Source organism: Ciconia boyciana, chromosome 3 (genome assembly GCF_034638445.1).
Source record: "Ciconia boyciana chromosome 3, ASM3463844v1, whole genome shotgun sequence".
In the NCBI taxonomy this organism is placed as follows: Eukaryota; Metazoa; Chordata; class Aves; order Ciconiiformes; family Ciconiidae; genus Ciconia; species Ciconia boyciana.
Window position 1 is genome coordinate 111,373,071 of NC_132936.1, and position 116,044 is coordinate 111,489,114.

At 42.8% G+C, this 116,044-nt stretch overlaps 2 protein-coding genes and 1 long non-coding RNA gene across 8 annotated transcripts; 2 read left to right on the forward strand and 1 right to left on the reverse strand.

Annotated features, from left to right (window-relative positions):
- Window positions 1-30,127: 30,127 nt before the first annotated feature.
- Window positions 30,128-60,999, forward strand: FOXN2 (forkhead box N2). Of its 2 annotated transcripts, none has more exons than XM_072857104.1 (6): window positions 30,128-30,184; window positions 44,750-45,300; window positions 50,620-50,744; window positions 55,068-55,132; window positions 59,510-59,578; window positions 60,039-60,999. In XM_072857104.1, the coding sequence occupies exons 2-6, from the start codon at window positions 44,764-44,766 to the stop codon at window positions 60,554-60,556; spliced, it is 1,314 nt and encodes a 437-aa protein (XP_072713205.1). In that variant the 5' UTR covers window positions 30,128-30,184; window positions 44,750-44,763; the 3' UTR covers window positions 60,557-60,999. The 2 variants fall into 2 exon arrangements, with proteins under 2 accessions (XP_072713205.1, XP_072713206.1); XM_072857105.1 differs by having other exon boundaries at window positions 55,071-55,132.
- Window positions 61,000-68,911: 7,912 nt separating this feature from the next.
- On the reverse strand, window positions 68,912-74,369 carry LOC140649631 (uncharacterized). Of its 2 annotated transcripts, XR_012041690.1 has the most exons (3): window positions 73,782-74,369; window positions 71,589-71,735; window positions 68,912-69,710 (listed from the first exon to the last, which is right to left on the reverse strand). It is a non-coding gene; the product is annotated as an uncharacterized lncRNA (long non-coding RNA). The 2 variants fall into 2 exon arrangements; XR_012041689.1 differs by lacking the exon at window positions 71,589-71,735.
- A 350-nt stretch (window positions 74,370-74,719) lies between these two features.
- PPP1R21 (protein phosphatase 1 regulatory subunit 21) lies at window positions 74,720-108,995 on the forward strand. Of its 4 annotated transcripts, XM_072857107.1 has the most exons (24): window positions 74,723-74,862; window positions 77,203-77,292; window positions 77,466-77,495; window positions 78,001-78,069; window positions 78,496-78,642; window positions 80,743-80,844; window positions 81,553-81,717; window positions 81,815-81,873; window positions 84,263-84,357; window positions 86,732-86,784; window positions 88,992-89,141; window positions 92,183-92,284; window positions 92,360-92,448; window positions 93,306-93,442; window positions 94,502-94,594; window positions 96,475-96,602; window positions 96,974-97,126; window positions 97,902-97,994; window positions 99,179-99,412; window positions 100,895-100,930; window positions 102,154-102,270; window positions 103,205-103,303; window positions 105,487-105,615; window positions 107,418-108,995. In XM_072857107.1, the coding sequence occupies exons 1-24, from the start codon at window positions 74,803-74,805 to the stop codon at window positions 107,445-107,447; spliced, it is 2,460 nt and encodes an 819-aa protein (XP_072713208.1). In that variant the 5' UTR covers window positions 74,723-74,802; the 3' UTR covers window positions 107,448-108,995. The 4 variants fall into 4 exon arrangements, with proteins under 4 accessions (XP_072713209.1, XP_072713208.1, XP_072713210.1 ...); XM_072857109.1 differs by lacking the exon at window positions 77,466-77,495 and having other exon boundaries at window positions 77,203-77,317; window positions 107,418-108,994; XM_072857108.1 differs by lacking the exons at window positions 77,203-77,292; window positions 77,466-77,495 and having other exon boundaries at window positions 74,720-74,862; window positions 107,418-108,994.
- Window positions 108,996-116,044: the final 7,049 nt, after the last annotated feature.

A 116,044-nucleotide genomic window follows, 5' to 3' on the forward strand; every position in this document is an offset into this window, starting at 1 on the left:
GCTGCAGGTCAGCAGCAAAACCTTTACCAGGACTTTTTCTAGCACACCTAAGGTGTTTGCTGCACTTCTTTCATCTCAGAGGTAGATTGGTAACAGTAGTGATCACGGTTACTTTAAACAATACCATACTATACAATACCATACCATTTATGGGTCTGGTCTGGGGAAGGAGGGACAGCCTCGGTAACTCAAATACACTCTTTGCTGCAATACTGCTACATTGCTGTTCAGAAACTCAAGACGAAACAACCTCTCACTCAGAATATACCCTCATAGATGGTACTCCACCAGTCCAGCATACCTTGTGCTTTGTAAAGTTACAGGGATGGGCTCCCAGTGGTTAACACTGATCGGTAAGTATTTTCCACGCAGTACGTGGCCGGCTGTTGGCTGTCATTGTGCCTGTCTTCCCTGGACTCCCACCATTGCACCACAACGCATGGGCTGTGGCCATCCCCCAGTCTGAGCATTTCCACCAGCAATCAGTGAAGTCTATGATAACGCTGATGGTCTTTTGGTGTGTTGCAAGTGGGTGGTTTTGCTTAATTTGGGAATCTGCTAACAGTTATTACAAGCTCCACAGTTTAGGAGCCACTTCAGGCCAGCCAGCGGGGTAGCACACAGGCACAGCGCGGCTGTCTCTGCAGTGCATCAGTGACAGTGCTGCTACTTGCACCCTACTGTGTACATGCTGACGCTTCGTACCCATGTTGGGTGAAAAGCAGAAGACGCAGAAGGTGCGATAGTTATATTTTAGCAGTCTAGATCAGTCTTGGGATAAGAAGAAGAGTCACAGTTTGTTTTTTGACAGTAGTTTGATTTTTTTCATAGAATCATTTAGGTTGGAAAAGACCTTTAAGATCACCAAGTCCAACTGTAAACCTAACACTGCCAAGTCCACCACTAAACCATGTTCCTAAGCACCACATCTACACACCTTTTAAATACCTCCAGGGATGGTGACTCCACCACTTCCCTGAGCAGCCTGTTCCAATGCTTGACAACCCTTTCGATGAAGAACTTTTTCCTAATATCCAATCTAAACCTCCCCTGGTGCAACTTGAGGCCATTTCCTCTTGTCCTATCTTGTCCATTTTGTAAGGTGGGATGGGGTCACACAAATGTTTACAAATTGCTGTTTTCTACATCCTATGGCATGAGGGAGGGAGGGAGAATGTTATTTCCAATAACCATGTTAATTTATATATGCATTTTGAACATATGGTGGGCATAGTTTAACATGGCTTAATTCAGTCTACAACTGGCCTATTGCTCGTTTTTTCCTGATACCAGAAAATCTCAGCAAATTCTTTTCTTCTCTATGGCAATGCATCTTTTGCATATCCAAAGTTATCCAGAAATCATCTAATAAATGTGAATTCAGAGAAACACAGTTCGAGATCTGTGTGCTCAAAGTGCTATGGCTTCTGTAGAGACACTTAGAATTTAGGGGAAATCTGTTATGGTCAATACATATTCTTCTAATTATACAATCAGGAGCCTATGCTATGCAAAAGTTCCCTGGCTGGTTCAGTCAGAGATGGTCCCAGGCAAATGCTTTTTCTTTTTTTTACTTTGCTGCTATTAATTTTTCTGTTTATTTTCTCCCAATTGGATGCCTGTTTTCCCTCTTCTGTTCCTTTTCATGTTGGCTTGCTTCCCAGTATACCCATCTTTTATTCTTCTCCCAGTTATGAGGGGCTTTGTCCTCCACTCTTTATGCTGAGGGTATGCTTTGATTCTGCCATGTGCTCAGCAGCAGCAATGGCTTAAGGTGTTGCTGCTGGGGTGGTGTGGGGTCTTCCTCCTCTGAGCTGTTCCTGTGCTCGTGCCCTCAGCTGGCCTGATGCACTGACCTGGCTTAAAAATTGCATGTAATGTTTTCCTGGGTTCATTTTTTTTTTTCCCCTCCTGTGCTTTGGGTCTTATGCCTAACAACAGAATTGGGGAGGAAAAAAAAAAAGGAGTGTTATAAATTTTGCTAGGCCCCCACAGCATCTTGAGAGTAGCTCAGAAATCATGAGACTGCTTGTAAGAGACTAGAGCTCTTTTTATTTTTGTCTGGGTTTTTAAGAAGTCCTTTGGATACATTTGGGTCACTCTTTCAAGCTTTGTTCTGCAACCATGAGGGCTAAAAACTTATCTCTTAGAATAAAGTTGGAATTTTTGGGTCATCACTTTAAACCACCAAATACCGCAAGATGCGTAACATAATTGTGAGAGATGCCAGTTCTTCTGGTATTCTCCCAAAGTACATTTTTATAGCAACCCACCCCCTACATTGGAGGGTTTTGTTTTTTGAATTATTCAAGCCAATCTTTTTTTTTTTTAATTTATTTTCATCTGTTGCTTTTGAACACAGCACATATGTGCAACCCGTGACCACTGTAAATTTCATGAGGAATTAGGAATAAATATTTCCATACTTAGCAAGAAATGTTTGTTGTATCAACACTTCACCTCCCTTCCCCAGGGCTATATGATCTCTCCCAAATCCTCGCCGTGTGCGGCTGATCCAAATGCTATGTAATCCTTTTCATGCAGTTTGGTTAATTTTGAATCAGCAAAGCATTTTGTGTGCTTTTAACCTCCATACTGCACGCCACACCTGTAGGGGGGCTGCTAATCTAATTTTGATTCACAGTGGTGGCAACAAGCAGGTCACTTATGGAGTTAATGTCAGCTGCTCCACTAATTACTGTAGGAAAGTGATCCCATCATCCCGGATGAAAATGTCTAACTCCAGCCTACAAAGCGCTTTCAGTGCACTAATTCTGTTAATGCTCCATTACTGCTTCATTTGAGCTGTGTAGTCCATCTTCCAAAGTGAGGTAGTAAATCCCCAACCAGTTCCAGAGCTGGGAAAATGTACAGACAAAAATATTATTGACTACGTGATTGGGCATTGTTTTCTGTTGGGCTTGGTTTGTTTCTTGAAGTTTATTTAGACAGATCTTCCATGGTAACTCTTAGCTTATAGAGCCTTAATGCTCCACTCTGCTTTGAAGGGAGTTATATGCCCCCCAAAAATTCATGGACATGGATCTGATCTCTCTGCTCCTTAGATACTAAAACATAAAATGAGAATATGAAGCTATGCTATTGCAATACCTTAAAACTTATCAGGGTCTCGGAAAACATGACAGTGGCAGGCCATACCAATACCCTCAAACACAGAAGCAGAGGAACATCTTGAAACATCTGGTAGGTATCCTTGGGCTTGAGATCTTGCGGTCTTTTTGCATGAAAAGCTCCACAACAGCCTCAGCCCATGAGAAATAACATGAGCACAACTGAGTGCTGTACAACGGTAAATGTCATGAGGATAACAGAGACTTAATTCTATGCTGTCTTCCACCCAAGGTCCCCACTAAAGACATAGGCATTGCAAAGTGTCTTATCATCCTAAGTTCGAAAGGCTTTAATTTTCTTCCCATTGAAGTAAGTGAGGATTTTTGCACTGGGGTCTTTAGAGTTTCCTTAGGCTTCTTCCAGTCATCCTCACTGTGGTTTCTGCTGAAGCCCACATATATGTCTCCTTTAAGATAAACAAATTATTTCAGAATTTATTGACAAGCAAAATGCTTTTTGAAGAGCAGAAGAAAATGGATAGCATTGGGAGTTGCTGGCTGGCTTGCTTTGGAAAGGAGCTGTGTGCTCTAAAGGAGATATGTTCACAGTGACGGATTAATAAAAATGCTGAGGTGTCTGAGCTTCCCCTAGGCATTCCCTGTTCACTTCTCAGATGAACTGCAAAGACTCTTGAAAACTTCATAAAAGTTATAAGTGAAAGGCAATATGAAATCTGATGAGCAGTTACTTTCTCAGCTATAGCACCAGCAGAGCTGAGGCCGTTGGGCAGCTGAGGCTCGTTGTAGCTAGTGGAACAGCAAGGGCTGGATGATGGTGGTTCTTGCAGGAGCACCCAGTGACCACTACCCCTGCTCTCCCATGGGTGCTGTAGTGCTGGGCACTACCCGCCTGATACTCCTTCCATGCCCTATCCCCAGGATATCTGTTGGATGAAATTCCCTTGTACTGAGTCTTATGGAGTTCATGCCTAAATATTCACTCCAGGCTGCTTTTATCTTTCTGTTCCTTTTGTTTTAAATATATGAACTATATAAAAGTATAATAAATCATGATATCATTACTTAAACATGTTACATATCCTACAGTGAGCAGAACCTATTTCTTTAGAGCACACCTTATTCCATACATATATAGTAATGTTTCTTCAGCCTTTTTTAAGTTTTAAGACTTTTAAAGTTTTAAAACTTTAGCTATGAACTTAAAAAAACACCTCCTGCTTCTAAAAAGAGGTTAAATACAAAAAGTTGCTGTCTGAGTGGAATTATTTTGTCAGCACTTAGGAACCAGTGAAGTGAATGGTTATAGATGAGATTGGAACGTAGCCTTAGTAATAGGACATGCTGCCAGTATACACTGTCATACTATGAAATGGGTATATTTATACAGATATAGTTAAAATGTCTTGTGTGAGAAGGCAAGTTAGTGTCAGAATAAACACCATGATAGGGTCAGAAGGCACGATTATGTCTTGTTTTACGATACTGGATTATGTATAACACAAGGTGTTTACTGTCTCCCACAACATAGAGCGTGATTAACGCATATCTAGAAAACTGCACCTCTGTTTCCCATATGGAATGATCACCATGACAGATATATTTGTATGAGCCCAGCAGATCACACACCTCCCAAGAGCCGGGGCTAACATTTAGAGCATGGCGTGAAGCTGTGCCCCCTCCTGCTGGACAAGAGCTCGTACCTTGATTTCCCACCGTTTCACAAGGCTGCCTTGGCTCGGCTCCGCTTGCTCTCGCTGCCGGCTCTGCCGGGCTGCCTTCTGGCAGATGGCTGATTACCATAAAGAGGAGCCAGGCTGTTGTGGCCGCTGTGTGCATATCCCGGCGTAACCAAGCACAGAGCAGCTGTAGCTAAGCACGTGAAAGCAGCATTCGTCTTCCCGCCGACGCCGGGTTTGACCTTTCGAAAGGAAAACTGGTGGTGTCACTGGGAGCAGATGGTGAACAGGAGCTTGGTAAAACATCTGCGATGTCATTTTTAAAAAGTCCCGTCGGGCTCTTCGTGGTCTGGAGCTGTGGCACCAGGATATTGCCACTTCTCATTTGAAAGGTGAGCTGCCGCTAAGGCCAGCGTATGCATGATGCGGGGTGGAAAATGTGACCCTGCTTCTGCTTAGGAAATTGTCAGTGTTGCTTTGAGATGTCCTGAGCTTAACAAATAATATAGGTGAAATACAGAATATCGTCTTCCATGACACAATATGTGCTTTGGCATTGTATGTGGCTAAGTTATCCAGCAAAAAATGAGATGTTCAAAGCGCAGTGGTCCTTCAGGAAAGATGCTCTGTGTGTGGATTACTCGCTGGCTGTGGGACAACTGCAAATGAGAGTCTGACAAACACAGTTGTCGGGTTCAGTCGTTCTCATCAGCCAGTTAAATCCATTGCATTGTATTTAACACTTGGTATTTAACAAATTCAACCTGATTGAAGAATCAGATGCATTAGTTCTTCTACTTCATTTTCCAGAGGGAGGAGGTGAAGAAGCTTAAGCAGAAGATGGGAGTCACTCTAGGATGAGTTGGGGAATCTGGCTGTATGAGTCCTGCCAGGGTATGAAACCATTGCTGTGAAAATTGCTTTATCAACCACTGTGTCACCCGTACCTATCTATGGGCATTTCCGTGCATAGCTGAGGTGGGTCCTGGCTGCACCACGGCTCACTCAAGTAACTGGTGGCAGGCCTGATTTAGGTAGGGGATGGGACTTTCTCTGCTCCGAAGGGAAGGGGCTGGAAGGGCCAATAGAAACTTAAATCAACAGAAGTGACAAGAGGAGAGTTTAGATGGGTTTGGGGGGAAAGGCTGAAACTGGTGGGAAGTTTTCATCAGTGCAGAGGGTCTCATGTTGCTGGGGGGACTAAATCAGGTGAGAGAAAACAAGCCATGTGCTAATGGCCACCCTGTTCAATATCCCTAGAACCTGTGAATCACCAGGGATGGGATGGCCTTGCATTTAGGGTGTTTGTACTTCTGCTAGTGCTCTCTGACCTTGCACTGGTTTTCCAGTTGTGTGATCTGGTTTGTGTGTTTGCTTCTAACGTACCACTTCTGAAGTGTCAAGCCTCTTTCAGCTACCTCAGATGCTTTGAATTATCACTTCTACCAGTAATCTTGCATCCTCCAACTTTTCCTGGTAATCTGCTGGATTCCTGGAAATCTTGACTCCTATGCAAACAAGAGTTCCTCTTCATTTTGTGTGTGGTAGGCCTGGCTTGCCCAGGATGCACACTTAACATCAGTCTGTATGCACACAGTATGTGCAATGCCTTATGGAGGTACTAGGCTCTCTGTGTACATGCACTGGGGTGCTGCTTTTCTGTCTGCAAATTTTGACAGGTATGCCTTAGGTGGGTGTCTGGAAGAGACCCCATTTCAGCTGCAGAGAGGACTTTGGGACTGGGCTATCTCTAGCTGAGGTAAGTGGTGACAGACAGGCTTGTCACCAAGAAGCATCCTGATGGGGACAGTGGTTGGGAAGAGCGGTTATTCCTCCCAGAAGACCATGTGAGAGGCTGAGGAGGAGCCAACAAAAAGCATGAGGTAGCTGTCGTCACCCCTAGCTATTAGCTGGTTTTATTTCTCAAGGAATGTAACAAGCCCGTATTTACCTGTGATATCTACACAGCACCTCTGTTCATTTCACTGTGGCAAACAAAAGTGACATAGGGATGTGCCCCTTTCTCCCTTCCCCTGGACATAAAGGGACATCAAAGATGGCAAAGAGGTCCCAGCCACCTGAGAGGTATTACTTCCCTTCGGTGGCTCCCTGGCACTGGCCCAGATCAAATATACTCATGGTTGTAAAAATATTAATGAAAAGAAACGTAACAGCCCATGGCGACAGTAACTAACTCAAACACTGAATTACCTCCGTGAAGAGTAGGATAGAGGATGACTGGCTGTTTCGGGTACAGCACTGGTTGTCTGCAGCAGTGAGAATGGGATCGCTATGGAGTTAATTCAGAGTGAATCACACATCCCAGAGACATAGGTGGATCCATCCTGATGGATGGCATGAGCACTCACAACAATTTATTCTCTTTGGGGTCTCTGAGCCTTGCTCCCATAGCAAAAGCACCTTCCTCATGTGTGATGGTGCTTCTGCTGGCTTCAGTGGGGGACAGTTTGGGTACCCCGAGAAGCAGCAAGGTGTGCCAGGGACTTTGCCTTCCCCCTGCCTTGCACACCCTCAAGCCTGCACCCAAACCAGTGTTCCCCCCTCAGCACCCATCTGCCCCGTATTTGCTGTTCTCTGCTCCATCTGCCATCACTTGCATCCTTCACAGCAGTGGGATATCTGGCCCTTAAAACTTCAAACATTAAAAAACTGCTGGAACAGTTAAAATACGGCACAAAAACAGCGTGCTCACCAGACTACCTGCTTTTTCGTATTCAGTTCTCCATCACCAGTTCTGTTACGTGCATTTAGGAAAGAGCTGTTTGTGTCTTCAGCATTAATTGTGGCTATTAAACACCATTCTTATGTTAGTCAATTAGCTAGACAAAATCCTGTCCTTAAAACAAGTTGACTGCAGCGGGGTCTGCTAGAGTGCAAACCCACTGGCAACAGGCACCGCTGGGAGCTGCTGCTGCTTGAAGCGACGTAGGCAGTTGGCTCTACGTGCAATACTTGGAAGTGATCATTTTTGCTAATCAAATATAAGGTGTTCAGGCTGATTGTTAGGTTTCATCTGATCACAAGGCAGGCTGTTATTAATCCTTTATCAATGTAGTGCTTTTGATTGAAATCTGTCTCTCTTTTTCTCTCCCCCTTCTTTTCCTCACTGGACATAAAAGACAATGGAAGGGATAGGGCCAAACTGCTCTTCTACAGACAAGAAGCTAATTGTCTAAAAACAACATGTCATTCAAGACCATGGGAGACTGAGGACAGTGGCAGAAGCATGAATATACAAAAGCGCCTACTGTTAAGGCCACAGCTTTAAGTGTTTAAATTCAAATCACATTCCTATTTGAGGTTCAAATTTATAGCAAGAACATACACACAAGGGTTTCAGTGTTTTATATAAATTTCATCCCACTTCTCAGAGTATTCCTGATGGCAGCACATCAGAGCTGAGTGCGAGGGAGACTCACTTTGCTTGCTGTACGCAGCAAAAATATTGAAGTAGGTTATTTTGGTTTGGTTTGGTTTTATATGCTCTGTGTTAGTAAATAGAGCAGCCTGTCATATTTAGGCTCTGGTTTTCCTATTGTGAGCTTAGTCCTTGGCTCAAAACGCTATTGTTCTTGGACCTTTGCCTTGAGCCGAAGGGCTCAGATGTGGGGAGGAAGAGGAGGAACCAAGCTAAAAATAAAGTGAAACAAAATGCTGTTTATTGCTATGGAGTAGATAATGCTTTCCTAGATGTCTCTGCAGTCCCATCCTTGCAGGCGGTGTAGACTGGCACAGTTTGCTTTCACACGCAAGAGGTGAGCATCTGTATCCCCTACTGCCTTCCTAATATTTTGCTCTGTGCTCTAACGGTGTTTGCTCATGCTGGTCACAGTGACAGTGAGAGAAACAGACTCCACTTTCCATTACATGTCAAGCAAGGAACATTTGCATCACAGATGTAAGAGGCAGGTCAAGTTCTTTCGCTCCTTCGTGTCCCTCAGTGCGACCCCACAGTGCCTGCTCCTGCCGTGGCCCTGTGCTGATGGGAAATGCCGAGAGCCACGTGGGCTTTTTGGTAGACTGCGGCACACAATACCTGTGTGTACACATGCATGCTCTGCCCAGAACAATACCTAGACCGAAAGCACGCTCTGTCTCCATTTATTTACCCACCTCCACAACTGGGCATCCCATGAGCACTGAAGGCTGCAGATGAAGGAGCTATTTCTGCACCAAGGGCCGCAGCACTCGCTGCGACAAGACTTTGTGCACGCAGGAGCTGAGCAGATGTTAGATCACTTATGGGAACAATGAGAATATCCCCAATTACATCAGATGAGCTGTAAACTAGACGTGAGGCAACTGCCAATAGTCAGGATTTAGAAGAAAGCTTCTTTTCGACAGGACATTCCCTCCTTGCCCGTTTTCGGGCTTTGAGTACATGCCACTAAACCCTCTGCTATCGAACCCTGTTCGTGGTGGGTACAAGTGTAGGATTGAATCAGTGCACAAATTACCTTGCTTCAGTATAGATACCACAGAGGCAGGTAACATATTCAGGCGTTTAAATATTTTCCGTGAAAATTGCTCAGCTGTGGTTATGTTTGACCAGTATATCAACATCCACCATCACATGGATAAACAGTGGCTGAGGAAAGAGCACAGAGGCCACATCTTCTGCCTCTCCAGCCATGCTGCTCTTGCACTGATAAAACATTCCTGCAGCTTTACAAGCTCAGAGAAAAGGATAAAGAGTTTCTCTCAGTGATATGGTTTAATCAGATTGTTGTGAATAGTTTATGTGCAGTATCAAGAGCACGAGGTGCTCAATTTCTTGAATATTTGAACAAGCAGAACATCAGAAGTGTTTAAAGTTTGGGGCTTAGTGTCTCAGTAACAAGGCACAGTGCATTTTTAGACATTTTAGAGACCTATTAATAATATTTCTCTGTGTGAGTAAAACACACAGCACTGATGATGCCTCTGGGGTCCTTTCCCTACACATACTGCTTGCGCTCATGAAGTGGGCCAGTTGCTGTCTCCCGAGGACCCAACCAGGGTATCTGCACAGAAAATTCCCAGGTCTGGCATTTGCGTTTGGGTATATTATTAGCACATCCCGTTTCTTCTTTTAGGGCAGTTAATTGAGAAGCTGCAGCAAAGCTGCTTTTTCCTGAATTCGTAAAAGCTTGGAGGTCCCTTTCCCTTTGCGGCAGTAACTGATAACGTGGTCAGATGGCCTCTGAGCGTGGTGCGTTATTAAAAAGCAGGCACTCGAGTACTGGTTTCATGAGCTGGAGTGATGCTAAAGGGCAGACAGGCAAGGCCCTTGTGCAGAAACCTCAGGCTGGGCACGACTGCCCTGTTGCCAAATGCAGCCATTCTGCTTTCACAGCTAAAATATGGGTGTGCTTCAAGTATCTTACTCTAAAGTCCAGGAAAAGGGCTTGTGCACCCAAAGCAATAGATAATTTTCTTCCTGCGTGGGTGTGCTGTAATAAAAGATATAATCTCTTCTTACAAACTTTGTCTCATTTAGAGGAGAAAATGCAACAATAGTTTTACTGTCATGCGGGTGGGTAAAGTGCAGGAATTGTCCGTCTACATCCCCATCCTGTGTCTGTGCCTTACCTCTCTAGGAAATGGGTGGTGAAAAAAAGATGCCTGAAGCAACCCCTTCCTCCACCTTTTTCAACAATGAAGGCATTTTGTTTCTCTCTTTCTGGGGCATTTTGTGCCTCACTGCTTACTAAACCTTAAACCACTTTCCTCCCCTCAGCTGCTGCATGTTTCATCTGTGCTGGTACCAGCAAAGAGCTGCTGGCCAGGTGGGCTTCATGTGTCTGCTCCCTCCCCTCAGCCGCTGGAAATGCAGCTCTCAGGGACAGTGTCATTTGCACGTGGTCTGCAACAACTCTCCAAAGACTTGTCCGGATGCAGGATGAGGATGCGGCTCATGTACTGGCCTTCCTCCCCACTGCTGTCAAGTTGAAGTGACTCACTCTTCCACCCCACCACTACAAGAGAGGTGGTTTTTGGTCAGTCCTAACCTTGTCATTTGAGGGTTTTGGGAAAAAATATAGGCAAACAGCAGCAAGCCAGCCTGGCAGTGCCGTCTGTGCTGAAGACTTGCTACCCCTCACCAGCTGGGATCTGCGCTACAATCTGCAGCCACCAACTGCTGAAGAAGCTTGTGAGCTCCGACTTTGGTATTAAGGGCAGCAAATTACTATCAGAAGGAAAAATCCTGTATCAAATCAACCTCAAAGCCAAAACAGGAATGAGGGTGGTACCTGGAAGCATGTGCTGAGCCTGGGTGAGCTGGACGTGAGACACCCAAGCTGAATGGGGGGAAGTCATCAGCACTGCCTTGTTTGTGCCAGCTGAAGGTCTTGCCTTACCTGCTCAAAATGCAAGGACAGATCCATCTAACTCAAAGTCTGCAAGATGTGATGCTTGAAAAATAAAGGCAGAAGGCTTCATTCCTTCCGTGAAGTAGCTCAGTGGCTTCATTGAACCTCTGGAGGTACAGCATGGGTGAAGTTGGCTCCTTTGTTTAAAACCTTCACCTTACCATCAAGATTGTTATAAATCCCAGTCACAAATTAAATGTTGTGATACTCTTACTCCGATTCTGTCTCCTCAAAGTGGCTCTTTGTTTAAAAAAAATCAATTGTGTCATCATTTTCTTTGCCACCCTTTTCTCACATGGAATCAAATCAAACTCCTTCCTCTGGTTTTATTACCGAGTGCTGTTACAGAAGTTGATTAAGGGTTTTTTAACTGGCAGCTACAGAAGTATCGCTTTCATCGCACAAAATGTGTGATGGATATCGAGAACACTTTCAACCAGTTGTTTCCCTTGTTTGATTTGTGTGGCACAACTAATGTAATAACATATTTGCAAATTACATTAATTATGACTTTCCCTTGTGTTACGGAAACAGAAAGAAGAGCTTTTTTAGAATATAACAGCAGCAATTTCTCATGTCCCATACTTTGCAATGTTCAAACCAATTATCACATCACTAAAAACATGAAAAACAGTTTCACTGTTACAGTCATTACTGAGAATACATGGTTGTAGTTGTTGCAAATGTGCTATCTACATTAACACATATCTTGGCGAATGCCAAAAGAATTTACTTAAAAGAAACTTGTATTTTTCAAGCAACCGCAGTGTTACTAATAACCACAGCAGTGATAAAGAAGTTCTCTTGCTTCTCTGGTCGTGGCTTGAATTCTGCTTTCAAGATGAATATCTGAATTTGCTCCCGTTGATTGATACAGATTTTAAATCTGTATTGTCATAAATTTGGCCTAGCAGCTGGGAAACATATCTAAAGCTGGGAAGATATTAATATGAATAAGAGCATGTGTGAGGAGCTGTTTAATATTGCTGGGAGCAGAAAGAGCAGGTTTCTTCAGTTAATACAAACAGTACATTTGCAGCCACATCTTAAGACGGGGACCCAGGAGTGACTGAGGGCCGCTGTATAGAAATTTTTGTCAGCAAAGACCACAGTGGAGAGACAGCCTATAATGATAGAATTAATCTTCTTCCATGAGAGCTAAAACTCCCCACTCAATGTAATTAATACAGTAAAAAGAGTCTACTGCTGCTGTGAGTTGTGCACGTGTCGGGGACTATTTTGCCAGCATTGCTCCAGCAGTGGAAGAGCTTTTGCTTGTCCTTGTAGCTCATTGCAGAAGCAGATCGCTGCATCTGCTCAATCACCCCTTGACGGGTGGATTTGAGCGGGCAGAGGCAAACAACAGAGTGCTCATGGCGAGAGCGCTGAGCGGCACGTTACACCATGGGGTATCTGCTTGTCCTTGGTGTGGTCACCACCGTGGGTTTTAGCTTTTCAGCTCGAAGCTCTGCCTCATAATGAGAAAGACAAGCTCTCGGTTTGCAGTTTCACCAATACTTTAATCCAGCATCATCTGCCACCAAGAAAGGCAGTCCCACTGCTCTTCTGCCTCTGCGCTCTTCCAGCCCCTGTGTTTCGCAGCGGTTGCAAGTTCAAGTCTACGCGAGACCCAATCTAGATCAAAGATGATTATTTGCTCTCAGCCTTTACTTAGGCCGAGTTTCCCATCGAGCTCTTCACTGTGTTAAATTCATCCTAAGAAAGTTCAAAACGGGGGGGAAGCCTCGCCAAGCAGGCTCCTGCCCAGCCCTGTTGGCCGGTGCACGTGCTCCACTGAAGATTGGTTTCAAAGTGTGGCTTTGACCATGGATGGGAGTCTTCACCTGAGCAGCCTGAAGGTGGCTGGGTGGAGCGGCTGTACGGTCATGTAACTGGGATGAAAATTTGGCTGCCTGAAGTCTGCAACATTACTTTAAATGCAATTAAGTGTTAAGTCTTTTTTTAGTTATAAAACTTAATGAAACACTGCTACAGAGGTGTTTCAGGAGTGCTGCTGGCCTCTATTGTACTTCATAAAGTTCCTAAATGATCCTCTGCCTTGTTTTGGTTTAATTCTCATGGGAAAAGCTTACCCTTTCAGTTTCTTGTAACTCATTAAACACTGACAGCTGGCACGATGTTGTACAAGACATGGGAAAAGAGAGCAGGAAAATTCAGAAGAAAGGAAATGGAGGATGTCCCCTTGATGGTAACCAGAAAGCAGCTCTAAGTGGCAAAATCATGGGACTTGCATCAGTCTCATGTTTCCTGGATAAACAAAATGAAGCTAATTTGCACCGGCAACTAAATTGTGCTTCTGCTGAGTCCCAACTGCAAAGTTTCCATTTGCCATCAAATTCAGTGTTTTGGATTTGTACGTGCAATATCCTCTGAAGATGGGGAAGCCAGCTAACTCCCAGCAAGGTCAGCCTTATTTTTCTCTGTGAACCAGCCTGTCGTTTCAGGGTCACGCTTACAGTGGTGCTGATACCAGTGAGGCTGCGCTGGCGTAGCGATGCTGTCACCCTCCGCCGCGCTGTGGGTTGAAAGCAGGCCTGATGCACATCGATAGTGTTGACGTTACGCCTGACTTGTCACATGCAAGTAACTGCTCTGCCCGTCCTTGCATCAGAGCGGTCTCTCGCAGTGACATTTTTGGACTCTTTATTTAACTGTATCATCCATGGAAGGGATAAACAAAGGAAGCTGGGAGACAGATGTGCGGCTGATACAAACACAAATCCTTCTATTGAGCTCAGCGGAGCTGAACCAGTTACATCAGGAGAAAAATTTCCCTTTCTTCCCAGGTCGGAAATTGAGACCTGCAGCCTGGCTCGCCCATACCCAGCCTGACTGCTGTCGTTTGCTCCCAGAAACACAATTTCTGTATTTTCAAACAGAGCTGGTGGAGGTGCTTGGCCCAAGGGAAGAGCTGGGGGCTCGGCTGCCCAGCAGACGGGAGCTTGAGTGCCAAAGAGAGGAATGATGTTCGTTAGCCACCTTCTGGCTGCTGGGTTTCTTCCCAGGCACCTGGGTGGCCGAGCGTGGCAGAGTGCGAGGCGCTGACCTGGTCTCCTTGCGTACGGCAAGGATGCACATTCGTGGCACGGGGAGGTGTCGTGCCCCAAAGCCAAGTGCTGCAATGCCGGCGTGCGCGGATGTGGCACGGTACCAGCCAGCAAAAGCCTGGATAGGTGTAATCCCGTACAGCTCATCGGGCCGCTTCTTAACAGACACTTTGCTTTTATATTAGAGGGGGTAGTAAATAAATTCATTTATATTTTTACATAATCATCAACAACACAGCTTTAGGGACTTCCTGCAAATCTGAAAATCTGATGTAGAAATGAGCAAAAGGACAACTGCAATGGTTAAAAACTCAGGGCTGTTCTTTGAACTTTGACCTCATTTTTTAAACAGTCATCAGCTGTGACTGCATCCAGTTTGAGATCATTGCCATAATTAATTTTAATTAAAGTATATTTAATTAAAACCTTGAAAAGATTTTTCATGTCATTGCATAGCGCCAATATTCACGTGTGATAGAAGATCACTCACGTGCTATTTTGCAGTTCGATGTTGACTGATACAGTGCCTGCTAGCTTAGCCATGCTTTGAAAATTCAAAATACGCTCTTGCAAGTAGGTTGCAGCGAATGCCAATACAATGATTACATAAGGCAGAGGAATCTACTGTCGTGCATAGCTGCAATCTTGCAAAATACCACTTCACACGTGTCCTCGCATGTGCCAATAGGTTTTTATGGCATACTGTGGATTGATTTTTCTGTGCCCTTATCAATCTATTCCATGATGATCTCAGTTTGAGGTGGTGATACAGGGTGGACAGGGCTTTGATCCATGCTTCTGAAGTCTCTGTAACACTGGCCATTTGACTGGCAAATTTATTTCCTGCTTCCCCAAATTGGATCCATCCTTAAGCAGTCGCTGGCTCCCAGCAACTTCCAGCCCGGACTTCTGTGGTGTTTGCTTTTGGGAAGCTGTGAAAAACAATGAATACAGCTACAACTGACTTGAGAGTCAGAAACATTTGGTATGCTAATAAAAATGTTCCTAGCAGAACAGTAGCAGCCAGCTTAATAGCTAATTGGCTTTATTCTCACCGAGCAGTATCTATACATTTTGGAAACTGGCTGGGAGGTCAAAGCAAGTGATATTATTCCCTTCCTGCCTTGTATAAAGCTGACACAGATATCAGAAAGCAAGCAAGCCTATAAAGGTGTGATGCTATTGATTACCTTATGAAAATACCATTCAGATTTAGTAGAAAATGAAACAGAACTATTTCTTTTATATATTTGAAACAATCAAACAAATGTATAGACAAAGTAAATTATGTACTGTACAACTCTCCATATAAGCAGGTCACTGTGTTCTAGGTAAGGCTGCAAATAATATTAATTGAAAAATGTATTGCTTCTCTTCCTGAAATTTACTGCCACCTTGAATTAGTATTCCTCATGGTAACCGCTTGTCAAGCACACGGCCAATAAATAACGCGGGTGGTGTAAACACAGCTATGTGATCAGGAAGTTAAAAAAGGTTTGGCAATGCCTTTTGGGGGGTCTTTCTGTTTCTCAGCTGAAGAGTTTTTCCTACCCACAAAACTCTAAGTTATCTGTACGAGCCCATGTTGGCTCAGCCAACAGTTCACCTCTGTTCTGCAGATTTTAGCCACATTATTCATTTCCAGTTCCGCTTTCCTATTGCCACTGATTTTCAAAAGGGAGCGGGCGCGATCAAGAATATCCAGTGTTACTATTGTTATTGCTAAACCAAATGAGAATAAAGTTGAAAAAGCTCTTGAATGGCCTCCTGGAAGCCAGTGTTTAACTCCTGGTGTTGGGATGAGAAATGCAGATTTTTCTACACGCTGGGAAGCATCCAATACTAGTCTGCATCAGAACTGCTGAACAGACTGGACTTTGAGATCGAGCCAGAACATTAATACCTACTTTCCTGCCACAGCCTCCTTCCTCCTGGAACTGGAAAATGAGCCAAAACCCCCTAAGCAGCGTGTCTGGCCTTTGCTGTTGGCTGCCAGGGCCCTGGGTGCACCCATTGCCTTGCTCCTGGGCCCCCCATGCACCCCATTCCCATCCCTGGCTGCTCCTCACTTGCTGGCTGGATGTCCCCATCTGGTCCGATGCAGAGCCACCTCTCCCATCACCAAGCTGCTTCCTGACATGGCCACCTGCCTTCATCTCTTGGGCAATTTATCCTAGCTTCCCTTTGTTAAAAAGCAAAAGTTTGGTTCGGATCATTCAGAGTACTTTATTTTCAGTATAATTGGGGAACTGGCTAGCATTTGTCACATAGATATGGTCTTTACAAAGAAAGATGTTGGAATTTTGTACAATGAACAGGGTCATCTTTACTCAAATGCTACCAAATTATACATAGGTAAACAAGTAAACCAGGTTCAAGACAAAAGGAGGTGGTGCTCCACGAAAGAAGTGATGGACCTTAGGAAGTCTTTCCTAAAGGGTGGTGTTTGGATGCAAGATGTTTTTATGAGTTCAAAAGGAAGATAGGAAAGTGCTTGGAGGAGACACCCCTTGGTTACCGAAAAACAAAGTGCACCAGGCTCAGGAAGCCCCTGACCTGAATGTAAGCAGAGGTTGGGAGAATATTAGGGGGCAGAAGGATCACATACGCTTGCGCTGCTCCTGCCCTCCCCTCGCTGTCCACTTGTGGCCATGGCTGGGTACAGAATGATGGGCCAGAGGGATCCTTGGTTGGAGTAAGCGTGGCCACCTTGTCACCTCGTTGGTGGCCTTCGGAAGCAAGACATAGCCTCTGAATGGTGGTTCACAGGCAGAAGTTATCCCTTGCTGAAGTCCTGCCTCCGCAGAGGACAAGTTATTGCATTTCCATGCTTAATGATTTAGTCTTCAAAATAGTAGCGTTTGGGGCAACACTGATGCCTTCTCATGTGGATCCTGGGCAACATGAAGTGGTTTATTGGTGATTGATTTGGATGGATTGCCTTATTGGTGGCTCAAACCTTTGGGTATAGTAACAGTGAATGATAGCAAAAATAATTTTTAACTTTATTGGACTGACTTTTTGCTTAAACATTAAGTAAATTCATCATCTTAATTAGAAGTGATCTTTTGAAGTTATCAGAGCAAAATTACTTATTGTTGATGAGTGTACTTACAGCTCTATGAATAAAGATGTACAGAAAAGCCTAATCCTACTTTCATTGTAATTTTACTCATGTGCAATGTTTCTTTAGGTTGGAAGTTATACAAAATAAACTTAGTTTGTCTAACTTACCTTTCATGGGTTCCCAGAATAATCAAATGAACCCTTAAGTAAGGGGCAGCAGTTTCTATGCTTCATCCCAATCCATTGGAACTCCAAAATCCAAGTTGCAGTAAAGAGAGGAAACACAACAGCATGGTTTCACACCGCCTCCGGGATGCCAGTGGAATAACCTTCATTTGGTCCACTTGATGATCTCATTCCATGCTTCCAGATCAAATCTGATCTGAGCAAGACATCAGTTCAGCAAGAATTAAATGCAGTTTTTGTTCATCGTGATAATTAATTAATTAAAACTTGTATTTCTCTCAGTCAGCTGAGTTTGAGGTTTTTCTCTCTGGTGCACCAAGGGGGTCAGAGCCAGAACTGTTGTCAAGTATACCAATGTAACATGAAACATTAACGATGATTTGCATTTTATTTTGTTATCAGGTTCCTGTCTCCCCACTGCCTCTCTCAGGGCGAGTACGTGCTCTCCGTGCGGGGTGGAGGCTTTCCTTCACCCCCAGGTTTTGGCCAAGGCAGCTGCGATGGCTGGAGGCCTTGGGCTCTCTGGAGGAAGGCGAACAAAGCGATTTTGTTAATGCAACATCTTTTATGTATGTATTAAACAGAAATAGATGGATCCTCAGCTATGGAAGAGGCTATCCCCATGCAGGTGCCAGAAAGTATGGGTCCTCTGGACAGCTGGAATCGGGTCCAGGCAGCGATCCCCGCCACTTGTTGCACAAATGTGCCAGTCAGAAGCATTTATCGTTTGGGAAACTCAACAAGCACCATCTAAGAAAGTCCTCCTCTCTTTGCCCAGGGCACAGCCCCTCCAATGGGCTGTAGTACCAAACTCTGTTGATTTCTAAATAACTCTCCAAATAATATAAAACTAAAAGATTTCTGGTGAGAAAGTGTAATGACCTATGGAAGTGAATAGCTGGTGCATGCCCCAGAGCCTGATTTTGATCTAAGTTACGCTGCTGTAAACCTGGACTGACTTTGAAAAGACTAAGAGAGATACAATACTAAGAGAGAAAGGACGTGGGAAGCAAGGCACTGAGCAGGCAGAGCATGCGGGTTTGCCATCAGGAGTGCTAGTGAAAGTGCAGGTGCTCTGCAGAGTGGGGTCACGGTAGTGGTTGCTTCTCTGCAGATGAGTTACGATGGGTTTTATAGCAACTGCTCCTGTGCCAGGGGAGAAAGACCTCTAAAAGGTTCTCCAGTAACCATCCTGGGAGCCCAGGCTCAGGCTGACTGGGAGAAAAGGTGTTGGAGCCTGAATTCCCCTCTGGTCACTTCTGCTGCCTTGGAAGGGGCAGAGAAAGCCCCCCATGTTGTGCTGGCAGAGGCAGTCCCTATCACACACGGGGAATAGGTGTGCAGAAGGTGCTTTTGACTTTGTGCACCCAACTGGAGACATTCTCACTGGCTCCAGAAAGGAAAGAAATTACTCTGGGGCAAATTCTGTCATCCTAAACCAAGCAAGATGCCCAGCAAAATCCTGGAAAGTTTACTCAAATGAGGATTACTGTGATTGAGCCCAGTCATTTCTGACTACTCTTCCTCACCTTGTTGTACCTCCAGATACTCTAACCTGAACATAGCCCCCTCTTTGGCCAGACACCATGCACGCCAGTGACAAAGTAGATTTATATTCCATATTTAGATATAATCTTACAGTTAAATTATATATATACAAATATATATATATTCACATATAAAATATATGTGTGTACACATCGTATATAAATAAATATATATACACACACATACAATAATCTAAACTTCAAAAGACGAGAAAAATGTAGAAGTGGAATACAATCAGTAACTCATAGTGTTTCTGAAAGCCATATATAAGGATATCCCTGAATATGTAGGACAGTCCAGCTCAGGAACATCAGCTTTGATATTTTGTGTGTCATATAGAGACAATTTCTTGCAATGATTAAAGAGTTGTAAACTGCTGCTGAGCAGTAACCAATGCTACATGCAAATGCGGAAATTGCTTGTTAAGTTAATGTTCAGTGATAAGTGTTTTGATTACAGTCATTTTAGGGAAGTCTGATGTATGGCAGCAACGAGATCGAAGGAATGTTAATTCCACCTTGGATCATCTCAAACCTTGGGTCTAGTGGGAGATAGAGAAAACCTTTCTCTCCTGGATAGCTTTAAGTTTTAGACAATTCTGAATTATTTGGGTTTTTACAGGCAAAAGAAAGATCAGGACATCGAGGCTATTAAAGCCTGTGAAAGCCAGAGTGCAGAACCACCCTGCCGGCAGGCACAGGCATGGAGGACCCAGCACCAGCTCTCTGAACTCTAGGCTGAACTCTAGTCTTACACCAGAAAAGGCAAATTAAATCCTGGTCATAAAAAACAACTTTTTGCCAAGGACGTAGATGCAGCATTTGTCGTGAAACTATTTTTTCTGAAGACACTGGGGATAAGATGGGAAGAAATGCCTTCTGACGAGAGGCAGATCTGCACAGCTCAGAGGGCAAGCTTGCCGGGGCACGGTGTTTGGTCTTCCTCCTCAACACCAACTCCGTGCAAACTGGCCTCTTAAAAAGGCTTTGCCTGTAGATTATGTACTGCAGGAGAGTCTATGTCTCCTCCCACCCTGTCCCCTCTCCCACACCGAATTTGGGCTTGGGGCCCCCTCGCCAGGCATATCGCAGTTATCAGATGCATTTGCAGTAATGATTCCTCTTAATAATTCAGTCCTCTTTTTTTTTTCCCCCAAAGATTCATACAAGGACAAAACACTTCATTTTTTAAAAGTACAAATGAAAAGTAAGTAACAGAATGTGGGGAATATACATCGCTAATTCCTGATGTTTTAATGAACTCTGTGGTCTCATCCCTGCACTGAGCAGCTCCAGTCAAAGCAGCCAGCTTAGGGCAATGCCAGGCTCATGACTGAATCTCATACATTTTTTTCTGATGATTCTCTCCATTGCACATTCAACACAGACTGTGTTCATTGAACAAAGCAAGGGGTTTAAGGACAGTCTTTGACCGCTCACCAACATTTTGTCTGCCCCAAAAGAGAGCCAACAATAATAACGTGGGGAAGGAGAGGGAGGAGGACTATGTGAAATTCTGAAATTGTCCCCGTGTGACTGAACAGGGAATAACGCTGAAGAAACAGCTCCATGAGGGAAGACTGGTGGAAGACAAGAGGATAGAGCCACAGAAGCGGCAGGGGCAGATGGAGGAGGACGGACCAACAGGAGAGGGGGTGAGGGTTGACATGCACAACAGCAGCGTGCATGGCACAGCTGGAGCCAAAGCCAAGCCTGGCTTTGATGCTCAGGGGTCTGAAGAACCTCTCTTTGCTGTGGTTCAAACTTTGAAGTCTCTCTTTTGTTATCAGGGTTTTGAGTTGAAATAAATGTGCAGAGTGAAATTCGGTAACATTACCTTGCTCCTATTCTTTGGTTCCTGACTAAAACCAGCCTTAGATGGGGATCAGGACATTTTCTAGACGTATGTGCACAGACACATGTGACCCTGCACAGAATTGCTTTCTGTCCTTTCCACATTCAGCCCATCCACCATTTTAGCTGCTTTTTAACAGTTTGTAAATTCCCACTCACATCTGGAAACATCCCTGGGGAGCTTCCACCCGCCACTCACACTTGGATGCCACGGTGATATATGTCTAAGAGGCACTATGCTGCACGATGTTGTGCTGCATGGGGACCTGCCAGCCCTGCTCGAGCTGCGTCAGGTGCCAAAACTACCCAGCTGAAGCGCTGGAGATGCCGCTCGAGCATCGCAAGTGCCATTCCCCAGCAGGATATATTAGCCTGTGTAGAGGTCTACACCACCAGTCCCAAAGGATGTCATTATTAGCATGACTACCTCAGATACCCAGCAGATCCATGATCAACAGGTTTAATGTTGACAAGCCAGCTGTTGGTGCTTTGATAGTGAAGTGGATTAAAACCTTGATAATCCATGAGCGATGGGTATTGTGAATGTGCCTAAAAGGACTATCTTTGAGAGAAAAGGCTTCCTGTACTCAACCAGGACCACTAGTGGCATAAGGTTTGCTGGCCGCAATAAGGATATGAATGTATCAACCAAACAAAATGCTGCAGACCATTATGCTGCCCTTAATCAGCTGGAAGGCACCTTCCTGAATGCCAGAGAGAAATGCACCAGCTGTTGAATAGTCTTTCTTCTCTCCAAATAAGACCGTAATCAACAGGACATCTGAGTCCAGGCTTATTTTCCAGGGCCTCATCCATCTCCTCCTCTGACTCATGAGATTATACCCAGTGTCAGTGCACTGAAGAGAACAAGTTTTATTCCATAGCTGCGAGTTTCAACACAGCTGATCCTTCAGCCCAGCCCATCCTGCCCAGGCAATGAAAGGGTGAAAGAGTATTTTTTGTCTACAGAATAAAGATGACCATTTCAATCACCCTTCTCTCCCATGCCTTTTATACTCTGAGTGATGGCAAGGTCACAGGTTGATAATTTTATCTACTTGGTATGCCTTCATTTCATTTCTACACATCAGCCACTCAGAAACAGCTAGCAGGAGCCATGCCAGCCCCCAGACACATGGTGATAAGGATTTCAGAGTTCATTAGCTGAAAAAGAAAGCTTAGCGAAAATGTGGTTTTGGCTGTCGGAGACAGTGCAGCAACCAGACACAAGGTCTTTGACCATTATCTTTCTAATATTTCCAGCCCAGGGAGCCTGTTTGAAATCCTTGACTGGAACAGGCTGTGACTTTTCCAGCTTGGTGCTGGAATATCATCCACATGAGAGTGACTTTTCTTAGCTTGCTTGAAAAGTTCATCGAGAATTGGTTTGCAAGTACCAAACCAGCCATTGCTATTTGCCTCATACAAGGACCTCGTACAAGGACAAGATCTTGAGATTCTCTTGTATGAAGAGATTATCAAGCAACGTCATTCAGGAATGGAGGGAGATTCAGACAAAGGGTAACTTACCTGCAGAACCAGGCTGCAAAACCATGATTATCAATGCACCTAGAGTCTCAAACCATGTGGGCCCTAGAGAGAGAGGATCGGGAACTCAATACTGCTCTCCTTATGGGCTCTTATCATATCATGAAGTCACTGGAACTGATAACTTGGACTGCCTGGGTCAACGCTGCGATACCAGTGATGGCATAACTCTATGGCAATCTCTTGACCTGAAAGCGTTGCACAAAGAGCCTCATGTATAATATATGTAAGAAATATCTATAAGAAATATGCACTCCTGTTTGCCCCATCCATAATCCCACTTTTTTCTTGATTTCTTTTCTTTCCCCTTTACATATTTTTGCAAACAGTTTGAACTTCATAAGAACTAAATGCCAGTTCCATGTGCAATCTTTCTGTCCTGTCTGGAATCCCTTGAATTATGTGTTACGGGCAATGAAGGAGGAGAGGCAGGAGAGGCAGGGAGCTATGCGCACATTTCTGAGCTATGCCCTTACTGCCATCAGAGTCCCCATCAGTGCCATTCTTATTGCCTCTGTCTCTCCTCCGAAAACCGACTCATCCAACGCCAAAAGCTGCATGTGAAGACTGGTGGTCCTTTCTTCCCCAGGATCTGGGCAGCATCTCTTCACCTGCCTTTGCAGTACACAGGTAGGCTAAAGCAGTTGGTAGGCTGATCATTGTCACCCTTTGTCTTGTGCTAGGCGCTCTTTGGTTTGTAAATGTCCTGTGCAAAAGGGGACATTCAGAGAGCATCTCCTAAAGCTGTCCTCCCAGCAACGGCCTTGGAAAGCTTGTGCATTCTTCTTGCTGTTGGGCTGAACATTAGGATGGCATCACCTCGGGCTCACTGGCCTGAGTAAAGTGAGTCCAAAAACATCCCACATCAGAGCCACAGCTCTTCTGCTCTGTTCCTAATTCAGCCAAAAACATGATGGCAGGATGAAAGCAAATCTCTTCAGGGATTATTTCAGAGTTGCTGAACCCCAGCCCACCACCGTGCATTGATGAGATGCTGTTCACCTCTCAGTCACTCCCTGTATCAACCTACCTATCTGTTAGAGGAGATTATAATAACCAGCTGCCTCAGATGGTGTTTTGAAGCTAAGCACTTGCAAATGCTTGAAGATATTTGGATTAAAGGTAGGCTAAATAAAAGCTGATATGAGAAGTAAAGCTTATAATGTGCAGTAAGACGAGGGGCTAGATTTCAGGTTTTTCACTGGGCTTTAAATCATACCTTTCCTTTTGAATAATAATGTAAAACCATAAAACCTTTGTTACTGAGAGGCACCATAATGAGCATTTTGCATTGAAATCAAAATAGTTTCTTTTAAAAATACTCAAGCTCTCTTTAAACTGCTAAGTCCTTAGTCAGATATTTAACCCCAGATCAGAACTTGAACTACTGCCATTTGCCTTAAAATTTTAAGCATCAGTATAAAAATAAACAACAAATAATTTCATTTTGACTACTGCAGAATACGTGGACACAACGATTTGAAAGCCAATTGTTAAACAAGCCAGTACTCTCCTACTCATAACAAAAAGAGAGCACCATAACACAAGGTGAAAATAACCAGAAAGCAAACAGAACACACCATTGATTGAGTCCTTCATTATCTAAGATAGCTTTTAATGGAGGAACCTGCGTGTGTGTCATTGCTCTTATCTCTCCAAAGGCAGTATGCACACACTGTAAAAATCAGTCTCTTCATTTTCTGCTTGAAAAGATCATTGTAAAAAAAAAGTGTCAGGGAATGGAGGTCATGCTGATTTATTGGCAATTAAACCTGCAGGATTTCTGCACTCCTTTCAAAACAAAGTATCTCTGGGTAATTCAGCCTGGCAGATTACATAGTGGGCTATCTACTAAAAGGCATGAATCTTTTTGTTTGTGCACAACAGAAACAATTGACTTGGTCTTATTTAGGAAATTGCTACTATTTTCTGTAAGGTATTTGTATTACCCATGAAGAGAGGGAGGTAAGTTATCTCTTAAAAATGCAAGATTCTTTCCAATAGTAAAAATGCTGGGTTTATTCCTCATCCATTGTTGAGGATAGCAAGTCTACAGATAGACTTCCTCCTGCTTAAGAGTAAATAGATGATGGTGCGAAATAATAATCCAAATGCATTGCTAAGGAAGATTGCATTTGGTTTACTCCGTGGTTGATTTATCCATTCTTGAGTAGGTACTCCTGCACGAGCTTTCAAACCAGGCTGCGTCGGCCTGCTCTCTTGGTGATGATTTTCCAGCTGTATCATAGAAGTCTGAAAAAAAATGTCACCCTCACGTGACATAGCTGAACTAGCAAAATGTTCGCTATTCTGTTTTGGCAGAACCAGCTCAGGCAGGTTTGGGCTTACATCATTTACTGAGCTAGCATAAGCTATACCAAACACCCAGATGCAAGTATGATCAATATTCCCACCCAAAGTGTTTCCCAGCATAGCAATAATCTCAAACTCGTTCTAACACAGATACCTTCTTAGATTTGCAAACAGTTTTGGATATCCAATGTCGCAGAGTCTTAGTGTTTTGATGGTGATTCAACACGTGTATTTCAGTTCTTGGACACGCAACATGTGGTATGGAAGGAATACTGCAACCAGCATTGAACATCATCCCAGTCAGTGCAGTGACTTTGGTTGTATGGTTGGGAAAGCACCTAATTATTAATTTTGCTGGATAATATTGCCCCTAAGACTTCCTTTATAGTTACCTGCTTGTCTGAGCTCTGGATCTGTACTGCAGAGATATTCAGTGGGGAAGAGTGGGTCTCAGGAGATGTTCACAGACCCTCAATCTTAGGAGGATCTGTTAAGGGGGAAAGAAAAAAGCAGAGAGCATATTCAGTCCCTAAAATGAGGGACTTCGGACCTGTCTGTATATAGCTACAACCAGATCCGAACAAGAACTTCGGCACCGAGTCCCATTCAGGACATAGCAAGAGATGAGAGAGCGAGCACATGTGGCAGGCAGCAGGATGGTGGGAGAAGAAATGCTATGAATCACACACTGAACAGTATCCCTCATGGCTTTCCCTAGGGCGAGGGAAGAGATCAAATGCTAAACTAGCCCGGTGGTAGGAGAGAGCAAAGCGGGAGACATTCCCAGACAGGAACTGCAAGCAGAAAGTTATGGTGTGGGAGCTGAGTAGGCAGACACACCAACCTGGAGAAATAGGAAGTCCCTTTGAAGTTACTACTTCAAACCATCTGCCAATGCAAATCAGAGATGCTGCTTGCAACGAGAAGCCCTAGAAGAAGCAGGTGCCCAACCAGTGCTGGCCTGGCATTTCTCTCACGGCATCCCTGGGCAGAAACAAAGGTTAGCCAGAGCCTGCAAACGGCACCCTGTTTTGCTCCTCTGGAGGAGACAACGCCGTTCCTGAGTGGATTAACCTGACAAACTCTTCTTATGCGGGCTTTCCACAGGGTAAGACACCGGTTGTAGGTCACTGGGATCAAAGTGCCTGTGGTTTCATGATGCAAAGTGCTGAGGCACTATGAATCCCAGCTGACCCATTCACACACATGGCAGAAATCCTGGCACAGCAACTGGGGCTCACTGGATCTCGTATCACACATCCATGCCACTGGACCGCCAGAACTTGCCCTTCTGCTCTTTAGCAGTTCCTTTCTTGCTCTTCCTCGCTCTTCATGCTCTTGGGTTGCACCTAAGACCACTGATCATGCATTGTACTTTAGATGACAGGATGGGTGACTGGCTTGGGTGAGGAGGTGCTTTCATGGCGCCGGGTGGCTCGGGTCGGGTCCAGCTGATACGGCCCTCGGAGAGTCCCTGCTGTGCTCTCTCCTCTCAGGACAGGCAGATTGCAACTGCTGGGAGGCAGGTCTCATCCTCCCAGTGGGTTTGTCCTCCACATACCAGGTCTGGATGACCATCCTCTCTGCCTGGGGAAAGCCTTATCCCATGATGCGTGTATAAAAGCCATCTACCATCAACACCTCAGATCGAAGTAAGAGAGAAGGTCTGAGGATTTTGACCGTGACACAGGAGAGGTGGAAGGGCCTATTTTCTGCCCAGAGCAGAAAAAACCTCCAAACTGCTTCTTTTCTATTTTGTTTTTTACTTGCATTTCACCACCTGTGGTGAGCGCAAGACAAGCAGAGCCGTGACTGTGCCCTGAAGGGGAGAGGACAGCCAGCCTCTGGCAGAAACCGTGCAGGAGCCGGGAAGGAGAGCCGCAGTGATGAGAGCCGCCTTGGCAAAGCAGGCACGGTGTGTCCTTGAGTGGGCAGTACCTTCAAGGACAGCTCTGGAGCCAGGCCAGGAGGCACCAGCAGCCTCTGCTGAGTCTGACTTGGCCCTGAGCAGGAGGTGACAAGGGTGGGGTGGAGGGGACCTCCTGCCACCTCCTCAGCACCTGCCTCTGCCTCTTGCAGCCCGTCTTCCCCACGCCTCCTGCCTTGGGGGACTGCAGGAGGTGCTGCTTGGACATCCTGGGGAGCCGTGCGGAGACCCGTGGTGTAGCACCATGACTAATGTCTGTCCCACCTATTTTAAAGGTCTGTGTTGGGAAATAGCACCATGTCCTTCTCATATTTATTGGGTGAGTTCTGCTTTGCTTGGTTGCTGTTTTGCTGCAGGTTTCCTTCAGTAGCTCTGGTGCTTGTCCTGCGTGCAGTAGAAAGCTGAGATGGAGCGAGAGGGAGACCAAGGTGGCGTGTGGACTTGGACTGCCAGCAGCCGCAGGCCTCCATTGTGGGACAGGGTAAATTGCAGGAAAGAGTGGTTTAATCCCTTCAGTCCGAAATTTGGGAACAAGCAGCTTTCAGGGATTTTGCACAAAGCAGCCTGGCAGGGCATCCTCCACGCCGTGGCTCTCCAGCTTCTCAGGGGCGAGCGAACACGCAGCAGGACGGCACCGGTGGCCCTGGCTGTGCCTGATAGCATTGCTCCCAGCCCTCCACCACCTGCTCTCTCTTGCTCTCACAAATCGCGTGCGGGATTTAGCAGGCAAACTGATAAGGAAGCAGGGATCGAACTCGGCACGGACACCGAACAGCGACAAACGGGTGCCTCGATCATCCGGCAGCTGCCTGGGCACTAAGTGAAGGCATCCTGATGCTGGCTGAGGTCGCTGGTCAGGAGCCAGTACAGGCAGGGACAGGCAGAGTGGGCAAACATGGTGTGAGTGCCCCCACGATGGCCCAAAAAGGCCTGCGGTGGAGGACTGTCCCTGCCTGTTCGTGAAGGGTGCATACCCTGCTCTTCGGCTGTGTGTTTGGTGGGCACCAGGAGAGCCTGGTGCCCCGGCATGCCTCGGCTCCTGCGTGAGCTGCAGGCACGGATCCGGGCCGCTGCTGAAGACCGAAATGAAGGCTGAAAATGAAGCGTCGCCCCGGGGTGCACCCAGTGGTCTGGCAGGAACGCGCTGGTTTTTGCAGGGCTGCTCCTGGGGGCTGTGGCTGGCGGGAAAGAGAACACCCTTGAGGAGCAACCCCCAGCATCGCTGTAACACTAGGGATACTGCATCACGTATCCGTGGCACGTGCCTGTCCCGTACCCGCGACCCGACCTGGAAATGCCCACTCAAAATGCTCTGCGCCCCAACTGAGCCGGGCCAGCTCCACGTCCTCCAGCACTGCACGGACGAGCTGCTGCAGAATTGCAACTACACGTGCAGCTCTGGAAGACGTAATTCTGCCTACGGCGCGTTATTGAGAAGAGTACGATACGAGGTGGAAAGCCGAAGCCTTTCTAGGGATTGTGCTGGGCTTTCTTTTGTCCCCCGTCCCCAAATGCACTACTGCAGCCAGCGGTGACTTCACGGGTAGCAGAAGAGTGAAGGCGACTCTGGTTGGTGTTGGAGGTGAGGGCCCGATGCAGAAGGCACTCCAGAAAGCTTCAAATCTCGGTTACTGCCTTTATCGATAGAGTTGCTGGGTTTTTAAACAACATAGTATGGTTTAAAGCCAAAAAACCCTACAGTGGGCATGTTGAGCAGTAGAGAGGACTGAGAATTGATAAAGGTGACAACCTTTTTCAGGAGGTGTAGAAACATTTTATTTCATTTGAAGTGTTGTGCTACACCCTGGTTTAAATAAAACACCCGTTCAAAGGCCAAGTTTTATTTTTTGTTTCCGTGAGGGGGTGGCAACTTCAGGGCACTTTCGGCTTTTATCTTTTTAGATTTTGTTTGGTGTGGGGGTTTTTTTCTTCCACTAAAATATAAAGGGTGAGAGGGCGTATGTTCCTACTGAACTCAGATTGCATCTTTAAAGGGTAAATGGAAAAATCGGTGAGCGGCTCCGCTTTAAAGGCCGGGGTGTAAATGCAATCAAGGGGTGAGAATGGATACCACCCTCGGTGGCTCACACCAAACCTTTCACGTAATACATCGAAGCCGAATGCATCTGGGATTCAAACGTCTCTCTTTCAGGTCGCCGCCCAGGCGGGCCAAAGGCAAAGCAACGCACCCTGAGTCCAACAGGCAAACAACGCACAGCTCGGGCCCCCGCTCCTCCCTCCCTCGGAAGCGGCTGAGGTGCGGTAGCTGTGCCGGCAAGCTGCAGCGCACGCTTTCTGGGAGGCGGCGGGATGGGAATTGAGGCAAAAGAGCCTCTTACGGGCAAAGCGTTGCTGGTACCAGCAGTGCTAGGTCTATTTTTAATGGTTTAGGAATGGAGGGTGCTTTCAGCATTAGATGGCTTTAGTAATACATAATTAATATAAGTGCACTTCCGTTGTCCGCCGAGGGGGTAGGAAGGGCCCAGATAACTTCTGAAGCTGTAAAGAAAAAAAAAAAAAAAGGTTGAATGAATCATAATGTATCAAATCAGTGGAAATTAGGTAGGAGCAAAACGAAAGTTGCTGAGAACAATTTATTCTGGTCAGGACTGTGCGGTTGGCCTCTTTCCGAAGCCAGTCGTGCTTCACAGCGTAGCTGAAGGAGCCTGTACGTGCTGGGCTGAGCCTCCCTGCCGCTGGATTCAATCCTCCGCCCTTGGGAGAATATTCCGCCTGCTATAACGCTGGGCCCAATTCATCCTCGCTCTTAAAAAACCCAAGAGGTTGTGCTGTTCTCTGAACTGAAATTATTGAAAATTAAAAAAAACCCCAGCTGGTTCCTGCTAACGCGGAGTTGGGGAATTTCCTTGAAACACGTTCCCATCCTCCCTTATAAATAAAATTACTGCAATGCATCACGAAGCAGGCGAAAGCCGAGAGCGTCCTTCAGAAGGCGAGGAAACCTTGGAAGGGCGAATAAACTTTTTTGCAGCGGCGGATGGGCCGCAAAAGCCAATTTCTCCCCCAAATCTTCCCGAAGTCCACTTTATTATGATGTCGTAAAAGTGCAAGCCTACGCGCGCCTGCAAACCCCGCTAAGCAAACACCAAAGTTCTCGCCCTGAAAAGCTGAAAAGCCCAAGGCACGAGTGGAGGACAATGCGCTACAAGGCAGAGCAAACACGGCGGCGGCTTCATCTTTGTGAAGTGGACCAAAAAAAAAATAAATATGGAAACTTTTTCCAGCTGGAGAGGATGCTCGGGGGGGGGTACGGAGCCTGGAAGCCGCTCGCAGCTCGCACCGCCCCGGCGGCCCCGGGGTGGCGGCGGTGCCTCCGGCACCGCCGCCACCCCGGGCCGCCGGGGCGGTGCGGGGAGGCGGTACCGGCGACGGTGGGGGGGGTGTTCCCGGTTGCCATGGGGAGGCGGGGAGGGCGGTGCCGCCGCCGCTGCGCAGGGAGCAGCTGCTCCCTGACACATCCCCCCGCTGCCATATTGTGTCCGCGCTGCCGGCCGCACGGCTTCATGACCGCGGTGAGTGGGAGCCGGCGCTTCCCCCCCCCCCCCCCCTCCCCTTCCCCTTCCCATCCATCCCCACGCCTGTTTTTGTGGCTTTTCCTCCTTTTTTGGGTTTAGTTTTTGGGTTTAGCGGAGGTTTGGGGGTTGGGGGTTTTTTGTTTTTAACGCTCTGGAAAGGTTTAATGAGGGAACGGGAAAGCGCGGGGAGCGGGGTGGCTGGTGCGCCCCTGGGGGATGCTGCGCCCCACGCGTGGAGGCGGAGAAGCGACCCCCTCCTCCCCCCCGCCTCTGGCTGCGTGGGGACAACGCGCGGCGGCGGCGCTTCCTCTTCAACCGGTCTCGATGACGATGCGTGGGAAGGGGGGTGCGCACGGTGCGTGGGGACCCCCCCACGCGGCGGCGGTGCCGGGAGCGAGGCCACTCGCTTCCCCCCCTCCCCCCCGCAGCTCCTCCTCCCGACGCGGCTCCGCGGAGCTTCCGTCTGTCCGCGGGTTTTACGCGGGTGACCTCCCACGGCAGCGCAGGCCCGCGCTTCTTGCGCGCGTCCAACTGAGGCGGTGGAGACGGGGTCCGCCCGGGGCAGGGACCCGGCAGCGCGTCCCCGCCGTGCCCTTCGCCTCCGGGTCACGGCCATAAAACCCTCGAGCGGTTTATTTAACTAAATAAACACCCTTTGGGCGTCATTCCGGTGTCCCCCCGTCGTCCCCAAGTGGGTGGGAAGCCCCCACGGGTGCGCCCAGGGTTTGCAGAGGCGAGGGGGGAGCGGGAGACGCGTTTCGGGGGTCCCGCATTTTGGGATAAAACGCTGGCAAGGGCTCCCGAGGAGCTCGAGGCAGGGCTGGGATCGGCACGTGGCCCTCGGGAGTTTTCCGCCTTTTTCGGGGTTTTGGTGGAGCCGGGCGGTGAAGCACGGTGGCGGCTGAGGAGCAGCATCCTGTTGCCCGCCTGGCTTACTCCTGCTCAGACAGGCAAATACTCCTGGTCCGCCAGTTGATACGGGAGCGGAAACTGGCTTTTGTTCGTAAAGATTGGGATTCTGACAAGGCCCAAACAAAGAGTAAAGAGGACAAAGAGTAAAACCAGAAAATAAGGAATAACCGTGAGCGGGGCCTGATAAACTCGCCTCCCCGCCTTGGTGCCTGCCTAGGGATGGACATTATGTGCAAAATGTAAAGTTAAAAATGCTGAATTATGTTGGACTTGAATGCTGTCAAGGTAACTTGATTAGGTTTGTGGCTAACCGGTGAAATCAAGATAATGTTATATATAGTATACTACGTATATATACACACACACACACACTGTCCAAATCTTCTTATTGGTGGACTTGCATTTAGAGGGACTTTGGTAACGGTTGGGTTGTAATATATTGACATGTGAATCACTTAACTTCTGTTGTGTTTCTTGGTTTGAGGTCTTTTTTTCCCTCCTAGAAGTCTGGTGTGATGCTACATCTATGCAAGAAAAATTAAGCTGGAGTTATCTTATGTCAGGAAACTTGAACTAGTTTGCAGTTGTGGGTTGGTTTCTTTGTTTGTTTTTTCTTGGCAGGTGCCAACTCCTATTTCCCAAGCTCTGCAGAAGGTAGTTGGACACATCAACTCTGAACTGAAAGCTATATAGTAGCAATTAACACAGCGCAGAGCTTGAGCTAATGAACTCAGCTGAGCGCCAGCGTATGTTGCTTCTGAGCTCGGCCGCGTGCTGCCACGGCAGTTCGGCTTCTGCTGGGGGCTCACTTGTGTCCGGCTGCGGGACTTGAGTTTTGTAGAAATAGGGAGGAGATGGTAATTCTCACTTTGTATGTTTGAGTTGCCTAAAAGACATCTAGGACTTTCCTGTGCTCTTAGTCTTTTTTTTTTTTTTTTCCCCCCCAAATGCCCCGTAAGCTGGGTGGTGCCGCTGGACGTGGTGTTTACGCTTGCAGAGCGCGGTGGAGATGCTGCGTTGGCTCTAGTGTGGCTCTGCCCTGGGGAGCAGAGGGCTGGAGGGAGCTGGAGGCACCGACCCCGTGTCGCTTCCGGCGTCTGGCCCTGAGTGCTTTTGGAGACCTTGCTGGAATAAAACTCGGTTGATGTCTTCGTTGTCAGCGTCTTGACCAGACGATGAAGTTGTGCCCCTTTGGGTGCTGCTGCTGAGGCTGTACTGACGGAGCTCTGCAGGGATTACTTAGCCCAGAAGTAATTTTTTTTTTTTTAATCCAAAAGGGACACCAACCAAGGAGCGTGCTGCCTCGACAGCTCCAGCTGCTACAGGTTTTCTGTTTGAGGAGCCTTCCCTGGATGGAAGGTGCCAGCATTGCCGGCAACTCTTTCAGTGTCAGGACGTGCCTGTCCAGTGAGTAAAGGAGCAGATACAGGGATGTGTAATGGTCCTGTCGGACTAGAAAAAGGATTACCCGGCAAGAAACTGTAGTGCCTGGGAAAGAAGACGGAGGCTTAGGGGCATGTCAGCCTCATTTTTACCATCTCTCTTAACCATAGGCTCTGCCTGCTCAATGCAGTTGGCTTGAAAACCTGACACGCTGAGCAAAGCCAAACTCTTTTGGTGAATGAGATAGTTTGGCACCTGAGGATGCTGTATATGGATTTAGTTTAAACTGATGAGAAACTGATGCAGTTCTTGCATGGAAACATTGGTTCCCGTAAAAACAGTGGCAGTTTTGATGCTGGTTTCACTGGGGTTGTAATTCTACCTTCCTCCCCTGTTGTCGTTCCTTGGCTTCTTGTTGTTGGGGTTGAAAGGAGCTGGTATTTGTGGGAGGAAATATCCCAGGCACTCAGAGGATTTTTTCCAAATACAAGTTCTTGTTACCTTATCAGAACGAGCCAGACAGCGGGATTATAGCTGGTGGGGTGACAGAAAATAGGAGTGTTGGGAGGAGTGACGGTGTGCCCGGAGCCACCTCTGCTGTGCCTCTCTTATGCTGTTCCCTTCAATGGGGTAGTCTTACAGCACTGCCGCGGTGCAAAACGAGCTGTGTGAAATAGCGGCTTTCCTTTCCTGGCTGTAAATCAATGAAAAGCAGCCTTTAGTTGCCGTAAGTAAAAGGCTGCCAGCAGTATGGATGCATACTCGATACCTTTTAGCACAGGTGTAAATTCTGTCTGGTTTATTCCACTTGGCTCCTTGGGTTTTCTTTTTGCTGTTTCTTTTGCTGTTTCTTTTTTTGCTGTCTTCTTTTTTCTGTTGCTGTTCCTTCCCCTCCCGTTAATGAGGTGTACTGTGTATAAGCTCGTATATAGGATGTCACTGCATTGATTGTAACTTTTTTGAGGGAAGTAGATGGAGGCAGCAAGTGCCTCATCCTAGCGCGTGTGCCTTGCCGCTCGACAACTGAAATGGTGTTGGGCAACTTCCTGCGCCGAAACGCTGCTGTCAGCGGCACTCGGTGACTCACGTCAGCACGCGGCTTCGTCTCTCGACAAGTGCACGCTTGCAGACTGCAAACCTCGTCCGCATCCCAGCGCCGCAACCGAAAGGGTCGGTTTGGGTGCGTGTGGTGTGTCTCTTCCCAGATCCAGCAGCTGCCTTGGCTGCCAGAGAAGAGACCCACAAGTAAAACAAGGAAACCCTGAGATGCTGCTTCACTTTTTTTCTGGCTGGACCTTTATGTGTGATACGTGTTTATTCGTTCCCTGTCATATTACACCTGCCTTCTGACTTAGTGCACGCTGTGTGATGATGAACTCTCCATCCCGTCCTCGCCATGCTGGGTGAAAGCACACAGCAACGCTCCGGGGTACTTGCAAAATACAATTTAAGTCAGCAAGCGGGAGACAGCTCGCCCGTGCTTCGGTAATAAATTACGTCGTACGGAAGAAGTGCTGTCTGATGCCAGCCAGCATCTTTATGACCCTGGTACCCTGCCTCCTCCCTGTAAAATGTTATGGCTGCAGAAGCATGAGGGTTGGGTCACACTCGCTTTTAGAGAGCGCTGCCGGGTGCCCCTCAGTGCCGAGTGCCCGGAGGTCTGCACGGCCGGCCACCGGGAAGAGCAGCTGTTGTGTCTGGGGTAGAAATACCCATGTTACCGAACAATTGCTCACCTAGCAGGACCATTTTAAGAGAAGCCTGGAATTTGCGCGGATAAGAAGATTTATACCAAAACTCAGTGATGTGGATTTTGACTTCTTTTTTTCTTTTTTTTTCCCCTAGCGTGTTCAAATTTTTTTCTGTTATGTTCAAACTAGACTTAGAGCTCCCTACTTTTTCCTCAAAGGTTAGGGTCTGTTAGGGACTCCCTTAAATTGGCTGCTGCAGAAATCAGCCCCCGCCCCTGCTCTTCTGCACCCTCTGTAAGGATTAGGTTATAAGTTGGGAATGTTTTCACCCAGTTCCTGCTGGCAGAAAATCCTAATACGATGTAGCGGGTCAGCGGTACCCGTGTACGTTGGCTGCCTTGCAGGATGGCAGTTGTGGCCTAAGGTGGCTGACGCCGCTTCTCTGAACTTGCTAACGGGACGGGTTAGAAATGCAGGGCTGGGCTGAGATCGGGTCTACAGCCTCCAGCTGCAGCGCTTGCGGCGGTGCGCGGGCCTTCCCCGACGGCCGGTGACAAACCTGGTCTCTGCGTTACAGCCACAGACCCGCACGCCTCGATGTGCCTTTGAACGGCATCAGTGGGTACCTTCGACTTTATCAGCGTAACTGCGTTTTCCATCTATTAAGTGCTGGATGGGCGGTATGCGGGTGATGCTGGTCGATACTCCTGTTCTTTTGGTTACACATCTGGGTGTCCAGCCAGCGTGTGTCGTACGAATAGCCATCGCGTGTTTATTGTGGGCTTCGTGATGTGTGACTGGATGTATTCCCAAAGCACGTCTCCTGGAGCAGCTTATCTTGATACCACGCTCAGGCTTTGTTTCTTCTCTCAGATTATTTTCAGTGCATTCCTATCTTGCAGTTTGGAGCTACTTTTAGTTTCCCGGCTCACGTGTGGTCCCCTCCTTGCTTCCTTTTTAAAAGTCTCACTGGATTGCATTGTGCTTAGGTTTGGGGCAAGTATCTGGTTGCCTAAAAGCTGATTACTGGATGTGGAGAGAGCTCAGCAACTGGAAAACTTGCACAACGTAGAGCAGAGTGAGTGGGAGCCGGGAAGCCTGCTGCCAAGCAGCAGCAGCAATCGCTCATCCCTCATCCTCTGGTCTGCGAGGACCATCACCAGACCAGTTATCAGCCAGTTTGGTTTGGTTTAGGGGAGTTGAATAGTCAAAAGTATGAGCTAGTATGCTTTTGGGCTTTTGACCATGCTGTATGAGAAGTGTCAGATGGCATCTTGTACTTTGGTCTAGTTTTGCTAGCACGGGTGCCTTTCTTCTGTGTTTAGAGAAACTTGTATCTTCTGTAGCCTTCCATCTGAAGGTGTACCTCAACATACAGACCCTGTATGATTAAACTGGGCCATTTTTCTATACGAGAAACCTGCTTGGTCCCGGTGTTCCAGTGTGGCGTCACCATATAGAAGAAAAGATAATTCTATGCCACAACCATTATGAGCAGGGGGATTATTCTGATATAATTCTGAAACAGAAAGCCAAGTTCAACAGTTGTGGAGTAAAATTAAGAGCAAGTTGGCTAGGGAGGTCAGCATGGTGAAGAGCATCGCTTTGCCGTGCATGGGGCTCTGGAGGAAAACTTGTGCTTGGGGAGCGGGAGATGGGAAACAGCAACTGGTGACAGCTTCATGATCACGAAGTTGTACTGGTAACGTGGCGGTGGCTTTGTGGTACAGCTCCGATGATGCTTTTAAATTAAATCTTGCATAAGGGTCACTTGGGGCGAAGCTTCAAATTGTTGGTTTTCAGCTGAAAATCAGGAGTTCTGGTACTTTAAGGCTGAAGAAGGCAGAAAAGCTGGATGGAAAAGATAGCATTATGTTTTCTAGTGTTGGTAAATTGGTACTGACATCAGGTGAAATGTAGCTATATTCACTTCTGTTTCAAGAGGATGGTAGAGAAACACGTGGAAGGGTTACCCTGGAAAGGGAATTAGCATCAGAATTATTTTGCAAGGCATTTGCTCAAATGGCTCACTTGTGAACATATCAATGGCTTACATTTTTTTTGCATTTTAGTCCATTTAGCAAGCAGTGTACTGAATTTAAGGAACATGACCCGAAGGCGTCTTTTGAAAAGCTACTTTTGAAAAGCTACTATTGGCAGTAAAGCATTTTTCTTAAAAGTACTGCGCCCCCCCCCCCTTTCTGTGACACCAAGGGTTTTTCTTAATAGTTTAGATTTCACTGCTGGGGTTTTTTTAATCACTTCCCAATTTCTCTGTTATACTCAGACTGTTTTCATGTGCATGTTTTAGATCTGAGGCACAGGGAACCCCGTCCAACAGTGACTGCAGCCTTTGGAAAGGCTTCACGATTGCAAAGTCTCTGCAGGCAGCGCTGGAATAAATGGCCCAGAGGCTCTGGGCTGTGCACAGGGCCTGGATTGGGGTCTGGGCATGTCTGAGTTTACCTATCATTTTTGTTTCAGATATTTATTTCAGTCACATACCCACTTGTGTGTGTGTGTATGTGTACTTAATAAAAAAATGAAAACTTTTTTCATATACGTTAGCTCTCGGATGAAATCTTTCTCTCACTCCCTGCCCTTCCCTGGGCTATGATAAGGATTTATTCCCTTCCCTTTTTAAATTTTTCAACATTTCTTAACTTTTCCTAATATTGGACCTTTTAATTGGTTTTCGTTACTGTGTTTTGTTTTGTTTTGGTTTTCCCTTGCCTTTAATTAGATCAGAGAGTGTGGGAGAATATTGACATTAAAGGGGCATTAAAATGAGAGAGGCTTGGAAGTATTTCAGCAAATACCTGGAAAACCTCTCTTCTCCTTTGAGCCCACCCATGCCAAGGTTAAAAAGAAACCCCTGAGCTTGCAGCTTGTCCAGTCCTTTGGTTGTTTTTTTTTTTTTTCTCGGGCTGGCTTCGAGAAGCCGATAACCACCTTTTTAATGGGTTTTTGAACAATTATTTTTAATTCCCCCCCCTTTGCAAGCCAAGAGGAGCGGGAAGGGCCCCGCCTGCCATGGGTGCTGCCCTGGGGGAGCATCTCTGGGTGCCTTTTGTCGATGGGGGGGTGCAGCTGCCCGCTCTTCTCCTCTGCAGACAACGGGTCCCGGCTCGCCGAAATCTATGGCCGAGAGGCGGTTTTGTCCCTGGGAGACCGTAATGCCTTTAGTTGTCTTGGATACGTGACATCATATAGTGTTGTAATCAAATATAGGCCTTTTGCAGGCTGAGGGGGGGTTCAGGCTGACCTCCAGCCCGCTGAGCCGCCCCTGTGAGGTGGGCAGGGGATGGAGCAGGGCAGCCCGAGACAAAGGAGGTGGTGGTGGGGGGAAGGTTAAATTAATGGGGGGGAAAAATGGTCTGGTGTATGCTTTTAATGCTCCCAGTGAAGCGGATGTGGTGCTTTTTATCGATGGGTTTTCGCTAGTTGTGCCAAGATTTTTTTGTTTTGTTGCTCTTCCCTCTACTGCACAAAAACTGGTTCCGTGCTGTCTGGAAAGTTTATCATAAACTTGTGTAGGTGAGTGGTGACACTCATTTATTTGTGTAATTCTTGTGCCGTTTTAGCAACATGAGACCTACAGTGATATATTTAAGTCAGGACAATCCCTGGTGTCGATAAGCTTCCCGTAAATGCAAGGGAATATGAAAAATCAATAGAAGAGTTTGCTATTGGTATAGTTGCTTGCATGCAAAGGCACATACCAATCTTTTAAAATATTCTCTCGGAGTGTGTGTATGTTAGTACAAAATTTGTGTGTAAAGTACACAAATTGCCCCGGCTCTAACTAAGGCTGCACGCCCTGAGCTTGTTGCAGAGAGCACGGTTGCAGAGCTGCTCTCATTAGCGTAAGTGTGATACGGCTAAAAGTCTCTTCTGGATTAAAATAATATTCTACTCCTCAGACTTAGACAATGCATGGTAAGATTTTTTTAATTTTTATTTTTTTAAATCTGGAGGGAAATTACTGCACTGTTAGCGGGTTCCAGGTCTTCCTGCTACTAGCAGAGGTGACCTAGTTGCTTGGCTGGTCCTACAGAAATAAATAGGTACGTTTAGTTGTAGAGAAGGTTGTCCTAACCTGGGGCACTGATGTTGTGCAGATGCCAAACGGCACCTTTCATCTGAGGCCACTGGAGAATGAAGAAGGGTCAAGCAGCAGCAGCAGCTCTGCTCACGTGGTAACTTGGCATGGACAAGGTCTATGGCGTCTTTTAACGAAAAGGTTGATTTCTTTCTTGTCGGGTCGATGAGTCCAGCTGTGGTGGCCATAATACTAAAATGACGGCTGTGCGCTGTTACCTGCAATGCTGCTGGTTTTGGAGAAGGTCACCTTTGGTGGGACGGAGGTATCTACTATGGCTTTGCCCCCTGGACCTGGACGCTGCTGGAGCTGAGGCTTCTTCAAGAAGGGCTGCTGCAAAAAAAGCGTGCTTCCCTGCTTGCCTGAGGATATGCCTAAGTGGACTCCCAGTTTTGTTAAAGCAGCTTTGTCTTCATAAAATGCTCATGCATTAAAATATTTGTTTCTGTGGCAGAACACAGTGGTGCTCAAGGTCTTCTGAAGTCGTAGCTGGGGATGTAGATGGGGCGTGCAAACCTGGTTTAACCCCAGATGTGCCCTGCTAGGCTGAGGACCTTCCAGACCCCGTAACGTTTCCCAAACTTAGCTCTTCAGTGAGTTTGAAAGAAGATTGCAAAACTTATCTTGTCTCGTGACGTTGAATCTCCTCCAGTCTGTTAGGGCTTCTCTGAACCTGACTGCCACCTGAATATACCTGCAGCCTTAATCAGCCCCTTGGGACCTGGGCTGTGCTGTCCAGGTAGCGAGTGGCCTGGAAGAGCAGGACTTCGCTGGGCTTTGGGTGCTGGACCGGCGTTTATTATTTCTGTGCGCTCTTGAGCGATGCCAAAATCACAAGACTGCTGGACAGAAGGTCGTCTTGCTCACCCTAACTTTTATTTGAGCAGCCTCAGTTGACTTTGCGGCCTTTTAATCTTCTCGCCCTAGAATCATAGTCCTCTGTATATAATTACCATGCAAAATAATGTGCACCTCTGCTGCAGTACTTTGTACTTGAGGAGTAGATGTTTTGGTTGGCTTTTCTTTTGAAGGTGCTTACAGGAGAGAGGTGCTTGTGTTCCTTAGGGTTCGGAGGCGTGATGCTCTTAGGGTTTGAATACTTTGTCTTTCAGTTGCAAGTGTTAATAGTGATTAACAGCAGCGTGCTGTGTTACTGTGTACTTATGGGTAGGGAAAAGCACATGGGACAGAGTGTAAACTGTTGCATGTTTTTTAGAGGTGTGCTTGAAGCACGTTATTTCTGCATTTGCACGGCCGGAGTTACCTTCCAGCTCTGCTCGCGGGGCTGGGGCTGTCCCCGCGGGAACTGCAGCAAGTCTCTGGGCATTCAACGCGCCAGCCGGCGAGGTCGGTTAAATGCTTGCCATCTGCCATCCTCCTTTGATAAGAAGTGGCTCCGGGAGAGCCGGAGGAGAGGGACGGGGAGTAGCTGAAGAGGCAGCGAAGGTGGCAGTAAGGGAATAAAGGAGTGGGAGATAAATTTCACTGAGTGGCCTTGCAACGCTCATGTGCGCTCTTAACCTTGCCTTTCTGCTAGGTTTCCCTCTCCCCTCCCTCTCTGTTTCACATCGGTGCTGCTAATTCAGCTTGGCTGGGAGCACTGTGGAGAGTAAGTCCTTGCCACTACCTCTATCCTTGTTTGCATCAACCCTTCTAGCCAGTAACAGTGAGAAACATTAGGAAAAAAATCTGAGGCGTATATGGTTTTATCAGGACATCTGCACTGGAGAGCTTCTTCATGCTCTTTTCTTCTCACAGTCTGCTCTCTTTGCTCTTACTGTGGCTTTCCCGTTGGGTCATCCCTGTCCAGAAAACCCTGCTAGCTTACAGCAAAGCCAGCTGTGGTGCATCGCATGACCCTTACATAAAATATTAAACCCCAATATTGGAAGTGGTAATCTTGAAAACGGCAGCTTGGAAGCTGCGTTCTCACAGTCCCATCTGCTTATGGCCAAGCAGAGCACACATGGAGAAAAAGAAATTGTGAATTTTGGATGTCATTAAGGGTCTGTGTGAATGAAGAGGGACTTTGGAGAGCATGCGGGCTGACCACTTGTGTGCCTTCAGATACACTCCTGTGGCACTGCTGTCCCTCCCCACCGGGCTGCTACAGGCGAAAGGCAGTGCTATCTCAACTGAACAGTTGGAGACAGTCCTATGGTCCACATGGTCCTTGGGTGCTTGAGAGGTGAGGAGGTCCTGTGGTCCGCATGGTCCCTGGGTGCTTGAGAGGTGAGGAGGTCCTGTGGTCCGCATGGTCCCTGGGTGCTTGAGAGGTGAGGAGGTCCTGTGGTCCGCATGGTCCCTGGGTGCTTGAGAGGTGAGGAGGTCCTGTGGTCCGCATGGTCCCTGGGTGCTTGAGAGGTGAGGAGGTCCTGTGGTCCGCATGGTCCCTGGGTGCTTGAGAGGTGAGGAGGTCCTGTGGTCCGCATGGTCCCTGGGTGCTTGAGAGGTGAGGAGGTCCTGTGGTCCGCATGGTCCCTGGGTGCTTGAGAGGTGAGGAGGTCCTGTGGTCCGCATGGTCCCTGGGTGCTTGAGAGGTGAGGAGGTCCTGTGGTCCGCATGGTCCCTGCGTGCTTGAGAGGTGAGACAGACATTAACATGTCTGTTAACGAGCCCATCTGTGGGGTACCTCTTGGAGTTGTGGTTGATCTTTGTCTACGGGAAGGGCAAGCTTTTGATGGCTTTGCAGTCCTTTGCAGTAGGAAGGCTACCAATGTTGTTTTCTTCTTCAGACTGATGCAGCAGCAGGCCAGATAAACTGGACAGAATTAGAGGTTACAATATTCTGAGATCAAGCCAAGCAAGGGTAGCTTCACGTGGTATAAAGCACGTTACATCGTTGGGGCTGAGGTGATGCTGTCTGGGAACACTGGCTATCTCCAGAAAGGCAGTACCAAAATTATCAGTTGATGGTCCTCGGTGTTACCAGTCTCGTTACTGCCGTTGCAATGGAGCTAAGTATTACTTCATTAAAATAACTCTTCCTGTTGCACACTCTGCTGTTTCTATATTTAAATTATCCTTGATGCAGCATTCAGTTTAGACCACTGGAGAACCCCCTTTGGAAAATGCTGTAGTTATGGAACTGTGATTTTTTTTTTCCTTATTTATTGGATGATAATAGTCTAATAATGGCCTTTATGGCTTTCTAGAAAAAATATTTTCATTTCTGCTGATGTGTTCCTGTAGAAGATGTGCGAGGTGGTGAACTAGGCACTAGGAAGGTAATATGAGACGTGGATTTTTGTAATGCATCTACTCAGAGAAACGTGGCACTAGCCTATATTATTTACTGTAAGTATCTTGCTTGCAAATGATTTTTTTTTAAAGTAGGGTGTTAATTATTCTGATGATTCTCTGCTAACACATAATAGCGTGCAAACAAATAGTGCATTGACACCATAAAGCCTACCTGATTTTAAGTGCCAGTTTGATAAGTTAATATGTTTTTCTTCCCTCTATGTTTTTGAGAAGACTGTGAGTGTGCCCAGGCCATATTTGTGTCGTAAAACAGACTTTATTGCCCCGTTTCACCAAAAGAATAAATATAGTGACCTAAAACTTGCACGTGTGTGTGTGTGCATGTTCTTGATCTACTGTGCTGACTGAAGATTTGCAAAGGGATATTTCGTGCAACATGAACCGAGTGCTAAAATTACTAATACACAGCTGAGAGGTGTAAGCTAGTACGTCGCTGGCTAAAGAGGTGCTGACCAAGGAGGTAAAGTTAATCGTTATAAGGAAAACCGTGCAGCTCACGTTGCAGCAGAATTGGGGTTTGTCTCACTGTGTGAATATTATCACTAGCTCTTTGTTTGTTTTCTAATTTAAGAAAGGACTGAAAAAGTGACATAAGCATATGTATATATTGCTGTGTTTAAAGCCAGCAATCACTGACTGCCAATATAAATCTGCTCTGATGGCTTGGGGGAGAAGTAAATTGTAGGGAGAGCAAAGCTATTTTTGACCAGCTATTTGAGCAGTTCACTTTGCTTTATTTATTTTTTTTTTTTGTAATGACTGAGCTGGTAGTTAATCACGCCTGTCCCTGCACTTAAATAGAAAATTTGGGGATGGTTTCCAGCACTAGTACTGGTAAGCATAGGTGCAGGTGTTACTGTCAAAACAGCTTTGCAATAGCTGGTGCAAAAGCATATGAGCAGGTGAACAGAGGAGAAGAAATTGCTGGTGGGAAACCTGGTGCGTTTTCTGGGGGAGGCACAAATTCTGCACCCCACACCTGCCCGGCACCAGGCACAGGCTTGGCAGGGCTCTGGCTCCTGTTGGGGAGCATAAAATGGATGTGTCCTGTTGCCTTTCTATGACACCACGTCACGCCTCCATCGCACATGTTGCTCCCCTTCAAAATAAGGAGGCTGGGCAAATACATCTCCAGGCAGGCTGGGCAGTGTAATTGCATGGACACGGTGAGGCTGTCAGGTTGGAGCCAGCCAGCGGTGTGGTTTTGTAGGTGGGACAGCCAGACCACGGACACAAGCTGGCCAACTCCTTGCCTCCGCTGTGTAGGAGAAGGTGCAAGTGCACGAAGCCATGTGTTTGCTAAAAACTGTTGTAAGGAAATAACTGCATGTCCTGGTTTCGTCTGGGATAGAGTTAATTTTCTTCCTAGTAGCTGCTATAGTGCTGTGTTTTGGATTTAGTATGACAATAATGTTGATAACACTGATGTTTTGGCTGTTGCTAAGTGGTGTTTCCACTGGTCAAGGTCTTCTCAGCTTCCCACGCTCTGCCAGGTGCACAAGAAGCTGGGAGGGGGCACAGCCAGGACAGCTGACCCCAACTGGCCAGAGGGCTATTCCACACCATATGGCCTCATGCTCAGTATAGAAACTGGGGGAGTTGGCCAGGGGGTAGCGATCGCTGCTCGGGGATGGGCTGGGCGTTGGTCGGTGGGTGGTGAGCGGTTGCAACACTTTTTTTTTTCCTTGGGTTTTGTTCCTCTCTCTCTCTCTCTCTCTCGTTATTTTCCTTTTCATTACACTTTATCATTGCTATTTTATTTCAATTATTAAACTGTTCTTATCTCAACCCACAAGTTTTTCTTACTTTTGCTCTTCCAATTCTCTCCCCCATCCCACCGGGGGGGAGGGTGAGCGAGCGGCTGGGTGGTGCTTGGTTGCTGACTGGGGCTAAACCATGACACTGCATAGAGCTCTCTGGTGAGATATGGAGACTGTCCTTGCCTTGCAATTGAGCTCTTGCAGTAGGAGCTGGAGCATGAAACCGGAATGATAGAACATGTACTGGGACAGGGAACTGGGTTGGTTTTGTTTGTTTGTTTGTTTGTTTTGGGGTTTTTTGGGTTTTTTTACAGTTAATACAAACCTCAGCTTTGCCGGTAAACTGCATCCATAGTCAGAGTGCCTTATGTTTATAGCAGGCTGGTATTGCCCCTGTATATGTGTATCTCTATATATAGATATACACACCACATCTTTAGAGTGGTTTTGTTGGCCTGTACTTCTGGTACAGTTATGTTGGCCAAAGCTGTAGGTGCAGTGAAGCTCTAACGTGGTCACACCAGCACAAAAACCAGCTGTTAGCATAATATAGTTTGCTAGATGACCCCTTTTAAAACTCTATGAGCAAGAAGATGCTTCTTGTTAGTGTAATGCCTCTAAAGCATGGGTAGCCTGTTAGACCATACATTCTGTGTGGCAGTTTTTAATAGATATAATTTTATATTTTCTTTTTTTTTTTTTCATTTAGGGAAAAGTGCAAAGCAGGTGGTCAGCCATTATTGCTGCAACAGGTCTGAGCTGCCACCCCAGGGGATGGCCCCTTCCCATTGAGAGCTGGTCCTACTACCCTCTGCTCTGCAGCAGAGCCCTGGTTAGAACAGCAACCCCTTGTGGGAGGGGAAAGAAGGTCTTTCAGACCTGGGCAGCTCCGCGGGACCTAGCGGAACCGATGCGCTGGCCAGATCTTTCCCTGGTAGAAACAGGAGGCAGTACTTGGAAATGACTTTGACTTGTAGGAGGTTGTAAAGACTTCATTTGCGTTGAGACCACAACTTCACTTTACACTGATTTAAGTTTTGCAACTTATTTTTTACTCTTTGGGCACCAAAGGCAAACACTTCTAAATAGGGTCAATTTACAATATAATGAGTATAACTAGAGAGTTAATGTGAGAGCTGAATGGATTAGATTCTACCTGTTAAGGTCTTTTTCAGATTTCAGATGTTGACATCAAAATAGTAATTATTTCTGTGTCCAACTTGGCGTTTCAGGATAGATACAGTAGTTTCCAAGTGTTTACCGTAAGCTCTGGTTATAAACCAGGAGGAGTTAAGACATACTCATGAGATGACTGGGGGGCTCTCATCAGTGACTACAGTATTCCTGCACAACGTGGAGATGGTACAGCCCTGCGTTTGGGTTTGGTAGGCTGCCACTGAACGTGATTTTGAAGGATGGCATTGACTTCTGACCATCTTCTTTGTTGCAGACCAATAAAGCTAAATGGGTCCAGTCACTGGAATGACTCCGGATAAGAAAGCTGAAACGCCAGGAGCAGAAAAAGCTGCAGGACTCCGGCAGTGTCATGGGATGGGAAGCTTGCCCGATGCAGGCGATGCCGGCAGGCCAAAGGCCACTGTGGTGGACAAAGATTCAGCAGACGACGAGCTCACAAATTTGAACTGGCTACATGAAAGTACTAACCTTCTAACAAACTTCAGCCTCGGAAGTGAGGGTCTTCCGATCGTTAGCCCCTTATATGACATTGAGGGTGACAGTGTGCCATCCTTCTCGCCATCCTGCTACCAGAACCCCGAAAAAAAATCCTCCACTTCCAAACCCCCTTACTCTTTCAGCCTTCTCATTTACATGGCGATCGAGCATTCCCCCAACAAGAGCTTGCCAGTCAAAGAAATCTACAGCTGGATCCTGGAGCGCTTCCCCTACTTCGCCACGGCACCCACTGGCTGGAAGAACTCGGTCCGACACAACCTCTCCTTGAACAAGTGTTTCCGAAAGGTGGAGAGAAGCCATGGCAAGGTGAGACCTGGCAGCAGGGAGGTAGATCAAGGTTGAAATTCAGGGGGAAATGGAGAAGACTCTGTTGTTCTCAAGGACTTTTTGGGTGGTTTTTTTTTCCCCCTCCATGTCCTCTAACACTTTATTTGCAGCTGGAGATGGTTTGGAAATGCGACTTCTGACAAATCACAGGATGACAAAAGTCTCTTGGTTTTGTTATTTAGTACTGACCTGGGTAGAGCTAGCTGTAATGCATCCATTTTAAAGCTGGCTAACAAGCTATTGCAAAGGGTCCTGTTTCCACTTACTTATAATTTTGTTAGCCTGCAATACCCAGCCTGAAATTTCAGACATCTGTCTTAGGATGGCTTTTTGCTGAAGCTTCTTAAACTGGTGCTCTCTCTCTTTTCCCATGCTGAAATTTCGGGGTGTGTTCCTCCTTCCCTGCTTTTCCAGTCCAGCCACGGCTATGATTGCACTGGGAAGCAGAAGAGGTCGCAGGATGTCAAGCAGCTTCCCCGCTTGGCTAGCATGGGCTAGCCCATTTGGGTGCAGATGCGGTCTTCTGCAGGGTGCCCTTGCTTGCGGGCACGCTGTATGTACATGGCTGAGTGTTTCTCAGTCTGAAAGCTGTCTTGAATATTCAACTGACTTTTTCGGCTGTGATCTTCTCTTACACTTAGCACAGCTCTAGCTTTTGAATAACCATCTTAATTCCTGCATTTAACATACTGTATTTCTTTAACGTCTGTCATAACATATCAGTGTGTGTCTCTACGTGGTGCAGACACGAGCTTCACTTCTTAAAGTCAAGGATACTCTTTTCTGTACAAATTCTTTCTTCTTCTAATTTGTATGATTTTACTAGTGACTCCCTTCCTCTCTCATTTCCCATCCCATTCCTCAAAGAGCCAGCTCTGACTTAAATAAACCAACAAACCACATACCAAAAGTCAACAAACAAATCCCGGACCGGTGTGCTTAGAGTTCAGCCTAAGTGGTAACAGGCTTGTTATCAGACATGCATGCAATGCCTGGCGTGCTTGACAGCCTCTCGCTGTAGACCGAGGTCCTGGAGCTGAGCGGGCATCGGGAAGGACTGTCTTGTACGGGTAGGACTGAACGTCACCGCTTCTCAATATCCCTGCTTTTACATTAAATTGTTAGGGGGTTGTTTTCCTGAGCAGCAGCTTTGCCCTGAAAAAAAAAAGACTTTTACTGCTGTGTGGCAAGTCCAGTAAGTCCCCCATAGCTGAGTCCTGCCGAGTGTTAGGATGGGCTTTTGATGTGGCTCCAGGTGCTGTAATGGAGTAGCTGAGATGCTGCTGTGCCTGTGTGAAGGACGTGGACCTGAGCAGCGACCGCACGCTGCCGCAGATGGCAAAGGTGCCCTTGAAGGACTGGGTGGCTCTGTCCGGGAAGGGAGACGTGAGGCTCAGAAGAATAGGGGCAGGGAAGGGAAATCTCCTAAATCGGTGTATGAGTTCCTGCTGTCTGTGGATCTGCCCTTTCAAGCTCAGCCATTTCCAGCATGGAAACCCTCGCTGTTTAGGAGTTACCAGGCAAACCTCGTGTCTTGGCCATGTGGGTGGCAGGATCTTGAGACTGCCTGGTCCTCTGCTTACCCTGCCGACTCCACCAGCATTGCTGGGCTCAGAGTGCCTGAAGGAAAGCCAAAGGATGGCTTGCTGCTAGATGTGACACCTCTAGTTGGAAAAACAAAGCGTACAGTAGGTACCACCACTACCAGTAAGGTGATGCTGATGTGCTCTGTCAGCGTTTTCCCAAGGCTCTAGAGACTGCACAACTCTCTAATTCTTAAGAACAGAAACTGCATTTACCAAAAAAACCCCACCTCAAAAAAGCCCCTCCTGAAACTTTGTCGAAGCTTCCCCATTTCCAACACACAGTAGTTAAATCTTTACCCTCTGCCCTGCTTAGAAAAGCACCAGATGAGGGTACTGCTCCAAATTCTTCCTGCAAAATAAGTCTGTGGTACATGGTGGCATGCACAGACTCCACAGGGGGTGACAGGAATGCTGCAGACCCCTTCGGATGAGCTCCTCAGCCATCACTTCTTGCAGCAAGCGGCTGTAGCTTGCAAGCTTGTCTTGCTGATTGTGTTGTCTGTAACCATGTGCTAGCAATGCCTCTGGGTGGTTCTCTGCGAGGGCAAGATAATTTTGTATTTTCTTCCATTTTTTCTTTGTTAACGGCATCTTAATTGTGTCTTGAAGGGAGCACGTAGTCAGCTTTCTTCTATCCCGAGTGCCCGTGGAAGCAGAGGTGCCTATGGCATGTTGCATGAGAGGAGCATGTTTTATTTTGTAACATCAGGGTAAGAAGGGTTTTAAAGCCTTTCAAATGAATCTGGGCTCTCGTATTGGAAGAGTGTAAATGTCTGAGAGGAGGGGAGGGTCTGTGCCCCCCTATCCTGGGGCAGGCTGCTTTCTGACACCTCCCTGGCTATTGCTGTTGACTGTCAGCTACGAAATTATCTCTTGGAGGTCTGGCAGCAAAAGTAGGAAGAGTCCTTCCTCATGTTTGCCATAACACTAAAATTTTGGGTTGGACTTTACATTTCAAAGTGAATCTCCTGATTTTTCCCCCACTTACCCACATGAGCTGGCACTGCAGGGCAGTTTCGGGACACATGAACTGGATTCATTTTGGCTGGTGCTAACCTGGAAGAGGTGCTGCAGGAGCGTGCTTGCTGTGCCCTGACTGCTCTCAAATGTTGTCCGCAAGACCCTGCTGCAGCAGATCTGGAGTAAAAAAACCTCCAAGGCACGTGCAGGTGATCCCCCAGCACCAACTCTCTCACTCCGCAGAGCTGCTTCCACCGAGCTGTGCCACATCGTGCTGCAGATGTGGCTGTGGATGGTTGTTCTGTTTGCACGTATATTCATGTCAGCCAGCTAAATACCTTTACCCTGCCTGTCACAACAGTCTGCGGGCGTTCAGGAGTCTAGGATGGCATTCAGCAGAGATTGAGGGAAGGCTATCCTTGCTTGGATTGCTGAAAAATATTGTACGTTATGGTTTTCTTTTAATGAGTTGAAGGGCGCTGAAGGGAAAGTAGCTGCTTTGAGATGTCTTATGAGCCAGCACTGCAGTCAAGAGGAGGAACTTTTCATGCCATGGAAACAGGATGTATGTACGTCAGATCTCTGCTAAAATACACATTTACTCTTTCTGTGTGCACACATTGTGATGCTGCTGCTGTATCTAAGTGGCTTGTCAAGGTTTACCCCAGATGATAGACTTACAAGCTGAAATACCCTTTCTTATTAGAGTTGCAGTTGAGTTCGTGTCTGCAGTCATCCAGACAGACAAGGTTTCAGTGGTTCTCTAGTAATGGTGGTTGGGAGCTGGAGCTGATGGAAAGAAAGGGAACAGTGCTGGAGCCGGTCCCAGGACACCTGCTTGCCTTCCAGGGCCACAGCAGATATGCTGGTTCTTCTGAAGATGTGGAGGTGTGATTGCAGGCTAGCAATCCTCAGGAGATACTGCTAATGCTCTTTGCATCTTAAGTATTGTCACGCAGTCTTGGGGTCAGGGGGAGAGAGGTCTACAGTGGGATATTGCTTTATTTGAGGGAGCAATGTCTGATATATAGCATGGGAAGACCTGAAGTGAATAGTGGTTTGGAGTTGGAAGCCCTGAAGAGTCTCCCTGCTCTTTGCTAGACTTGTTTTTCCAGTTGTGGGTTTGGGGATTTTTTATTAATCGATACCACTGGGGAGAAAAGTTGCGAGGAGGCAGGAGTGGCTTCCGCATCAAACATCACTTTGGCATTCCCCTGCTCACGTGGATGTGGCCCTGCCACTGTCTCCTCTGGAGGTTGGGCAGGACAGGGTTTGAATATCTTCCAACAGATCTCCCTTTCTTGTTCTTGGTAGATAGGTGTTTTAGGGTTTTTTTTCTTCTTTTAGGGTTTGTCTTTTTTTTTTTTTTTTTGACAAGAGGTGGTGGTAAAAAAAATCTGTGTGGCTATTCAAATATTCAGGCAAAGAGCAGGTCCCATCTATAAGCCTGTAGAGATAGGAGAGAGGTCTGTTATCTGATAAACCTCTTGGTGAATATATGATACACTTCCATGTGCATGCACAGTATTTTCCAGTGGTTCACCTAGCTCAAGTGGAAGCAGCTGGTGAGAACTGCCCATACCCGACAGAGCCGCGGCTGCTGCCCGGGGCTGAAGCTCATGGAAGGCTTTCTGCAGCGTGGGGATGGGTGTCTGCCTCTGCAGCAAGCCCGAGCCGCTCGTGCCGGCTGAGTTGCTCTGCTTGGGCTTTCCTCGCTGGTCTGGTCATTCTCAGCGGTCATACTTCACTGCTAGCAGAGGAGGGACCGTGGTGGTAAAGGTAAAGGGCAGGGCTGCACCATGGGGGGCATCTTGTTTCCATCTTGTGTTCCACGAAGCTTGGGTTTTTGCTCTGAGACTTTTCCCCCAGAAATCCTATAGAAAGATCTTCCCATTCGGGTGTAGAACTGCCCCATCCTTCTGCCGTGTGCATGACCACCCCTGTAACATCTGTTTTCCCCCAAAAAACCTGGCACCACTACCTGTAGAGCTGTTAGCTGATCTATCAGGTCAGTGATTACAGAATTTTTTAACTTTTTCCTATTTAATGTTCCTCTTTATGTTGCAAGAACTAGCAGGCTTGAAAAACATTTTTTTTCTGTATATAGTAAATATGTGAAGAAACCCTTGAGAGAAGCAGGAGGTGCTTTATCTTGCTTAACTTCTGGCATATCAAATTTAATGTCAAGAATGACTAGTACAGCGGTGCTTACATTGTTAGGTGCATCAAAAATACATTAATTAGGTTTTCAGATTTTGAAAAAGTGGGAATAATCCGTTTTGTAGCTGGGCATCTGGCAAGTTCCTTTTACAGCATGGTGTAAAGTTAAATTAGAATTTGGCCATATTGACGCGAAGGGAAAGGTGCTTCAGTTTCTTACTTAGAAACCTGTTAATCAAAAGACTGCTGATCAATTCACTGATGCCTAGACAGATCTTTAAACTCACAGCTGTATTTTCCAAGTGTTTAAATAAGGTTTACAGCTTTCAGTGGACGAATGTGAATAGAAATGGGGCTTTGGAGATGCTATCCCAAGCTGCAAGATGGGTGTTTCCACACCGTATAACGAGGGTCTCGGGATTGTACGCTTGGTTTAGGAGCATCCGCTTTTCATGCAGGTGATGTACATCAGCTGTACAGCGGTGGATGCCTACGTCATTGCATTTTGCTGTGTCTTGGGAATATTAAATTAGAAATGGCTGTAACACCCTGGTCCCTGGATTTTCTAATTTGCAGTACTTCTTTCTTGCAGGTGAATGGAAAAGGTTCTTTATGGTGCGTTGACCCAGAGTATAAACCTAATCTGGTCCAAGCACTGAAAAAGCAGCCTTTTCCCTCAGCACTTGCATTTTATACTCCGCCAGCATCACCACCAAGGTAGGTGAATTTTCTCATCCGAGTATGGCACGCGGTTATGTTACTCCACCTAGCAGAGGACATGCCCGTGTGGATGCTGACACATTGTTAGCAGCTGCCACCCGAGAAAAGAATTTGAGTGGGGCTTAGGTGAGACCGGCTAGACAAGGTGGGGGGATGTAATGAGCTCAGGCTTCCCAGATAGCAGCTCTGGGGTTCATGTCCCAGTTGTCTTCGTAACTGTGGGAGAGTTTAAAAGAAGAAGGTCGGGGCTGTGCTGGGTGCTTACTGGTGAGCCCCATTTCTCTGGCGGGCAGGCAGTCCCAGGAATGGGACTAAAATCCTCCTTCAAGCACAGTTTCACTGGGACTGATCTAGGGTGCCTGGTGTTGCTAGCTTGGAAGGAGGTGTGTGTCTTCTCCTGTAAGTCACTTGTCTGGTTATAAGATGTATATGCTCTATGCTGTTGATAAAAACAATCAACTTTTCTACAATCTGAAGTGCTTAGAGAGGCTGGTCTAAGAGAGGGGTGTTTTTCTCCGAGGCTGTTAAAAGCATTTTGCAGCAGGGATGGAAAGAACAGCCTTTACCATAAGCATGCTCTGAGGTGGAGCATGCAAGACTTCCGAAATCAGGGCTTCCTCATCCAACACATTTTAAGATTAGGCAATAGTAGGCAATAGACTTTGGAGAATTTGAAGTCAACGTCATGTGGTCTCAGTAGAGGAAGAGGAACGGCAGCTGGGTCAGCCTATAGAAGCGGGACGGAGAGGAGGAGGAGGACAGAAAGCAGAGAGGAACGCATTGTTGTTGGTGAGCTCAGTTCTTAGGTAGGCACGTGGCCGGTTTATCTAGTTCAGCAAAGAATTTGGGTGAGATAAGAGATAATTAAGTTCTCTGTACATTGCCCTATGCCTTAACCTTACTGCAAGGAGTTTCCTTAACAAACAGGAGAAACCGGGATTACTGGAGCAGGGTGTAAAACTGATAACACTGAGCAGACGTTTCTAAGGGTCCAATGGGACATTGACCCTGGGAGCTGGCACCTCCGTGCAAGCCTTAGCTGTCCGGCAGCGGCTGCAGATTTGTGTGGCATGGGCTCTTCCAGCTGGCTTGTAACCTACAAGATGTAACAGTGGTCTCTGACCTTCCAGCCATCTAGAGCCATAAAGTGTCATCTTGGGTTTGAACAAGCCAGGCAGAAATATCCTGTTTTCCAGCTTTCTGCTGGAATGGGAGCATTACTAAAATAACCCTGAAGCATTTAAGTTTTAAGAAATAGTCAAATTGGAAAGTATGGGATGGCTGATGGTATTCTCAGGCTTTGTTTTATGGGAACAAAGATTGTTGAAACTACTGTAATTGGACTCTAGATGATAATGTTTTTACAGGCATTAATGTTTCTATTGTAAGGGCATGGACTTCTGTTTTTCAGTACAACTCAAGTGAAGGTTTGGTCCTTGAAAGCTTTGTTAACACCGTGTCTATGTTAACACAGTCAAACTTTAAGATTTAGAGAATAATACAGATGGGAAGGGACCTCTGGATGTTGTCTGTCCAGCCAGAGGAGCAGAGGATCAAGACAGACTCAGCCTAGGGGAGGTTGTTCAGAGCCTTGACCAGTTAAGCTTTTAATATCTCCAAGGTCTTCAAGATTAGTCCAATGATACAAGCATTGAAGTATGATTTACCTAGGTTGTATAAATATAACGCACTGAAATTAGGTGTAGGGAAGGAGAGATTTTTTCTGAACCCTAAAGTACTTGCAAGAACAGGACTTTGATTTGAAGCTGTTGTTTTCGGTAACTTTTTTCCTTCACTGAAGGACTAGTCACACTTGCCAACAATCACAATTACAAGGAAATCCTGGTCCTAATGAAGCCACATGGCAAAATTCCCACTGACTTCAATACATGAAGGATTTTGTGGTGCTTATATTTATAAGGACAACAAAATAAAAACAGCATTTTAAGACACCCGACTTCTTCCTAATGAAAGTTGGTTTATTTTCCTTTAATAATAAAAAACATTTGTAGGACTTTCACTCATACACAGAAGAAACAGAGTTATATTTTTCCCTTCCATGTTTAAAAGTTCTTGTATTAAATTTAAATTCTGGCTTAATTTTGGGGAAGAGCCCCCAAGGGGCTGCCTTATATGTGGAGAGAAAGAGCAAGCCCAGAGGTACAGGTGGAGACAGGCTGGAAGGACTGTCCAAGTTTAACTATATGGAGATGCTGGAATTCGACTGCGAGAGTCTCTGAATTTTAGTGTGGGAGGGCTTGTGTTCATAACTATTTTACAGTGTGTTAGCAGGGAATATACCTATCATTCAGCAGCATTTTAAAATAAAATTTAAGGTGTTACTTTGAGCAGAAGCTTTCCAAAACTGTAATCTGTGTCTGGGTAAACTGAAACTTGTATTATCATAGATGATTGGCATCATTGCTGCATTTTATTCCTGCACAGCTTGTTCAACAAGTCAGTGCAACGCCCCTAGCTGCGTTCTGTTTCTAGTACTACATGTATTATATCCCTGGGCTCTGGGGACAGCCAGGGTCCTCATCTTGCAAATACCTTATGCATATGCATAGCTTGTCTTAATCAATACTAAGCATTAATTTGCTGTAGGAAAGTTCTGTGTGGATATGATTCTTGAAGGATCTGAGCTCAGACAAAAGGATGAAGAAGTTTAGCATCTCTTTGTACAATTTACTTGCAGACTGCAGAGCCAGCCATGTTGGGGTGGGTCCACTGGTTTCCTTGTGACTTTTTTAAAAATTATTTTTAATTTTTCTCCCCCGCTTTTGGATCTGTTCCCTTTGCACTCCATCACCCCCACAAGGAAACATACCAGACAGTGAACTCGACTTTTGCACATGTTTGCATTCAACTGCACTGGATGTTTCTCCCATCGGTTACCACGTTGGGAGATGCTTAAATATCACTCTCCTTTTCAGTAGCTTTGGTTACCACCACCAGGCAGGCTGCAGTGCTGCAAGAGCTCCTTACATAGCTCGGATGATGCATTTCAAGCCACCTTGCTTCGGTTTTTTTGCATCTTCTCCTTGCCATTAGCAGTCTGCACTGTGCTAACCTTTGGAGCTGTTACCAATGGCTAGCTGAGTTTGGATACTATGATGGCAAGTTGAAACAGCGAGAGTATTAAACTGGCATCCCTCGTAAAGAACTGTGCAAAGTAGGTGATCTCAGGGTGGTTAAGATGTGTGCAGCCACAGCACCAGCCAGTGACCAGTGAAAAATATTTTGTTCAAAATTCAACTTAAAGAATGAAGATTTTTGTTTTAAAAAGGTATTTTAAAAATGGAAATAATTGTTTGGGTTTTAATGATCTAGACCAGTAATTTAAAAAAAACGAAGCAGCAGCTGTGTGATTTTGGGGGGGAGGGATTTGTGGCTGTGCCTTATTTTGGAAAATAGAGCTGCCTATAAATATGATAAATATAGAAGGTAGACACACCTTAATGATAGAAGTCACCCCATTAATCCTCTAAGGTTGCTGTTACAGGTTGGGCTTGAAAATTCTGCTCATCACCCTTTGAATTCTCCTAGTGATACTACAAAAGATGGCACATTGCTATGTTTCAAGCAATTTTAATCGTTGTGTACTATTTCTGTTGGATTTATTTCTAACTGTTTGCTAGTACCTTTATAATGAACTGAATAATTAGGACTGGATGTGTAGCAGAAAACCACGTGAAAGCTTTAACGTGCCCTTTATTCTGGTGCAAAGCTGGTCTGATAATGCAGAAAAGCAGACAGCATCACCAAAACAGCCCAACTTCAGATAACTTTAAAATCGGCAGATAACTTGGTTTGGTGTTGGTTCTTCCCTGGCTTTTTGCACAACGCTACCTTTCGTTTTTGTTAATCTCTCACCACTGTTTTGAAGAGCAGATGGACACAACTGGTCCTTATCTATTCTGTTGCTCCTAGGCTCTAAGCATCCCCGTATAAGCTAATGTTTTGTTCACATGCAGCTTTTACTTACTGAAAAATACGTGTCTTTGTTTAAAATCCAGCCTTTAGGCAGGTACCTAAAATCTGTAGAAATTAATCTCTTGCCAACAAGACTTTTGCTTAACGTGTGTATTTGGGGGTGTTTTCCAAATGCTGATGATCGCTTAATTGTGCTACATAAACCATCAACCAGTGCGTCAAGCCATCTACTGAGGGCAGTGGAAATTGCTTACCTGCCAAACTGTGGTGATTGGGTTGGTTTTGTTTTTACCTTTCTATGATCATAGTATTGCGTCTACTATACTTTGTACAAATCATTTGGCTAATTGGGGCTTGGCTTTGACCTGTTGAATTTCTTTTCAGTAGGTCAGCGTCCCCTCACTACCTAACTTCAGTCCTTCAGCAGAATCATGGCCGATCTCTCAAAGGTAAACATTTAATTTTCTTTCGTTCCGCTCCCCTGTTTTTAGTCGCAAGCATGTACTGAAGCCCAGCTGGTGTTGTGTACGGACCTGCTCTGAAGGGTCCACTAGATTACGAAAAAACCTGATGTAGTAGAGCGCATGCTCATTATATTAGCCACTTGTGTATTAAGTCCGTAAGATGAATCTCAAGATGTAATAGGACTCATCTTGTTCTGCCAGCAAGGTATTTAGCAGACACGTCACTCCCAAATATGACCTACTTAAAGAATGAATAGTTCATAGAAAACCAGTCTGAAAGCTACATATCTCTATGCTAGTTTTATTGGTTACCAGGAACTGAGAACAGAAGGCAGCAAGTTTTAATGTATAAAATTTGTGGGATGTGGCCGTAGAAGTGCCTTGAAGTTGGTTGTTTGATACAGGTGGCTGGGAGAGCATGACAGGATTTGCAGGGGAATGTGGAACAATTCAGAGGAGTATTTCACAGCCGTGTGGTACTTTTCACTCACTTGCCAGAAAGTTGGGCACAAGCGGGTGTTATTGCCAGTGTAGTTATACAGGAAGACCTAAGTTCTGGCTGTTAACCCAGTTAACAGAATAGCCTCATGATGTCTGTTTAGTTAAGGTATCACCTTAAAGATTGCAAAACATTAATTTTAACTCTTGGGAGAGAGGAATAGGATAGGTTTAATATATGGACTCCGAATACAGGTCTTTATCCCATAGGCTGCAGTGCTGCTCCTCAACCAAGTTTATATCCCTCTGTGTTTCCTGCACGAATAATGAAGTAGGTGCAGGAAAAACAAGTCATGTCCACAACCAAAAGCTTTTATGTTGTATAAATGTTATTTTAACCATAGTCACCAAAACTTGGTGGAGAAAGATTGGATCGGACCGAGTCATGGTCAGGATATTACTGTGGATGAGTGATCTCGTCTATCCATGGCAGGGACTCAGTAGCACAACGTACTTCCCCGTCTAGCACGTTAAACATAGTTGTCTGTAGATGATGTTTCAGAAGGTGCCCGTCCCTCCTGGTTGTCCCTGCAGTAGCTGGCACCGCTGTTAGGGCAGTTGTTCGGCACTTGCAAACCTGCCCAAGAGGTCGGGTAGGCACCGGCAGCAAGCTGAGCAGGGGATGTTGATGTAGCTATGCTTGCACTTTTGTAGCACAGACAAACCCAAAGTGGTATTAATACTGAGAAAGAACACAGGTTTGGGGTTGGTTTTTTTGCTGTTTATTTTCAGGGAACCCCTGCTGAAGTGCAGCATTGCTTGTCTTTCTGGTGTCCCCTTCCTCAGCCCACTGGGATATACCTACTCTTACAGGTTTTAACGAGCGTTAAGTAACAAGGACTTGGACATAGTTCTCTCCTAGGGATTTCTACTTCTGCATTCCATGACGAAAAACAGCCAGCCAGATTCAGATTTTTTAAAAAAAAAAGTGAATTTAAGATGGAAATCTGTTTTTCATTGACAGTCAAATGCAAATAGAAGTAGCAACAGCTGTTGATCAGAAGATGGTTACTTCATTTTCCCATATGTACTTTTAAAGAAGTTTTTTCTTCATTTTAAAACATTTTAGTGGGCCTCGGTACCAGGAGGGAGCTAGACAGCATGCTGGGATATTGCAGCAATTCTTTAGAAGCCTGTTGAGCACAGGTCTTGTACCTCAGTAATAAATCTTAATCCACTGAAGGCTTATCCTCATCAAAAATAATATTTTTTTTTAAAGTGATGAAAAGTGAATCGTGCTCATTTTTTTAAAGGGCTGATCCCAAGAAAAAGCGAGCATGTGTTAATTTGTTGTAGAGAAGTATTGCTAAAGCTCTTTCAAAAGGCTAATAAAAGGCCACCAACGAAGCAGGACTTCAGCAGCATAGCAGATGTCCAGCTCTCTGGTTTTGCTAGCGCAGTGGGCTGTTGAGGTGAGAAGGTTGCTTTTAGTTTTCGGCCACAAACCAGAAACATTAGTTAGGCAGCAAAGCCAAGGTTTTTTAAAGACCAAGCAGCTGCATGGTCCACAGATGATAATTACCACGCATCCAGATGGAGGTTTTATGGTGGTACTCTGGTGGCAAGGAGCATCCTTGGCTGGCTGGCTGCTGCAGGGCTGCTAGATCTCCTCTGCCCGCAGGGCTGCAGGAGGAATATGTTTCCTTGGGAAGACCTGGGATTCTCAGGGCTTGTTAGAGAATACAAGAAATCCCCCTCCCCTTCATAATTTTGCTGGTGTGTCCTGTGACAGGTTCGGAGATTGCCAGTCTGATGCTAACTATTCCAATTTGCTACACCGGAGGTGCCGAAATAATGACGTATATCTGCTCTCGTTTAATTTCTGCATGTCGGTGAACCTGTTCAGCACCTCCCTAGCATTAGAGGAAAGCCATTAACGTTCCTGGGGTCATATAGGGCAGCTGTCGTGCAGATGAAAGAATTCCTTGTAATAAGGCATTTCCTCAACCATTCTGCTGGGGAAGCATAAATTTGGGAAATAGTGCTCTATCAAGGAGAGAGATCACAAATAAAGCCAAAGCACGTTAACGGTGACACAGAGCACTGCTAAGAAGTCGCTGCAGAAGTGTCTTTCCTCTTTCTTTGGGGGTGCTAACATGCAGAAACACTACTTGCAGGTGGTAATTCTGTGTTGCATTAACGCCTCCAATTGCTTGTCATTTTAACAAGGTGGTCCTTATATACCAGCAACATATGTTAAAATAAAATGTCTGTGGTAGCAAGTAAGGAATGGGAATATTTTACTTTCTGATTATGGTAATGGAGGAAAGTAACTCTTCATGCTTTTTTTTTTTTATTTCTTTTTGTCAATTGGATACATATGACTTGTAAATTCAGGGGCTCTGTTGCTGCCAAAAAAAGACAAAACAGAATAAAATAAAATAATCTCATGAGTGCAATGGGATAGACCTTAACGTATGCTGGTTTTAAACTGATAGAAAGTGAAAACAAGGGGGGAATGTGTATGTTTTATAACCTGTGTTGGAAACAGCAGCTCAGTCCCCTTTCCATGTTGGTACAATATTCCCAAGGCGATGTCATCTTCTTCAAATTTCTCCTTAACCAAGATGAAGTTAGGGACAATTATATAAGATAAGGAAGCCAAACTGACAATTCTGCAGTCTAACCCTCCCCTCAAATTCAGTAACGTAGTTAATGCATGTGACGGGGGCTGGGGGGGAAGAAATGCCATCAAAAATGACATTGCTGATGTTTCACTTCAGCAATTCCCACCCCAGTTCCAGTTCAGCAGGACTGAGAGCCCATTCTGCTCGCTGCCAGCACCTCCCACGCATCGTCTTCCAGCCCCACTTCTCCACTCGCCGCTCATGTACATACATATGTACACCTTGGATGTGGTCTTTTGCTCTGAGACACCAAGGTTCTTGTGAGAGCTCACTGTCTCTTTGCTCCTCTTTTGCCTGGTTAGTCCACCATCTATATATATATATATATTTTCTTACATATTGCTCTCCTGTACAAGGAGAGGAATATGTAGCCTGTCTCTCCATCATCCATAGCTGAAGTGAGCAAAGGAAGACCTTGGATTTCCTCTTTTTTGAAGCGCATGAGCGTGTTCTGAAATGAGTGAGAAAGGCGTGCTTGTTTCTTTTCCTTTTCACCTGATTCTGGTTAGAAATGTCACTCTCTGCCATAATATCCTTGAGGTGCCCTTTTTGAGATGTAAGCAATCCACTCTGTGCGGCAAAGGATGGAGTTTTACAGCAGCGCTTGTCACTCTAGCTAAAAGGACTGCAGTTCACCTAAACCTTTTAAAGTGCCTATTTATTATTTAGATCCCCATGCTTTCTAGATCGAGCAGTGCAGTGCCCTCTCCCCCCTTGTCGTCTTGATTTCTTCTGTTTGACTTGTTGTTAGTGTGAAGAATACTGCTGGAGGAGAGGTGTTCTGAATTAGTGCTGCGTTAACGGGCGCGTTCGATCCTCAGCCTTGCATATTCACATAACCAGGGTATGAAGCTGCTGAGATGCTTTGCTGTGCCATATGCATAATCTTTCTCTCCCAATGGGTACAAACAAAAGCCACTTGTTGATAAGTATAGCAACAGCATCGTCATATGAATGTCTAATTAATGTTGCTGATTCTTGGCTTCAGCTTTGGTAAGTGCGATGTGAGAATTCAGCTTTTGAATATTGTAGTTAAGATATGAGACTGTTCTGTAGCCATATTGCAGTGTATAAAAGTCATGCCCTGTCTAAATTCGTTCATTCCCCCCCCCCCCCCCCCCCCCCCCGCTCTTTCTTGTAGGCCAATATATGCAGATACATATTCTGTATATGTTCTAGGGACCTCATTTTGTCAGGCTTACCTGAGATCTAACATTTTGCTGCTTCTCCTTCACAGAATCTGATATTGATGCTGCTACTGCAATGATGCTGTTAAATACTTCCATTCAACAAGGGATGTTGGACTGTAAGCATAAGCCATTTTACTCTGTTTTTCTTCTCTACCCAGTAGCTAAATGTTTTCTCTATAAAGTTTCAGGAAATGAGTATGGTCTAGTTTCCAAATAATAAGAGCAGTCAAGAAGCAATTCTGGTTTGATTATTCTTTCTGCTAGCATTACAGAGTTTTATAAACCACCTTTTTTTTTCCCCAGTTAATTCTGGGTTTTTTCTGCAAAGTTCTTCCCCTGCCCTCTTTGTGCTAGATGGTAAGAAGCATTTCTTAGCTACTTCTCTGTTTCTCCAGCTCTTAGTTGTGATTAGCTGAAGACCATTGTCCTCTGTGGATGACAGTAAATGTGCACAAGATATTACGACTCTTAAATGCTCACGATCAGCTTACTTTGCAGTCAGCCAGCCATAGCGTGCTCATTTTGCAAGTGATCTCATTGGAGCGTTGGCTTACTGACGAATCTTGTTTTTAATAGGTGAGAAACCTCAGCCTCTGAAGACACCTAAGAAGAGGAGTTACGGCAGTGCGTTCAATCCTCCCAGTTCCATAAATTTGCAGGAAAACGATTCTGCGGCCACCAATATTGATCCAAAGGAGGATCACAACTACAGTGCCAGCAGCATGGGTTCCCAGCGCTGTGCATCTAGGTCCAGCGTGTCTTCCTTGTCCTCCCTTGACGAGGTGTATGAATTTATCTCCAAGACCAGCCATGACGGAAGCGATGGCAGCGAAGGATTTCACAGCGAAGTGGATACAGACGTTGACTATGAAGATGATCCTCTTGGAGACAGTGGCTATGCATCACAACCTTGTGTAGATACCTCTGAGGAAAGTCAGCCTAGCAACAAAGCACTCAAGGACTTATGTCAAGAAATCGATGAGGAGTTGAAAGAAGCAGCAGGGTCTCTGCTCCACCTTGCTGGCATCCAAACGTGCTTGAGTTCCTTAATAAGTACTGCAAAGACCCACTGTCACAAGCAAAGGAAAAAATAGTATGTTTCTCAGTGTTGAATATATACATATATTTTTTTTAATTGTGGCAATACTCTTCTACTTTTACCCTTCACAAGGGAGATCAAAGCCATAAGAGGACTCATTGCTTTTTTTATTTTTGGCGCTAACTATAATTTAGCCATTTATTTTTAAATCACTGCCTGAAAAGAAAAAAAATTATTTAATCTTCTCCAATTAGAAGAGATGCATGACTTGTGAAAACCTGAAAGCATACTTCTTAATGATCACTTTTTAATTTTTTTTTCTTTTGAATAGTTGATTTTTTTTTTTTCCAGAGTTATGTTTCTTCAGATGCACATTGTGGATCTTATTTACATCTCTGCTGGCCCCATCTGCAGAGGTGAATTTTGCCCTGTCTAAGGGCTCTGACTTCCATGTAAAGGATTAAAAGGAGGAGAAAAAAAGAAAAAAAAAGGGGGGGGGGGGAAAGGATCCTGGCTTTGGTTGCCTCCTCCCACCCGTCCTCTCTTTGCTCTTCTGAGACAGGTCCTGGTGGAAACGCTGGTGAAGCAGCTCCGAGTGGCTGCAGTTTTCAGCCCATCTGACACAGCAGCTGAAAACCTGCAGCACTCCAGGCGCTGCTTTCAGCAAGACGCTAAGTACCCCCTGGGAGAGTGGGGATAAGGGGTAGCTGAGGTGGGTACCACCCGCAGTTTTCTTTTTTTTTCCTCCTTCCCCCAAATCTGCTGTGTGCAGGTCAGATTCCTGAAGGAAAACAGGGGTGGGTTGTTTTTTTTTTTCCATCTTAAGACAAATTGTCTTTTGGGGGGGGCGGGGGGTGTCCTTTTCATGCAGATGCATGCGTGCATGCGCACCCCTTGGATGTAGCCAACAGTGAAAGCTGCCACTTGCCAAGTTTGATGTTGTCCTCGTGTTACCACCACTGTTGAATATGTAGTAGCTGCATAGTCCTGCAACATCTACCCTTCTGCTCCCCTATACCGATGCGGGGGGGAAAAAGAACCCAACAGTTGATGGTGGTGACAACATGGACGAGGTGGAGGCTTTAGATGGCGAGGTTGTGAATGGCTGCTGAAAAGGGAACGTCTTACCCCCTCATCCGAGACAAAATAGAATAGCTTCCTTTTGCATCAGTGAACCCTGAATTGCTTTTGGGGTTTTTGCCCCTTCTCCCCAACACTCGTTGTTTTTTGTTCCATGGGCTGTCTATACCTTTTGATTCCCAGATCACTGTGCCTTGTGCTGTGTGAGTCCTATCAGCCTCCTGCTGCATACGGGGCATCTAAGGGGCAAGGCTAGCCTGTAGCCTTTGGATGTGCATTGTAGCTCAGGAGGACCTCTCTGTTTCGGGAAGAAATTCCTTCACAATTCATTTTTGCAATAAAAGAATCTCTTTATGGTCCCCAGACATCCTTTGGCCAAAAATGTTCTAGTGCTATGGTGAACTTTTTTCCTTTTTTTTTTTTTTTTGTTAAATCAGTGCTGATTGCTTACATCTGCTTGTAGATGATGGCTTTTTTTTTAAGTTTTCTGTTAAAAAATGGGTAAGCAGTTCTGTTGGAGTGGGTTTTAACAGTACTGTAAGTATAAGGATGCCTTAAGTATGTTGCAGAATCGTATACTACTATCAAAGGTCATCTTTCCTGTTTTTGAAAGGCAGCACGATGTGCCATAAATGTTCTTGCTAACACGTGAAGCTATTGCTTCCTGCAGGTGTTGGGCAAGCTGGTTGAAAATTAGGAGCAGAGCCACCTAGGAAACCAATGTCCACTGTTTTGGTTGTTGAAAACAGTGCTGGATTGAGCCAAAAGTTAACCTTTCCCTCATGGGCTATTTTTCTGGCTATTTGGAGGCCTTTCTTCGATCAGTGTGGGTTTTTGTTTTGTTTTGTTTTTTTCTTATTTGTCAGTCTCTTCATGAATACTGCCATAAACTGTCTACTTTAAATATGAACACAGCCATGCTGCTGAAGGTCTGTTGCTCTGAGGGCCTGTTCCAGTGCCTCTTGAAGACAACGGTGGTGCTCCCGCTGACTCAATGGCTGTAGGATCAAGCCTGAAATATTTGAGGTTCTTTGTTTTGGAATTTAAAGCCAACATTATTTTTTTTTAAAGCACAAACACTAGGGAAAAAAGTGGGTTTTGGTTTTTTTTTTCTTTTTCCAATTATTTCAGTTTTCAGCATGATTTGTTTTGTTTCTTGAAAGGGAAGAAAAATACTCTGCTGCATTCCTGCTTTGTGTGAACACCCATTAGCCTACACCCGTAACAGGGCAACATGTGTGCAGATGTATATGTCTTCTGGATATCACAAGTGGTGCATTAGCCAATTAGATCTGATATCTGATGTGTTACCAATGGATAGCAGGGGTAAAACTCGCTATTTAAAGGAAAAATTAAGTACCAACACAGTGGTTCTTAGGATTTTGGGATGTGGAGATGTGAATGCTTGGTGGAACTGCTTTTTGCTCGCGGGTTGCTTTTGTACCTTAGATGGAAAACCGCAAAGGGCAGAGTTTGTGTCAATGCAAAAACGAGGATTCAGCTACACAGAAATATTGTTAGCAGTCTGGGATTTTGCTCGGTGCCATGATTTCAGTTGCACGCTGTTGAAGAGGGGTGCTGCCTGGCTCCCGCTGAAGGTGGTTGCAGCTTTTCTGTAGCTTCCAGTGAAACCCGGATCAAGGTCCAAGTATTCTGGAAACTGTGGTCATAGTTGGCTCCGTGGTTTGGTTTGGTTCAGAATTATTTTTTTGCTTCAGATAAAATTTGAGAAGGTTAATACTTACTATAGGAGTGTGGCTGTGCCGCTGTTGACCCTGAAGTTGGTGGTAATGACTTCAGCATTTCTGAAGGGATGGGGTTGGGATGCTAACAATGCATTTAATGACCATATGCAAGGAGCAATAAAATCATACTAATCAGAAGTTAATGGTAAAAGCTGCATCCATCCTTACAGCTTTCAGCCTGGGGGAACTGGAATTGTGGAAGCGGGGCCACGCTCTCTGCACTTTGCCATCTTCTCTCTCCCCTTTGTGAAGGAGAAGGCAGCTGATCTGTGCCCCTAACCCATTCCACCACGTTGTCCCACGCCTCTGCCCGCACATTTTGGCAGGCAAAGGCCGCCAGCTCAGTTGCGGAGCACCCCTCTTGGTAGTGGGAGAATAGCTGCCCTCCTTTCACTTACGTACCTAGCATTGGGTTTGGGTTTGTTTGCCACCTCAATTAGAGAAACTGGTGTATATAGTATAAATGGAGTATAATTAAAAGTTATTTTGATTGTCGGGTTTTGGGGGTTTTTTTTGTGACATATGTAAAATGTTCATGCCAGTGGTTGACTCGGATATATTTTGGCAAGAAAAGTATTAATGAACCACATTCAATTCTTTAAATATAGTGAAGAAGCGTGTGAGACTCGTATACAAGGGAGGCTGCTCTGTTCAGGATAAATCTGATGTGAACACTGTATGAACCTGTATTGGCCTTTCAGATTCCAATATTAAATTACTGCTTTTGCAAAAGCCACATCAAATGTTTTAAAATCCGACTGTAAAATAGAAGTTGTATGGTTTGCAACTTTCCATCAGCCTGAAAAGTAAGTACAAGCTTTGGTTAAAGCAAAGTACACTCATACACATTAATAATGGTGTAGTCAAAATATTTATTGAAATGAAAAGGTAGAATATTTTAAATGTTGCACCTGCCATTATATCTTAAAGCACATTCTTCACACCTAACTGCCAGTGCCATTATCAAGTCTGTTTTATAAATGTACATTTCTTCAAACTAAAAAGTGCATAATTAAAAGTATTATGTTACTGCCATATAGTGATATGAAACATTTTATAATTGCCAATTCATTGTAACTATTATTTATTTAAAAGTGAATTGTAAGAATGCTTTCTGATCAAATGAACCAGAGTTGTTTTTAAACCGTTCCCGTTAGCTTGTTTCTAATGTAGCATAAGCAATGTCCTTGGGTTTATTTAGAATAATTTTGCCAGTAGGTGACCAATTCTAACCCTTTTTCCTCCACTTTAGTCCTTTACCCGTTTTAAAGACGATTTACAGAAGTTTAGTTTTTTGTATGCTAATCTCTGTTAATTAAAATGTTTATAAAGTTTATTTTTACCAAAGAGATGCAATTCATTATGACAAAATATTGCAGAATAAACTTTGTTTTATAACATTTGTGACTTTTCTGCCCACATTTTTCATTCAGATGATCAAAGGGGCTTTTCTAAAATAAACAGCATTGCAAACGGAAAGCGCTGTGTTCTCTCTTTATCTACAGACCCTGGTCTCAGATGGTGCTCCAAGTCCCCTGCCTTGCCATTTAAATCTCTTCCACAAGACTGGGCTAGCCTAAAAAGCCAAATGTTTGACTCATTGCACATCTCGGCTTGGTTAAGACTGTTGCGTGCATGTGGAAGTCATGTGTACAATATCAGAACCCTATCAATCCATAGTAGGATTTGCTTACAGTCAGGTTCATCCATAGCTGGCCTGTGATATTGGAAGAGCATCTCATTAAGGCCAAGATTTCACCCTTTAACCTGGAAGTCGAGGTGTGTTTTGGCATCTTGGAAATTGCTGAAAATACTACTGCATACCTTTTGCCTTCCTGTGCAAAACATTTGTTTAAACAGAAATAACTCAAATCTTTTTCTGATGAAACATTTATTTACAGTTCTGTATCCGTATTGCTGCGGCTAAGTTGCTTGTATGACACTCAAAGATCAACAGCGTAGTACAGGACAGGTAATTTAAAAAATGTGTCCCTGGATAAAGCTGCGTAGGTCTTGTTTGGTATTTTTTCAGTATTTACTTTTCTTCAGATATGATTTACAGCATCTGTTGGGTCTTTATACATAAGGCCTTACGGAAAGCACACAGGTGGGAACACCCCGCTCTTCGTTAGCAGGGATGAAACACTCCCCATCCCACTCCCCACTTGCCTCAGCTTGCTGTGCCCGGGCCAGCCTTCCCCTCGAGTGCACGCACACGCGTGCGCCCTTCCAGTGCCTGAGAGGCAAAAGTACCAGAGGAGGGAAACAAAGATATGACATGATGCTTATCTCTCTTCAAAGCAGACATTGGTCCATCTCTTCTATTATTATTTTTTTTAACCGACCAGTATCACTGAGTTAAGTTTCCTCTGTCGGATCTGATGGAAATACAGTTTCTTTTGCAATACTTGAAGTGATACGGTAGATTTTAACAAAGACTTGCCTTCATCACCGTATCAAATAATATTTAAATCACAAATTACAGAATATATATGCGCTATTAATATCTTTTGATTTAGTGTTCATCTTAATATACTGATAAGAGAACAACTGCTCTAATTAGTTTGGACAAGATCACAGCTATGTATCGTATGTTAATGATATCTTTCTAATTGTTATTCACTATATTGTGCTAAGAGAGCCTTAAGTTCGTTGTTAAATTTCCCAAGAGTGTTTTCCTCTGTTACGCCTTTGCTGGAAATTACCCTCTGTATGGAGCCACAACTCTTGAAATAAACCATTACCTGAAGCAATTACCCACTTATACCAGCTGTATTTTAAGGACATTTGTTGAGGAAATACTTAATAGATCAGATTTATCTTGCAAAAATGGCTGTCTAAATTTGACACAGAATATGGTTATACTTTCACAAACCTTGAGCTTCCAGATACCTGTAAGTGTTCTTAGTTTGAGCAGTCTGAGTAAATATACGATCTGGCATGCTTAGGGATAATCACATATGAGTATTAGTCCAGCAATGTTCTGTGAACTTTCCCAGTGTATTTGGACATGGAGACTCTCTTCCCTGTTTTTACCTGCAAGAGCTGTTCTTGCACCTGAGACGGTAAAGCAATATTGCCTCTGCTCAAATTTTGTCTTCAGATCAGCTGGGTTGCTTGTTCTCCCTTTTCTTCCTGAAGGCTCTCCTGAAAGCTACCTCCTCCTACAGTTATAAACTACTGACAGCTAATGTTAAGATTATTAACTACCCTCTGCCAGTGTTAGTTTAAACAGCTCTTTGTTAAACATCACAGTGTTTGTTTTCCTATTGCATCAGTACAAAAGCAATCATTTCCCTCCTTAGGCTCTTGACTTAGTAAACAAACCAAGATTACTCGGTTTCCATTTGGAAGACATGATCTTCATTCCTCTTAACCACTTTTCTGTACATCAATTCCAGTTTGAATTCAGCCTGCTGGCACGTGCACGAGAAGAGCTACAGATGCTCTTGTAGAACGCTGGTGCTTTTTGTAACCTGGCCTTAATACCTTCCCTGACTTTGCAGCACCACTCTTGCCTGGCACGTCCTCAGCTTGTCATGGCCTTTACCACGGCCACATACAGTTGACTAATCCTGTTATCAACTAGTATGTCCATGCCTTTGTTCTTTTCCCGTCACTGCCAAACGATGAGGTCCCAGTCAGCAGAACAAGTTGGTAGTTTGTGACCTGGAACTTGATTTAATGAGATCTGTCCTGATCCTGACTCTTCATGATCTCTCCTGGTAACCTTCCTGCTCACCAGGAACTCCCTTTTGGCACAGCCTGTCCAAATACAGGAAGGAGGACAAGATTTGTCAGCCGTGATACATATTTCATCAATGAACGTTGCCGTTCAGCTCATTTTGCAGTTACCTACAGGGTTAGGTTTTTTTGTTTAAAATAGTGGGGACGGATCAAAGGAGTCTTTGCTTCATGGCTTAGTAGGAGATGCTACATTTGCCGTTGTCACACTTAATTTGAGTCATCAGAGTGACTACCCTCAACCAAGCACTTGTCTGTGCTCTTTCAGCGTTCAGAAAAGGACATCCAGTTTCTTAAAACTAGGTATGTCTACCTGAGTGTTGCTTTTATGCTGGTTGCCATAATCTCCATTTGCATAGTATCTTGATTTTCCAAGCCCTAATGGGCAGCATACTAGATTGGACTGAATACCTAATTTCTGTATCGGTTCCAAAGACGCTGGTACCAGTTAAGCACTTGGGTATTTTCATGCCTGGAGATGCAGGTTGGTCCCTATCAGACCAACCACAGAAGCACTGACGTGCTTAGGTGCTTTGCAGTTGGCAGGCAGGTGTTCAGAAAAATCTCTGTAGGTGCCTATATCAACCTTTACGCAGCATCGCTTTTAAAAATAGATTTTGTGCCTTAAAGGCTTTTTTTGATTTAATTAACTTGGTACCTTGGTTTCTTACTAAGATCCAGTAGGTTCCCAGTTGTTTTAAATGCTAAAATTAGCTCAGCAAACTAAATTTTTAGTTATTTTCAGTAAGGGTACATTTTATTCTCTCTCATAAGCTTTGTGCATGTTTTCCAAACTGCTGGTGGAGGTTCCCATGCTCTGAATACACAGTCAGACCTCCACAAATTACAGGCATCTTGCTTTTCTTTTGGCTCCGAGTAATCTGAAAAGATTAAAAATCCACCTGTTGAGTGTGACTACGGTGTGCTGGCTGAAATGACCTGCTGTTTGGCGCAGGCTCTGCGAGCCCTTCCGCGGGGCAGGTAAGGTGTAGGCAGAGCTGAGCCATTTCAAAAGAAAAGAGAGGTATCCTTAAATCTCCGAGTGGCTACACAAATCCGCGTGTTAACTCGAATGTGACCGTGTTGTATGCTACCTTAAAAAAATGATGCCGCCGTGCTGCATGATGTCACCTTGACCCAATCATAACCCATTTTCTGTGAGCATAATGTTAACTCCCCAGAGAAGCATCCGCTGAGTGACAGCAGCATCCCATGCAGCCGTTGCTTAGCGACAAGATTCGGCTTTCAGCAGGATCTAATTTTAAATTTTTTAACCCTAGATCTGTCAAGGCTCATTATTTCCGATGTTGTCGTTAATCCTTACTTGTTGGTGTCCGACTTCACAAATACCCTGTTTCTGGTAGCATTGCTGTTTTATTTATTATATAGAGTGGCTCATAACGAGGAGAAGCATAAGCACCCCAGCTAGATCTTGACACCAAATTTCATTTTAGTGCTGATCTATACAAAGAAATATGGGATGCAATTAGAGGTGGAAAATAGTGCATTGTCATTCTGTGAATCTTCCTTTCTTCGCTGGCTCGCGCAAGTGGCTTGCACCTACTTTCTCTCTAAGGAATGCTGGTTTTCAAATGAATGAATGCTTATGGATGGGTAGCTGGCAATAACAATTAAGCTTCAACTTTTAGTAATATTATGTGTCCTCTTACTTCTAGCTGAATTTCATCTAGGTTAAGAAGCTTGTCTTCTTATCTAAAACCAGTCCAATAAACTGCTGTCATTTTGAAATGTAAGGGTTTTTTAATACTGGAAAACTTTAACTCTTTTAAATCATTACATAGAATATTTACAGATCATGAAGAAGTTCTACAGAGTTGGGGTTTTTTTTCTAAATAGTTTTCTACATTTTATTTCTTTCTAAAGCATAGTGGCCTGGAAGCTTACTCCCATATTTTACAAAAAAAAAGAAAATATTTCTGACCAACTGTGTCATTCCTTGATTAATTACTACACATGTCCCTGTAAGTGCCCTCAAGTTCACTGCTAGCTTCTTAAAGGTATGTGATATTTCACTCAGCTGAAATAATGCTGCTTTTACTGGTCAGTATAATAACCACACACGCACACACAAAAGCAAAAACACTGAGAACTGCACAAAAAAATCCATAAATGTAATAAAACTAAAAAAAAAAAAATAAATTGGACCATTCATATTTTTAAAAAGGTAAATATGGTCCATCTCAGCCTCGTAATCCCCCTAAGATTCTTCCTCCTCCCATTGTTAGGATTCAAAACCAGCACTACTTTGCTCCTCATGCTCCTTCTCCTTTCCAGTTCATACTAATCCACAAAGACAAACCTGTCTCCGCCAAAGCACTTTTTCCAGCAGTCAATTTGATCATAATACTCCCCTGCTGCCTTTCAATCCTCCCAGGGCGTCCCCCTGTTCCACTGCTTCAAGTTCATGTTTCCCATCGCCGGGCTTGCAATGTACAAATAACTGCTTATCACCTTCTCCTTCCGCAGGGCATGTTGTGCCTTCTCCCCGTGCTCGGTCGGTGAGGAGCCCTGCCCCACGTCTCCTCCATCCCTCTTCTTTTTCCACGACAGTCTTTACACACCAAAGACCCGGCCTTAGCTCATTCCAGAAGTCCAAATTATTTCTGGAGGTGCCACAATCTTTAAAAAAAAAAAAAAAAAAAGCTTATGAACAGGAATAGTTCTGATTAAGATGTTTCCTAAACTACTGGTAAGTCTGCCAGATCTCTCCCTCTCCTTTCTCTGCTCCTCTGTCTGTCTCTGGAGATTTGAGAAAATTAAGAGAAACCCATGCCATCTTTGCTGCAGGTGACAGCTCCTGGTTTGTTGGTGTTACTCGCATGGGCGAGTCGGGACTTCTTTCAAAGACTTGCAGCCTGTGTCCACATCTGGTATACGTGAAAGAGCATCCACTTCTCACTGTACAATCTCGTAACGCTCCTTCTCAATTCAGTCTTTTATCTTTCTCTATGAAATTGGACAATTTGACTCTCAGGATTTAATGTACATTGCTTTTATTTTTCTTTCTCCAGCAAATGTGCAAGACTGCAGAATCTGAGTGCAGGCAGTCTTAGCTGGGCCAACGTTTCTCAGCTATGGCCCCTGCAAGCGTGAAGAGAAGAAAAGCAGGAAACAAGGCTGTAGATGTGTAGCCCTTCAACAAAAGATGGCAGAGCTAGGGAAGAGGTTTCATTTTCCTGGAAGAGGGGGAATTCCACATTCAAAAGAATGGAAGAAACATAAACTTTTTCAGCTGTTACTAAGTTCTGCTGGTTTATGGAGTGAATATCAGTAAGGATTTGCTGTGAAGACACAGAAGTTGCTGCTGTTGCACCAAGGGCTGGTATGTGTTGTACCTGAGCGGAACGTGAGCTGCAAAGTCAACTCTGAATTATCACAGGCAGCTGCCCGCTCAGTTTTTCCACCTTCTCGTTCTCAGCAATTTCTTTTTACACAAAGGCACCGCTCTCCCGGCCATGCACACACCCTATAGATGACTCAAGCTATTTATCCTATGGGCTGGGAAGGGACGCAAGAGACGGAGAGACTTGTTTTCATTTCTATTTTTAAATGCTATGGAAACACTGAAATTATGATAATGAAAACTACAAATAATTACAAGAAACTGTTCTGTGAAGTGCATATCTGTACATGCACATACTTTTTTTTTTTTTTAGTAGTTGGCTTTTTAAAATTTTATCAGAACAATCAGATTTTGAAAGAGGTGAAAGGTTATATAAAACAAACAGTTACAGAGTCACCATGAGAAGTAACGAGCGCATATCGTGAGTGCATATCCTGCTGTTCATACTTGCCGTTGCTAAGATAACAGAAACAAAACACCAGTTTAGGGTGTTTGCAGCTTCCGAGGATGTGGTTTATGCATTGCTTGTGAGAGCCTGATGACTGAAGATGGCTCCCTTCCAATCATTTTTGAATTTTTTTCCGGAGCTTAGAAACCCTTTTGTTGTGAATACTTGTAAGCATTTAAGTGATGACAATGAAGTTTATTTTCCCAAAGCACAGAAAACATCCCGGATGAGTCAAAATATATTCTTTGTTTATTTCTCTACCTGCACCTATTCACAGGGTGTATGAGTACAAGTTCTGACTAATCGGACAGAGGGGAAGGCACTGTTTGAGCAGGGAAGGCAGGATAAACAAGCTTCAAAATAGAACATATTGAAACAATCTCTGTAATTCTTAAATAAATTATTTGTCTTGAGACAGCATCTAAAACTCAACACCTATTATACTAGCTGCTGAGCACAGGAATAAGAAAAGGACAGCCTTCCACTGTATATCCTTTGCTGTCCATTCTCCCCCATGAAAGCCAAGACGACAAGCAAAAATGCTATGACCCTTGTAAGGGATTTCTTTGCTCAGCATGTCATGTTTTAGCTTGCATTAAGTTCTGCTGCCGTAACGTGTACTTATATTCATGTGGGTGGATTTGCAGAAGGTAGTATTTCGGGGGTCCTGCGGCAACTACCCCACACTGCTTGGCATTTCACTCACTTGATCTCTCTTGCTCTGAACTTTTGATGACAGGATCAGTCCTTTGCAATGACACACTGAGTCACTGACAAGGAAGCATTACGACACCGCGCTGCAGCAACACGCATTGTGCGCCTCTCAGGTGCAGTGGCTGGACAACCTTGCTCTCTGGGGAGAGGTGAGTATTAAGAAAGTGCTTGCAAGGAAACAGCACAATAAAGACATTTTTTCACAGCTGAAAAGTAGGGGAAGTAGCACTGCAGCTGCAATGACAAATCAAAACGATGAATCTGAGAATTTCCTATGAGAAAGTTAAAAAAAAAAAAACACCAAACAAGCCACATAACTTTCGTTACCTGTATGTTTGCGGAACTTTGACTCAAGCTGTTCACCAAGTACCGCTGTGGAATGGTGATAAACTACAACATTACATGTTCCTAGCATTATAGGGACTCCAGGATCCATGAGAAACTGGGCAAGAGACAGGACCACTTTAAAATACAAGAGGCTGGTCTGATGCTTAAAATACACTGAAATAGAGCTGTTCTGATGAGCCCAGAAATCCTGCAGTCAGCTCTCAGCCTTACAGCCTTTACGCAGTAAAAGCACACATCTTTTGATTCACTCCATCCACTTGTGCTTTAAGAAACTGGCATTGCCTCCTATGATAAATACCCTATATAATGTACATTTGGATCTTGCCATTCTGGATGGATGCACGCAAATAAATTCTGTGTTCCTCCGCCCTGAATGCTAGCTGCCCAGTCAGAAACACCGTTGTTGTCAGTGGGAAAGCAATTCATTCTGCTACAACTAGGCACTGTAATTCCCTCAGCTCCCTTTCTCAGCTTTCAGCTGTGAAACCAGCCTGCACTGCACCAGATACAAGGGGAAAATTTTATCACAAAAGCATCTTTGAACACAGCACAAACCAGGAGTACTGTATTTTGCAAAGTATGTTCAAAGCATTTCAATCTAACATTTCATGAAAGACATACCCTAGAAAATGCAAACCTAAAAACACAGGCTTAGAATAAATTGTAAAGGTTTTTAATAAATTTCCAGTATAAAATTTACTGCACTGACATGTGAGGACATACCATGCAAGGTATGTTGCTGTTAACCCTGATGTGCTGAATGGCAATTGCAAACTCCATTTACTTCATTAAGAACTTCTGTAGGGAATACAAAATGGAGCGGAAGGAGCAGTCTATCATGGCTCTAATGTTAAAAACTAGAGCTTCCTTATTTCTTATTCCAGTATTGCTATTTAAGCTCTTCTGGTCATGCAGAACAGCAGCAAGATCATTTGGATGAATACTGACAATGTGTTTTGCTTTTTTCCCCTTTTAGACTTCCTAAAAATGTGCAGTCTCTGTTCTTGGCAATACAGATCAGCGACATGCCCTCCAACATTAAGACTTCCTGGGGAGATAGAAACATATTTATTAATCTGGCCACCTATCATATTTAGTGCTTGCCAACTCCACTACTGTGATAAGCAAAAGAACAGCACACACCATCAAAGCCTCAAGACTAAGGAAAAGGATTAGCTTCCATTACAGGCACCTACTATCTACTCCTACTTAAGGGAAACAAAGAGAAAAGAAAATGATGATTTAGCATCTCCACCACTACCCACTACTGAGGAAAGGCTATGAAGACACCACGCTGAAATCAAGTGGAAAAAAATGATACCATGGAAACTGAACAAAAATAATAATTTGCTGTTACATCTCTATCATAGACCAGGAAGCCCTTAACCTGCAAATCACCAGATACTCAGCATATCATCACATTTTTGCCTTATTATCCTTTTCCTTACACATCTGTTTCCAGTTATTTTCAGAGACAAAATCCTGCATTGGCTGGGTATCTGGCAGGACCAAATACACCTAATATGATACCTTCAGATTCTGCTTAAAGAGTGCTGACGGTATATATACATTTAAATGTTTGGCAAATCTGAGGATAAGAAATAAAATAGGAGATAATTAGCACAGTCTAATCAATTTCTAAAGGAGGATGGTTGAATGGTGGAGAAGCTGAAAGGTGGCTCTGAAACAAAGGGACCTACAGGCTGGAGGCAGCAGAGAAGGGCCCCCCCCGGGGACCAGAGGGTGCAGATACTCAAAATTACCCCCGAGACTGTGAAATTACGAGTTTCTGCGGCTTGAGAGCAAACTGACGGCAATGCAGTAACACACGATTTACCCGTGTTCCCCTTCATTAGGATATAATGGCACTGAAGCTTGAACGCAGTAGGAAGAGCCGAGTGCTGGCACCGACTAATCCCATCCCTGCCACTCACTCGTTGCGAACCATGAGAAATGACTTATCGGCCTTTTGTTTCATTTCTTCACCTGTGGATCTGCAAAAAAAGTATTTGCCTCGGTTTCTGTGGGTATTACGCGTATTACGTCAGGCAACAGCTGCAGCGCACTCCGAAGGAGTAACGCACGACGCTCTGTGCTGCAGGCTCCTGCCCTGGCAGGCAGGTACCAGGCCCCGCGCCTGACCCGCTCCCCCGGCAACACACCCCAAGCTCAGGCTCCGCCGGCCGCCGCCTGAGGAGCAGGCCCTCAAGCAACCGCCCTCAAACACCGGCGGCGGGCCCGACCGGGCCTCTGCGGGCCGCGGTGACCGCCCCCGCCGCCGCTGCGCGCCCCGCTGCCGCAGGCCCGGGCCCGGGGCTCCCCCTAGCGACAACCCTGCCTCGGGCGGGGAGCCGCGGGACCGCCCCAGCACGCTGCCCAGGCAGGGGACGGCGCGGGGCACCGCCCGCCGCTTCCCGCGTCGCGATCCGCCGACAGGACCCCCCGCCCCCACTAGCGCCCAGCGCCCGCCGCCCCGGCCTCCCTGCCCCGCCCGGGCGAACGCTGCTCCCGCGCGCGGCCGATGCTTTTTGGGCGGGGCGGGGCCCCGTAGCCCCGAGGCCGCGCAGGGCTCGGCGGCTGTTACTATGGCAACAGAGGCGGCTGTGACCGCCTCACTGGCGTCACGTGGCCCGGGGCACCCCCCCCCCCTTGCGGCCCCGCCCTCCTCCGTGCCGCCATCTTGGAAGTTGCGTCAAGATGGTGGCGCCGGCGACTTAAGCTCCGCCCTGCCTCCCCGCGGCGTGTGGGGCGGCGTGGTGGCGTCACCGCGCTCCCGCCGCCTGAACCCGGAAGTGCGTCTTCCCTTCGCGGGCGTGCGGGGCTGGCGGCTGCGCTAGCGCCGAGCCGGCGGCGGGGGGATGGCGGCCGCCGCGGAGCTGCAGGGGAAGTACCAGAAGCTGGCTCAGGAGTACTCCAAGGTATCAGGCGCCAAAGCCTGTCCTCGGTGCTCCGCGAGCGGCGGCCGCCGCCGCCCCCCTGCCGGTGCTGCCCCCCTCCAGCCGCTCCCTGCGCGCGGGCTGCCGGCCGTTACGCGCCTAACGGGCGCCTCTCTGAGGGAGGGGGCCTTCCCCGCTCGGCCCGCGGGGCTGCCTGTGCCTTCGCTGAGCCCGCCCTGCCGTGCCCGGGGGAGCCGGCTGCTCTGCCCCGGTGCCGCCGTGGGGCGGCGGGGCCCTGAGCTCTCCCGCCCGGCTTGGCTGCCTTCGGCGCTGTGCCCAGCCGGAGTAGAGGGCTGGTCAGGACTGAAACGCTGATTTTTGTGGCAGCGTGAAGCGTTTGGGGCCCAAGGGTTGCCTCTTCCTGCGGATGAGGTGAAGGCAAACTTGGGCAGGCAGGGGAGGTGCGAGTTTGCAGGTGCCGAAGCAATACAGCGTTGCCGAGGGCTGTCTGGGCAAGCCGGCTTGAGGAGCCAAGTGGCCTTGCCTGCAAAGCATCCAGTAGGACAAATAATGGGTTCAGCCATATGCCAGGGCAGTGAAACTAGCAGTGCTTTCCCTTACTTCTCCACTTCCCAGTCGGGCATGAGGCTTAGTTATCTTTTTGGGGGTGAACGTTTGTTGAGGTCTTGGTCTTGTATCTTACGTGTAGACTCTGAGTTTGCTTTGACTGGTGGATGTGGGAGTTCAGTGATGTTAGTGCTTGCAGTGGTGTTGCAGTGTCTTGGAAGTAAGGACACTTGATTCTATGCTTGCCTCATGTCTGTTCCCATTCTGCAGCTGCCTTAGGTGACTTTGCTTCCCGTTTCTGGCACTGCTTAACAGCGTATTTGCAAAGACTTCTGGCCCATAGCGGAGAATGCCTTTCCTTTCCAAGGTGCTTGAGATGAGTTCTTAGATGGTGGAGCCTTGCTTAATACAGAACTCTTCATTCTTGTTTCTTCACTAAAAGGAAGAGGAGACTGTTGGTCTTGAATGGCATAGTTCTTCAGCAGCCTTGGGAAAGAAAGCCAACACTTTGGTTTTGGATAGCACAGCATCAGAGTGTTTGGCATAAGGCACTTGACTGTATTTGACACCTTTCCCTAGATTACAGAACAATGTGTCTTTAAATACTATTCTCCTTGGAACTGCTATAAAAAAAATCTGTACAGAATCTAAATTGTTCACAGATATATTTTTGTTTTTAATGCTTCCACAAAATCATTCTAAGAAAACTTAATTCACTTTGGGGCTTTGTAGGTCACAGAGTTCATATTTCTTGTTGCTTTCTACAGCGGCTCTGCTGTACCTTGGAGATTAAAAATGGCTCAGGATAAAGTAATTGAGGGACTTTGCTGCTTGATTCCAGAATGAAACTTTGAAATGTCGACTTTTGACTATAGCTTCTGAAAGTTCCAGCTGCTGGATCCTCTTTCTTTTAGTATCATGGTGTCCAGAATCTTTCTTTGAACTTCATCTTGCAACTTTCAGCCTGTGATGTTTCATTGGTTCTTTGTGGGAACTATTTTTTGGTCTCATCCCACTTCTTGTGCAACAACTCCAGGGCATTGTGGGATCCCCTTTGCAGATAACTCTCCTCTTTGTGCAAATGATTGCTTGTTCAATTGGCTGTTTACTGTGGGCAGGTGGAAGCAGAGAGTAGCCCTAGGAAGCTATTTGCCTGTTCATTTAATTGTGTTGTGGAAGCCAAGGAGAGAGGTAGACAAGAGCTTGATAGACTCAAGGAGTGCCAAGAGAAGTACCTGCCAAAGGATTGCTTTCCCTGAGAGTTCACAGAGCAGTCCAGAAGAAGGATGTGTGTTTTCAGAGTCACTTCTTCCCCTCGAGTTCAGCTTCTGGCTCTCTCTCACAACCCTGATGGAAGTAGTAGTCAAAAGGCTCTTTCAACTTGTGACGCCCTTTGGTGGATCACTCTTCAGCTTGGGTCCGTCAATGCAGCACAGTTGAGCTAGTTCGTTCACTGCACCTGGCATGTTCCTGCATTAGTAGCTGTGGCAGAAAAATGGCGTAGGAAACTACTGCACTGCTTTTTTTTGCTAGGGAAACCCTGTGCTTGGAAGTCTGTCTGTGGTGCTCTCGCAAGTTGGTGCTCTTGCAAGTTTGTTCTCTTGCCTTTGTGATGCCTGAGCAGCACAGGGGGAATACTGCAGGGCAAAAGGCTGTGCTTAGCAATGTCAACTGACTTTTGACCTTTCAAATATATTGAGTCATCAGACTGAAAAGATTAGCCATTGCTGTTTTACATTGAATCTTGCCTTTTATGCATCTGCCAGAGGTATTCCCAAACACTATACAAACCCTTTTAATTTATATCTGCAACAGCTGGACTCAAACATGTCAAATGAATACAAACTGCCATTGAAGAAACCGGGATTCAAGCAGTTATCAAGGAATGGGAAGATGGAACTGTCGGTATCCTCATTGCTGCAGGGTAGAGGTACTCTGTGAAGTGACTGGGAAATAGATTTCTTGAGTATCACTTTTCACCACAGTGATTTTTAGCTCAAATTTGTGAACTATAGAGTAAGTCTTAGAGGGCTTTTTCTTCTACGCTTTTTATGCATTTTCCTGAAGTGTTTGTCAAGCTGTTCTCTCTGGATCATCTGCTGCTACCGGTAATAACTATTTTTGCATTAGACTATAGTTAAGCTCTTCTTGCATTGATGCAGATTTTGACTTTATTGTGAGCCCTGCTTATGTTCCAGAACCAGTCATTAACAGTTTTGGGGAGAAGAGGACGGAAATGGAAATAGCACTGAATATGAGCAAGAACTTGATTAGTCAAGGAAGAAGTTGCAACTTTTCCATATTTGTTCACTGTTCTTCAAACCTTAACTATATTTAACTAGTCTTCCAAGTTATTTATTGAGTAAGAATTAGGTTCTATTTGACCAAAATATTCAGATGGTAAAGTAACCTCTTGCTTCTTGGCAATTCAGGATATGAATTGGATGCTTTTTTCAACCTGATAACCACTACTATCTAACTGAACAGAATACTTTAAAAAGCATGCACATCTGGTGCTCTTATGAGAGAATATGATGCTTTGTGCACATTCTAATGAATGGCTTTTATTTATTCCTTTGCCTTGCATAGTTATTGGCATCTCTTATTTTTCAGCTTCGAGCTCAGAACCAAGTGCTGAAAAAAGGGGTTGTAGATGAGCAAGCAAACTCTGCTTCTCTGAAGGTAATCTCCAAAAACTGCTTGTGTCAGATGTATTAAGCTGTGACAAAATAGGTAAATGGGAAGGGTAAGTGGGAATACTTTTTACTCAAAGTATTGTGATTAAAAGAATAAAGAAGGAACTTGATTTACTAAAATAATTTCTGTTCTGCCAACTAGTCTTCATTGTTCTCTGTAGGTGCTGACTTTGTAAAAGTGGAAAGTTGCTTCTTGATGATTACCTTAGAATGAAGTACCTACTTGAGTGTGATCTGTGGGCAGCTCAAGGAAGTGAAATCTGTTTTTTAGTTTAAAAGCAATACTTTTTGCCTCTTCAGTGTTCAAATAGTGAAGAAAGCAATTTTTTAGTATGTTCTTTATTTTAATGTGATACTTCTTATTAAAAGCATGTGTGAAAGTTTTTAATTTTAAAACTTTTTGCTCATTCAGGAGCAACTGAAGATGAAGGACCAATCACTGAGAAAAGTGCAACAAGAAATGGACAGCTTGACCTTTCGAAATCAGCAACTTGCTAAGCGGGTGGAGTTACTTCAAGATGAACTTGCATTAAGTGAAGCTAGGGGTAAGAAGAACAAGGTATGTGCTAAAGGCAAAAAAAACTTGCTTAGCAGATGTCTGCTCATCACCTGTCAATGTCTTATCCTGATTTCTAGCAGTAGTTGTTTTGTGTCAAGGGTTGAGCTGAATGTTTTTGTCAGAACTTGTGTTATTAACTGATGTTAGTGAAAATACCCACAAAACAGGTATTGATACATATAATATATGCTAAGTAGTTCTGTACTCTTCTTTCTAGTGCTTCAGCTAACTGATAGTGAATTGCTGTCTCCCTTTCTAGATGTTTATTAAGTGTTCAAACAGCTGGGAAAGATCTTGGAGCTCTGTGATTAATCTACTGCTATAAAGAAAACTGATCACCCCTCATTTCCTATCTCCACCTCCTTGCTTTGTAATTTTGATGTTGATGGTTAACTCTTCAGTCTATGATTGTAGCTTTTCTATTTGGCTCTTACATGAATCTTGTCAAATGCTTTGAAATCTAAATTTTTAGCTAGTATTCCTTACGTTATTTCAAAATGACAGAATAATGTCAGTACCGCGATCTTTCTTTGCCAAAATGCTTGCTGATTAAACCTGGTTATGCCATGTTTTGTCCAAGATCAGCCATGTTGTCTGTAGGTAACATTGGAATTCCAGAGGTCGTGTGTCTGGACTCAAATAATTCTCAAGCATCCTTTGCTACCTTCCTCTTATGAGGAAACCCCTCTTAATTACTGTCATCTTTTATTTTGGTTAGCTCCCAAAATGCTGTAGCTATCAAGAGTGACATCAAAGAAATCATTCAACTGATTAGTAATATGATCATCTTCCTTACTTTTTCCCTAAATTCTTGTTCATTTTTTTGCTATCCAGTTCCTTGACAAGCATAATACCTCTGACTTATGTTATTCATGCACCATAGTAGATTGTTCTTCAAAGCGCAGTTTGACCTTTCTGTTCTTTTATTTCGTGTTATGTAACTTATCACTTCATTAGACAGGTTTCCAAATTTTGAAGGACCTCAGCCTGGCTTGAGTAGCTTTACAAACCATTGCCACTGACTTTCTTTCCTGTTCAGCTGTCAGGATGCACAGTTCTGTATTTCTTTTTTTAAGAAGTGTTTGTACTACCTTTTAAATATGTTCCCTTTAGTTTTACCTGTAGGGCCTCATTGAGTACGTACATTGTGTTGAACACATCCCCACTAAATTCCATGTCACCCTTACTTCAGAGGGAGACCATGTAAATCACATCTAAAACTATTTAGATTAGGATTCGGATAGATGATCTGTGTCAGACTGCAATTCTTCTAGGAGGAGGAGAACATATGCCCATATCTCAGATGCTGTAGTTCATAGGCTGACATCAAATGCAGAGGTGGCTTAGCTGTCCTAGCTGTCCCAAGCACTTGAAGTTCAGTGTTAAGTTTAAATGTAAACAGTCTCCCTTTGTTTAGTGATGGTACTACCTTTGTCCAGCAGTGTGGTAGAGCAGAGAAGCAGTGTGGGATTCACTGATGGTCTCTGAGTCTTTTGGACAAAATGGGTGAAAAATGAGGAAACAGTTGGCAGAGAGAGATGTCTGTATTCTCAGGGTAGGTGGTGGACAGTGAAGACCCTGTATTTTCCAGTGCCACCCTATGCTACAGCCTGCTGTGGGATAGTGCAGTTTCAGTGATTATTGCTGGTTTCTGCTGAGACCAGACCAGCTTACACCTGGATGCTTGCTGGGGGCAGATGTGCCTTACACACAGCTACCAAACCAAATAAGCCTGTGTGCGTAGGATTTCATATTACTGACTGCGTGGAATCATGCAAGATTCAAATGATGTCAAATGGGCATCTGCCCATACAAGCATTTCATGTGTGTGTGAATGTGACGCCTGAGTAGAGGCTTTCCTGAGTCCTTATCGAGTTAGCATTCTACCACTGTACAGTAACAACAGTGTGAAGGAAAAAGTACTGCTTTTAGGCTCATGCTGTGTGCAATATACGTACCTTTTGATATTAGTCGATGTAAGAAAGATATATACTCATGCCTCTATTGAAATTAGTGATGGGAAGTTTTCATACACTTGGGAATGGGCTTTGGGATATCCCCAGAGACTTGGAGATAATGAATGCAGTTTCTTTCTTTTAGAAAAGTGCAGAATCGTCATCTCAGTTGAGTCAAGAGCAGAAAAGTGTCTTCAATGAAGATCTTCAGAAGAAGATAGAAGAGAATGAACGACTACATATACTTGTGAGTTAAACTTTTTTAGCCTTTCTTTTTAGTTCAGAAAACTGGTCACATGAACAAAGATAGAGAAAATAAAATGCCATCTGAAAACTAGTGGGTTTAGAAGCTTAGTTGTATGCAAAATAGTAGATTAGGTCGGATACCTTGTTCATAAAGATGTTCGTTGGGCAAATGAGAAAGTATTTTGACTTCAGATTCTTAAGACAGTATGTGGAATAACTCGCATAATTCATGTTTTCTCATTTAGGTTTTTAACTTTTGGTGACACTTAGCTACTCTACTGAAAATAGCCATATAGTTGGTACTGGGTGGAAAGTTCTTCTTAGTTCACTAACTGTTTTGGAATTGCCTTACAGCTTAAGATATTTTCTGCAAGTTGCCATAATTAAGTCAGGAATTACTTCACCGAAATGGAATGCATTTCACTTTGGTTTAGAAAACTTGAGAAGAACCTTACGGCTCAAGTTATTTTTCAGGTGTCTGCTATTAATGGGCAATATATTTAAGGAATGCTTGGTACTACAAAACTTTAATAAACACAAAGTACTTTGTTCCTGAATCTTTTATCTGTAAACATCATCATAAAATTTCGATTTGTCTGAGAACTAGGATTTGTTATTAACCTGGACTGGCTAATTAAATTGGTGTAACTCATAGGACTAGATTCCATAGTAAAATGAAGCTTTCATATGAGCTCTGCTTTTCTTTTAGTTCTTTGAAGCAGATGAGCAACACAAACGTTTAGAAGCGGAGCTGAGAACCAGACTTGAGGTTTTGGAAACTGATGCTGCCCAGCATCAAGCTGTGGTGGACAGTTTAACGAGGAAATACACGGATACCATAGAAAAGCTGCAGAATGATAAAGCCAAACTAGAAGTAAGGCATTTCTCTTACTTGAAAGTTTGAAAAGTTTTGAAATGAAACATCTTGCTGTGTCAGCACTTACATTGTGAGATTATCTTCTTGCATAAAGATCAAGTCTCAGACCCTAGAAAGAGAAGCTAAGGACTGTAGGCTTCGAACTGAAGAATGGTAAGTGTTTTTATTTAATATAATGAAAAATTGATTTAAAAAAATAACTGCTGTAAAAGATTAACTGGATTATTTTTACCTTAATACCTTACAATAATACCTTAAAAAAAGGTGGGGAGGGGAGGGGGGGAAGACTTTGATAAAACTCAAATACTGGCCAACAGCACATTAACATCAAGACTGTACAGGTCAGACCCCCTTTCCTTCTTCTGAATATGTAACTAGACAATCAATTCCATAGATTCAACTATCACTAAGAGCAGTTGGGTTACCAAGCTATTTTAAGTAGCTGTGAAGTTAATGAAAGCTCGAAGAATTTATTTGTAATGGAATATGATAAAAAGTAAAGAAACTACTGAACTTGTATGAAACAGATATGTGAGTTTTTACAAACCGCTTCTAAAAACAAAGCTTGAGTAAGGTATACTGAGACAACCAACTGAAAAGAGTTTCAAAAATCCCTCTCCACCCCAAAAGCTCCTTGAACAATTGCTTTTGCTTCAGGTATAACACACTCAGCTAGAACATTTTAAATTTTTTGTTGAAGGATTGTATTAGTTTTGGAATACCTTCATTGTCTTGAAGACAAGTCGTAGAAAATGGGAAGAGGTTGAGGACTATGGGCCAAATCAAATTACAGTGCACTTCTCTGAAGTTCATTATTAAGGTGCATTTTTTAAAGATACATGTGCAGTGTAGAACTTTAATGTAATGGATAAAATGCATAGTGAATGATTAGATGAAGAGTTCCTTCTTTCAAATGGTAACCTTGAAGTATGTATTTTAATTATTTTGATAGATGCGAAGATACTTGAATTCCAATAACTCTCCTCTAATACAGGTCAGGGTTTCACTAAGAATGACTTGCAAAAGAGGATGAAAGCTGTGTTTTGCTGCTCTTTGCTTTTTTGTGGTGTTTGAAAAACAGTGTAGTCTTAATCTGCTACTATTCAGTTCAGAGCTTGTCTGTCATGTTCTATGATGACTGGGTAATTAATGTCATTGTAAGAAATTGTCCCTACCATTTAAGAAGGGAGGCTTTTTGACAATAATAAAGCCTGATGGTTCTTTTAAACGCTGAAATCAGTAGCTAATGAACACATGACAGAAGATGTCTTAGAGTAGTGCTCTTCTGTTTTCCCCACTCTTTCAGGGGAAGGGATCCATTTGCCTCTGCCCATGCTTTATTCAGGAAAGCCAGGGGGTATGAGACTTGACAGCCTGCATGCCTTAAATTAAAGGGCAGAATGTAAAACAAAACATATCAAAGTACTTGTTTGCCATTCCTTTATAGTACAAACAGGAAACATTTGTACTTTTGCAGTTCGTCTTTGAGTTTTTTCTATCGTGCCTAATGCTACTGCGGTTCATCCTGTACAGTTTCTATGCAGTTTTGGAGCTGCTCTTCAAGAAAAATGTTTGTTAATGTGCATGAGCTGCTTATTGGCCAGTTTCTTCATGTCTTGCTTGTCTATTTTTGGATTCTTAGTCCTCATAAATTTCTGTGTATCAAATGTTTTTGTAAAAAAGGAGAAAACTGTCACTTTGACATCTTCCCCCCACCTTCCACTATATGTGCAGGAGTTCTAGATGTCAAATGGGAAGGAAAACAGTGAAGGATTTGGGGGCCTAAGTTGGGTAATGTGTGGAATTTGGTCTGAGTCAATGTGCAGTAATCTCTGACATATGTATGTAATCCTGGAATATGCTACTGTTCATCTCAAGAATCTATACTAATGATACTAGTAATCTTAACTTAGGTTCACATCTATGTACACAATCAAATGCAAGTGGAGCAGATCTAGCGAAAAATCACTTGAGAATGCATCAGAAATGTAATTGCCAAGCCTTGTGGGAATGGGCCGTATCATAGTAGTGTTTAAATATGGGGCTTTGAAAAGCTTGTGGGGTATTTCTAACAGTGATGTGACATAATTAACTGAATTATTGACAACTCACTACTTGCATATTGGAATACCTCATTAAATATATAGTAACTAATTTAAAGGCCCTTTTGAATTCCCATTCAAATTCCAGTAGAAAGTAATACCTTCATATAGCTTATACAATAATTGCAGAATTGGAAAATAATGTAAAGATTAACTCTGAAGTAAGTTGAGCTTCTCAAGAACTTAGGATTTACAGCAATTTATTGCAGCTTTCCTGCATTTGTTAGGGATTAAAATATAATGTCATATATTAAATGTGACATAAAGGAGGAAAAATGATTCCTACTGTCTTATTTCTATCTAACTTCTAGAAAGAGACAGATACCTGTACACTCAAGGGATGCTTCTGGTGAGCTATGGTGTTGGTGATACAGATTAATTTTTAAAGGTTTACAGTGTGTGTGTGTGTGTGGTTTTTCATTTGTCTTTTTGTTATTTAGCCAGCAACAGTTAAAGAATCTTCAAGCAGCTTTGGGCAGTAGACTGGAAGAATCTCTATGCATAATCAATGAAAAAGTACCTTTTAATGACACAAGTATGTATTGCCTTGCTCTGGGTTTCTTATTTAATTTTGGGTATCCATCTGGAGGAGGTACTCCTTATGACTTAAAATGTATTAGCTGTAAGAAATGGTGGACATCTGAACAGACACTTGGAGGTAATTGTAATAAGTATTTGTAATACTCATCATAATCTTGTTTAGTGATCTTAAAATATCAAGTTTTTATATTTATCTATGTATCTCTAATGAAAATTAAAACTTTTGAAGGCTTTTGAGTAATTTGCCACTTGTCTTGCTTAGTGTTGACAGACTATTATAAAAGGTGAAGAAACACTGTCAATTTACTGGTTTCTCCACACAGATTTCTTTGGTTACTCATCTCAAAGAGTGTTATTTTTGGCAGGGTATATTCAAGAGTTACAGTAAGTTAAGATGGGGATAAACTAGCGGCTGCAGAGATGTTGACTTAATGGGACATTGCATCAATAATGGTCTACACTTAGCATTAGTGGGAAGCCTGTCAGCGTCTCTCATGTCTGATCAGAGAACACCCAGACTAGTTCTTACCCGTGGTTTGTCTCACTTGTTCATCTTTTCAGGGGGAAAAAAACCCTGTGAATTTGGGGACTTTTACCTGAAGTAACCTTTTTTCTGTTTCCTTTCCAAATGCTACTAGATAAACTGAAGTGCAGAGGATACCATGAAGTTAAGAGTGCTTGGCCTTTGCATTGCTTTGGTACAAGAACCAGTTAGTGTGTGCCAGATCAGTGCTGTGTGCTGGGTGGTTTTGTAAATAGCTTGAACACCAGGTTGTACTTGGGCAGGCAGCAGTCTGTACTCTTCTGGCAGTGAGACTAGGAGGACCTGGAATAGTGAAAAAGCTGAAAGTAGTGGAGAAGGGGCAGAGAAGTGAAATCAGGCTGTTGAATTTACAGTAAGTTTTATTAATAGCTTTTGCATTTTTCATTCAGTTTAAAACTTCATGACAATGTTTTGAATAGCCTTAGGTCCTCTAAAAGCTGATCTGGCAGGGTGCTGCAGGGGTGAGTCTTCCAAGTTCTCCACTGGGTTGGCAATCCAGTGAGTCTTGGCTTAGAAACACCAGATCATCTTCTCTTTAGGAAATGTTGACTCTCATACAGTGTGTTATGCTTAGGTGCTGGTGCCTTGAGTTGATACCCTTTTTGCTTCTTTCCTCTCACAAAGATCACTTTGCTTGGCATCTGCTACCTATTTCTACTTCTCTGGCTTCTTTAGCTGATTTTTTTTTACAGGTCGTTATCATTGTAGCGAGAACTTTGCAGATTTGTTTATCTGCTCACTCAGCTGTTGTAGCATAATGTTTTTGCTTGTGTAGAAAACACTGCAAATAGTGGACAGATCTTTAGTGATAGAAGAATGAGAGAAAGTCAGGAAATGTTTGTCTGCTATGGATTCCAACTGTCTTGCTATAGGCTCTGTAGTTGCTTTTAAGTGTAACTAGCAGCTGGCTTCAGTTTCAGTAACAATTAAATGACTTGTTCACTGTTAAGCATGATTTCAAGAGTAGAAAGATGATAAAGTTTTCTGAAGCATTAACTTACAAACAGGATTTGGTAATTTTGGACAGAGTTTTTTGTTTTGAATACAACTACCTCTTCCTGTGTGTTAATTACCAGATGTGAATGATACAAAAGGAATAACAAACTGTAAATTTCCTTTGTGTGCAAACTTTAAACTAAAGTAGTTATTATTCAATTTAATTGAGGATGGATGTGATCCCTTTTAAATCTATAAGACTTTGTAAGCTGTTCTCTAGGTACAGATATCCCTCTACCTCTTTAAAAATTGTGACTACTTGAAATTGAATAATCATTCTAGTTGCTCTGTAACTGGAACAGGGTGCTGAAATGTGTGGAGAGTAAATCTTATTCTAAATCATCAACAAATCAAGTACATACAGGAGCTCTTTTTTATGTGCAAACTATTATAAAAACACATTCATCTTCTTTGATGGTCCCTGGAATGTAATTGAAAATTGAAGATCATCTTGTATACTTTAAGGGTGGGGTTTTTTTAAGATTTTCACTCTTGTTAGTGATGAATACTGTTCTTTTGGGCAAGAGGATTCTGCTCTTACCTATCGAATTCAGGGTGTTCAGATGGTTAAATTTGACTTACAATCTGAGGCAAGTATAGAAGTGCTTTCTCCCCACCTAGTCACAGTAACAGTTCTTAAGTGAGGATGTTTAGGTCTACTTTATTGAAGCCAATTGTTTGTATCTTTTTAGTGACTATTACTTACATGAACTGTAATATTACTGCAATGAAATTTTATATTTTTAAAAAATAATCATATTTACCAATAAGTGTCTCTTAAAAAACCTGTGATTTAATAAGTGCATATAACTCAATTTTTGTCCTGTAGGATCTAATCGATACAATGCTCTGAATGTACCATTACACAACAGAAGATATCAGGTAAGCACTTTTTGTGGCTTCATGTGTAAAGATGCAACTTTCTACACAGATACTGAATAAAACCAGTCATTTTAGTGACCTGAAATGGCAGAAGATAGCCTATTTTAATACTATCATGATACTCCAAGGGAATTTCTGTACACAGAGCCTCTGCGCTTTTCAAAAGGTAGTCTGTGCTGTTCTTATGTCAAGAAGTCAAGTTGTCTGCTCACCTCACTTCAGTAGAGCTGATCCATTGACTACTAGCTGATGATCACTGCAGGTATTAACTCGGGCATGCCTTTTAAAAAGAATGGCAAAAAGGTTTAATATTTGTCTTTTAGTAAAGTTATGTGACATGTTCTTTTACTATGCCAACCTGCAGTAAGTTGGAACTTGAACATTTAATTTTTAAAGTTGGTTAAAACTATGTTAGTTTAGAGGTCTTAAGCTTTTTGTTGAAAAAAGGTAGTTTTGGTACCTTTTTCCTTTTTAGTACCTTTCCTTTTTCAAACTGAGCTTCTTCAGTCACATCACTTGAGCCCCAAAGACTGTTTGCATTTTTAAACTGCAAATTGGTGTGTATGCTGGAACACCATATTAGTTAATATTACTCATCACTAGTCATAATCCTTTTAAGGAATAAATCACATACCTTTGAGAACTCTGTATGGTTCATTTACATTTTATGGGATACTTCTTGCCAAAACACCTCTTACTTGCAAGCCAAATCACACTTACTAATTTAAATATTATATTAAAAAAAGAAACACTTTCTGTTCATTACTGTATTTTCATCAATTTCCTTGGGAATGTGGTTTACTCAGTATTCAAAAATGAGTATTAATTTTCTGTGAATAGCTAAATATATTAAGGCTTTTTACAGTAGTAAATCAGATACCTTGATGCAGTCAAAATTTTCCTGTTTTGCTACCACTGAGGATGGGCTCCACAGCACTCAGTGTTTTTTCTCTTTGCTTGTATGATATGGCTTGAACCTTCAAGTTAGTGCATTCAGATGCCACTGTAGAAAGATTTCAAATAGCTGCTTTCTCCTTTCTTCAGAAGTGTGTATAGAGAGACCTGGTTCCTAATACATGTGCTGTGAGAACAGGTGACCTGCTGTCTAGTTTTGTGATGGAAGTAGCTTTAAATCAACCTGTTGCTGAGTTCTAAGAAAAATCTGAATAACTATGTGGAGAGTTCCTCCCCTTACTATTTTCTGCCAGCACTATGTGAGCCAGCCTCATGCTTCAAGATCTGCAGTCTTGAAAAGGTTCCAGAACAGATTTTTATGACTGGCTTTGCCAGTGGAGGCAAAATGCTAGTGTATTAGCACAGGCTGCAGTGTAAAGGACAGCAAAACAGTAATATACTTTGTTTTCCTTCCTTGTGTAGCTAATTAACATACACAAACTGAGTATGACGACTCAGTTTCACCACCATCCCTGATCCATAATCAAGATTCACTTGCTTTAACACTTTGTTGAAGCATTAGGAATACATCTCTGAAGGATAATTCATTCTTGGCTGAAATGTCACTTGAACCTTATTCTCTCCTCCATAAATCACAACAGAGTGTGGTTTTCTTCTCTGTTGTCTTTGCTTTTTCAGAAACTTTCTGAAAGTTTTGGATTCATTTCTTGGATACCTTCCTACTGCACTAAAGCCACAGAACAGCCTTATTCATGAGCAGCAGCTCAGTTCTGTCCAGGTGGGAGAGTAAGAATTGAGTGTTACTGGTTAGAGAAGCAGATGCCTTTTATTCTGAGAAAATCTCTTTGGTTTTTACTAATTAAAGCTAGGTTTCCTTACAGCCAGCTGTTAAATTTCTCACTGTCACCACACTGAAAGAACTGAGCTGTTGTCAGCAATTAATCTATTGGTCTTTGAAATTAAGATTTCTAAAGATGGTTTCTGTAATTGTACTGACCTCTAAGTGTTCTTGTGGCCTGTAGTTTGAGAAATGCAGCAGAGGCAAAGCATCACCTGTTGTATGAAATAAGTGTACTTTGTTGTCATAGAAAAACATGCCCTTCTGTGTGGCATTGTAGTTTATTCATAAACTTTAAAACTTAAGTTAAAGATAATTGCTGCTGTGTATTTTAGGCTGAACTAGTAACAAGAAAGAATTAATTGATAGCAATTTTTTGTATCCAGCCATAGAATTTTTTTCATATTTAAATAGGTATGTGTCAAATATAATAATTTTATAACTATCTTTACAGCTGAAGTTGCGAGACCTTGCTGGCCAGGCTCTGGCTTTTGTTCAAGAACTTGTAACAGCTCTTTTGAACTTCCATACGTATACTGAGCAGAAGGTACAGATCTTTCCCATTGATTCTGCAACAGACACTATATCACCGTTAAATCAAAAGGTAAAGCTTACAGATTTCAGCTACAAGTGTATTAAATTATGTAGACTTTCGTGAATGAATAATCTTAGTCATGGAAACCTCTACTGGAATGCTGTAAGTGTGTTCCTGAGAGGCAGCCTCTCCTGCATGAGAAGTCTTTTCTATTGGGTGAATGTAGGTAAAGGTGTAGCTGCAGAGAATCCTTTTCCCCTGTGCCTCTGCTACAAGAGCAATATGATAGTCAAATCAAAGTTTTGCTTTTTAAGTGCTAAATTAAAGTGCATTTGTCGAAAGTTCAGATGACTGAATTTAAAATACACAAATATTACACTGTTAAATAGATGCTTGTCTTAGTTAACGCACTGGGGCATGGGAGATTGTGAGACAGAAGGTCTTGTGTTTAAAGTGTTTAACTGTAATGTGAACTAAACTGGATGTAAGGTAGGCTTATGAAGGAGAGAACTTGAACTCTGTTCCCTTGTCAAAAACCAACTTTGTAATCTCATTTGGGCTATTTGTGTAAAGACCTTTCCTGTAAGTGTTCTGAAGCTTCAAGTCTAAAGCATGTTGAAATTATTATGAGAAACCTGACCTGTCTCTTGCTGTGCAACTCCATGGGAAGACTTTTCTGACAGTATCATTCAGAGCTGTTATGCTGCATCTTTTGACTTTCTCTATGCCATGAAGCATGGAAAAGAACTTTGTGCACAAGTATTTGTGTGGGGATGCATATATGCGTGCTTTGGAATAAAATTGCTTTAACATCAGAGTTGTTGACTTCATAGTGCAAGTGGACCTATGTGCATTTAAGTTGCTGGATGACAGTATTTTCTGATTCAGACTATAATTTCAATTTAGTAGTTTGTAGGGCTCAGACTTAAGCTACTGAGATGGATGTGATTTGCATTCATCAAATGGCTGCAATGCATGTAGTGGCAATGTTAACTATCACAAAACTTTCCTGTTCTTGGGAAGACCTCCTTTAATCTCTTTGCAGGCAACAAATATGCTTGTGAAGGTGTTTATCCACTAGAGAAATCCCACTCTATTTACCTTTTCAGTTGTTTCAACTATTTGAATCAAGAATACACTTCTAAGGAATTCAGCATAGATCTTAGTTTGAGAACAGCACTTTCTTGCTCCTGCCACCAAATGTACTCAAAATGGCATCCTTCTTGTGAAAACTATGCAGCTTCCAAATTCTTTGGGGCAGGAACTGTGTCCCCTTGTTTATGTGGCTCAGTGTGGTGATTGGATTCTACAGGTAGTACTGCAGTTTACACTAAGGAAGTCAGGTTTCTTAGACATCACTTCTCATGCATTTTTTTCTTGATGTCCTAGTTAACACTTCTTTGCTTTTCAGCAGGGAAGTGCTTTCACATAGCTGAAACATGCAACTTAATCAGAACTGTAATTTGATTCTCCTTTTCTGATAATTTACCCTGATTCAGTAGTTCAGGCTTTGTTTGTTTTCATAATTATGTCTCTTGTAGTCTGCCCCATTGTGTATTCATGACCTAATTGCCTTAGTGCACGCTACCTCTCAGGGCTTTTGCCGTGACTTTCCAGCAGTGAAGCAGCTTTTATCACTCATTGAAGCTGCTGTTGCTCCTGTATTTTTGATTAATTTATCTGTTTGTTTGGCAAGTGTTCTCAGTGTGATCTTAGCTCTTCCACTGAGTGGTTCAAAAACCTCCCCCTAATGTGGTAGAGAAAATGAGACAAGTGTCAGGAAGTGGCTTAGCACACTTGCACTGATTTATTTTTCCCCAACTCCAGGTCTTGTCTGGCGCTTTCAAGCTATTTTCCCCACCAAACACTCAAAGTAGATGTGGACAATTCCCTTCCAGGTTCAAGTATTCCTTTTCTCTTTAAGCATTGGATTGCTGGGTTCTGCTGGGTCTTCAGCATCGTGCCAGATAACTCCAGTCCTCTCTCTTGCAACACAAGTCAGGAGCATACTGCATGTGTTACTTCCTCCTTAGATTTAGGAATTTTCCCTAATTCCATCCAGATTTGTGCATGCATGAATGAGAGCTTGGCATCTCTCTCTTCTTGTTAACACTGTGTTACTGCACTGTAATAATACAAGAAATAATTAAAATTTCTCGTACCCTATTTGCCTGGGATTTAGCTACTATTGTGGTATAAATAATCAAAGGTGAAGGTATCTTTCTGTGGGGTAAAATAAAACTTTTGACTACCTATGTCAGTCTGTGGAAAAAGCTTTTTGTAATACTGTGGTATCAAAATTGAAAGCTGACAGTACTGTTATGTTTTGATTATGTGTAAGAGTAAACACCTTTGTTCTCAGGTATACTTTTTTGAAGGCAAAATTAGCCTAGAATTTACTTAAGTGATTTTTAGCAAAGTCAGGCAGTTCTATGAGGCCAAAGTTTCATAATTGCCCAAACCTGTCATAGTTCTTGAAAATAAGAATTCTCCCTTTGATTAGTTACTGCTCCATCCTTTGCACTGGCATAAGCATACTTTGACCCATGTTGAAAACTGGACTGGATACAGATAAAGATTTAAATGTATCTCTTGCTCTCAGTTTTAACTCAGTTTAGTTCTTCAATACTTTGCACAGCATAGCTGTGCAAATGTTTGTGCTGATGCACAGGACAAGGGCTGAGAGGCAAACAACTGCTGGGAGGAAGGTAGGATAGTTTATTCTGATGGCTTAATGGTGCATGGATCTAGCATTAATATGATGGAGTTGAGTGAGGAATGCAAGAATGTTTAAACTTAAAAACCAGGGGTTTGGTGTGCTATGCATGGCAGTTAAAATGAGATAGGGTGCTGTGGCAAAGCTCTAGATGGGGTTTTGCCTGGACTTCCATTGTAGTCTTCACTATTTCTCACTTTCCCTCAAGGTGTGTGTTTGTGTGTCCCGTAGGAGAGGTTGCTGTACATCACTTGACTGTTGTATCTTATTATTGATGTCCTGGGGATCATTTAAGATGACAGGTGCTTTGCTTAAGTGGACCATTCAATTGTTAACTTGAAACAGTTTGCAAGAGCCTTCAGCAAGCACCATTTTAAAATCTCTCTGTACTCAGTTCTCACAGTATCTTCATGAAAATGCTTCATATGTTCGCCCTCTGGAGGAAGGAATGCTTCAGTTGTTTGAGAGTATTACAGAAGATACTGTGACAGTCCTGGTAAGATTTCTTATTTTGAGTATTGAAAAAGATTTTTACAGAGCAAAAATACTTATGTGATGTTTTTCCTTCCAGGAAACAGCTGTGAAATTGAAGGCCTTCTCAGAACATTTAGCTTCCTACTTATGCTTTTTAAGAAAGATTCTTCCTTATCAGCTAAAAAGGTACTTTTGATTTGATAGATCAAATTAAAGGGGCACTAAAGTGCCCCTTTGTCAACATCTACAACTCAAATATTAAGTCAACTCTTAAAGCACTCTGGCTTAAAAGGCAGAACTTTTTTTTTGCCTGCTGGTTTTTGAGCCTTTAGGTTATACATGCTTTTTTTGGCTGGGCATGTGTTTAGAGCTAAAAACATGTATTTTAAAGCCTTTTTTCTCCCCTCACAGATGAGACTTTAATGAAAGCTGCACAGATTTTTAATGTTTCTTAATGTTATTCAATAGCACTGATACTATTCAGGTATGACATATTGAAACTGTTAATTTCTTGAGCCTGTCTGAAGTGTATTTATCATGCAGTAAATATAGCAATGTAGTAAAACTTTGCCAGATGCACATCTCTTCTGCAGTGAAAATCTTTGTTCCCAAGCGGGTCAAAGGGAGGTGAATTATTAGTGCAAAGGACTGCTTAAAAAGAGGTTTTGGATTAAGGAAGAAGAAAAAGCTTGTTTTATGCCTTCTTTGTACCTGTTCTCCTGCTCATTAGGAAGCAAAAGGTAAATTATATATAGTAGAGGAAAAAGTCTTTAAACTGATGCAATCAGTTCCTTACCATGAGTGTAAACCGTTCCTGGCTTGTGACTGAAGCTCCTAAGAGTGAGGATAGTACATGCATGCACACAGCAGTAGTTTTCACGTATTGCTGAGTTACTCTGATATGTTAACCTTTCTAAAATAAATTCCTAGTCTATTGTTGCTTTGGACTGGGAATGTAGAGAACACTATCTAGTCCAAAACTCATTAACTTGTTTTTAAGATAATTGCTCAGTGTTTAAAAAAAATAATCCATATATTCCTAGTTTGGAAGAAGAGTGTGAGTCTTCTCTTTGCACAGCTGCTTTAAGAGCTAGAAATATGGAGCTACACAGAGACATGAAAAGGTTGACTGCAGTCTTTGAGAAGCTACATACATATGTTAGTCTTCTTGCGTTACCAAGTAAGTGCTAGTTTTGGCTCTGTTGGTTACATTGTGACTGGAAGGTATAGTTTTCCTTTTGGACCAGTTGGGCGGGGGGGGGGGGGGGGGGAACCAAACAAACAAACAAAACCTCCCACACACACCCCTCCAATGCAAAATAAACCAAGCCCACCACACTAAAAAACCACACACACAAAATCCCACTTATATCATAGAGGAGAACAAGCTTAATGCTACTCTTTAGGTATAGTGTAAACTATATAGGGCAAGGGAGTTCTGCAGTATGCTCTGTCATATTGGACTCCCTTTGATCCAGGCTGAGAGACTGAGTGTGCTGTAGAGTGTTTCTTTAATGCTCTGCACTCTTCCTTCTGGATAGACATGGGCATGGTGCAGGCCTGAAAATTACCAAGCAGTCACATGTGCTGCATCTTAGTCAGTTAACTGTAGAGGAGAAGGAATGACTGTAGGTTTTTATAGTATGATTAACAGTACATCTTTTGTCATCTTTTAATCATGAAATTAGTAATAGAATGTAGTTTATTAACAATTATCCCTTCCAGCTCCTCCTGTTCTATTAAACTACAGCTCTCATGGTAATGACTAAATAAAATCAGGTAAAACCTTTGTGTGTATGTGTGTGGGGTAACTATATCCAAATCTATGCTGTAAATAAGAGGAAATGGTTATTGTATAGCTTCAGGCTATTTCAGTCTTCAATATTTAGAAGGACCTAGATGGTCCTTCCTACAACAGTGAGCATGTAAATCTTTCTGCATTCATAAGTGCTTTTTGAGACCAAAAGAGTTGATATCTGTAAAATCTGAATGAAATTTAGGAATCTTGGAAGTCTTTTACCTGCCTGCTCTGGCAAAATTTGGTGTGTGTATATATATCTAATATTAAAGGAAGGGGAAATTTAAGTAAATGAATCTGTTTATGATTCTTTTTTTCTAAAGATTGTACCCCATGCAAATGTTTCTAGTAGGTGGAAATTGGATGATTTTTTCAAAGCTAACTTTTTTCATTCATAATTGAATCTTAAATTTTTTTTTTCTTTCTACGTGGTACTTCTAGGTACAAAACCAGAAGGACTTCTTAGGACAAATTACAACTTGGTGTTTACAAACATTGCTACGAGTCTTCATGGATTTCATGACATTTTAAAAGGTGAGAGTACAGGAATAGTGGTATGTTTTGGCTCTGCTTTTTTCTGTTTAACATAGCATATATGCACTCCCTCTGTAACAATGTTAGATGTGTGATGTGATAAATCTGGTTTGTTTTGCCTTTACAAACTAAGACAAGAAACTAAACCTGTTAACTGCTCTTTTTGGACATGCATGCATGTTTTTCACTCCATTCTGTTAGCTTTGTTCTTCTAAGTTGCTGGAATATTTAATTGTGGTGCTCTAGATCTTCCTGAGCAGCATCACTTTAGTTACTGAACTTCATTGCTCTAGTGGAACTAGCATACAGAATGGAATGTCATTAAATATACATATTTTATTCTGCTTCTGTACTGTTGACCTAGTACCTGCCTTCAAAGTGGAATTTTTCCTTACAGTTTTTAGGTTGATTACTATTTTTAACATGAATATATAACCAAAGTTTATGAAGAAGTCTGATTTCCTTTTGAAACTTAACTTCCTCCTTGAAAATGGCTTACCTTCCTTTTGTCAGAAGGACATGGATATGTTACATTTACAGCGAAGTGATGTTTGGTTAGAACTTGGAGTTTCGTAACACTGATGTTTCTTATATCCTGGAATTTCTGTACCGTGTAGCTGTTCCCAGGGAGAAAATAATCCCTATAGGTGAATTGTTTTGATGCTAGTCAGCTTTTTAAACATTAGGCTTTTATAATTTTAAGCAAAGAAAAATGTTTTTTTTGTTTCTTCTAGTCTTTTAGTAATAATGTCAGTAGCACTGCCCCATTTTGCAGTGTCCCTGTTTAAAAAAAAACAAAAAAAACTTTAGAGATTGTACCACAAACAAAATGAGACACTAAACCAAGAGTTTTGTAACATAGGTAAGTTTATTGATAAATGCCTTCTACCCCTTAATATAGTTACTATAATGTAAAACCAACCCAACTTATACTTTATCAAAAGAAATAAAGAAAATAGAAGCAAAGTACTGAAGAAAATCATCAGTAGAATTTATTAGTTAGCAACAGAAATGTTGTGCTTCCCATACTCCAGAATGCTTGATTTGTCACTTCTCTCCGCCCTTCCTTCCCAACCCAAACTAATTTCCAACTGCTTAAGCTAGCCTCAAATTATAACTTCTGCTGGTGATGGCCTGGGATTTCTCCATTCTGTAGCAATAGTACTTTATTGTAAAACAGGTGCAAAGCATTCACTTGTCAAATAATTACTTATTTTTAATTAGGCCAAGTTAGGAATGCTTGTTCTTACATGATAAATACTTGAGGTTTTTTACATTTTGGTGCTGTTGAAATTAATTAGTGTATTTAAAGCTAAGACGTTTTTGTGACTGACTCTCAAAGTTTTGTGTGTTTTTTCTCTCTGAAGACTGTTCTGTTGATTTTGCCTGAAAGAATTTTAGAATATAGGAAGTAGCATTATAAATTTCTCGTAGTCTTTTAGATTTGCTCTGACAGAATTAAAATACTCTTCCCTTCTAAGTCATGTAAGCTTAAGACTCAGATATTGAACATGACTAAATTCTACCTTCGGTGTCCTGATGTAAACATACGGAAATGGAAAGTATACTTGTGGAATGAAATGCTAATTCAGTGTGAGCTTGGATCTGCTATATAGCTATGATTTTTGGGTACAGAGTACACTTAAATATAGACCTTTATTCTGCCTTGTGTAACAGGCAAAATATCTATTCCTTATGATCACAAACAGTTGTCTAAGGCAGTATACCAAAGAACTAAGAGTATCCAGAATAAACTTTTATACAGCTCGCTTAAAGAGGGGAAAAGCGTTTGAAGCCCGAGGTCATAAGCTGAATTTGAAAATGGTTGCTTAAACAGACAAAAAACGTAATTTGGCATAAATGTGTGTTTCTTTTTCTAGACATTTCCAAGCACTACAGTCAGAAAGCTACTTTAGAACAAGATGTTCCAACTGCCACACAGAAACTCATAACTACAAATGACTGTGTTTTATCCTCTGTTGTGGCTTTAACAAATGGAGTGGGCAAGGTAATGGATATTTTTGTTTCAATATAATGCCCTAACTTGTGCAGGTTTTTAAAAAAAAAAATCTTAGTTGAATGATTTAGAAAATCTAGGTGTGCCTCTGATATTAATGATCTATAGTATCAGGTTTTTTCTAAGGTGTTTTCAGGCTACAAGATGGAAAAAACTGAATGGGTGATAAAAGCAGATACTGTGAAGAATATGCTTTGCATTAGTAAGGTCTAAGTTACGTGGAAGAGCCTGTAGCTTGTTTGAATTTCTTGTTGTGAAGTCCAGTTTCACTAAATACTTGCCTTTCTCTTGAAAGAGTGATTGTTCTCATGAATCTTTCTGGTCAACTGAATTCGAAAAGTGGCTTTTCTTGATGTGTCTAGATTGCCTCATTCTTTAGCAACAACTTGGATCACTTCACTACTTCGTTGAGCTATGGCCCTAAAGGAGGAACAGAGTTCATCAGCCCTCTTTCCGCTGAGTGTATGCTGCAGTACAAGAAAAAGGCGGTTGCTTACATGAAGTCATTGAAGAAGGTTTGTTCAGCTAGCATGCTTGCACAGAGAAAGCACAATTCAGTTGATAGTTGGTTATGCCAAAGAGAATACAAACTAAGAATTTTCAGTATTTGGGATGGATTTTCCTCTGAATGAGAATCTTTGGCTGAGGAAATGGAACCCTTAGAGCAGTAATGCTATTGAAAAATTTAGAGAGCATAGTTGCTCTCACAACTGAGGCTATGTGCCAATTCTGCCGTTACCCATTTCCACTAATTATTTCTGTGCCAAGACTCCAAGGAGAAGAGGGTAGCTGCTTATTTAAATTTCCTCTCATATTCACTAGGAATATGGGGAGAATGACATCATAGTCTTACACTTGCATTCACTGGAAGATAGTGGAGAGCAACTGGGGGAAAAAAAGCAGCTGAAAAGGAGGAAGAAATGTGCTGAACCAAAGGATTGAACACTGGCAGATCTCCCTGTTGTCTCCATTAAAATTAACAACTAAGTGATGGTGTACTTAACAGTTATCATTAAATCACTTAATGCAATGTCTGTAAAGTGGACCTTAAGATGCATTTGATCATTAAGTAACACCTGGAGTTTTCTGAGCATTTTTAAATCAGGTTTGCATTTTGGGGCAGTATTTTTTTAGTGAGCTTAAACCATTCTTTCTACTGGCTGGTAAACACATGGAATATGTTTTTCTTCCCTTTACTAAGGTAAGGAGGGCAACAAGAAAATAAATGTAGAATACATATTCTGATCTACTGTGAAACATGCTTTGAGGTTTGTTTTTATCCTTCTGCAGCCTTGTGCAGATTCAGTGCCTTACGAAGAGGCCTTGGCTAATCGCAGAGTTCTCCTGAGTTCCACAGAAAGTAGAGAAGGTCTTGCGCAACAGGTATTCTGGTATAATTTTTACTAACATATATGATAGTGTATTTTATAAAGGTAAAGTAGTATCAAATAGTCTCTACATATTTGTGTGTGGTTGTTTGTACATATATATGCATATACTGAAGCTTAAAATTAGACTGTAGATGTCTTATTTGTAGAGTTTTGAAAGTAAAACTTACCCTTGTCAGGCTGGCTTATCCAAGACTTTTTCTCCTGTACCTGCACAATGTACATGTAGTTATAAGAACCAGTATTAGCCCATTGATGTCTTCATTTATACATACAAGAAGACAGGCAATCTTTAATTCAAATAAATGCAGAATAAAGACTAGAATAAAGCATACTGAATTTTTCGTTTCTAATGTTATATACTGTTTTGACTACTTTTTTGAACTATGCAGGACTTATTAGCACTGGTTAAGAACAATTATTTTTCTTTTCAGTTGAAGTCCTTTAATAGATTACAGTTTATCATTCTTGCAATGTGCTTTATTTTTTTTTCTGGAAGGTGAGGCAGAGGGAGGTTAAATGGTATTTAAAAGGCCTGCACAGTTTCCCTATCTCCTCGTATGAATGAGACTGGCTGATTAATACTAAAACTTCTTTATTAGCTTGAATGTTCAGACTGTGCTTCAGTCACCGTCATTGAACTTTTACAGAAGAAAAAGACTTCAGTGGGTTTTTTGTAGTGGCCAATATTCAAAGTGTACTAGTAAGGATGAGATGAATTTTGACAAAAATGTATGGAGTGGTATGATGTGTACTGTTGCATAGCTGACTTTTTTACCTGGACAAGTGGGTGGTTCTGTCTGTGTGAGGTGAGGCAGCTGGGAGGGGAGAGATTGATTGTCTTTCTAGGACAGAACAAGACAATGCTAGCACCAGGCACACATCTTTCAAGTTTTCATAAAATTTTTCCCTGCTTTGATTTTCACCTAATATGGTGTTGCCAGTTCTATAAGCTGTAATTTGTGATGAATATTTCAGACTAATTAAATAACGTGGTCATTTTTGACACATGACCACAGTTAAGCATACAGCTCAAATTAGTAGTTGTTTACCTGCTGCACTATTCATTAGCTCACTTATGTAATGGTTTAAAATAATACTGTCTTCAAACACTCCCTGTGTGTGACTTTTTTCCCCCTTGTGTGCAATAACCTGGGCTGTAAACTTTCCCTCCTAAAGGTCCAGCAGAGTTTGGAGAAAATTGCAAAACTTGAACAAGAAAAAGAACACTGGATGTTGGAGGCCCAGCTAGCTAAAATAAAGCTAGAGAAAGAAAACCAAAAACTGAGAAACTCTCTTAGTGGACATTTAACTGAAACTATACAAGAGTGTTCTGTTTTGCCAAATGTAGCTGAACAAAAGAAGGAAACCACAGAAAAGAGTCCAAGGGAACCTATTAAAAGTACTAGTCTGGTAAGTGACCTTTTTCCTTCAATAGAGAAAAATCCAGTTTCTTCAGTAGTAGTACTGTTTGATCAGTGGAACACTTAATAATGACAGCTTTTTGACTGTGAAATGCATTCACACTTGGGCTCCTTGTATTTGCAAAGCTGCTTGCTAATACTTTCTGCAGAGTTTGGAACTTCTTGGCTTTGGAGACTTTGGTATCTTTAGTATCAGGGAGACACTTTTGTAGTTCTGTACTTGTATGACTGAGGGGGAAATAATAGATGCTTAACTTCTGGATTTTTCCAACTGTAGTCGGGAAGCCTTGCAAGTAGTATATATCTCAGGTCGGCTCTAAATTTCCAATACTTTTTTCATCTGTAGGTATGTTAAAGCAAACGGAAGTAGGTAATTAGTATTTTTAAATGGGTTGAAAGACTTACTACAAGTTGGTGCAGTATAATTTAATTTTAACTTGAAGCCCATTCAAGTTTTCAGTGCTGTCTGGAACACTAATTTTTACGTAACCTTCATAGGCACATACAACCTGGGCTCAACAATTGCATTTGGATATGGCATGCATTCTGCCCTTGCTCTTCTATGTTGAGTAAATGTCTTTCCTGTTTATTGCTAGTATTTAAAAGAGGTTGGCCTTTCCCCTGAATTACCACTTCCGAAATGGTATTAATGGGGATTTCATCTCTAAGAAAGAAACAATCTACCTAGCTCAGCACTTGATAGAATTCTTCCTTTTTTTTTTCTCCCCACTTTCCTGCTCCAGGATAAAAATGACCTGTGGATTGTTTTGAAATCCCCAGTTTTTAAGTAAACTGGCATCTTAAGTTTTAGGTCCCGTATTTGGTCCGTTAGGAGTTTGAGGAGGATGGCTTTTTCTAGCCACAATGCTTAATGTAACTCACAGATCCACATATTGTATAAATATTTCCCATATACCTAATTCTCTAGTCCTGTTGAGGTCAGAAAAAAAACCCTCTTGACTCTGTGAAGACCTTCTTCCATAAAACTAGTTATTTGCATACACCTGTCTGCTAGAGTTCTGTCAGTGCTTCACACTGAACTGTCAAACTGGAAAGAAAGGAATTCAGAAGGTACTCAAGAAATCCAAGATGGGTTTCCTTGCTCTTGGACATGAAAAGTAATGTTTCAATGTACTAACGTACTTCTGAATTAGTTTCATGTAATCAAGCAGTTGCATAATCATACAAGCTAGCTGCATCTTGTTGCTTCTATTGCCTTTTCCCTGTGTACATTGTAAGGCAAAGGATATATTTGGAGAGTTGGTATCAGCTTTAATTCTGTTCAAGGCATTAATGTATATTATTACCCTTGTTTATGTTACAGGTGGAAGTACTTAAATTTGGTTTTAGTTTTAACTGTTGCAAGATTTTTTAATTTAAAGTCCTTCTATGACTGAAGCCGAAATGACTTGCAGCTATAGTAGCTATTTTTGCAGTTCTCACTTAAGCATATTTTCTTCTTTTGTTCTAGATTGGAATGTTGACTGTAACTACTGATAATGAAAAGGTAATCTGTTTTAAACATTATCAAAGTACATCTGGTAAATACTTCAATTCTGATTCTGTTAAACTTACTCCAAAGGTCTAATTACCAAGAATACTGTCCTGTAATGGCATGAGTCACCCCCATGTAGTCTGTATACTATATCTTCAAGTTTCTGAAATCCGTGTATTTCTTAACTTTCTTCTTCTGTTTAGTGAACTGTTATATTTTATTCATGTAAGCAGTTTGGAGCAGTGTGAGCTGTGGTCCAGGTCTGTTCTCTGTAATTTGAGGAAAGCATTGGTCTGTCTGTACTTCAGTAACCCTAACTGCATTCCAAGCCTGAATTCTTAACTCTTAAGGAAGGGCTCAAGCTGCAAAAAAAGTCACTGACTGTAGTGCCCAGTGTTTAAGGCTTAAGTACATGCTATCCCAAACCAGATGTCACACCAAAAGAAACTTTGAATCAGCTGTCAGACTAAATGTTAACTTTTTGTTTAGCGCTGCTATAGCTTAATGCTTGCCCCAGCAGGAATTTAGCAGAGTAAGATTCAGTGCTTTCCCTTTTTTGACACTGCAGGGAACTGATGTGTATTTTAGTTTACTCTGCCTTTTCTTCTGAGGGTATGATTAAAAAGTAGGTGGGAGCCAGATAATAACTGATACAAGTTCTTAAAAGCTACTGCGTAGTGCTCAACTTGAAGGTAATGACAAGTCATGTGAAAGCTGCCTCTAGTGGGTTACTCTGTAACTTACAGTAAACTGGTGAGTTGTGGGTTTTGGGGGTGTTTTTGTTTGTTTGTTTTCTTAAGTTCAAATGTCTAAACAAACTTCTGTAACATGCAACATAAGAAATAGTTCTGACTGTTGTGAGCTTCTGAAACTTAGTTATGCAAAGGAATTCTTTGTTGGGAAAAGCCAGTAAGTTTTTATGTAGCTGAAAGCAATCCATTTCTGCAGTGGATTTTCATCTTCATCAGAGACTTGATAAATCAAGCTAACTTCTTACATCTGCAGTCAGCTCTCTGTCCTTTAAGGAAGTCTGACACTTAGAGTCACCATCAGAGTGACAAATTGCAGAGTGACCTGCTGTAATTTGGCTATTTTGTTTGGGGAATTTATTGCTTTCAGGTAGAGCGGCCAGGCCTCAAAGGAAGAGAAGTCAGTATAGAGGAATAGAGGACAATGTTGTGATGCAAGTATTCAGGCTACTAAACATAAATGTGCTTAAATTTTTGCTTTGCCAGGCTCCAGATGTTGAGTCTCGTGAAGACCTGATAAAAAACCACTATATGGCAAGGATAGCAGAACTTACATCTCATCTGCAGCTTGCTGACAGCAAATCAGTACACTTTCATGCTGAGGTGAGCATGCAGGCAGTGTCTATACTGAAAACAGTAAATCCTTTTTGAACTTTCCACAGGCAAGTGTTATGACAGTGAGTTTAAATATATGGAACATAATGTTTCATAAAAATCTGTTCCTGGAGTATGTTTTTTGCCTGTGGCTTAGTGTGCATAGAAATGGATGCTGTAGAAAGATTTTTTTTTTTAAATCCTTTGGTAGCCTTGTCTTGGGTATATTAAGAAGTAAAATGCATATAATGTATAGGTTTGTTCATATAAGCTGAAGCAGCTGGCTTTAGTTACTAAGGTAGTTTTGACTTCATCTTAAAGTGATGCTGACATCATTCAAAAATATTTGAGTGTATCATGAAGTGATGAAAACAGTTCTCCTCTGAGAAATTGGATTTTAGGCGTAAGTTATGCTTAACTTCAGGAATTAACAAAATGATTCCTTGTATCTATGACTTCCTGTTTTCATTTCAAACCATAGGTAATTTTTCTTGAAAGTAGTGGTCATTCTGATTTGTGTAATTAACTGATGTGGAATATACCAAAGCTCCAGGTTGACAGAGGAAATGCTTTTAAATATTTTTTTTAAGAGTAGATAACATGGTATGGAGGAACCATCTTTCTCTGATATTTGAGCAATGTATGAAGTAAGTTGTTTGTGTTGCTTTCTACTTATGAAATATGTTCTAGTAATTATGTGAAAAATATGATATTTAGAGGGTTGGCAATATGGTAATTATGTAAAATGAAACAAAAGTTTAATGTTAACTATTACATTACCTTTGCACTGAAAAATGTGCACAAGGTCTGACTAAGTTTCTTGAAATGTAAGGGTTACAGAAAGATGGAAACTTCCAAAGCAATCAGTTAAAGGTGGCACAAGGCAATACCCTGGAGCTAACTTTCCTCCCTTCTACCCTCCCTATCCTGTTCTCACTGACAGTGTCGAGCGCTTGCCAAAAGACTGTCTTTAGCAGAGAAGTCCAAGGAATCGCTCACTGAAGAGTTGAAACTAGCTAGTCAAAACATCAGTAGATTACAGGCAAGTAAAATGTTATCTAATGTAATAGATGCATTTCATGATTGTGTGTAAGGGCAAGTTGGAGGAGAAAAATTACAACTGTTGACTGTGGTCATGCCTTTACTAGGTCCTTAGGTATGTGATCTAAAAACTCTAATGGTATGTAGAGAAGAGACTTAAATAATACACTTCAAATCCCAGGTATAAAGTTGAAGTGGAACGTGCTTGCAAGGAAAAGTTTATAGTAGCCAAGCCTGTGTTTTAGCACGTGATGTCAAGGCTTTTTATGAAAATGGGTTTGTCTATGTCAAAAGGTGTGGTTATATGACTGATTTCCGTGGCTTGTTTCCCTCTGCAAGGGGAAGATTACTTTGTGTAAAGCCAGCACTTGCATCTACTCCTCAGAGTTAGATGTGATACTGACAAGGCTGAGTACACATCAGTCCATTTAACTTAAAAACAGGACTAGGAAAGTGACGAAAGTGCAGTTTCTTAATCCTTTCTAGCACCTGGGACTGAAAGTTGTAGATATGCCGGGGTGTTTTTTTGAGCTGGATAGCTTAATATTAAGCAAAAATAACTTTGGGGTAATCCTTAAGAAGCCATTGTTAACAACAGATAATAAACTCTTATACCAGATGTCCTGTGAATGTCCTGTCCCTTTGTCCTTCCCCTCCATACAATTCAGAAAGGAGCAAATAGTAAAATAAAGTGTGTGTATATATGTAACGTTCAGTGCTTAAATGCTTTTGTTTTCTTCATATTTAGTTCATATCTTTAATGCTCACCTGTCTGAGATGGTGAGCACCTAAAATGCTCCACGCAGGCAGTGAATATAATGACACACGCTTAAAAGAATTGTTCATGAACACAAAGTGCTCTTTTGATTTGTTCCTTTAACAAATTCCACAATCAATATCCAACTTGACATGAGATGTTCATCTCCAATTACATACTAAACTTCCTAAGAAAAGATAGCAGGCGCACCATTTGTATGTTTAGTAGTCTGCATAACATTGAATCATAGAATTGTTTAGGTTGGAAGGGCCCTCTGAAGGTAAGCTGGTCCCCTCCTTTTGGTCAGAGTAGAGAGAGTTCAGATCAAGCTGTTGGATCAGGAGTTTCCTGTGTAGCTATGCTGGCTTTCTGCCACAGTTGCTCAGCTTCCAAAGCATTGGACTGTTCTTTGCTCTGGCCTTGATTATTCAGCTTTCCTGGACCCCTTTAACTTCCAGGGCAGTTTTACCTTGGGTCTTGCCAAGCAGACCTTGAAAAAGCCAAAATCTACTCTTCTTAAATCTCAGGTTGCTGTAATTCTACTATTCATCTTGCTTCCCTCAGGATGTTAAATTCCACTAACTCATGGTTGCTGCAGCCAAGGCTACCATTGGCTTTCACATCCCTGACCAGCTTTTCCGTATTTGTGAGTAACAGGTCCAGCAGAGAGCCTCTCTTAGGCCTATTGATCACTGGTATCAAGAAATTCCTTACCACACTCAAGGGAACTCCCGAATTGCTTGCATCCCACCTTGTTGCCCTTCCAGGAGATGTCAGGGTGGTTAAAATTCCTCATGAGGATCAGGGTCTGGAGTTGTGAGATGTCTATCTGCCCCCCATATCACCCTTGTTGTTCTCCTCTGATCCCTACCTATGAGATCTTGTCTTCAAACTGCTCCTTCACATAAAGCATGACTTCTCCCCTTCCTATCCTGTGCTTCCTAAAGTGTCTGTATCCCTTCATTGCTGTGTTCTAGTCATGCACAGTATCCCACCATGTCCGTCTAATGCCAGTGAGATCATATCTCTGCAACTGCATGTGGATTGTTGATTCCTTCAGCTTTGTATGCCACGGATGTTCATGTACAGGCCATGGTCTAACCCTGTAAACTTTACTTGTTTCTTGGCTAGAAGCAGTGTTGGAAAACTTAGCTGTTAGTCTTTTATGTAAGCCATAAAAAGCAGGGGAAAAAATTATAAAGGAAACAGAGCAAAAATAAGGGGAACAGACCATGCATGAGACTTCAGGTAAAAGAAAAGTAGCTATTTAGTTTCTTTCAGCAAGTGATTTTTTTTTCCAATGGTTTAGCTTAATTGCACGCATTCAGCATCAAAAGTGTATGTTACTAAGTGGTGATAGAAGTTGGCTGCTTTGCCCGTTGTCGTGAATATTGAGCAAAGGCTTCTGGTTATTTTTTTTCCCTTAGGATGAACTGATGACAACAAAGAGAAGTTATGAGGATCAGTTAAGTATGATGAGTGACCATCTCTGCAGTATGAATGAAACATTAACTAAACAAAGAGAAGAAATTGATACACTAAAGATGACTAGTAAGGTAAGTTGCCAGGTGTTGATATTAGGCACTGGCTGCAGTTTGGAGGTCTACAGGTTGCATTTGGCATGCCTGCAGTACTACCCTTTAACAAACCAATTCACAAGATATAGTTCTTATTCTTGACCAATTGAGAAGAAAACTCCAAACCTGGTCCTGCATGTTTCAGTGAAGAAAAAATTCTTGTAAAACATACATGTGGGAAAGAAGAAACACTTTATGTCACTGCTACAAAGTAGGCTTTCAAAGTGTACCCTCTGATGGATGATCACCCTTTTTTGGTTTATATCTGGTGAAAATAGAACTACTTGCAAATCCATCTAGTGATACCAGGTGTTTATGATTAAATTTATTGGTAGGAGTGTCAATCCTGCACTCCTCTCTTGGTTGCAGCATACTCTGTTCTTGGCAGCTATTCTTTTCTCTGTTTTATTTCCATGTTCTAGCTTTTCTGTCTCTCATATGTAGGAATTAAAAATTTGCCACTTATATTTTTCCGTGAACTTAAAATGCACACTCAAATTTTTTTGCAAGCAAGGAGTCTGTCTATTTACCAGAAACAAGTTTTTGACTCATCTTAATGCTAATGATGAAAAATACAGAAGTCTGCTGTTTTGAGCAGTCAGTGCTTATACCATGGCATATCTTATTCTGATGGTTCTAGGGAGAAACAGATCTTGTGAAGGCCTTTACCCTTCACTAGTCTGGCTGTGAAACTAAAAAGCTAGCATTATTCTCCTTAATTGTGGAATGCATGGAAGCAGGTTTCACTGAAGGGTTAAAAAAAAAAGCATGTTTTGATTAAAGGTCCCATAACAGAAATTTTTATTTTTTAGAGTAGACTCTTCCCCTCATGTACAGAACTGTTTTTCTCCAGATGTCTGAGTGTTTTGACTTGGCATTGCAGTCTTTTAAACTACTTTTTGGTGTATAAGCTCTTGTGTTTTTAGAGGAAAGCTCTTGGCTGCATACTGGCCATAGCACTTCATGTTTTTATAAAATGTTTTCTGGAATTTTTCACTTGTCATACTTTTAAGACATGAAGTGGTACTCTGTCTGTAAGGAGGTAGTTCAGAATCTCACAACAGTAGACTCGGATTTTCAAATGCTACCAAATGGAGAAGGTGATTCAGTTGAAATTAAAAAAATGCAGTTAAAGCCATTATCACCTGGAGAGAATTGTTGGTTAGATTAAAAACAAATGTTATTTTAAGGAAATAGAAGTAACTATTGCACAAAAGTTTTTTTTTTTTTAAGCTACACATTTGCTTTGTGGAATTGTTGCAAGTCAAATGTGAGTTGGTTAGCTGTAGAACAAATTATTTTCTAAACTAGGAATATTCTGTATTCAAGTTAAAGTTAAATTTGTTTTGGAACAAAATGATAGGGTGGGGGATTGACTTTAATTTGAGGCAATTATCCTATAAGGTTTGTATTTGAAATATTACTTAAGGATGAATTATGATTTGACTTGCCTTTTCTGCCCTTACAGTATTAGTGGTGTTAATACAATTGAGTGTCTTGGGACATAACCTGTGGAGAAAAGACATTTGAGTTTCAATTGAAGTAAGGTATTGCTGTGCTTATTTGAAATATCTGGTACTTTCCTCTGTTATGCCTGTAAAGTTAGAGGGATTTTCAGAGCAAGCAGTTACAGGCTTCCATTATTAAAGGCCTATGGACTTTATTTTCAGTTTGACTGTTATTCTTTGTTTGCTGTAGGCATAAACTATCAGATGTCAGGTTTTATATTTTGTCTGTATAGACCTGAATTATATGTTCTGTTCACTTGTTTCTTGTTGCAGGGAAATTCTAAGAAGAACAAAAATCGATAGCTTACAGCTAATCAACTGACTTCGGAAGCTGCTGCTGCACAGGATGCAGTTAGTGAATGTTCATTGTCCAGTTCCTGCTTGTTACAGGAAGCAGAGTTGGTATTGGGTCTAGTAAAAACTGATTTGGTGCTGTAAATGGCTTTAAAATATTTAGAACTTGTAACAGATATAACAGACCTTAATGTTGGCTGTAAACCAGGAAATACACACTCTGTGGATAATTTATATAGTAATTACCTTCAGTTTTTACTGTGCACTTTTTAAAACTATGTTTTAATTTCATGTAATAACTTCAGATTTTGTATATTTTCAAATATGATTGTGCATTAACAAATTTGGATCAGTGCAGTAGTTGTCTATTTTTGAGTTGTGTTAAATTGTCAACATGTGTACATTCCTTTACTTGTTAATAACAGTTTAAAAATTAATTTTGAGACTTTTTTGGCCATGCAAGCTGTGCAGTTACTGTAAATGTCTTATTCCTGTTCTCAGCCCTTTTGAATTAATTGAATTGTGGCTTTAAATGATTTCTATAAATTCACACAAGTAAATGGGATCACTATTTTATTTTAGGCTGCAATAGGGGAAACTTTTGCTGCTTGTATTTGGCACTTTTGATTTTGAAGTGAAGAGCACAAATAGCTGAATTGGGATACTTCTATGAAATTGCTTTAAGCCCTTACTTAGGCATTTTGTTTACACACATATGTATATATATTGTTTGAAATAGCTGTTCAAAGCTAGAGGAAATTGTGATCCTAACTTGCCCCAAAGGAGTGAAGCAATGTATGTGTGTAGAATAGATCAGCTTACTGTGTTCTCTTACAATAAAGAAAAATATGAAATATGTAGAAGATTTAGACATTGAATTTGCAAGAAGTCTTCATGGAATTAAGTCCTGATGGATTCACTGGGGGGAATGCACGTGGCTTTTCCTGTGTTTTGGGAAGTTTGTGAACTTTAGGCCTCTCCTAAGATTTTTTTTAAGTGAAGTCTAATACCATGAGTTTTCACAGCATTGATTTTTTAAAATTATTTTTTTAATCAGATGCTGTGCTGCTCCACACTTTACACTGATCTTCTGTTCCATAATTTGCATTATGGCACTTATTTGTCCCATAAGGGTTTACACTGATAACAGCTGTGTTGATATGTATTATTAGTATGTAATAGTAAAATCAACTACATGAAACCAGCTTGACTTTTTTCTTGACTCTGGTTATACAATGTGGTATTGTGGTGAGAGGTTAACAGCTGTTCCCAGTGAGGTGAGCTTAAGTAATTAAACCAGTCCAGTTACTCTTAGTAGTGCTTCTCTTTGTTTGAGCCAGGCTGCATTCTGTACCTAATGCTGCAGTGTGCGAAGTTGACCGAGTCCATGTTAGCATTTCTCACCTTTTTGTCTGCTGAAAGGCAAACAAGCATCCTATCTGTATCAATCACAACTGTGGGACTGTTCTGATACAGTTTTTCCTTTTAAAGACAAAATGGATGTGGTCATGAAACTGGAGAGGAGATAGGGAGAGTCTGCATGCTTTCTTACTAGCATCATGTTGAATTAAAAAGTACATGGTGGTGCTAAGAAGGGTTGGGAAGTGTTTACTTTCTCTCTAACCATTTTATTGAAGCAGATACAGCTTCAACTGTTTCAATTAGGGTTGGAAGCTAATTGCTTTCTTCCAGTTCTTTTGAAGCTGCCTTTTCTGAGGACTTTCATCTTGCAGTGAAGGTACTAATTTATCTTATTTTAATTCTCTGGATCAAATTGCTGAACTTCTTACTAGTGCTGCTTCTCATAGGTGGCTGCATTCAGAAAAAGGTTTTGCTTATGCCATTTTTGAAAGGTCTAAGTAAAAAAATATGCTTTGAAGATTGAGTGTTTAAAAATGTGCATAAAAAAGTTAAATGTATCTCTTCTCTCAAACTGTTTTTACAACAGAGCATACCCCCAACATCAAAACTGGAATTAATATAGAATGTATAGGCATTTAGGTACAATTCCAATGTATGTTAGTTTATCAGCATTTTCTCCTTGCAGTATCTATTTGGAAATGTATTTGCCTCACCAATCAGCAGTAAACATAGTCAGGAAGAGAAAATTTTGATCACTCAAGCTGCCTTCAGTTTTTCAAGGAAATGTTTTCAAGTAAGTTCCAGACAATTGTAAACTATCAATACACAAAAACAGAATTGGAGAAAAAAAAATTAAAACAGTATTTTGGATACTGTTGTAGTAATGCTGTGAAGGGGCATAGTATATTACATTTAACTCAGTGGCATTAGAAACTGGAACAAGTGGAAAGGCCCAACTAGCTTGTGCTTATCCACTAACCAGGTGGTTCTGAATCAGTTTCTGAATATCTCAAATGCTCTTAAATATCTAAACTTACTGAGTAATGCTATGCCATTAAAAAGCTGAAAGTTGTCTTCAACATTGCAGTGAAGAATTCATCTTTGAGACAAAGTCTTCCAGAAGTATGAATTTGAACTACTGTGTCTATACAAAATGGTCTGTGCATATTACTATGCAATGCACAAAATTTGGGCAAAGAAATTGTACTAATACTGGAATTAATGTTCAAAAATTTACTTGACTTCCTAGATGATTAATCAGGAAACTAATGACAAACTGTTGTAAATTAGGAAAATCTTTAGAACAATACAGTGTAAAACCAGGGTTAAAGAAAAATCCTAATGCTAGTTAATTTTTTTTAATGGACAATTCATTGTAACACACAAGTTTTTAAAGCATTTTTAGAGTGCTTAATTTCTCCATAATGCTGGGCACCTCATGAATAATCTCTCATACTCCTGAATAAGTGACCAATTCAGATAACAGCACTGTTTCGTATTAAGGCTTTTAATAACTGTATCTTCAAAAATTCTTTCTGAACTTTGTTTTAAACCTATAGTAATGCTTTCAAAGACTTCAAAACGTTTAGCTATCCTAGATTTCTGAAAATACATCCCCAGTAACTATTCTCTGTGTTCAAAATAAATATTTGCTATAACCAAGAATGAATTTAACTTCAAGGTTGCCCTCTTAAGAACTACTGCTTCATGAGTTTTGAAAGTACCCAAGAAGCACCAAATACATTGGCTGTTTTAAAAGGCCTTAAGCTCTTATAGGTAAGAGGTTTCCTTGCCTGAAAGATTAACTTCTAAAACAGGAGTCTTAGGCTGACATAGTCATAAGCTGTGCAAGGGTGTTATCTCATTGCTGTTTAAACAATGATGTGGTTATTTTAAATTGTTACATAACTGTACCTCTGTGATTTTAAATAGTGATGATCTTAAGTGTTGATTTTAAAATGGTGGTGTCTGATGTCTTTTGCTAATTCCTTCAGATTAAGTCTTAACCAGCTCAACACTTCAATAATAGTGGTGCCAGGATCTTCACGCTAGGTGTGATCTAGTAGCACTCCAGGCAGCATCAGTATCAAAACTGAAACACTTTGCTTTCCCATCTTTGTTGAAATGCATTGGCTATTTATAAAGGGTATTCTCCCTTTCTGCCTTTCACTTCTAACTTGTACTTGGAATCCAGTTGCTTTTTTCTGCTCTAGCTTCCATCACTGACAGATGAGTTCAGTTTTTGGTGGGGAAAGGTCTTTGGCCCAGCATGTTTCCTTTAGGCACAGTAGGGGCCCGTCACTCTTCAACGGTGCTCACTACAACTCCAGAGAACAGATTCGCTCAGACATCCAAGGCATCAGTTGCAAACAGGAAGGGATGTAAACTTTTTATCCACATATCACCTATCATGAGGCTAGAGAAGTTATTAGTAAATAACTAATTTGAGCAACGTGAAAGCTTTTTTTTATATAAATCCAATGATATATTAAACTTTGGAGAACCATCTGGCCCTGTAAACTAGGCAAACCTGTTGTTCTTTAATACAGTAGGTATGTAAGGTAATTTGAGAGCACTATCTTAGCAACAGCAGGGTCATAATAAAAATAAAGCTTAGTGCAGTAAAAAATTGTAATTGCTACCAGAGGTCTGATTGCTTCCTCCCACAAAGGCTAGATGTTGCTTTATTAAGAATGCTTGTTCTGTCTTATTCTGCATCTTCTGCTTCTGTTACTACTTGCGGTATTATTCAGCAGTGAATTAAAACCATGTTTGTTTAGAAGAGGCCATGTTTACCCCAATTCCTGAATATTTCTTTTAATGACAGAGTTAAAAACTCTCTAACTACACTTGTGTCTGTGGAATTGCTAGCTTGGTTACAGATGGGGAGAGAGGAGAGCTTTTGGGGACCTTTATAAACAAGGCCTGATTGGGGCTATGAAATCCACCACATGGAAACTTGCCTGGGGGCAGTTCTCATTGTCTGCCTCTGCTGTGTATGTAGGCAGCTTTAGACACGTCAATGCTAATTCAGAATCAAATGCTAATTCAGAATCTGCTCCTTACAGAAGCTTCGAGTGCCAATACTTGCTTTGCTGCAATACCGAGGTTACATAGTTGAGCTGCAAAATAAGAAGCGTATATGATTCTTGTCGGGCTTAACTTGCATGGCAAGCTATCATGCTAACAGTCCTATAAGAATTCTAGTTTTAAACTTTTTATATGTGAAATTGCACAGATAACAGCAGAAATCATACTTTATTTGTACTGGTTTTAACTCTAATTTATCCTGTAAGTGCAAAACTTTATAAACTGATGAGGTCTTACCCAAGGAAGTAGCCTTTGAAATCCAGGCCTGGTGTCAAAGTTGTATTTGTGGCCTTCCATAAACAACACAGCTTGGTCCTGAGAAGAGTTAAAACCACAAAATTAAAGAGTCCAGGTAATTTTCAGTCCCTTTAAGCACTATGGATTCTTTCACGAATTGACTTGGAAGCTAGTCTGTGGTGGCATGTAGCTTCTTGCGAACTTTCTCTGTGTAAAGTTCATTGCTTCTGAAATGAGTATGGGAGAACCTTAAATCTCCACGCACCCCCCTTTCTACTACAAAAAAGTTCTTCATCCTTGTCTGCCCTCCCACTAAAGCTTCACGTTTCCTTCCTCTTGGACTTAGAAGGCTTCAATTTGTGCTCAAATAGTAAATGCAGAACACTTTATTCAAGAAAAAAAATTTTAATGAAGCTATTAGCTTGAAAAAGCCTGAACTGAGAACTTCAGTGCGGTTTCATTAACTGCAGCCTTTGGCATAAGGAACAGCTGTAATACTGGAATTGGTGCTGCACCCCTTATGTGCCTTCTACTTAATTGACTGTCAACTCGCGTATTGTATGTGCAATGTCAGACACAGCAAATATTCACCTTGGGAGGGGGGGAATCAGTTTTACCAAAAGTTTCTTTTGAGATCTGTAAAGTCTGGTTTATTTTCAGTCCAAACAAGTAGACAAGAACAAGTTTCTCTTAGATTATCGGTCTAGCCCAGAAGTCAAGAGCATTTGAAGACAACAAGCACTCAATCTCTCACAAAAGGAACATGAGTGTGCTAACTTTATATAACCAATTTGTATGTAGTGAGTATACAGTACTTAACTAGTGAATATACTAAACTTGTGAGGTGTTTTTAATAGCAATAGTACTGAGTGAAAAATGAATTTATTAAATGAGAGGGAGAAAGAATTTGACTCTTACTTTTGCGTTTTGGTTTGAATTCTCAGTTAAGATGGACTTTTGCAGAAATTTTTTGCTAAAATAAAAGGCGATGCAGTAGAGCAAAGAATTAAAATAAGTCTACAAAGGAGTGCTCTTCTGTCTCCAGTTAAGAGTATTTGGTTCTAGTGAGATATGAACTGACAGGTTTCACTTTTGACAAAATAGTCACGAACAGTAAACATTTTATAAAAAGGGTAATATACTGCAAATCATGTTAAGATCAACATAAATATAGTCAGCAATGTAAACTGACTTTGTTAGCATTGTAAAATGTTGAATGAGTTTAATAATTGCCTGTAGCAATACTGTATCTTTGTGAAATGCGATTTGCAGTAGAAATAATAGTTCTAATTTGTTCTGCATATGCTATTTGTTAAAGTCAAATTATATTAAGGACTTTTAAATCTCAGTATCAGAATTTTTTTTCCCCTCTGCTGCTTGAGTTTATATTGCACTGAATTATTTTGGAGGAAGAGAAAATGATAGCAGAATTTACTGGAGAAGAACAGTCTTGTCTTCAAAACATATACACTTGTCTGAGCAAAGGAAAAATCTGATCTATTTTTAGACAAATGCTGACCTTGTTAAGGAGATATGAGAAATTAATACCCTTCCCACTTGAAAACCATTGGAAAGGGCTAATGTGGAAGCTAACAGGCAAAAAGATTTATTGAATGTTGTGCAGGAGTACATGGGAGTCTGAAGGACTCATTTTGGAGTGTGTAGAAAATATTAGAAAGTATTTCTAATTTCCTGGTATTTTGGCGAAACACGAGGTACTGATCCTCCCATTCCCTCTGCCAAGAGGTTGGGTGTGGCCTGGGAGAAGGCAGAAGACTCACTGGGATGGAATTCCAGAGGGAAGAGGTTGGGATCAGGTTCTGGCACCTCCGGGGCTACGTGCTGGGATGAGGGTGGCATGCGGAGCTACCTAACCCCATGCTTGCTGGGGCTGCTGCTTTGCGATCTGAGCCTGGAGGCCTCAGGTTGGCAGTGCTGAAGAAACACACTTAAAGAGAGAAAAATGGAAATGTAACTATTCACTGGCTTGCAAGTTACAGATTAAATTATGGTGAAAGAATTCCGAGCTATCAGCAGAAAAGACTACTCCCCTTTCTTTCCACTTTCCTGTCTGTGTCAGAGATCCTCAAAGCCTTCCTCTGTGAACCTTATGCGGTATTGAGATGGAAATATGAACAACAGCAAGACTCCGTCAGAAGCTGGCAGGTAACAAGCTCGCAAGTGAAATTATGTATTATCAATGTAGAATTCATTGGGAACATAATTTTAACAACCACTATCTTACCTGGTTTGAAATTATAAACACTCATGAACAAAGAGCTGGCTAACTATATTGGGCACTGGATTTTTTTTTTAATTAAGATAATAAGAATGGAATTTTTTAAACTAGGAATGGCCAATTTATTTCCTACTGCAATTCTTGTAATGGCATTAAGCTTCCAGAATTTATTAGTAGGGAAAGCTGTATTGAACACTTCTATTGCAAACGCAGACAGCCGGAGCCTGAATACTATTTCCCATGCATAGAGCAAAGAAGTTAAGATTGCTTAATTTTCAGAGAAGACATAAGAAAACTTTTCAGAGAAGATAAGTAGGACAAATGAAAGCAATTTACAAAAGCACATCTCTCCTTACTCTCTTTAAAATACAAGGAAAATTTCAACAACACTGAAAAGCAGTGGAGCTAAAATGGACAGATAATGCTTTACAAAGAATTTTGGGTGCATTACACAAGAAACCGGAGCTCACCACTGCAAGTGAGCTATTGCGGGTATCGATAGCTTTTCATACGGGCAGTTCGAGTATCTGCAGTCCCTGGCAGCTCTGCTCCATGCCCCTGGGAATGCTCTAGAGGGTTTTATAGGTGGTTACCCCCTCTTCCTCTTCATCCTACCCATTCTATCTATGTTTTGTCCTTTTAGGAGTAGACTTTGTGCGTGGTACCTTGTCACCTCTGGTAGGTGCACTCTAGAGACGCCCAGTGTAATGGATAAGAAGGAATTTCTATTACTTAAGATAATATGACCGTATTATCCTGTGGGTAATTAAGCCATTTTCCATGCCTTGTGCTATATGTCTTTGGAGGAACTCCTATCTCCAGAGGAACTTTGAAGCATGAGGTAACCTGTCCTCTCTTGGAGCTGGGAGGTGTTTGCTCTGAGAGGGCTCTGCAGAGGGTGAACAGAGGGCAAGACGTGGTCTGGACTTGGTCTTCCCACATTGCAGCTTGGTCTTTCTATAGCTGTGCTGGTTTTTAGGAAGGCTTGGCAATTTTGATGGCCTACCTTGAAGAAAAAGAAGTGATGCTTTACCAAGATCTGCAGGGTGTTGTTGGAAATGCTGTCCTTCATCATTGACAGAAATCTTTGCTGTCTCGTACTTTTCAGAGCCACTGCTCATCCCACCTCAGTGCCATTGATTTACTGGAGCCCACCTCAACTCAATTTCCAGAAAAGCCTGTCTGCTTTGGCATGACTTCCCAACAATGTAAGAACGTGTAAAGCCGTCTCACCAGCTTCTCACCCCATGGAAAATCAGCCTTAGCTCACCTCTATCACATGGCAGTGCCTTGTATCCTCACCGGAGGCTGCCAGTATGCTTCCTCCAAGCGGCCCGCATCTCCTTAAAACAGTGGTAGCTCACCTCTGAATCTCCCAGTCTTTCAGTAGCTTGCCCTTCCTCACCCCTCTGACTGCAACTCATGTTCTCTTACTCTTGAGGACAATGGTAACAGATTTTTCTGGCTGGTCCTCTACCCATGAAGTTCTTTCCCAAGGGTTGAGTCTCATCTTCATTAAAGCACAGGCACTTTTTTTTTTGTCTTTGAGGTGTCCCTTCCCTGGGGCATGAACATTTGGGCACCAAGAAATCCTTTGCCCTTTTTTGGACAGTGCTTGCCCTTTTAGAGGCAGGAAGATGGATACTGCAGAGAAGGAAATAGCTATTCCTACACAACT

Excerpts from the sequence above, each read along its gene's own strand:
- FOXN2 (XM_072857104.1), top strand. The coding sequence starts at position 44,764 with ATGGGTCCAGTCACTGGAATGACTCCGGATAAGAAAGCTGAAACGCCA. Across the intron at positions 45,301-50,619 it reads TGGAGAGAAGCCATGGCAAG|GTGAATGGAAAAGGTTCTTT; the intron begins GTGAGACCTGGC and ends TCTTTCTTGCAG. Across the intron at positions 55,133-59,509 it reads TCATGGCCGATCTCTCAAAG|AATCTGATATTGATGCTGCT; the intron begins GTAAACATTTAA and ends TCTCCTTCACAG.
- PPP1R21 (XM_072857107.1), top strand. The coding sequence starts at position 74,803 with ATGGCGGCCGCCGCGGAGCTGCAGGGGAAGTACCAGAAGCTGGCTCAG. Across the intron at positions 74,863-77,202 it reads TGGCTCAGGAGTACTCCAAG|CTGGACTCAAACATGTCAAA; the intron begins GTATCAGGCGCC and ends TATCTGCAACAG. Across the intron at positions 77,496-78,000 it reads TGGATCATCTGCTGCTACCG|CTTCGAGCTCAGAACCAAGT; the intron begins GTAATAACTATT and ends CTTATTTTTCAG.